General features: G+C 47.7%; 2 protein-coding genes across 6 annotated transcripts; both read right to left on the bottom strand.

Annotated features, from left to right (window-relative positions):
- Positions 1 to 221: 221 nt before the first annotated feature.
- On the bottom strand, positions 222 to 67125 carry lpar2a (lysophosphatidic acid receptor 2a). 4 transcript variants are annotated; one of them, XM_068020905.1, is made up of 3 exons: positions 67041 to 67125; positions 21313 to 22089; positions 222 to 3842 (listed from the first exon to the last, which is right to left on the bottom strand). In XM_068020905.1, the coding sequence occupies exons 2-3, from the start codon at positions 22043 to 22045 to the stop codon at positions 3535 to 3537; spliced, it is 1041 nt and encodes a 346-aa protein (XP_067877006.1). In that variant the 5' UTR covers positions 22046 to 22089; positions 67041 to 67125; the 3' UTR covers positions 222 to 3534. The 4 variants fall into 4 exon arrangements, with proteins under 4 accessions (XP_067877006.1, XP_067877009.1, XP_067877007.1 ...); XM_068020908.1 differs by lacking the exon at positions 67041 to 67125 and adding an exon at positions 66832 to 66850; XM_068020906.1 differs by lacking the exon at positions 67041 to 67125 and adding an exon at positions 47375 to 47505.
- Positions 67126 to 95089: 27964 nt separating this feature from the next.
- Positions 95090 to 143103, bottom strand: mcoln1a (mucolipin TRP cation channel 1a). 2 transcript variants are annotated; one of them, XM_068020909.1, is made up of 14 exons: positions 142902 to 143017; positions 134367 to 134587; positions 126500 to 126667; positions 121649 to 121805; positions 119199 to 119280; positions 115596 to 115692; positions 114903 to 115002; positions 111692 to 111801; positions 110691 to 110840; positions 108508 to 108609; positions 107617 to 107739; positions 106193 to 106399; positions 103048 to 103178; positions 95090 to 98934 (listed from the first exon to the last, which is right to left on the bottom strand). In XM_068020909.1, exons 1-14 carry the CDS (start codon positions 142924 to 142926, stop codon positions 98898 to 98900), a joined length of 1710 nt encoding a protein of 569 aa, XP_067877010.1. In that variant the 5' UTR covers positions 142927 to 143017; the 3' UTR covers positions 95090 to 98897. The 2 variants fall into 2 exon arrangements, with proteins under 2 accessions (XP_067877010.1, XP_067877011.1); XM_068020910.1 differs by lacking the exon at positions 134367 to 134587 and having other exon boundaries at positions 142902 to 143103.
- Between the last annotated feature and the right edge of the window lie 1076 nt (positions 143104 to 144179).

Below are 144179 nucleotides of genomic sequence, written 5' to 3' on the forward strand. Positions count from 1 at the left end.
AAGCACGTGGCTAGAATGGTTTTTGCGGCCGCTGGGCTGTTTCGGCTGACCGTGGCATTATGATACAAGGTGAGGAATCAGAGAGAGTCAATTTTTAAAAAAACAATCGAAGTGTGACCCCACTGACCCCTGAGGTGGCTGTAGGGGAGACCTGACAGTTTTACAGTTTGGGAGTGAGAAAGGCTTTAAAAGGAGGGAGTGGCGACGGTGAATCCTTGTTTAATAATGAGACATTATCCTCTTTTTTTTTCTTTAATAAAAAGTCAATAATTAAAAATCCAACTTTACAGAAGCTACAATAAACTCAATACAAAACGTCAGAGAATGCAACACTATTCAATGAAAGGGCACAATACAGCCCAGTTTACCTGCATTGCTGGGAACCATTGTCCACCTCAGGGAGAGGCAACTCGACCCCCAGTTGCTAGGTTTGTAACTCTGTTTGTAAGCTGCTCCAGTACAAGTTGGGTAGAAGCTGGATTCTAGCTAAAGGGGACACTGACTGACTGCACCAAGAAACACTCAGCAGGTGTTATTCATCGAGGTAGCAATGGGGCAAGTTTAAACCGGGAGGCGGAGGGCACTTGCACTGCATGGTGGGAGACAGGTTCACAGCTGGGGCTCATTCCTCCCCCTACCCCAATCCCCGGGATTTCCAGACCACAGTCAGTCTGTAGCCGTGCAGGAGCAAGGGTGGTCCCCAGAGCGTGGGGAGGAGTGTTGGGCAGGGAGGGGTGGGGTGGGATACCCATTGCCACCAGCGTGTGCCCCTAGTGCCTGGCACAGCCGACACTCTCACTGAAGGCACAGGCCGATCCAGAGTTGCCCTCTCCCCGGACATGACTTCAATGGGATGACAGCTCCCTCGCGGAAGGGAAACATCATTTCTCACCTGCCTGTTGACTTGGGAATCTCTGAAATTAGGGAAGTGAACAACTTGTCGAGACATGTCCTAGATGCAAAGCTTTAGGCAGGCAGCATGAGTGCTGGAGATAAGACGACATTTCCCTGCAGGGGACAAACAGCCAACTCCACACCGCTTGCCAGGAGCACCGAGGCCTAGCAACAGCCTGCGGCCTTCAGTCCAGCAACAGTCAGCACCGTGGGGACCAGGGAGGGAGAGGACGGGAGGGCAAAACCTCATCCGGAGCCAGGAGAGCTGCGCCTGTCAACCCTGTCAGAGAGAGGGAGGCTGTGATTGGCTGATTAAGGAGAGTGGGAGAAACAATTTAAATACAACAGAATCTATTCACGGGAATAAATGACGGCTTAATTGCGAAATGTACAGGATTGTAGAGACCGACAGCAAGTGTGCGTATGACACATATACAGATAGGAGGGGGAAGAGAGCGAGCGAGCGCATGAACGAGCGCAAGCGAGCCAGACATAGGGAAAGGGGGAGCGGGAGAGATGGATTGAGGGAGCCACACACACACCGAGTGGGGGTGGAGAGGGGCACAGAGTATATTAAGGTTGCAGGATGTTAAGCACTCTATCTGGTCAGTCCCACAGTTGCATTCAGATTGCCAATTCTTGCCTGAAGCCATTAACCCTTGCTGGATACCAGCAGAGGATGGAACACTGGACGGCTATTCAGCTCTGGAGGGCATCGCACACGATCAGGTTCTCACTGAGCGGCAGACATTTGTGTCTCCCTAATAAAACCCACTCATTATCCTAATCCTTTCAACACTCACCCCGCCCCCGCCCCCCACCCCCCCCCGAACCACCAGCTGCGGTGACCCATTGCAGCCCTGGGGAACAAACCTCCACACTTGTCTTTTCAGCCTCCGCCTTGAGACTGGACCTCGCGCTCTTGCTGTGCATGGCCAGCCCAGCACCCAATGAGCTGGGCATCACGTGACAGGAAGTAGGCAGCGACGCACGACAAGAAGCCGCGACCTTACGATCACAGCAGAATTCCTTCCGGGTCATTCACCTCCGCCCTCGGGCCTCCAAAGCAAAAGGGCCCCAAATGGCCCCACACAACCCAGTCCAAGACAGAAGAACCGGAACCCAAATTACAGCACCACGCCCCGCGACAAACGCACGACTTCTCTGCGCGAGATGGGGATGGGATTGCCGCCGGCATCGAAACCGCCTGCCAAGTCATGGCAAGCTCCACTAGGTCACGTGACTGGAACAGTGTTACATGACAAGGAAGCGCTCCATGCATCCTGCCTTCACCCCTCACGACAAGTCTGAATCCAGGATCTTTCCTGGTAGCAGCACCAAGTCCCAGGGTGTTTACTGCAGCATTCACATTACCTGCAAGAGACCCTTTGCCAGCAGCAGCAGCGATGAGTGTGGGCATCACCACCCCAAAGAAGAGGGGCCTCCTCCTACAGACCCGCATATCCCACCTACCCCAGAGATAACCTCCACCTTTGTGGCACCAAACAACAACAAGAGCAGTCAAGACATTAGACCATGAGGAATATGTTTTTGAAGCATTTCAAAAAATATACATTGCAGTGGAAAACCTTAACCATACAGTAATATTTCAGTGGAACTCACTCTCGCAGTTGCAAAAAATACATGTGGAACAAGCAGCCCTGATTCCTGCAGCCACCGCCACACTGGAACCCAGAGTCCGATCCATCGTGTCGGGCAATAGCTGCTCCTTTGCTCCGTAAAGGCCTCGACCCCACCACCCGTGGGTCCGCCTAGTCGCAAATCAGCCCACCGAGTTCTCCCACAGAGAAAAAAAAAGCCTCATCATGAAACGGTTGTCGGAGCTGCAGTTAAATCCCTCTCCGGGAACCTCGTTCCTCCCGCGGAGAGGAGGTCGAGAAAGCGAGGTTGTGATGGACGGACGGTCGCCGGTCGCAGTCGACCAGCTGAAGGTTGCGGAAGCTCAGATACTGAAGCGTTCCACATTGGAGTCAAGCAGAATGGCAGCAGTGGCTTGAGTCCCACATTCTCCCAACCTCTTGGAATACTGACAATGAATATCGGCCAGGGCTATCTTTGAGTAACAGCTGCCCCACCCCACCTCAGACTTGAAGTGCGACCTCTGACACTGTGCAACGCTGGCAGCCAATTGCGCACAGCTTTACATTTCTAGTACAACCGGATTGTCCCAATTGGACGGATTACAACTGGCTTCTTCCCAGGACAGCAGTGGCGACTGGAAAAGGACAACTGACTTTGCAGAGGGATGCTGTGCAGGGGGGGGGGCGGTGGGGGGGGAACACAGGGAACAGCCACTCACAACTTGCAGTATAACCCCTGACGCAGGCAATTCCACTGGTCATTTCAGACAGAAGCCAAGCGCTCGAGTCCCCCAGCTGACTGACTCCTCAAAAAGCATCATCTTTGGTCAGTTCATCTTCCGCACTGCTTGTATCCTTCAGATTGATCAACAACAAAAAAGAGTTTACGGAAAAAAAATTAATCTCAGAACGGTTTCACCTCTTGCAGCCTCGAGGGATCAAATCGCCGTCTTTTCTACGCCTCACATAACCAGACGCAGGGATCCTCGAGGTGAAGGGGATGGGACCTGTAAATGCCATCAAGCAGCAACTCTCCGTCCTATACCGTGGAGTTATCTAGAGACGTTGAGGCTGTCTGGTTTGCCGACAGCATCTTGTGCATCAGGGCGTGGGATTTGACGGCGTTCCTGTAGGCTGCGTTGCGCCGACACGGGAAGCACAGGATTTTCCTGAAGGTCCTGAGCATCTCATGGTCCCGGTAAGAGTAGATCAGGGGATTAACCAAGGAGTTGAGTTCGGCCAATAGCAGGACGTACTTCTCCACCTTCAGAACATCACAGACATCACAGTCCACGCCATCCAATAACAGGATTACCAGACCCGGAGTCCAGCAGATAACAAACGCACCTGGAAAAGGAGAGAGAGGGGGGAGATCGGTTACAGGCAGAGAATGGATGGACGGATAGATGGACAGAAACCATCCCCTCTCCCCCCACCGGCCCCCAAACACAGACTTCCACCTCAGCCCCCCACAATACGACACTGATTCCCCTAAAAGGCTGTGGAAGTTGGCAGGGGCTCAGCCAGGACTCTCAGGACTTAAATCAATAGATTTGTGTTGGTCAGAGAGTTATACAGCACAGAAACAGGCCCTTCGGACCATCGTATCCGTGCTGGCCATCAAGCACCTAACTATTCAAATCCCACCCTCAGTGAAAAAATCTTTCCTCAAATCCCCTCTAAACCTTCTGCCCCTTACCTTAAATCTATGCCCCCTGGTCATTGACCCATCCGCTAAGGGAAAAAGTTTCTTCCTATCTAAACTATCCAAGCCCCTCATAATTTTGTATACCTCAACCATGTCCTCCCTCAGCCCTCTCTGTTCTAAGGAAAACAACCCTAGCCTATCCAATCTCTCTTCATGGCTGAAATGCATCCAGCCCAGGCGACATCCTTGCGAATCTCCTCTGCACCCTCTCCAAATGCGATCACATCCTTCCTATAGTGTGATGACCAGAACTGTACACAGTACTCCAGCTGTGGCCTAACTAGCTGTAGATTAGATTAGAGCTACAGCACTGAAACAGGCCCTTCGGCCCACCGAGTCTGTGCTGAACATCAACCACCCATTTATACTAATCCTACACTAATCCCATATTCCTACCAAACATCCCCACCTGTCCCTATATTTCCCTACCACCTACCTATACTAGTGACAATTTATAATGGCCAATTTACTTATCAACCTGCAAGTCTTTTGGCTTGTGGGAGGAAACCGGAGCACCCGGAGGAAACCCACGCAGACACAGGGAGAACTTGCAAACTCCACACAGGCAGTACCTGGAATCGAACCCGGGTCCCTGGAGCTGTGAGGCTGCGGTGCTAACCACTGCGCCACTGTGCTGCCCTAGCGTTAAAGGTAAAGGGCATCCAGGTAAATGGAGTCGATGTGCAGCTGGCAGCACAGGCTTGAGGGGCTGAATGGCCTCCCCCTGTTCCCGTTACCTCCTATAAAAGGAGATTCATTCACAATCCGCCCCTCTCAATTCTATACCGTGGGACGTTTCAAATGATTTTAGTATAAATGACCAGCTTCGGCTTATCGGGCAGACTTCAGCACAGGGGAGGCTGGAATCTCACCTTGGCGACCGTAGAACTCGGGCAAGCCGTACACAGCGATGTGACCTTCCGATAGCCGATCGCTGAATCAACAATAAGTACTGGGAGACCAACAGAGCGCAGAATCGTAAGAATGTTTTGTGATTATGGGGCTGAGGGAGGCGAGCTCACAGCTGCAACGTGTGGATGGGTTGAAAACATGTAGAACATTCGGAACAAACAAAAAGATCACAATCTGTTTCCACTCAACTGCATTCCTGCTGGGCACATCTGGACTGACGCAGTTGCTCCGAGACTTGGGCAACCTCAGCATTAATGGAACGTATTTGCTTTTGTCAAACACTTTAGGTTCTTACATGGCTCGATAAATTCTTTATTGGCCTTACTGCCACACTGTGGCGGAGAGAGTGGGTCCCCATAGCTACCACTTCCTAGACGATCACGATAGGAACAGAAAGAGGTCATTCAGCCCCTCGAGAATACTCCGCCAGTCAGACCCTGGCTGATGTGTACCTTAACTCCGTAACCCTTAACCCAACAAAAATTGATCGCTGAGCTTTGAAATTTTCAATTGCCCCCACCCGCACGACTCTCAGCCTTGAGCGCTTTTGCTGAAAAGGGGGGGCTAGAGATTTCCACTAGTTAAGCTAGTTACATACAGTTCATGGATAACAAGCAGAAATCTGTCCTAAATATGTAGGAATCCAACTCGTTCCACTACAGAATTCCCCTCTTGCGTGCGGCAGTGACATCACCAGCCGTTAACTACCAAACTAACTTACTGACCAATAAGTGCACACATACTCAAACACCGATGACACAAATAATTTCATCCGCATTTTTATCATTAACGCTCTATTCTCATCAACTACCCAATGAATTCTCCAATTGGAATATTCAGAGTTAATAAATCCTCCCCCCACCTCATTTGTGTTTGAACTGGTTGGCTGGACTCCTTCCTCAAAGCAAATTTCCAGAGCCAATCAAACTGAAATCCTGGCAACACTCGAGGCAAGGGCATAATTGTTGAACACAACTGGTTTTATCTCTTTACACAAACCACCATGAAGGCAAAACCAATCATTTGCGCCTCTCGTTAGACTGAGCCTGTCTGTACCTGTCCCATTTGTCAATACTGGACCAACTGCAGCTATCAATCTAACCATGCCCGGGAGCAGTACAGATCCCTTTTTATACATTTTTGCCTTCTTTTATGTTGATAATTGTGCTTCAGTGGGGAGCACGCGATTCAGAAGGTGGTGGGTTCAAAACCCACCCCAGAGCCTAGACCATAAAAATCAAGGCTAACATTCCAGTGCGGTACTGAGAGAGTGCTGCACTGTCGGGGAGGCTGGTTTTCGAATGAGATGTTAAACCGAGGCCCCATCTGCCCTCTCAGGTGGACTTAAAAGATCCCATTGCGCTATTTTGGAGGGGGTGAAGGTGGGGAGGGGGGGGGGGGGGGGGGGGGGGGGGGGTGGTGGAGGAGTCATTCCTCGGTGTCCTGAGCAATATTTACCGGTCAACCAGTATCACTGAAAAAACAAGATTTGGCCATTATGTACAATTGGCTGCCAGTGGGGTGGACAGAAGGGGAGTGAAGGGAGAAAGGTGGGGGATGGGGAGGAGGCCCACAACTCAAGAAGGGTAGCAGGGATAAACCAGGTAATTACAGGCCGGTGAGTCCAACATCAGTGGTAGGGAAACTATTGGAAACAATTCTGAGGGACAGGATTAATCTCCACTTGGAGAGGCAGGGGTTAATCAGGGATAGTCAGCACGGCTTTGTCAGGGGGAGATCGTGTCCAACTAACTTGACTGAATTTTTCAAGGTGGTGACTAGATGTGTAGATGAGGGTAAAGCAGTTGATGTAGTCTACATGGACTTCATAAGGCTTTTGATAAGGTCACGCATGGGAGATTGGTTAAGAAGGTAAGAGCCCATGGGATCCAGGGCAATTTGGAGGCAGAGGGTGATGGTCGAGGGTTGTTTTTGAGAGTGGAAGCCTGTGACCAGTGGTGTACCGCAGGGATCAGTGCTGGGACCCTTGCTGTTTGTAGTGTACATTAATGATTTAGACATGAATATAGGAGGTATGATCAGCAAGTTCGCAGATGACACAAAAATTGGTGGTGTCGTAAAAAGCGAGGAGGAAAGCCTTAGATTACAGGATGATATAGATGAGCTAGTAAGATGGGCGGAGCAGTGGCAAATGGAATTTAATCCTGAGAAGTGTGAGGTGATGCATTTTGGGAGGACTAACAAGGCAAGGGAATATACAATGGATGGTAGGACCCTAGGAAGTACAGAGTGTCAGAGGGACCTTGGTGTACTTGTCCATAGATCACTGAAGGCAGCAGCACAGGTAGATAAGGTGGTTAGGAAGGCATATGGGATACTTGCCTTATTAGCCGAGGCACAGAATATAAGAGCAGGGAGGTTATGATGGAGCTGTATAAAACGTTGGTTAGGCCACAGCTGGAGTAGTGTACTGTTCTGGGCACCACACTATAGGAAGGATGTGATTGTACTGGAGAGGGTGCAGAGGAGATTCACCAGGATGTTGCCTGGGCTGGAGCATTTCAGCTACGAAGAGAAACTGAAAAGGCTAGGGTTGTTTTCCTTAGAACAGAGAAGGATGAGGGGGAACATGATTGAGCTGTACAAGATTATGAGGGGCATTGATAGGTTAGACAGGAAGAGACTTTTTCCCTTAGCGGAGGGGTCAATAACCAGGGGGCATAGATTTACAGTAAGGGGCAGGAGGTTTAGAGGGGAGTTGAGGAAAAAAATTTTCACCCAGAAGGTGGTTGAAATCTGGAATGCACTGCCTGACGTGGCGGTAGAGGCACGAACCTAAACAACATTTAAGAAGTATTTAGATGAGCACTTGAAACGCCATAGCATACAAGGCTATGGGCCAAGTGCTGGAAAATGGGATTAGAATAGGTAGGTGCTTGATAGCTGGCACAGACATGAAGGGCCGAAGGGCCTGTTTCTGTGCTGTATGACTTGACTCGATGACCAACTCCCTCAGGTTAGCGACAGACGGGTTTTCCACTCCCGCCGTTTAATCACCGACACCTACTGGAGAGTGTGCGGGGACTCAGTTCCCAGGAGAGGCAGAACCGTGCTGCCTGCTCAAAGTGTATTTAGCTCAGCAGGCTTTTCCCAAGAGGTGCAAAGGGCAGTTAGCATGAGGGGAACCCACAACCACAGCAAGGGCCCATGCCTGGAGAAGTGGAAAAAGAAACTCAAGAGAGCGCGTATTGGAACACAGGGACGAGGGCCATGAGCGAGGCACAATCTGTAGCACAAGCCTGGGCACTGCCAGATTTGCTGAGGAATGAGTCAGTGGGGTGTTAAAACTAAGCAAACAGAGGAGATTTCAAAACTCGTCTATAAAACACATGTCAGGCATGACAGCGAGAGAGAAATGTACTAGATTGCACACGCAGGTACTGAGAGTTCCAGTTCCCAGAACACTGGCAATAAATTCAGTGTACAGGCTCACTGACCCTTTCCTGTGTCCTCATGCAGGTCAATGGAGATTGTAAAAGTGTTTGTACCTGTATTTTTAACATAGTCATTCTGTCAAGGACAAGTAAAGATCACACATCACAAAATCCCCTACCCCCAATTCATTCCTCCGTTACCCCCAACTCTATTGCTCTAGCAGATTTTCATCGCCATCTGCACCTTCCTCACCCGACATTATTCCAAACAGCTTCCCTCTGAGCAGTGTAGCTGCTCCTAGTATCAGTTTTAAGACCATATCTCCCTCAAACAAACAGATCTCTCCAGTTCTATTCCCCACTTACCTCTTCCAGCCTGTGTGGTATTTGAGATCTCAGTAAGGTCTGCCCTGAACCCCTGGTTTCCATTCCAGTCAGCAGTGAGCAAATCAGCTCATTCCTCACTTCCTGCCGCCCCCCCCCCCCCGACTGGGGCACAATGCCATCTGTGCCCTCCAACACCCCACTCAGGATCCATTATTCCCAGCAGCAGATCCTGCCGGGCTATTCAGCCACAGCAGGACAATCCTGACCTCACCTGATGGCCACTGTGTCTTTATGACTAATAGAAGGGGAAAATCTGTGGCTGAATTTCCACTCCCTTAATCCAGGGGGGCACCAGAGCCCTACAATCCCACAGCCAATAGGGGATGGAAGTGGGATCTTGCTGCTCCGCAAGACTCAGCAGCTGACCGGACAGCTGGAGTTGAGTCACTGGGAAGTTCTCACTGTAGATCTACATGGTCGCTCAGCTTCTAATTCAACTCAACCTTCTCGCACTAACCCCATATCCCTCCGTTCCCTTAGTATCCAAAACATCTATCGATAGCCCTCTGTGGTACAGAATTCCAAAAGTCAATGACGAAATGCCTCTTCTCAGGACAAGGGGGTCGGCCATTTTAGAACTGAGGCTGTGAGCCCTAGTTTTAAACTTCCCAGCCAGGGGAAACATCTTCCCAGCAGCCACACTGTCCAGCCCTTCAAGAATTGTAGCTTTTTCAAGGAGGTCATCTCTCATTCTTCTCAACTCTCGAGAAGACCGGAGTGAAGTAACACTTCTGCCATCTGCTGCTCATTAAAAAAGGCCCTGGTGAAGCCTTCATGCACCCAACTGGCATCACCCTGCACTCTGCTTCCAGGTCAAATGACAAGCACGAGTCAGCCAGGTGGCCCAGGGCAAGGCGCCTTCAGAAGAACACAAGATGTAGGCGCAGGTATAGACCATTCAGCCCCTCAAGCCTGTTCCACCATTCAATATGATCATGGCCGATCTACCTCATGGGTAAGGGGTGTGGGAGGTTCCCAATCATTACCTCCCAACTGACCCCAATTGTGTTCAGTTAAAAAGGTTGAGTTGGTCCCCAAGTCTTCTTAGGGTCAAATGACAGGTTTTCTTGTAGGTTAAAAAGAAACTTTTTTTTTTAAACTACACAATTCCCAGAACGGTCCCAACCTCACCCACTCACACATTGACTCACGCACACATATACAGGAATAGCTTGATTAATCGATAGCTAGATCGATCGATAGATGGAAAAGGGTAGGATGTAGTTCAAAGTGAGTAGGCATTTGTGGTTTACAGTAAACCTGCTGGATTGTCTCAGGAGGACAGTATCTTTTAAAGATGCAATCCTGGATGTTTGTAGTCTTGAACTTGTTGAGGTGTAGCTTTCTGGTGGTTAAGACTTCAGACTGGAGGTGGTAGTCACCAAGTTCCCTGCTGCAGCAAGTTGAAGTGTAGAATTAGCAGCAGGGCTTTTTCCTTGCTTAGCTGGATCTCTTTCACAGCCAAGTTGAGAAGGAGTTGAGAATTCTGAAGGTTCACAATCTCCTAAGCAAAGAAATGTTTCATCACAGTGGCGCAGTAGTTGGGTGGCACAGTGGGTGGCACCGCAGCCTCACAGCTCCAGGGACCTGCATTCGATTCTGGGTACTGCCTGTGCGGGGTTTGCAAGTTCTCCCAGTGACCGCGTGGGTTTTCGTCGGGTGCTCCAGTTTTCTCCCACTGCCAAAGACTTGCAGGTTGATCGGTAAATTGGCCATTGTAAATTGCCCCTAGTGTAGGTAGGTGGTAGGGAATATGGGATTACTGTAGGGTTAGTATAAATGGGTGGTTGTTGGTTGGCACAGACTTGGTGGGCCGAAGGGCCTGTTTCAGTGCTGTATCTCTAAATAAATAAATAAATAAATAAATAAATAATAAATAATGATCGGCCCCCTCATCTGGAGGCTGTGCCCCAGTGTTTGAGATTTCCCCAGCCTGCGGCAACACCCTCTCAGCATCGACCCCGTCAAACCCCTTCAGAATGTTGTATATTTCAATGGCATCACCTCACCAAATATTGTCGCCATTAAAGGGTTCCTAAAATGTGGGTGGGTGGGTGGGGAGGGGGGATATCCTTCCTTCCCGAATCGAGGGAGAGGTGTTACTAGTGAGCAGCATGGCATGATCACTGGCGGGGACGCCATAGGGAGCACCAACTTCACCCACACCCAAATTCTAGGAGGCTTTCTCCATGCAAAGCTTCAACTGGGGTGCCTCGGCCAATTTTCATCCCTCAACCAACATCAGTCAAACAGACAGACAATCTGGTCGTGGTCATATTGCAGTGCGTGGGTTCTTGCTGTGCAAGCATTGGCCATCATGTTGCCTACATTACAACAGCAACTACACTTCATAAAATATTTCATTGGCTGTGATATGCTTTGGGTAGGCCTGAGATTGCGAAAGGTGCTACATAAATGCAAGTTCATTCTTTTCCCCAAAATCAACTCTCACCCTTAATTGTCATGGTAACCAAAAATTTTTTTAAAAACTGGGATGATGTGGGCCAAGAGCTTTGAAATGTGACAAAGCCACACAGATAATCCGAGACTCTTCCCCACACTCCTTCCTCAAGGCAACCCGACTTTAACATTGTTTCTGTGGCCTCTCTACTGAGAGCGCTTGGCAGCTCCCTGCCAACTCCAGCTCCAGGGCTGGATTAATGCATCGGCCTACAGGCCCCGTGACCAGCCAGACAGCAAGCCACTGCAGCTGTTTAATTTTAGTGAAATGCCTGGTGATATAATGCTTTCTTTTTCAGACAGAGTGTCGACATTCAATGGGCCAACCTGGTTGGCCATTTTACTACACGATTGTATTTAAACAGATTGGGGGCGAGGGCCCTGCGTGGGGAGGGCGAGGGCCTTGTGTGTTTAGGCAGGGATGTGCGGTGCAGCCTTGAATGTTCGCTGCTTCGGACTCTGACAAGTTCACTTAGCCAGCGGCAGCAGCTTAAAACAGGGTCTCTGCCCCCTCCCCCACCTCGCGGGCCGAGATGCACTAACGCTAACTGGCGGAGGGGCACCGCCACTTCCCTCCCCATGCTGGATATGGCTCAGTGCCAACCCGTAATGCTCATGGCACGGCTCTGGCTCGGGCCTGACTGCCTCGCCCTAACCCATCCGACTGGTGGTTCTCCACTTGCCAGCCTAGGCCAAAGGTCACGATGCCCAGTTGTTGGCGCCCCAGGAACCGTGACCCGACCCTCAATCCCTGGCACCATTCCAGCAAGTCTCTGCATCCTCGCCCACAGCCTGCCCAAGAATGCGCACACATGTGCGGTGCCCACAACTGAACATAACAGTCCCGCTAAGGCCTAACCGGTGACTTATAACAGTTCAGCATAACTGCCTTGCTTTTGTTTCCCTACTCCGCATGGAGTGAAAACGGAAAGCCACTCACCGTGTCGTCAAGTTTTCTGTTCCCGTTGGGCAGTAAGGCATCAATTTTGAAGCCCGCCCTCAGAGAGCGCGCCTGGCACAAGCGGCAATTGAGAAACACAACTTTAGGTCAACCTGTCCCAGGCCAGTGAGCTACTGTTTAGAGTGCAGGAGGAGCATGTTTATATTCCGATCATTGCTGGGCAACTGGCGCCTGCAGGATGAGGGCAAGAGGCAACAGAAAGAATTCAAAACAAAACATGCCAATGCTACTGCCCTCAGGTTAGTGAATACCTCAACGCCCCTCCCAATCACTGCCTGAGAACCAGCAGGGAGAACAAGTACAATCAGTAGATAATAGTTTGCCTCGACAACTGACAACAATTTGCAAAATGTGCACCAATTCATAAACAAGCTAACAGTTATAACTCAAAACGCCCGCCAGCCTGCACTCCCGTTCTGTTTCAGAAATTACAACAGGCCATTCGGCCCATCTAGGCTGTGCTGGCATTTTTACCGTCCACACACAAAGATAGAGTCGCAGTTACATAGCGTCTTTCAGCCAATGAAGTACTTTTGAAACGTAGTCACTGTTGTAATGTCGGAAACATGCCACCCCCCCCCCCCCCCCCACACCAAGCAAGCTCCCACAAAACAGCTACGAGATAAATGGTCAGATAAGCTGTTTTAGTGATGTTGGTTGAGGGATGAATACTGGGCAGGACACCGGGGGAAACTCAGCTCTTGTTTGATTAGTGCCAGGGCCTTGGTTTAATGTCTCATCTGAAACGGCACCTCCAACAGTGCAGCACTCCCTCAGTACGGCCCTGGAGTGTCACAAGCCTCCAGAGCTTGGCTTTGACCCATCAACTTCTGACTTTAACCCACGTACCGGCCCCATCCCTCCTCTCCTTCAACTGCCAATCTAACCTATTGCTGAAGGTCCAAAGCCTCTCAATGCTCCGTTCATGGTTTGTTCTGCTCTGCCTTAAATATCTCATGTAAATTAATCACCAAGTTCCCCTGTTCTAGATTAATGGGTGACCTATTGGATACAGCGGGTTTCGATCCATCCAGTCCCGTCCCTTTATAATGTTAACCATCACAGTTAAATCTCCATGAGCTCCTCTTGTTTCGACAGAAACAGCCCATCTGAGGGGGCGAGTGTTGGCGGGACCCCAAAAGAGGAGGAGAATAATGGGGGAAGAGATACACAGCATTCTCTCAGGCTGGGATTTCCAACAATAGCACCCTGCCTTGAACGAAGCAAAATTCCCTGGGGGGCGCATCGCAGCAGTGACAACTATCATTGACACATAAGGAGGTATTTTTCTACAACACCTAGACAACTGAAACATCCCATAACGCTCGCCGTTCACAATGAGCTGCTTTGTGTGCTTCGTTAGCAGTGAAAGTACAAAATGTTCAAATGGCAAATAAGCCCTCAAGCCTCTCGTTGCACCATTCCTGGTCATACAACAACAACTTGCATTCACATAGCACCTTTAATGTAGTTTTTCTTCTTAAAACACACACGTCTCGAGGCACTTCACAGGAACAACAAACAAAAATTGTAACCGAATCGCAGAGAGAGATATTAGGGCAGGCGACCGAAAGCCAGGTCAAAGGGATGAATTTTAAAAGGAGCATCTTAAAAGAGAGAGGGAGGTGGAGAGGGTTTAGGGAGGGAATTCCAGAGCTTAGGGCCCAGGCAGCTAAAGGCCCGGCCGCCAATGGTGGAGCTATTAAAATCGGGGAGCGCACGAGGCCGGAATTGGAGGATGTGGATGGTCAGTTAATCACTGGAGAGATCCATATTGGGCCAGGACATTGAGATAACTCCCCTCCTCTTCGAAAAACTTTCATGTCCATCCGATAGGGCAGCTCGCCCTCATCTGAAAAACGGCATCTCCAACGCTGCAGCACTCCCTCAGTACTGGAGTATTTACTCAATTCCAGGAGTGGGACTTGAACCCACAACCTTCTGACTCAGAGGCGAGAGTGCAACCCACTGAGCCACAGTTGACCGCTATGGGAACTACAACTGGCCCGAGCAATTCCCTGGCCCAGTGAAGGCTCGAGTTCTCTCTCTCTCACTGAAAATAAAGTGTCATTAGTGTAAATCCGAGGTTGGAGGTGGGGGGGGTGGAAAGAGACAAGATCAGCTCACCTGTGATGCCCCACATGGTGGAGCAGCCTTTCTCAATTCTAATCTTTATCTATGTTCAGCTCCTCTCCATTCTGTTACCTAAATCACCCAATCAGTTGGTTGCTCCATGTTTAAAAATCAGTCTGCTGCCATTTTTAAGCTCTGGTCAAAATTCACTATCAATTCATCGGGGTCCAGAATTCATCAAGCATTCAGCACAGGCCCTGTGCTTAACTGGGGGAACTAGGCCTAGAGATGTGGACTCACAGGATTACACAGACAGCGCAGAGGACAGACACACCGGGGGGGGGGGGGGGGGAGGGAGAGAGAGGGAAATTAAACCACAGAATTCTATGTAACAGTTCAGAACAAGGGGAGGCCATTCAGCCCATCCAGTTTGTCCCAGCTCTTTCATCCAGCAGTCCAATTAGTCCTCCTTCCCAGTATTTTGTTTCTCTTCAGAGTATTTAACAATTCCCTTTTGAAGGCCAGTATTGAATATGTATCGACCATTCTACTACGCAGTGCGTTCCAAACCCTAACCACTCACTGAGTCAGGATACAGTTTCTTCCCGTCACCTCTGGATCCTGTGCCAATCACCTTAAAGCTGTGCCCTCTGGTTCTTGACCCTTCAACCACTGGCAATAGTTTGTTCCAATTTAGTTCAATGCCGTTTGTGCAATCTTGCTTTGCAAGTTCACTGCTCCATTTATTACATTACTTCCAAAGAGCTTGGAAGGCCAGGTTGTGGGAGTCAGCAGTAAGGCATGGCACTATGCTTGATGGGAAATTTGGCCAAGTTAGGAATAAAAGCTTGCTTTTGTAGGATAAGGAAATAGATCAGCAGAATTTAGCTCCTGTAATTGTGTAGTCACGTCCGAGTTAATTGCACCCCTTATTGGAAATAGACTTTAGAATAGACTAGACATAGGTAGATGTGCAATGATATTAACAACACGATGGGCTGTTAACCTCAATAATTGGTTTAACAAAGGGGTATAGCATGAAGCTGAGTTGTATCGCACTGATTGGTTAAACAAGGAGGTATAGCATGAATCCTAAATGTATAAACGATAGTATCTGTAACACGGGGGGGGGGGGGGGGCACTTACTCTGGTGGACCCGACAGACTCTGTTGGAGTCAGTGCCGCTGTATCATAGTAAGTCTGCCGGCTAATGCGCAAATAAAGTAATTGATTTTACCTACACATCCGACTCGGTATATTTACTGAACCAGACTGAGGGCAAAAAGAACTCAGATTGTCAAGGTCACCCCCTGGCTCAGTGGGCAGCATACTCGCCTCGGAGTCAGAACACAGCGGGTTCAAGTGTCACTCCAGAGACATGAGCACAAAATCAAGGCTGACACTTTTCGTGCAGCACCGAGGGAGTGCAGCGTTGTCTGAGGTGCCGTCTTTCCGATGAGACATTAAGACGAGGCCCTGTCTGCCCTCTCGGGTGGATGGAAAAGATCCCATGGCAGTATTTTGACGAGGTGCAGGGGAGTTCTCCCTCATGTCCTAGTCGATATTTAATCCCTCAACCAACCTCATAGAAAGCAGCGTTTTTCTCTCTCTACAGATGCTGCCTGGCCTGCCGAATACTTCCAGCATTTTCTGTTTGTATCACTAAAACCAGATTATCATTTAATCTCATTGCTGTTTGTGGGAGCTTGCTGTGCACAAAATGGCTGCCGCATTTCCCACAATGACAACAGTGCCTACACTTCAGAAAGTACTTTAAGACATTCAGTAGTCAGCTGCATCTGCTCTCAAATGTCCACTGATTTTGGGCAATGATTACAAGCAATCAGCGACTTCACCCTCCTCCGTCTGCCCGGAGGCCGCGCCAGAGAACGGCATTGTACCAGCTTTCAGAGAGACGCAGCAGCAGAGTAAAGAGGCAACACCTCACATTGACCGAACAGTCCAGAATATAGCCCCCAGGCTCCATCAGACCAGCTTTCAATTCTTCGACTCATCCACAAAAATAGGCCAGTGACTTACGGGTGGACAAGGAGAATATGTAACTCTGGTGCAAACAGCCAATCCTGGTATACTGGGTAACAGCAGCTTGCCTCATCAACTTTCATTATACATGCACTTACCTCCCTGTGAACTCAGGAATTCCTGCTGATTATGACCATCACATTCCACGCTGTTGGTGTTATGTCGGGATTACCGGACAATTTAAATTTGGAAATACGAGGCTATCTGAGCATTGCCATGCTCAGATTACAGAGGGCCAGTCTTTGGGTCAGCTCTCGATGAGTGAACTACTGAACCCAAGTTCCCCAATCTCAGAGGCAGGCTCTCGGGTCTAGTTTTCTTTAATATATGGTGATCCTCCATCAACGAGAACCAGATTTCAGCAGTACACATGCCAGGAGCTAATTCAGTAACCCTGATCTTTCGACATCTGAATCAAAACAGGCCTGATGTAAAAGACTTGGCTGTGTAGGCCTCAGGCCTCGTGTGCAAAAGCGTTCAAGAGCAAAGAAAAACACCCTTTAAGCATAAACCACACACACACACACGCCCACCACATCTCAAAGGTCAGCTTATGACACACATTTCTTAAAACCCTGGAAAACATTTTGGTGCTTGGGAGATTAGAGGGTGGAACAATGCATAAAAGTAAATTTTGCAGATCACATTTCACATATAGCCACAGTGTAGCAGACAGACATATACAGACTCCATTCGGAGAGCCTGACCCTGGAACAAACTCCAGTCCCAAGTTTAGCAACTTAAAAAGGCAAACTTGCCTTTTCTCACTACCCTTCCCCAGGCAAGGACTTAAAGATGGTTTCTTGTGCGACAGTGTGAAGCTTCACTTCAAATTTCTAGAATGTTCCTTTCGAGCCTCTCCTTACCCTCCCCCCATCATTGGTTTCTCTCCCTCTCATCCCCAACAACCTTGAAAGTAGTCAAACATGACTAAATGCGTCACAGGAGTGTTATCAAACAAGATTTGACACCGCAACATAAGCAGATAATAGGAAGAGGTAGGTTTTAAACAGCATATCAAAGGAGAAGCGAGAGGTAGAGAGGTTTAGGGAGGGAATTCCAGAGCTTGTGGCCGAGGGAGCTTTTTTTTTTAAAAAGAGATACAGCACTGAAACAGGCCCTTCAGCCCACCAAGTCTGTGCCAACCATCAGCCACCCATTTATACTAATCCGATATCCCTACCACATCCCCAGTGGTCTCTATATTTCCCTACCACCTACCTACACTAGGGGCAATTTATAATGGCCAATTTACCTACTAACCTGCAAGTCTTTTGGCTTGTGGGAGGAAACCGGAGCACCCGGAGGAAACCCACGCAGACACAGGGAGAACTTGCAAACTCCACACAGGCAGTCCCCAGAATTGAACCCGGGTCCCTGGAGCTGTGAGGCTGCGGTGCAAACCACTGCGCCGTCCTGAAAGCACAGCCTTCACTAATGGTGCAGTGATTAAAATTGGGGATGCTCGAGAGGCCAGAATTAGAGGAGTGTAGATATCTCAAAGAGTTGTGGGGCTGGAGAAAGTTACAGAGATAGGGAGGGGCGAGGCCATGGAGGGATTTGAAAACAAGCATGAGGAGATTTTTTTTTTTTTAAATTGAGGCATTGCTGGACCAGAATCCAATGTAGATACTGCTCGTCTGTCATCCAGTTGTGAAGGAGCAAAAATTTCATCCAACTAAATATTGGGAAGACCGAAGCCATTGTCTCCAGTCCATGGCACAAATTCCATTCCCTAGCTACCACCTCCATCCCTCTCGCTGGTGGCAGTCTGAGGCGGAGCCAGGCAGTTCACAGCCTTGGTGTCATATTTGACCCCCAAGATGAGCTTCCGACCACGCAGCCTCACCGTTACTAAAGACAGAACAACGAGTGCTGTGGTTTTCTCTCAGCTGTCGTGTAACAGATTTTAGCATCTTCCTATGCAATCGAGTCAAACACTGACTTTACCAAGTGAGCCTTTCAGCGAACTCCAAGGTCCAGTGTTCCGACGTGAATGTGGCTGAAGCTACAACGAACAACTTTCGGGGAGAGGGGGGGGGTGGGGAAAGAAAAGTTTGACTACAAAATCGCCCAGGTGCTACTGATGTTGACAGAAAACACCCAAATATCCAGCAAACGGGATCTCTAACCAAGTCCATTTCAAATACAAAAACTGATGATCGATTAACCAGGGCGCTGAGAGGAGGAGAAATTTCTTAACTCAGTTGGGAATCTTTAGAATTCTCTACCCCAGGGGATGCTCGGCTGTTGAGTATATTCAAGGCCAAGGTGACCCCAACTCTTATTTCTTATGTTCTTATTTCTGAGTAACTGTAAATACGAGGCTAGACCAGAGCCTGTGGTTTTCCAAAAACCTCCAAAGTCAAGTCAATCGATAGTAGAACAAACAGGATGTTAAGATTTACAATTGGGAATTGAGGGATTTACTGAGGAAATGGTATTATGGGGTAGATAGGAAATACAATCAAAGGCAATGGGAAATAACACATGCGTCTGAGGCAGTCTGGGCCACTGGACTGAGTTACATGACCCCAAGCCAATCATGCAGTTGCAAGTGAGCTGGAAAATGTGGCTACTGGTTTTGTGAGGTTAGCGGTTCTGTCCTACACCTGTCTCAGATATCTGAAGTGAGGTTAGTGTTAGAGGAAACGTAATTGTTAGATTAATTTAAAAGGTGATCATTTATTTCTGGGTCTGTTTAAACTTGAGCCTAGGGCATGAATCCCTCTTGCTGGCTACTGAGCAACAGTCAGCATCGCCAGAGGTAGTGGTCAATGGAGAGGCCATTGAGACATGGGGTGGTGACCTCAAGAACCTCCCATCAACTCTCCGCCCAACCAGTGCTCTCTCTTCCCCCACCCCACACTGCACCATTTTAGCCTCTACCTCGGCTTTCATCTCTTTCAAATTTCAATAGATATGCTAGAGTCAGTCATTACATTACAGAAGGCAGCCATTCAGCTCTCCGCAGCTCAATCCAGTCAGTCCCACTCTCCCGCTCGATGCCCGTAGCCCTGCAAGTTTATTTCCTTCAATTTCCCTTTGAAACTATTCATCGTCTCCACTTCCACCACCGATAGGCAGCGAGTTCCAAGTCATTATCACTCACTGTGTAAAAAAAGTTCTTTCCCACATTCCCCCTGAAACTCTTGCTCAAAAAGCCTTCAATCTGTGTCTCCTAGCCCTTGTACCATCAGTTAATGGGAACAGTTTTACCTTGTCAAACTTATCTAAACCAGTCATAATCTTGTGCACCTCTATCAAATATCCCCTCAATCTCTTTTTGCTCCAGGGAGAACAACCCCAGCTTCTCCAACCTAACCTTGTAATCCCCCACCCATGGAACCATTCTGGTAAATCTCCTCTGCACCCTCTCAAAGATCCTCACATCCTTCCTGAAGTGTGGTGACCAGAACTGGATGCAATAGTCTAGTTGTGAACTAACCAGAGCTTTATAAATGTTCAGAATAACCTCCCTGCTTTTTGTACTCAATGCCTCTGTTTCTGAAGCCCAAGATCCCATTTGCTTTCCTTGGATTTTCGATAAAGCAAACCCACTGCAGGTTCAATAGGCAGCACTCTCAACCAGCGATTCACGGTTGTGGGTTCAAGTTACACATAATCCAGGTCGACACTCCAGTGCAGCACTGAGAGAGTGCTGCACTGTCGGAGAGTTCCCTTTTTCCGGATGAGACATTAAACCATAACGACTGTAAAAGATCGCATGGCACTGTTGGAAGTGGCTTTGCCTGGTGTACCAGACAAGATTCCTCTTCCAACCAGTGAAAATAGATCAATTGCTCACTCATCTCAAATCGCTGTTCTGTGGGATCTCACTGTACGCTGAATGGCTGCCATAAATGCTCCCCGACAGTGACTGCACTTCAGGAAGCAACCCAATGTGCTGCTCAGTTTTGCGGGAAGAACGAACGGTATGGAATGGCGGGATGCAATGACGGAGTTGGTTAAGTATACGAATTTGACTGCAAATGTTGTGCGTCTCTCTCTGCTAGTGTATAACTAATATGAAGGAGGACTGTGACAAATCCAAGACAACGTTAACAAACTTGTAGAATGAGCAAGTAAACAGCAGAATTTCAATATAGATAATTGTGTGGTGGCACATAGCAGGAATAAGGGAGGCCACATACTACGTGGAAAATATAAATATAAATGGGGTCTTATTAGAGTAGCAATGCCGGTCATTAAAATGCAAAGCACTGGGATTCAATTATAGAAGAGAAGAATTGAGGAAAAAAAAGGTTATGTTAAACTGGTATCGAACCTCAGTTTGACCATACTTGGAATACGGTGTACAGTTCTGTTCTCCATATTACAAAGAAAGGATATAAAGGCACCGGAGATAGTCCAAAAATATATTTACAAGGATGATACCATAACGGAGAGGTTGTAACTAATCAGGAAAGGACGTACAAGGTGCGTCTCTTCTCTAGAATTAGAAGGTTGAGGGGCGACCAATAGAGGTCTTGAAAATTATCACAGGGTTCAATTTGGTAGATGGAGTTTCCACTTGCAAGTGAGACCAAAACTAGGAGTCATTAACATACGAAGGTCCCTAATAAATCCAATAGGGAATTCAGGAGAAACTGCTTTATCCAGAGAGTTGAGAGAATGTGGAACTCTCTACCACAGGGAGTTGACGTAAATATTATAGATGGATTTAAGGGGAAGATAGATAAAAGGTGAGAGAGAAAGAAATAGCAGGATGTGTTGATAGGGTGAGATGAAGTAGGATGGGAGGAGGCTTGTGCGGAGCATAAATGCCAGCATTGACTAATTGGGCCGAATGGCCCATTTCTGTGCTGTAAAACTCTATAATATGCTATACAAGAATAGAATTAGGAAGAGACTCACTTAGAACGATGACCACAGTCTTCATGAGGTTCATCATGGTCTCCTTGTGCCTTTGTTGGAAAGAGGTATGCCGCGACATGCGCTGGGTTTTGTGCTTGACATAGTAGAAGATATGCAGGTAAATCAGCACCATGACACAGAAGATCAGCAAGTTGGAGACGCCCCAGAAAATCAGGTAGCTCCGGCTGTAGAGAGGGGCCATCCGCGAGCATGTGGACAGGTTGCAGACGCAGTTCCAGCCCAAGTGTGGGATCAGGCCCATCAGGACGGCCGTACCCCAGATGCAGGCGATGAGGATGAACACACGCTGGTTGCTCATCTTGCTGTGCAGCTGCATCTGTAAGATGGTCTGATGGCGCTCCACCGCAATGGCCAAGAGATTGGCGACCGACGCAGTCAGGCTGGTGTCGATGAGGCCCTGCCGCACGAACCAGGTCCGCACGGTGAGCTGCATGGTGCGTGGGCCGGTGTGGAACATGAGGTACATGTACGCGATGCCGGAGAATAGATCCGCAGCCGCCAGGTTAGCCAGCAGGTAGAAGATGGGATAGTGGAAACGCCGGTTTTTGGTAATGGCTGCAATGACGAGTAGGTTGGCCAGTATGACTATCACACACACCAAGAGGCCCAGGGAGACCACCACCGTGTCTTTAGTCCGCCAGTTTGGGCTCAGTTCCTTGCCAGTATTGTTGTAGAAAAACCAGACAGTCTGGTTGTAGTGGCAATGCCCCATCGCGTCTCCCCCCGCTCTCTCGCTTGGCCAATCCTAGTTTGCACCTGCAGATCAAAGCAACATCAAGTCCAATCAAACCACCATTGTATTTTACACACTTACACTGGTTTGTGATGCATCATTTCAAAACCTTTATTTACCCCTCTCTCTTCCCACCATCAATTTCATCCCCTCCTCTCCTCGATATTCAGCCCTCAACCAAGATCATAAAAAAAACAATCCCATCATTTACCTCACTGCTGTTTGTGGGAGCTTGCTGTGTACATATTGACTGCCACGTTTCCCTACATCACAACTGGAACTACACTTCTGAAGAACCTCATTTGCTGTGACATCCTGACGTCACGACAGGCTATAAAAATGCAAGTACTTTCTTTCGGTCACCGATCCTTACTGAGGCACGTTTCTGGAGCACCTTCATCCTGCCTCAATGCCTGACCCAAGGAACTTTGATAGCAAGTGTGGACAGGCGAGTGCGCAACAAGGATTTCCCCTCTCTTAGCCCAGGAATGCAGGATAACCATACATCAATCTCCCTGTTAACTCAGAAGAAGCTATAGATCAAACCTCGGCCGTACTGGTCTCCACGGTTACCAAATAATTGCACAAGTATGTCATCAGGACTCGGTCATTTTAATATGTGAAATCATATCGGGCATATTCAATGATATTCCATGGTCACATTCCTCCTAAAAAAATACTTAAGGCAAAATGGATATGGTAGCATAGTGGTCACTTTGCTGGACGAGCAATCCAGAGGCCGAGACTAGAGATCCAGAGACAGCTGTTCAAATCCCACCATGGCAGTTTGTGAATTGGAAGAAAAAGCTGGCATCAGTAATAGGGGCCACAAAGCCACTGGGCTGTTGTAAAAACTCAACCGATTCACCAAGTCCTTCAGATCAGGTCTATATGTGACTCCAGACCCACAGCAATGTGGTTGACTCTTAGCTGCCCTCTAAAATGAACTAGCAAGCCACTCAGTTCTATCAAACCTCTAGGAAGAGGTCCAAGAATAAAAAAAACGGATGGACTGCCTGGCGTCAACCTCGGCACCAGTTATGACAAAGACACGCCCAGCCCTGTCAGCTCTGCAATGTCCTCCTCACTAACATCTGGGGACGTGCCTAAATTAAGAGCTGTCCCACAGACAAGTCAAGCAACAGTCATACTCACCCTACAATGTCCCAGACACGACCATCACCATCCCTGGGTATGTCCTGTCCCACTGGCAGGACAGACCCACCAGAGGTGGTGGCACAGTGGTATACAGTCAGGAGGGAGTCGCCCTGGGCGTCAACATTGGCTCCGGACCCCATGAAGTCTCATGGCATCAGGTCAAACATGGGCAAGGAAACCTCCTGCTGATTACCACCTACCGCCCTCCCTCAGCTGATGAATCAGTACTCCTCCATGTTGAACACCAATTGGAAGAAACGCTGCGGGTGGCAAGGGCACAGAATGTACTCTGGGTGGGGGACATAGCTGCCAGCCTGGTCCTGAAGAGGTGGTGAGGGAACCAACATGAGGCCATCAGCAGCAGCAGAATTGTACTCAACCACAATCTGTAATCTCATGGCTCAGCATATCCCCCACTCTACCATTACATCAAGCTGGGGGAGCAACCCTGGTTCAATGAGGAGTGCAGGAGGGCATGCCAGGAGCAGCACCAGGCATACTTAAAAATGAGACTCCAACCTTGTGAAGTTACAACACATGACAACATGCATGCTAAACAGCAGAAGCAGTAAGTGACTGTCAGACCGAGCTAAGTGATCCCACAACCAACAGATCAGATCCAAGTTCTGCCACATCCCGTCGTGAATGGCGGTGGATAATTAAACAACTAACAAGACGAGGAGGCTCCACAAATATCCCTATCCTCAATGATGGGGGAGCCCAGCACATCAGTGCAAAAGACAAGGCTGAAACATTTGCACCCATCTGCAGCCAGAAGAGCCGAGTGGATGATCCATCTCGGCCTCCTCCCGAGATCCCCAGACTTCAGCCAATCCAATTCGATTCACTCCACGCGATATCAAGAAACAGCTGAAGGCACTGGATTCAGAAAAACCTACGGATCCCAACAACACCACAGCTATAATGCTGAAGACTAGCGCTGCAGAACTAGCCACACCCCTAGCCAAGCTGTTCCGGTACAGCTACAACACAGGTTAGTGCGATTGCCCTGGATATCAAGACAGCATTTGACCGAGTGTGGTATCAAGGAGCCCTAGCCAAACTGAAGTCAATGGGAATCAGGGGGAAAACTCCCCGCTGGTTTGAGTCGTACCTAGCACAAAGGAAGATGGCTCTGGTTATTGGAGGTCAATCATCTCAGTCCCAGGATATCACTGCCAAAGTTCCTCAGGGTAGTGTCCTAGGCCCAGCCATCTTCAACTTCATCAATGACCTTCCCTCCATCATAAGGTCAGAAGTGGGGATGTTCGATGATTTACCATGTTCAGTACCATTCGCGATTCCTCAGATATTGAAGCAGCCAGTGTTCAGATGCATGAAGACTTGGACAACATCCAGGCTTGGGCTGATAAGTGGCAAGTAACATTTGTGCCACACAAGTGCGAGGCAATGACCATCTCAAACAAGAGAGAATCTAACAATCTCCCCTTGACATTCAATGGCATTACCATCGCTGAATCTCCCACTAACAACATCCTGGGGGTTAACATTGACCAGAAACTGACTGGAGCACCCATATAAATACCGTGGCTACAAGAGCAGGTCAGAGGCTGGGAATTCTGTGGGGAATAACTCCTCCTGACTCCCCAAAGCCTGTCCACCATCCACAAAGGCACAAGTCAGGAGTGTGATGGAATACTCTCCACTTGCCTGGATGGGTGCAGCTCCAACAACACTCAAGAAGCTCAACACCATCCAGGACAAAGCAGCCAGCTTGACTGGCACCCCATCCACCACCTTCAACGTTCACTCCCTTCACGACTGACATACAGTGGCAGCAGTGTGTACCATCTACAAGACGCACTGCAGCAACACACCAAGGCTCCTTCGACAGCACCTTCCAAACCCATGACCTCTACCACCTCGAAGGACAAGGGCAGCAGTTGCATGGGAACACCACCAACTGCAAGTTCCCTTCCAAGTCACACACCATCCTGACTTGGAACTAGATCGGCGCTACTTCACTGTGGCTGGGTCAAAATCCTGGAACTCCCTTCCTAACAGCACTGTGGATACATCTACACCGCATGGGCTGCCGCAGTTCAAGAATACAGCTCACCACCACCATCTCAAGGGCAATTAGGGATGGGCAACACATGCTGGCCTAGCCAACAACGCCCACATCCCATGAATGAATAAGACAAATCTACTCAACAATGTGGAAAATTGCCCAGCTATGTCCCGGTCACAAAATGCAGGACAAATCCAATCCGGCCAATTACCAGCCCCATCAGTCTACTCTCAATCAACTGCGAAGTGATGGAAGGTGCTGTTGATAATGCTATCAAGCCATACCTACACCCTAACAGCACTGCGAGTGCACTGACATCACACGGACTGCAACAGTTCAGGGCAGTGGCTCACCACTCAAGGGCAATTTGGGATGAGTAAGAAATGTTGACCTTGCCAGCGATGCCCATGTCCTTGCGAGCGAATACATTGTCACATCAGGAATTCTCAGTCACGACTAAAGGTACTCCCATCATTTCCTCCTCCAGGTCCACATTGTCTGGTGCTAAAGGGTCCAGATGTTTTACAGGATTGAAAAGAATTCTGGCTGTGAACACCTGTAACATATCCAAGCCGAATGCCCTGCCCACACATCACGTGTGCCCTCATCACCGTACAGCCCTGCCAGCTCAGGACTAGCCCCAGTCAACACCAGCAGGAGCAGAAGATTGGAGTTCCAGAGCCTGTTAGGAAGCTACAGTCAAAACGAAGGGCAGCGCACCCACATTGCTGAGCACCCACGTTCCCTCCACCCACTCCTTGCCAAAATTAGTGTCCGGGGGTGGGCAGGAAATGAGCAGATATTTGAGAGGTTAAGATTAGATTAGAGATACAGCACTGAAACAAGCCCTTCGGCCCACCGAGTCTGTGCCAAACATCAACCACCCATTTATACTAATCCTACACTAATCCCATATTCCTACCAAACATCCCCACCTGTCCCTATATTCCCCTACCACCTATCTATACTAGTGACAATTTATAATGGCCAATTTACCTATCAACCTGCAAGTCTTTTGGCTTGTTAAAGCAGAGACAAAGATAAAAAGCACAAGAATTGTAAGACTTCGGTTTTTACAGCAAATTTTATGACCTCAGCACATCGCCAAGAGCTTTACAGCCACTGTTGAAATACCGGCTGGATCTAGAAACAGAGAAATGCATGAATAGCTTTCATACATCACCTTGACAACTCCTGAACACCCCATAATGCTCCTATTCACAAGGAGATCCTTTGTGTGGTTCGGTATCAGAGCGAACATATAAAATGACCAAAAGAGCAAAACCAAGCTCACAGAAACCTCGCGTTCCATCATTCCATTCCTCCCGGTCATACAATAAATTTATACAGCACCTTTACGGTAAGGAAACAATCCAAAGCACTTTACAGGAGCATTATCAAAGAAAAATACCCAGCCACAAAAGGAGATATTCAGTAAGGTGACCAAAAGTTTGATTAAAGAGGTAGGTTTTAAGGAGTGTTTTAAAAGGAGGAAAGTAAGGGCGAGAGGTAAGGAGGGTATTCCACAGATTAGGGCTCAGACAGCTGATGGCACAGCCACCGACGGCAGAGCTATTAAAATCGGGGATGCCCAAGAGGCCAGAATTAGGCGAGTGCACATACCTCGGAGGGTTGCGGGGCTGGAGGAGATTACAGAGATGGGGAAGGGTGAAGCCATAAAGGGATTTGAAAACAAGGTTGAGAATTTTTTTTAAAAATAACATTGAACTGTTGCTTGACTGGGAGACTTTGTAGGTCAGGGAGCACAGGGGAGATGAATGAAAGGGATTTGGTGCAAGTTAAGACATGGGCAGCAGAGTTTAGAGAGAGCAGAATGTGGGAGACCAGCCAGGAGTGTGTTGGAATAGTCAGGTCTAGAGGTAACGAAGGCATGAATGAGGGTTTCAGCAGCAGTTGAGCTGAGACAGGGGGGCGGGCGAAGTCAGACGGTGTTATGGAGATGGAAATAGGCAGTGTTAGTGACAGCGCAGATCTGGTCAGAAGCTCATCTCAGGGTCAAATATGACAGCAAAGGCTGTGAACAGTCTGGTTCAGCCTCAGACAGTTGCCAGGGAGAGGGATGGAGTCGGTAGCTAGGGAACGGAGTTTGTAGCAGCAACCAGAAACAATGGCTTTTGTCTTCCCAATATTTAATTGGAGGAAAGTTTTTCTCATCCACTACCGGATGTCGGATAAGCTGTCTGATAATTTAACAGTGGAGGACTTGAGAGAGGTGGTGGTGGTGGTGAGGTTGAGCTGGGTGTTGTCAGCACACGTGTGAAAACTGACACTGTGCTTTCAGATGATGCCGCTGAGGGGCAGAATGTAGATGAGAAATAGGAAGGAGGGGTGGGGGGTCAAGGATAGATCCTTGGGGGACACCAAAGGTAACAGTGTGGGAGCAGGAAGAGAAGCCATTGCAGGTGATTCACTGGCTCCGATTAGATAGATACGAATGGAACCATGTGAGAGCAGTGCAACCCAGCTGGATGACTCTGGACAGGTGTTGGAGGAGGATGGTGTGGTCAACCATGTCAAAGGCTGCAGACTGGTCAAGGAGGACAATGAGGAAAAGTTTACCTTTGTCACATTCACATAGGATGTCATTTGTGACTTTGATAAGAGATGTTTCAGTACTGTGGCAGGAGCGGAAACCTGATTGGACAGATTCAAACAGGAGCTCCGGGAATGATGGCATGGATTTGGGAGGCGACAACACGTTCAATGACTTGAGAGAAAAGAGTGATTGCAGATGAGATGGTCAAGGATTTATTTATTTATTTATTATTTTTTTTTGAGGAAAAGGGGTGGTAATACAAGATTTGAAGGAGAGGGGGACGATACCCCAAGGAGACAGAAGCACTAACATCACCCGAACCCTCACAAGATACAGGCAGCCCCTGGTAGGAATGTTCTAGGCTCAGGACTGAAGGCACTGGATACTGCAAAGGCTATGGGCCCTGACAACATGCCAGCAATAGTACTGAAGACCTGTGCTCCAGAACTAGCCACGCCCCGAGCCAAGCTGTTCCAGTGCAGCTACAACACTGGCATCTACCTGGCAATGTGGAAAATTGCCCAGGCATGTCCTGCACACAAAAATTAGGACAAATCCAACCCGGCCAATTACCACCCCATCAGTCTACTCTCGATCATCAGTAAAGTGATGGAAGGTGTCATCAACAGTGCCATCAAGCAGCACTTGCTTATCAATAACCTGCTCAGTGACGCTCAGTTTGGGTTCCGCCAGGGCCACTCAGCTCCTGATTTCATTACAGCTTTGATTCAAACATGGTCAAAAGAGCTGAACTCAAGAGGTGAGGTGAGTGTGACTGGCCTTGACATCAAGGCAGCGTTTGACCGAGTATGGCATTAAGGAGCTCTAGCAAAGCTGGAGTCAATGGGTATTGGGGAAAACCCTCCACTGGTTGGATTTATACCTAGCGCAAAGGAAGATGGTTGTGGTTGTTGGAGGTCAATCATCTGAGCTCCAGGACATCACTGCAGGAGTTCCTCAGGGTAGTGTCCTAGGCCCAACCATCTTCAGCTGCCTCATCAATGACCTTCCTTCAATCATAAGGTCAGAAGTGGGGATGTTCGCTGATGATTGCACAATGTTCAGCACCATTCGCGACTCCTCAGATACTGAAGCAGTCAGTGTAGAAATGCAGCAAGACCTGGACAATATCCAGGCTTGGGCTGATAAGTGGCAAGTAACATTTGTGACACACAAGTGCCAGGCAATGACCATCTCAAACAAGACAGAATCTAACCATCTCCCCGTGATATTCAATGGCAATATGATCGCTGAATCCCCCACTATCAACATCCTGGAGTTACCATTGACTAGAAACTGAACTGAATTAGCCATATAAATACCGTGGCTACAATAGCAGGTCAGAGACTCACCTCCTGACTCCCCGAAGCCTGACCACCATCTACAAGGCACAAGTCAGGAGTGTAATGGAATACTCTCCACTTGCCTGGATGGGTGCAGCTCCAACAACATTCAAGAAGCTCATCATCATCCAGGACAAAGCAGCCAGCTTGACTGGCACGCCATCCACCACCTTCAACATTCACTCCCTCCACCACCGATGCACAGTGTCAGCAGTGTGTACCATCTACAAGATGCATTGCAGCAATGCACCAAGGCTCCTTAGACAGCACCTTCCAAACCCGCGACCTCTACCACCTAGAAGGACAAGGGCAGCAGATGCATGCGAACACCATCACCTGCAAGATCCCCTCCAAGTCACACACCATCCTGATTTGGAACTGTATCGCCGTTCCTTCACTGTTGCTGGGTCAAAATCCTAGAATTCCCTTCCTAACAGCACTGTGGGCGTACCTACCCCACATGGACTCAGTGATTCAAGAAGGCAGCTCACCACCACCTTCTCAAGGGCAATTCGGGATGGGCAATAAATGTTGGCCTGGCCAGCGATGTCTACATCCCATGAACGAAAAGAAAAAAAAAGGACGAAACACTGACTTAGGAAGAAACATCCCAGTAAGGCAGATCAGGGCAAAGCCAAGGAGTCTGGTGTTTGGGGTGGGGGTTGGGGAGAAATATGTGGGGGAGAGCCTCCACTGCATGCAACACCAAACAAAATCAGCAGAGGGCATCATCTTCACCCTCCAGCCCTTCCACTGAGCCGAGAGATGACAGGTCAAAGGGCAAACAGTGCCTGGACCCCATATGGCAAAGGGAAGAGTGTGCTGGGATCCAATAGGAAGACAGTAGGAGCCATTCGTCCAGCATCTTTGCTGTCTGATCGGAATCCAGGAAGAGGTCCTTGTGGCCCCTCACGCTTTGTCAAGCTAAAATGTTTAAATCCCTTTGTGGCCTCACCACCCACCCTCCCCCCATGCTACTAACCTCTGACGACCCTAACCCAAACTCTGACCCCTCATTCATCTCTGACTTCCTTCACCCCTCCCGTGCCTTCAACCATGTAAGAAGCAAACTCAAATTCCCTCCCCGGACTACACTCCCTCCCCACCCTACAAATCGACCTATGACCTGTTTGGTCATCGGCTCGAATGCTCCTTCTTTAGCACAAGATCAGACAGCAGGACAGTCCAGCCTGCGATTGATTACACGTGAATAAGACGAGAGACAGACTTCGATTTCTATCCGTCCCCTTTACACGCTCTGGAGAAGCTTGGCAATGCAGCAGGTTGCCGTAGCAACACCCTGCCCCGCACCTCAAAAAGTCCTCAATTGGCTGTGAGGCACTTCAGGGCGGGGGTGAAAGGCGCCACATAAATGCAAATTCTTCCTTCTTTTGCTCCCAACCAACATCTACACGCTCGACTGGGATGATCATCAGCGAGGCCCAACTCCGAACTTCATCTCCATTGCTGAAGGAGCCGTGCTTCCTCCCTTCGAGATTACCAACTCTGGATGGACAGGTTTGATCACGTGACCTTCCCAACCACCCAGCGTCCGCCATTGGTTGCCTGATAGGTCCATCCTCACATTGCCCGCCTACTCACCACCAATGGGAAAGTAAAGAGGTTCTTTGTCACCTGATTGGATGATTCTTGACTGTAAAACAGCTTTTGCCCCTTCCATCCAAAACATTTTTATAACTGAAAACTTTTGTTTGTTGATGAAAGAAAATACAGAATTTAAGGCCCCCGATAGTAAATGTCCTGGAGGCTAGTCTTCAATTTCTGGAGACTCCAGGCCCACCCTGGAGGGTTGGCAACCCCATCCCTTCCCCAGCTGTCACCCTGGCAACAAACCTTGGACTTGAACAACCTTGGCTGCGCGGCCGCGCTGTGGCTCCCCCTCGGCCATTGGGACAGCGACCCAGACACAGGGCGAGCGAGATCTTTCAGGCGGGGAGACAGAGGTGCTGTATGGGACTCAGACACGGTCTAAACGCAGCACGCCCACGGGTAAACATCCCGTTATTTACTGCCTGCGTCTGGGCGTCCTGCCTGAAGCACAGAGAGCACTCTTGTGAGCCACACAAATAAAACCAAGAGAAGTAGAAACTGGGCCAAGGGCCTTTGAGACCAGTCACAACAAGGTGAGTCTGAACACAGCTCAGACTGGGGGAAGAGTCAAGGTTCTGGCCACATAAATAAGGAGCTCTGATTAAAACCAGCCTTGTTCAGAGCTGGGGTTAGATGGTCCTCCTGGGAGCAGCCCAGCCAACTCCTGAACACTGGGGGCCTTTGTTAGTCCCGAGCTCTGGCTGGTGAGGTCACGCAGCTGCCCCCGGGAGTGCCCGCTCCAAGTGGACACCACAAAGCACAACGGGCCAGGGCTGCCCACTCACCCACACTCACAAGGGCCCCTGCCCAACATGGTGCTTCCCCAGCATCGGGCGGGGGGGGGGGGGGGGGGCTTCTGACTGTCTGAGGTATGTCAGCCCTACTGGAAACTCTCCCCACCAGCCACCCCCACCCTTCCAGCTTCCATGATGGACATAGTGAAATGCATTTAGTTTGACCCCCACCCCGAACAGTGATCTGCTTCATCTTTTAGTCTTACGCGCAGGCCTTGCCCAAGCTTCACAGTTCTCAGAGACAGGCAGAATGACAGAGAGAAGTAGGCAGGTACAGAAAGAGAGAGAGAGAGAGGCAAGGATAACTATAACTGGCCCACACAATCTATGATTTCAAACTTGCAGCTGAGGTACTGATACTGAACAAGTTTAAACATCATTGGCCTAAACCTCGCATCAGGAAGGGTCAGGCCTTCTGCTAAATTAAGTAACAGGTGGCAAAGTCGGGAACTCTCAAGGCTGGGCCACAAAGGCAGGTCAGTATAAGATGCATGGCAACACATATCTTGGTTCAATACTGTCCATTCACACACACACACATAACCTCAGTCAATCAGCATGAAACAAGATAGAGGCAGAGGGATGATGAAAGAAAAGAGTGAGAAATGGAGGGGGGCAGGGGGGGAAGGAAAGAGAGGCAAAAGGGAACAAACAAACGGAAAAAGCACCTGAGAGTGAGAGAAAGACACAAGACAAAGGGAAGGGCTTTGGGGAGGTTTATGAGAGCAGGTCCCAGACAGTGAGTGCAGTATTCGAAGTGCTGAAGAAAGCAGTGTGCTAGGCCCGAGTCCTGGGCGGAACCAGAGACAAGGATGAGAATTTCCCAGCAGATTCTCTGTCACATGGGAGCCAGAGGAGCTGAGAGAAAGCAGGACTGATGAGGATTAGGGCGGCACAGTGGCGCAGTGGTTAGCACCGCAGCCTCACAGCTCCAGGGACCTGGGTTCAATTCTGGGTACTGCCAGTGTGGAGTTTGCAAGTTCTCCCTGTGTCTGCGTGGGTTTTCTCCGGGTTTCCTCCCACAAGCCAAAAGACTTGCAGGTTGATAGGTAAATTGGCCATTATAAATTGTCACTAGTATAGGTAGGTGGTAGGGAAATATAGGGACAGGTGGGGATGTTTGGTAGGAATATGGGATTAGTGTAGGATTAGTATAAATGGGTGGTTGATGTTCGGCACAGACTCGGTGGGCTGAAGGGCCTGTTTCAGTGCTGTATCTCTAATCTAATCTAATCGATACAGGCCTCAGTGCAAAGGAGGACAATGGCAGAGGTTATTCTCAGTTGCCGTGTGATTCTAGGAAATGGGAGTGAGCAGGCCTGAGCAAGAGCTAAACACGAAGTAATGATTTGTTTTTTTAATTCATTCATGGGACGTGGGTGTCGCTGGCCAGGCCAGAATTTATTGCCCATCCCTAATTGCCCTTGAGAAGGTGGTGGTGAGCTGCCTTCTTGAACTGCTGCAGTCCATGTGAGGTAGGTATTCCCACAGTGCTGTTTGGAAGGGAGTTCCAGGATTTTGACCCAGCGACAGTGAAGGAACAGCGATATAGTTCCAAGTCAGGATGGTGTGTGACTTGAAGGGAAACTTGCAGGTGGTGGTGTTCACATGCATTTGCTGCCCTTGTCCTTCTAGTTGGTAGAGGTCGCGGGTTTGGAAGGTGCTGTTTAAGGAGCCTTGGTGCATTGCTGCAGTGCATCTTGTAGGTGGTAGACACTGCTGCCACTGTGCGTCGGTGGTGAAGGGAGTGGATGTTTGTGGATGGGCGTCAGTCAAGCCGGCTGCTTTATCCTGGATGGTGTCGAGCTTCTTGAGTATTGTTGGAGCTGCACTCATCCAGGCAAGTGGAGAGTATTCCATCACACTCCTGACTTGTGCCTTGTACAAGTGGACAGGCTTTGGGGAGTCAGGAGGTGAGTTACTCGCCTCAGGATTCCTAGCCTCTGACCTGCTCTTGTAGCCACGGTATTTATATGGCTACTCCAGTTCAGTTTCTGGTCAATGGTAGCCCCAAGGATGTTGATAGTGGGGGATTCAGTGATGGTAATGCCATTGAATGTCAAGGGGAGATGGTTAAATTCTCTCTTGTTGGAGATGGTCATTGCCTGGCACTTGTGTGGCACAAATGTTACTTGCCACTTATCAGCCCAAGCCTGGATATTGTCCAGGTCTTGCTGCATTTCTACACGGACTGCTTCAGTATCTGAGGAGTTGCGAATGGTGCTGAACATTGTGGAATCATCAGCGAACATCCCCACTTCTGACCTTATGATTGAAGGAAGGTCATTGATGAAGCTGAAGATGGTTGGGCCTCGGACACCACCCTGAGGAGCTCCTGCAGTGATGTCCTGGGACTGAGATGATTGACCTCCAACAACCACAACCATCTTCCTTTGCACAAGGTACGACTGCAACCAGCGGAGAGTTTTCCCCCCGATTCCCATTGACTCCAGCTTTGCTAGGGCTCTGATGCCATACTCGTTCAAACGCTGCCTTGATGTCAAGGGAAATCTAGGAGAAAGATTAATTATGTACAAAACATCAGCCATGGCTTTGTGCCATTGCACCTCACCCATGGCGTGGGGGAGGAGCTTTGCATCAATTCTAGAAGCACAAATTGGGTCACTGGATGGGACACACAAACACAAGCAATGTCCTGCTCGTGCCTTCCACTCCCGTGGAAATTAACTACAATTAACTGAAATGGGAAAACCCAACAATCTCTGCTCTGATGAGTTCAGCAACCACACACACACACAAATCGAGAAAGGTGGAACTGCAGGACACTAGTTATTCAGACTACACAGTGAGGAGTGCAATGTCCTGCAACCCCCCTCCCCCACCATGCCAGTCTCCCTCTGCCCCCAATCCCCAGCCCATGGCCAGGCATCAGGGCTCCACAGTGAGATTGTCTGCTACGGATCGATCAACCGCCATAGGGCCAGTACTCGGTTACAGGCAGAGACGAACAGGTTTTTGTTTTATTCTTTTATGGGATATGGGCATCGCTGGCAAGGCCAGCATTTTTTGCCCATCCCTAGTTGACAACTGAGTGGCTTGCTCGGCCACTTCAGAGGGCAGTTAAGAGTCAACTACATTGCTGTGGGTCTGGAGTCACATGCAGGCCAGACCAGGTAAGGACAGCAGATTTCCTTCCCTAAGTGAACCAGATGGGTCTTCAATGACCATCAATGATGGCAATGGCGCCACGAAACTGAGACTAGCTTTCAATTCCAGATTATTAATTGCTTGAATTTATTATTTAATGGAATTTAAATTCCACCAGCCGCCGTGGTGGGATTTGAACCGGTGTCCCCTGGGGCAGTAGCCTGGGCCTCTGGATTACTAGTTCAGTTACATTACCACTACACCACTGTCCCCTGCAAGGGCAATTAACTTGACACATTGTGATGGCAGAGGGAAGCAAACCAGATTCAGATGGTTCTAGAGTCTGAGCAGCATTACCATGGCTACCAAGCAAATTGAAGGCGATACACAGGAAATCATACCCATCTGCTGATATAACCTGGTCCACCAGTGGCGTTGCTCGATAGTGGGGGTGGGCAGATCCCGATTCCAGGACTCAATTTTTTGATGGCTCTTACTCCATTACCTCACACGGGCTGCTTCCCCCACCCTGGCATCAGCTCCCCTTGACCCAGATGTTACGCTCAGAATCCACTTTCTAGGTATACCTGCAAGTTCCCCTCCAAGTCACACACCATCCTGACTTGGAACTATATCGCCGTTCCTTCACTGTCGCTGGGTCAAAATCCTGGAACTCCCTTCCTAACTCCACCGTGGGTGTTCCTACCCCAAATGGACTGCAGCGGTTCAAGAAGGCAGCTCACCACCACCTTCTCAAGGACAATTAGGGATGGGTAATAAATGCTGGCCTGGCCAGCGACGCCCACATCCCATGAATTAATAAAAAGACAGTCCAGTTGGTTGCACAGATTTCTTGATACCAATGAGGGTGAAAAGGGAGATCTATCCCCAGCTTAGTACCCTGGGCTTAATCGATTCCAGCAATTTTCATGTCACTAACTGACTAGACGTCTATCCCAGGCTGGACCTGACCAATCACAATCCTACCTCATCAAATTTCAAGCACTGGCTGTGTTCCAGACTCACCCCTTTTGCACCATCTGCCGTCTCGTTAATCGCCACCAGATCCCTCTGCAGTCATCGCATCACATCTCCCTCCTCCGCCCCCTGGTAGCCTACCTCCCTCATCCGTCCTAAAGCCTTCCCAAAACTCAGCCCCTCCACCATGACGGATCAGCCTCCCAGCTCCTGTCCAGACGACTGCGAGAGCCCAACATCCCCTGTGCGTCCTCCGCGCTTTAGGGACATCGGGAAGTATTGCCCCCATACAATAGGCAGCGGACACGGCGGGGTGGGGGACAGGGGTGAAGAGAGAGGGCACCGTTAAAACTCACAAGACTGAGTTCCATCAGGCTTTGGTCTTGAGGGATATGAAGCAAAGGCAGTAAAATAGGGTTGAGATACAGATCAGGCAGGAGCTAATCAAGTGGTGTAACAGGCCAGATGGGCTGAATGGCCCCCTCCTGCTCCATTCTGATCCCAATGGCCCAAGTAGATACAATGCTCAAAGCCACATCCCAGCTTTAACCTGCCACCTCATATTTGCCGAATCACAGGAAGCAAATCCGATTTGCTAATCATTCCTCCTCATTGATTGGATGTTCGGAGCCTTTAAATCTGCTGACATTCCTCTGCGCAAGTTGTATCCTTGGAACGTGTCACAGACTAGCTCAACAACTTGCACATAGTAAAACGCCCCAAAGCACATCAGCATTACCAGACAAATATCTGGCACCGAGTCAGAGTGATATCAGGACTGGTGAGCAAGGGTTTGGTCAAAGAGGTAGATTTTAAGCAGCATCTTAAAAGTAGGAGAGAGAGGCGGAGAGGTAGCTCCTGAGCTCAGGGCCGCCAGCTGTCAATGGTGCATTTAAAAGGAGCAGGAGATACACAGTTCGCCAGAATTGGAGAAGTGCAGAGATCTCGGAGGGTTTTAGGGCTGGAGGAGGTTACCGAGTTAGGGAAGGGCAAGGGCATGGAGGGATTTTGAATAGGAGGATGGGAATTTTCAATTCCGGGCATTGTCAGACTGGGAGCCAATGCAGATCAGCAGGCACAGGTGGGGGGGGGTGAATGGGTCTCGGTGAGAGCTAGGACCCGGGGAGCAGAGTTTTGGATGAGTTTATGGAAGATGGAAGACAGGCCAGAAGGACAGAGTACGGAGGTAGCAAGGGGATAGATGATGCACTGAGACAGATTCCCCCTCTGCTGGCTAGGTCCAGCTGATGCCTCAAGGGCCTCTGCTCCTGACCCCAGGAGTCACTGGGACGGTTTTCAGACGAGGACAGTGTTGGACCAGGCCGAGATCCAAAATCCCGACCACACCGCCCACCTTTCCTCACGTGACATTCGGACAAGCTTCTGCAGAGTCAGCAGAAAGGACTGGGAGAGGGGGAAGCGGTGAATTTGGAGAACTATTACAGACCTGAAGTTCCCTCAGAGATTCTGCTCAGAAACAAGCTAAAAATAGATTTTTAAAAAAAACAGGTGCTCATGAAGAGAGACTGGAAGGAGGTTTACCTCCCACTCCTTCCTTTCAATGAATCACATGCATCCTGTAAAAGTTCATTCCAAATGTATTAAATCCCTGCAGGAACGCAGATAATCAGCTTTCGCCCAGTCACCTATCCAGCAACTGCAAGATTTCTCACCCTCTGACTCTTCCCATGCTCCGGAGCAGGGACGAACAAGTGCTCCACTCCCTACTCGATAGCCTCGTGTCCGAGAGCTAGTTCGGATTACCTTATACGCTTTTGACACTCAGCCCTTAGCTGGCACTAAGCTAAAGAGTCATAAGGAAACAAAAAAAGCTGCATTTATTTAACAACTTTCGCAATCTCAGACTGTCCCAACACGTTTCAGAGCCAATGACGTCCTTTTTCTGAAGTGCAGTCACTAGCATCAGGTAGCAAATGTGACAACCAATTTGGGCACAGCAAGATCCCAACGATTGGCTAATCTGTATTAGGGTTTGGTTGCGGGATAAATATTAGCCCGGGCAGCACGAGAACTGCAAAAGCTGAATTATCACCAGCAGTTGCTCTCCAAAAACATTTATTTCAACAATTTCGGATCATAACCCCGTCACAGAGCTTCTGTCCTTTGTTCTTTCCTCTCCCCCTTTCCCTGCCTTGCTTGAAACCCGTTACATCTCTAACTTTGCCTGGGTCTGATGAAAGGTCACAGACCTGAAACGTTAACTCGGTTTCTCTCTCCACAGGTACTGCCAGATCTGCTGAGTATTTCCAGCATTGTCTGTTTTTTTTCCTAGTTTTCTGGCCTCTTGATTTGGGCTCCCCTACCAGAGGAAATTGTTTTTATCCATGATATTGAAGCACATTTTTATCATTTTAAACCTGCAAACTGGGCAAACGAACTTCAACTTAGATAAATGGTGAGGTGATGCACTTTGAAAGGAAAAACAGAAACATCACTTTCATGTTAGAAGACACTGAATGGGGTAGAAGAGCAAAGAGATCTAGTGATACAGGTGACAAATCATTGAAAGCAGTATTGCAGGACAGAAAAACAATTAAAAATGCTAACAAAGCACTGGGATTTACCTCTAGGGGTGTAGAATTCAAAAGTAGTGAAGTTATGTTAAAACTGTACATGACTCTGGTCAGGCCACACTGAAGAGTACTGTGTACAGTTCTGATCTCCTTACTATAAAAAGAGCATAGAAACACTGGAGAAATTGCAAAAATGACTTACAAAGACAGTACCAAAACTGACAGCTTATAGCTATTGGGAAAGATTGAATAGGTTAGAGTTTGTTCTGTGGGAAAAAGACTTAGAAGTGACCTGATAGAGGTCTTTAATATTATGAACTGTTTGGAGAGGGTAGATGTGGAGAGAATGTTTCGACTTTGTGGGAAAATCCAAAACTGGGGCCCATAAATACAAGATAGTGACGAACAAATCCAATAGGGAAATGAGGAGATATTTCTTCACTCCGAGAGTGTTTAGTATGTGGAACGTGCTACTATAGGAAGTGGTTAAGGAAAATAGCTTAGATGCTTTCAAAAAGAGACTAGGTGAGTACATGAGAGAAAAGGGAATAGCTGGAAGGCTGAGATGAGGCAGATAAATTGGGAGGGGACTCACATGGAGCATAAACACCAGCACAGACTAGTTGGGCCAAATGGCCTGTTCCTGTGCTTATCATTCTAGATCGTCATGTTCCCCTCCTGTACTGGCAATCAACAAGTCTGTCTGCAAAGATGAAACTCATTAACTGCATTTGAATTAGCTCTGGGGAAAAAACCATTGAAACTGAAAGGAAACAATTTCATGTTAATGACGTCTACTTACAGGAATAGGAAAAACAAAGGTGTTGTCAGACAGACTGACTCCACAGACGGTACAAACCCAGATGAATGGGGGTGACGTAACACCACTGTAACAAAATGAAACCCCTCCAGACACCAGCAGATAGCAATGGTTTTCATATCCTGGACCATTGTGTGGTCACACCAGGGGAGAGGGGCCTGTGTCACCTAACAGAGACTCAAATGTGAAGGATCTTTACCTTAAAAAAAAGGTAGCCATCTGGGGAGAGTGGGAAGATCAAGCAAAGACCACCAAAAGCCAGTTCCAGCCAAAGGCTGAGAGATGGGTCCAGCTAAGCAAGCTGCCCTGCTACTGATACTATACTTCAACTTGCTGGAGCAGAGAACTTAAAATAGTGACCACCACCTCCAGACTGAAGTTTTAACCATCAGACAGCTACAACACCTCAGCAATTTCATGAAGGCACACCTTTGAAAAATAGACCTTCTTCCCAAGAAGGTACAACAGGTTTCTGTGAACCACAAACACTTACATCACTTTGGACTTTAATTACATCCTGCCTTTTTTTTCCCCTCTCTATTCTTGTGTTCGCATGCGTGTATGTGAATGAGCGAGTGGGTGAAGGTTACGAACAATTCGTGTTTGGCTGTTTAAATAAAAATGTTACTTCTTTTTTAACCTACCAGAAAACTTGGTGTTGGTCTGTTTATTTGACCCGAAAACACTCAAGGACTAACCCACCATTTTTAACAAAACACTAGTGCAGTCAGATGGAAAGTAAGAAGTGGAAAGCTTTCCACTTAACAACTGTCCATAAGAACGTAAACACCTGGATTAGATCAACCCTCGGCCCTCTGTAGCCAATGGAATAAGAAGCTAAATTTATGCAAATCATTCAGTTAACTTTTTAAGCCCCAGTATCATTCTGGTGAATCAGTGCTGTATCATAGTCAAGGTCACAGTGTCCTATCAAGTCAAAATCTTAGTCAAAGCTAAGTTTTAAAGGAGAGTCTTAAAGGAGGAGAGACAGAGAGAGGTTTAGGGATGAATTCCAGAGCTTAGGGCCTAGACAGCTGATGATATGGGCGTCAATGAGTGATTCAAATCAGGAATGCTCAAGATGCCACAATTGCAGATATTTCAGAGGGTTGTGGGGACAGAGGAGATTACAGCGATAGGGAGAGCTGAGACCATGGAAGGATTTGAAAACGAGGATAAGAATTTTAAAATTGAGGCTTGGCCAAAATCGGGAACCAATGTCGATCAGCAAGTTCCGGGGCAATGGGCCAATCGCTTTCTGAAATTCCGGGTAGATAACAGATTGAATCTAATCTGTCATGGCAATAAACTCAGACTAGCCTCTATTTGCTAAACATATGCCAGTCACATTTAGGCTTTTCCCAGTGTTCAAACCCCCCTCTCAATCTCTCAAACATTATTCCAAAGGCTCTCCCCACCACTGACATTAAGCTCACCACTCTATAGTTTTGGGCAAGTGCTCCGTAATTTCAATCTTCAAACCCTCAGACTCCTGGCAGCCGGTTATTTGTGTACCTAACCACATCCTTCCTTATTTTTGTTTTCTGGAAGATTTGGCTCCATTCTTCACGTTCTGGCAGTTTTGATCAGATCTCCCCCCGCATCCCTCCAACCGAGTGAGGAAGGATGTGCGGTAATGGTGGGACCCGCAGCCTTTTTTTAAAATTTCAGTTTCAGGGGCATTGCCAGCCTCAGTACCCGTTTCAATCTCAGGAGAAACTGAGATTGGTCTGATCTCCACTGCTTCCCCATCTCGTAACTCACTGAGTGGCCAGACCGAGTGCATCCAATTCCCTCAGTCCTTCCTCACATTAGTAAATTGTCAAATGTTTACAGGAGCTCTTGACAACACTCTCGCCCCTCCCCCGCCTCCATTTTTACCAGGACCTCCCCTCCCCCAGCATCTATTATCAGGAGCTGCCCCCCCCATTACCAGGACTCCCCTCCCCTCGTTACCTGGACCTCCCGCTGGGCGCTCTGGGATGTTTCCGACGAGCTTGCCAACCCCATTTCCCGGTTCCTGGCGGAAGCACAGAGTCATAGAGTCGGAGAGGCAGTGGCGTAGTGGTATTGTCACTGGACTAGTAACTCAGAGAACCAGGGTATTGCTCTGGGGACATGGGTTCAAATCCCACCACAGCAGAAGGTGGAATTGGAATTCAATTAATAAATCTGGAATTAAAAGCTAGTCTAATGATGGCCATGAAACCATTGTCGATTGTCGTATAAACCCATCTGGTTCACTAATGTCCTTTAGGTTGGGAAATCTGCCATCCTTACCTGGTCTGGCCAACATGTGACTCCAGACCCACAGTAATGTGGTTGACTCTTAAATGCCCTCCGAAATGGCCGAGCAAGCCACTCAGTTCAAGGGCAATTAGGGATGGGCAGCAACGCCCACATCCCATGAATAAATTTTTTTTAAAAGCCATAGAGAGATACAGCACTGAAACAGGCCCTTCGGCCCACCGAGTCTGTGCCGACCAACAACCACACATTTATGCTAATTCTACATTAATCCCATATTCCCCACCAAATCCCCACCATTCTCTTACCACCTACCTACACTAGGGGCAATTTACAATGGCCAATTAACCTATCAACCTGCAAGTCTTTGGCTGTGGGAGGAAACCGGAGCACCCGGTGAAAACCCACGCAGACACAGGGAGAACTTGCAAACTCCACACAGGCAGTACCCAGAATTGAACCTGGGTCGCTGGAGCTGTGAGGCTGTGGTGCTAACCACTGCGCCACTGTGCCGCACTAAGCAGCAGCGCTGAACTTGCCAAACCCGTTAAGTTGGCACCGCCATCCAGTGGACACCAGTGCAGAACACGGAGCAGTGTCCAGCAGTCCCATCCGTCCATCCAGGTTTGACTCTTCCATCACCAGTAAATCAACGCCCACCCCGCTCCCGCCAAAGCCCACCCCTCCCAGGGCAGCATCCGTCAAATCCTCGGAGAATTGGGAGCTCAAACAGCCACAGTGGAGATCAGCTTAAAACACACCACTGAAAGATAATTACAGGAGCGGCAGTTGTGAGAGATATTGGGAGGGAAGGGGGAAGAAAAGTATACGGAGAAATGGTTGAGACACCAGAGAGGTTACTGGTTTGGTGTCACTGTGATCCTGAACAACCAGTTTGCAAATAGCTTTCAAGGACAATGGCCCTTTAAAAGCAGTTTTGTGTTTTTGTTGATAATTTGTGGAGATAACCTTTCTAATCTCCGAATGAGGGAAGAGACCAGAATCTAACATTTGAATCAGTCCAGCAGAAATGAGGCAAATCACCGCCTGCAACCTCGGGGAAGGTCACTTGCAACTTCATCATTTGTAAATAGAAACTCCATTTGTCATTTTTATAAATGACCTGGATGAGGGTGCAGAAGGGTGGGTTAGTAAATTTGCAGATGACACGAAGGTCGGTGGAGTTGTGGATAGTGCCGAAGGATGTTGTAGGGTACAGAGGGACATAGATAGGCTGCAGAGCTGGGCTGAGAGATGGCAAATGGAGTTTAATGCGGAAAAGCGTGAGGTGATTCACTTTGGAAGGAGTAACAGGAATGCAGAGTACTGGGCTAATGGGAAGATTCTTGGTAGTGTAGATGAGCAGAGAGATCTTGGTGTCCAGGTACATAAATCCCTGAAAGTTGCCACCCAGGTTAATAGGGCTGTTAAGAAGGCATATGGTGTGTTAGCTTTTATTAGTAGGGGGATCGCGTTTCAGAGCCACGAGGTCATGCTGCAGCTGTACAAAACTCTGGTGCGGCTGCACCTGGAGTATTGCGTGCAGTTCTGGTCACCGCATTATAGGAAGGATGTGGAAGCTTTGGAAAGGGTGCAGAGGAGATTTACTAGGATGTTGCCTGGTATGGAGGGAAGGTCTTACGAGGAAAGGCTGAGGGACTTGAGGTTGTTTTCGTTGGAGAGAAGGAGGAGGAGAGGTGACTTAATAGAGACATATAAGATAATCAGAGGGTTAGATAGGGTGGATAGTGAGAGTCTTTTTCCTCAGATGGTGATGGCAAACACGAGGGGACATAGCTTTAAGTTGAGGGGTGATAGATATAGGACAGATGTCAGAGGCAGTTTCTTTACTCAGAGAGTAGTAGGGGCGTGGAACGCCCTGCCTGCAACAGTAGTAGACTCGCCAACTTTAAGGGCATTTAAGTGGTCATTGGATAGACAGACATATGGATGAAAATGGAATAGTGTAGGTCAGATGGTTTCACAGGTCGGCGCAACATCGAGGGCCGAAGGGCCTGTACTGCGCTGTAATGTTCTATTCCCTCCCCCCCCACTTTGTGCTTAAATTCTGTACACAGCAGGATAGCTCACTTAGATCCGATTTATCCAAACATTTAAACACGTCCATCGCATCCCCTCGCGAGGCGGGGGAGAGAGAAAAAGAATGAATTTCCATTTTCCCCTCTCAGCAGACCATCCACACATAGCTGGACCGGTTTCCTTCCTTCCTCCTCAGATACACACGCACTCGAGCTCAGAGGAGGCAGCCTCAGTGCTTACTGTAACTGTGCAGTTTGCAAAACCGCTCAGCACTGCTTTAGAAAGGTTAAGACAGGAACAACCCAAAAGCCACAGTCGTAATAGTGCCACATTGATCAGTAACTGAGTGCTATAAATACACAGGTTTGAAAGGCAGGCTGTATCACATGGAGCACAGCACAAAGTTCTCATTAAGTTATAAGTAGCATTCTATGCCCAAACAAATTTCAGCCACAATCAGCAACACACCCTGCCCATTTCTCCATCACTCTTCTGACAACAGTCTCGTGCAGCATTGTGCTCTCGATCTTGGTTATTGTCAAGAATCAGACTCGGCCGTTTTTCTCCTCTCTTTCCTCAACAAAGGACAGCGAAGGGAAGCCACTGAGGGCAAATTATCCCAGCAAAGTGAGGATATGCCTGTTATATAATTGCCTTAAGAGTAATGTCCCTTTAAGAGTTCAGTCTGATAATAAGCTAAGTACCAGATGTGGTCATGTGATTACAAGCCAGCGTCACTCTGCAACTGTTACACCCAAAGTAAGGTTCTGTAAATAGTTTGCTCTGTACTGCTTTTAATAGTTTAGCTGTTAATGAACTTGTTTGAGATCTTCAGCAAACTGGACTCCACTCATCTCATTTATGTTGCATCAAACAACATAAAGATCTCATTACAGCGCCCATGTTCAGGGAGAACTGCTGCCTCACACAACACTGTGGCTAAGTTACAGAGTGTTATGCAGCCAAGAGTACAGAAGGTCCAAGGCAATTTACTGGTCGCCAGGTTCTTGAAAATTCATTTTCAGGATGTAGGCACCTCGGACGAGGCCAGAATTTATTACCCATTTCTAATTGACCTCGAGAAGGTGGTGGTGAGCTGCCTTCTTAAACCACTGGCAGACAGTGTGGTATTCCATTATAGATGCTTGATACAACCGAGTGACTTGCTCTACCCAATCAGCCATACTGATGTGACTGGAGTCACATCAGGGCAGACCAGGTATGTGCAGCAGGTTTCCTTCTCTGATGCAGAAACCCAACTGGGCCACCAATCAGAATAGCTTCACGGTCACTTGAACTGAAGGCACGTTCAAATCACAAACATGGGGGTTTGAGAACTCCCGTTCTCTGGATTACTAGTCCAGCAACCACAACACTACCACATCCTCAGGTTAGCCAATCGTAATCAGGTGGCAGAAAACAAAAACAAAAAATCCAGCCAGTGTTCCTGGTATATTGGGTGAGACAAATTGGAGGGAAAGGGTTACGCCTACATAGCCTGGACTCAAGACGTGAAAATGGCCATTTGGAAAAGGTGCAGGGGAGCAGCCCAAGCCCCAGCAAGTCAATGCCATCAAACAGTGGGGAGAAATGGGGGGAAATTAAAGAGGAATGTCGGTGCGGGGTTATGCCTGTGGGGCAATTGGCAACAATGGGAAGACCGCAACCACGAACTCACCCTGCGAGCATATGAAGAGGTGTGGGAAAGTGCCTGAAAGGCTCACAGTTGAAGAGTTTTTTTTTTAAACAAACAGACCATTCAGCCCCTCAGTCCTATTCTGCTATTCCGATAGATCATGGCTGACTTGTATCTCATCTCCATTTACCAGTCTTTGATCCCTTGATACCCTCACAAAACAATAAGCAATTGGATCTCTAGTCTTGAAAATTCCCAACTGATCCCTGGCCTTTCGGGGTGGGAAACAGCATCCCGGATTCAGGTGAAGGAAACACTTGGTGGATAGGAGATGGGGCGGAGACATCCGAACATAGTGCCGACTAAACGTAGAGTGGAAGGAAGTGGGGGAATGTAAAGGAGTCGGCACAACAGTGGGAGCAAGAGTGGGGGCAAGAGGACTATTCCCCAACCCAAAAAGGTTACAGAGGGACAAAACAACACTGATCAGATCTTAACCAGAGAATTGCTTAGCCCACAGGACTCAGCACCTAGCAGTGATTTACCGGAGGTACTGGGCGGGTGTAAAGGTGAAAAATACCACAGAAATGACGGACACTTCATGCACTGTTGACCTGGTCACTATAGCACCACAGGAAACAATGATCACCAACTTGGAGGGAGCTGAACAAAAGAGGCCCCGCATTTGAAACCAGGTGCAGAACACAAAACGTTTCTCCTCAGTCGCCTGTTCAGCCACAGCTACAAACCGAAGGCAACTTTACAGGGGATGTCAGGAAACCCTTCACCTGAAGGCTGCTTGGTTCCTGGGAATAGAAAAAGAAACATCTGCAGCATGGATGGAGGCCATTCGGCCCATCACGTCCATGCCTGCTAAAAAAAAAAGCTATCTAGCTAATCCCACATTCCAGCTCTTGGTCCCTAGCCCTGTAGGTGACAGCATCTCAAGTGCCTATCCAAATGTATTTTTAAATGCGATGAGAGTTTCTGTCTCTACCACCCTTTCAGGCAGTGAGTTCCAGACCCCCAAGACCCTCTGGGTGAAAACATTTCTAAATTCCCCTCTAATCCTGCTACCAATTACTTTAAAATCTATGCTCCCTGGTTATTGATCGCTCTGTTAAGGGAAATAGATTCTTCCCATCCACTCTATCTAGGCACCTCATAATTTTATACATTGCAATTAAATCCCCCTCAGCCTCCACTGTTCCAAAGAAAACAAACCCCAGCCTATCCAATCTTTCCTCATCGCCAAAACGTCCTGGTGAATCTTCTCTGCACCCTCTCTAGTACAGCACGGCTACCCGACCAGACCAGACAACATGTGTCTGGTTCGGATCTGGTCAGGTCTCTCTTCCGGGTCTGGCATTCGGGCTCGAGCCGGGTCGGACACAGCGTTACCTTTTGCTCAGGGAGGGGAAAAGCTTCAAAATTTGAACAGCCAGGACGTCAAGGCGGGAAACGTGCATCCGGACTCCTCACAAGGCTGCAGTGAGCGATTCCATCCAAGGTAGAGCACAACCTCTTTGATATAATCAACTTCATTCCAGTAGTCGGGTCGGGCGCGGGGAAAAAAAAAAATCAAAGGACTCGGGCCGGGTCGGGTTCGGATTGCATCTGGTTCTGTTGGGCTGAGGTCAGGTTTCAACTGCAGACCCAAGCAGGCCTTTACTCTCTAGTGCAATCACATCCTTCCTAAATGTCTCTGACTGGGGGAGGGGAGGGTATCATGATGTAGCCAAGGTACTGTGATGGGCACGAGGCTGGGGTAAATCATTGGTTCCCAATAAAAAGACAAGCTCAATCGGTTGAATGGGCTTCCTTGCCCGCACTGAGCTGTGGCATTGTGAACACATAACTAAAACAAACAGACTAGCATGGTACACTTTGATATTATAGTGCCCCCCCCACCCCCACCCCGCACTGCGAGATTGCTAAACTCACGCATCTGTCCCAGAACTCCTTGGCGAATTCAATTCCAAGTAAAAGGTGACCAACCCACCAAGAACTGGGAAGGGGGAAGGAAAGGGGTCGACACAGAATTTGGCCCACGGTTTGGAACGAGACAGGATACAAGAAATCTGGAGAGAACAATTGTGGCTGTAAACAGACCCTTCCTGTTCTGCGTGAAGGACAAGCTATACAATTTATCGTCAATGTGACCAGCGATATCACAAACACTATTACTGGAACAACACTGGATGTATCTGAGTCATCGCTGGGCGCAGGGAGACCGACTGCAGTTTTCCAGTAACTCCCTGCAGTTAGAGTAGGTATCAATGACCCAACCCCCACAGTTAAGAGTATCAATGGCCCAGCAATGCCTTTTAGTTAGCAGCAATATGAATAATCCATCAATCACAGCTCAAAAGCACAATCCTGTGACCACATGCCATAACCATCAACAAACCAAGCAATTAAGAGCTTAAAAAAAAGTGAATACTGATAACCTGGGGGCACAGCTCAATCAACAGACAAACAGAAACCCATCAACCCCTCTAACCGATCCTGCCTGCTCCAGAATCAGGGCTGACACATGCTCTGGGGATTTCTTCCTGCAAGAAGCATTCTCTATCTGCAATCTACGGCATTCCCACTGGACACAGGGATTCAGTTTACCTTATAAAAAGACAATCAGCAAATCATTCACCTCAGGAAGTACTTGGTTGCTTAGTTACAGGCTGGGACTGACCAGCAGTAACCAGCTATTTACTGTTTAACAGTCACCATAAACGTAACAAATGGGCACCAACATCCTGGTCATAGGATCATGACCCAAATTCTCCACTGTCCGTGGAAAACACCAGCATTAACATCCGGAGTGTTGCACAAGTTCTCAAAATCTTACAGCAGAGGTGGTCATTCCGCCCATCAGGCCAATGCTAGCTCGTTGAAAGAGCTCTCCAGTCAGTTCCACTCCCCATAGCTTTGTAAGTTATTTCTTCCATCCAAGAATGTAGCCAATTCTCTTTTGAAAATTACTGAATCTGCTTCCCCTGCACCCTCGGGCAGTGCATTCCAGATCACAACTCGGTGTAAAAAAAAACCTTTTCTTCGCGTCACCTTTAGCTTTTGCTTAAATCTACATCGCCTGGTAACCAACCCTCTGTCAGCGCAAACAGTTTCCCCCTTACTTACTCTGATCAAACGCCCTCACGATTTTTCAGCATCTCCCTCAAATCTCCCCTTTCCACCACCCCCTTCCATTCTCCCACCACTGGTCACTCAGCTCACTGTGGGACATAGAGCGAGAGAATGGCGGCATATTCAGGTGGTCTCACTTTCCGACAGGATAAAGCAATAAAACCAATTAGATTAAAGGCCAAGTGAGCGGGTCTGCGAGCAGATGCCGAGCTGCCTAAATGTGAATGTACTCGAGTGTCCCTTCTACTTGTCTTTATTTTTGAGAGAGATGGAAAATACAAGGGAGAGAAGGGAACGTGCGTGAGAAAACCGAGGCAGCTGATGGGACATCAAGACTAAGTTTGCAGCATTATTCAAAGGAAGAGAATTAAAGGGGAGGCAAATGGAATTTTATGGAGGCGAGGCAGGAACTGGCAGTCTATCCCCCGTCACTTTTCTACTGAAGGGTTAAAGTGAACGGGATGATCACCTAGGTCATCAAACCCGAAGGCTACAGATTGGAGGGGCCAGTGATCCCACTGCACAGGGTTCGGAGCAGACTGCAGACCGAGCACTGTATCCAGTTCTGGTCACAGATGCTAGGGGTGACATAAACACCTTGGAGACAGAGTACGAAAAGGATCCCTCTCAACCATCACTTAAACAAACTATCGGGTCATTATCCTCTCATTGCTACTTGTGGGATCTCACGGTGCGTAAACTTTCTACGGCGAGTCCTGAATTAACACGAAAATACTTCATTGACTGTGAAGCACTTTGGGATGGCCTGAAAGACGTTATATGAATACAAGCCTTCCCTTGATTCAGACGGAGAGGTGGGGAGTGAGATTGACCAAGCCGAGTCTACACAAGGAAGGAGGTCAAAAACAGGTGCCTGTTCCCAAAGTGTGAATCTACAGGTGGGACACTGGACTGAGAAATATAAAAATAAAGATCAAAGGAGATTTACAGAGCTGGTGAGGAGACTGAACATGGAAACGAGAGCCCTCACACACGTGTACATAAGAAATAGGAGCAGGAGTAGGCCATTCAGCCCCTCAAGCCTGCCCCACCTTTCAATAAGATCACAGTTGATCTGTCCCAGGCCTTAACTCCTCTTTCAGGCCAGTTCCACATAACCCTCAACTCCCTGAGATTTCCAAAATCTATCTACCTCCTCCTTAAATACATTTAGTGACCTAGCCTCCACAACTCTCTGAGAAGAAATTCCTTCGCATCTCACGTTTTAAATGTGTGCCCCCTTATTCTGTAACTATGTCCCCTAGTTCGAGATTCCCCCACTAGTGGAAACATCTTATCAACATCTACCCTGTCAAGCCCTTAAAATCTTATATGTTTCAATAAGATCACCTCTCATTCTTCTAAACTCCAATGAATAAAGGCCTAACCTGTTCCACCGTTCTTGATAAGACAACCCCTTCATCCCAGGAATCAGCCTAGTGAACCTTTTCTGAACTGCCTGCAATGCTAGTATATCTTTCCTTAAATATGGGGACCAAAACTGTTGGCAGTACTCCATGTGTGGCCTCACCAACACCCTGTACAGTTGTAACAAGACTGCCTATTTTTAAACTCTAACCCCCGAGCAATAAAGGCCAAAATTACATTTGCCTTCCTAATTACTTGCTGCACCTGCATGCTAACCCTTTGTATTTCATGTACAAGAAAACTCAGATCCCTCTGTACTGCAGTATTTTGTAGTCTTTCTCTATCTAAATAATAATCTGTCTTTTGATTCTTCCTATCAAAGTGGATTACCTCACACTTTCCCACATTGAACACCATCTGCCAAGTTTTTGCCCACTCACTTAACCTATCTATATCCCTTTGCAGATTCTTTGTGTCCCCATCACAACATGCCTTCCCACCTATTTTTGTATCGTCAGCAATTGTGGATACATTACACTCTGTCCCTTCCTCTAAGTCATTAATATAGAAAGTAAATAGTTGATGTCCTAGGACTGATACTTGTGGCACCCCACTAGTTACGGCTTTCCAACCTGAAAAAGACCCATTGATCCCGACTCTCTGTCTTCTCTGTGTTAGCCAATCTTCAATCCATGCCAATACATTACCCCCAATACCCTGAGCTCTTATTTTGTGCAATAACTTTTTATGTGGCACCTTATCGAACGCCTTCTGAAAATCCAAATACATTACATCCACTGGTTCCCCTTTATCCACTCTGCTTGTTATATCCTCAAAGAACTCTAACAAATTTGTCAAACAGGATTTCCCTTCCATAAAACCACATTGACTCTGTTTGATTGCGTTAAGCTTTTCTAAACGTCATGCTATTTCTTCCTTAATGATGGACTCTAGCATTTTCCCAATGACTGATGTTAAGCTAACTGGTCTATAGTTTCCTGCTTTCTGTCTCCCTCCTTTCTTGAATAGGGGTGTCACATTAGCGGTTTTCCAATCCGCTGGTACCCTACCGGAATCCAGTGAGTTTTGGTATGTTATGACCAATGCCTCCACTATCTCTGCAGCTACTTCTTTTAAAACCCTTGGATGCAGGCCATCAGGGTCTGGCGACTTGTCTGCCTTTAGTCCCATCAATTTGTCCAGCACCTTTTCCCTCATGATCGAGATTGTTACAAGTTCCTCCCTCCCATTTACACCTTGTTCATCTATTATTGTTGGGATGATTATAGTGTCCTCCACCGTGAAAATTGATGCAAAATATTGGTTTAAATTATCTGCCATTTCCCTGTTCCCTGTTATTAATTCCCCAGTCTCATCTTTGAAGGGTTCCACACTTATTTTAGCTACTCTCTTCCTTTTTATATACCCGTAGAAGCTCTTACTGTTTGACAGTAAATTGGCAAGAAATATAAAAACAATCAATTTTCTCCCTCTTTATTAGTTTTTTAGTCATCCGCTGCTGGTTTCTAAAAAATTCCCAATTCTCTGGCCTACCACTCGTTTTCACCACATTGTACGCCTTTGTTTTTGATTTGATACTCTCCTTAACTTCCTTTGTTATCCACAGCTGGTTCATCGTTCTCTTCGAGTCCTTCCTTCTGACTGGAATAAATGTTTGATGAGTGTTATGAAATATCTGCTTAAAAGTCTGCCACTGCTCATCTACTGACTTACCCTGTAGTCTATCTTCCCAGCCCACTTTAGACAACTCTTTCTTCATACCTCTGTAATTGCCCTTGTTTAAGAAGACACATGTTTGAGACCCGAGTTGCTCACCCTCAAACTGAATTTGAAATTCTACCATGTTATGATCGCTTCCCACTAAAGGATTCTTAACTACGAGATCTCATTAATCCTATCTCATTACACAATACCAAATCTAAAATAGCCTGTTCCCAGGTAGGTTCTGCAACGTATTGCTCTAAGTAACAATCCCTGAGGCACTCTACAAATTTGTCTTCCGTGCTACCCTTGCCAATTTGATTTGTCCAGTCTATTTGCAGATTAAAATCACCCATGATAATTGCAGTGCCCTTCTTACACGCCTCCATTATTTCCTGATTAATATCTTGTCCTACAGAGAGGCTACTCTTCGGGGGCCTGTAGACCACTCCCATCCGTGATTTCTTTCCCTTGCTATTCCTTATTTCCACCCAAACTGATTCTACATCACGATCTATTACCCCTATACCATTACTCACAACTGCACTGATCCCTTCCTTTAATAACAAAGCTACCCCACCTCCTTTTCCTTTCTGCCTATTCTTCCAGAACGTTGAATATCCTTGAACATTAAGATTCCAGTCCTAGTCATCCTGCAACCACGTCTCAGTGATAGCTGTCAAATCATATTCATTTATTTCTATCTATGCCATCAGCTCATCTATCCGGTTACAAATGCTACGTGCATTCAGATAAAGAGCCTTAAGCTTTGACTTTTTACCATTTTTACCTACTCTGGTTCTAATTTCTGCTGTACTCTTGTGCTTGTATTCTCTGTCCCTTCCTGTCGCTCTGATTAATGCATGCTCCTTCACTATCCTGCACCTCTGCTCTCTCATTACTTTTCGACTTTTTAAACTTTCTTTCAATTGAACCCTCCCCCCCACTATTTAGTTTAAAGCCTTATCTACAACCCTAGTTATACAATTCGCCAGGACACGCACATGAACACAAGTGCACACACACACATATTTCGACAACATCCTGAATGTAGTAAAATGTCCCAAGGTGCATCACAGGAGCGTTGCCAAGCAACATTTGACACCGAGACACAAGATCAGGAAATATACAAGAAATCTGATGCTGCCGAGGGACACGGGAACAATTACCGCAGGTGACAAAGGAAGTGCTGAGTTATTGAAGTATTTGAAAAGTACTTGTCAAGTCACCAAACGTCCCCAAGATGTCCCTCATTTCCCCGTTCACAAGGAGACCATGAGCCCTTGGTCTAGGATGAGCTGGAATTGTGAGGGGGCAGGAAAGATATAGGGATTTCAGAGAGGGCAGTCACTCACTGGCTGTTCTTTGTAAACCAAGGTCTAAGAACAGTACAGCACAGGAACAGGACATTCGGCCCTCCAAGCCTGCGCCGATCTTGATGCCTGCCTAAACTAAAACCTCCTGCACTTCCGGGGACCGTATCCCTCTATTCCCATCCTATTCATGTATTTGTCAAGATGCCTCTTAAACGTCTCTATGGTACCTGCTTCCACCATCTCCCCCTGCAGCAAGTTCCAGACACTCACCACCCTCTGTGTAAAGAACTTGCCTCGCACATCCCCTCTAAACTTTGCCCCTCTCACCTTAAACCTATGTCCCCTAGCAACTGACTCTTCCACCCTGGGAAAAAGCTTCTGACTATCCACTCTGTCCATGCCACTCATAACTTTGTAAACCTCTATCATGTCACCTCTCAACCTTCGTCGTTCCAGTGAAAACAACCCAAGTTTATCCAACCTCTCCTCATAGCTAATGCTCTCCAGACCAGGCAACATCCTGGTAAACCTCTTCTGTACCCTCTCCAAAGCCTCCACGTCCTTCTGGTAGTGTGGCGACCAGAATTGCACGCAATATTCTAAGTGTGGCCTAACTAAGGTTCTGTACAGCTGCAACATGACTTGCCAATTTTTATACTCTATGCCCCGACCGATGAAGGCAAGCATGCTGTATGCCTTCTTGACTACCTTATCCACCTGCATTGCCACTTTCAGTGACCTGTGGACCTGTACGCCCAGATCTCTCTGTCAATACTCCTAAGGGTTCTGCCATTTACTGTATACTTCCCACCTGCATTAGATCTTCCAAAATACATTACCTCACATTTGTCCAGATTAAACTCCATCTGCCATTTCTCCGCCCAAGTCTCCAACCGATCTATATCCTGCTGTATCCTCGGACAATCCTCATCACTATCCGCAACTCCACCAACCTTTGTGTCGTCCGCAAACTTACTAATATCAGACCAGCTACATTTTCTTCAAAATCATTTATATATACTACAAAGAGCAAAGGTCCCAGCACTGATCCCTGCGGAACACCACTAGTCACATCCCTCCATTCAGAAACGAACCCTTCCACTGCTACCCTCTCTGTCTTCTATGACCGAGCCAGTTCTGTATCCATCTTGCCAGCTCACCTCTGATCCCGTGTGACTTCACCTTTTGTACCAGTCTGCCATGAGGGATCTTGTCAAAGGCTTTAGTGAAGTCCATATAGATAACATCCACTGCCCTTCCTTCATCTATCGTCTTTGTCACTTCCTCAAAAAACTCAATCAAATTAGTGAGACACTACCTCCCCTTCACAAAACCATGCTGCCTCGTGCTAATAAGTTTGTTTGTTTCCAAATGGGAGTAAATCCTGTCCCGAAGATTCCTCTCTAATAATTTCCCTACCACTGACGTAAGGCTCACCAGTTTATAATTTCCTGGATTATCCTTGCTACCCTTCTTAAACAAAGGAACAACATTGGCTATTCTCCAGTCCTCTGGGACCTCACCTGTAGCCAATGAGGATGAAAAGATTTCTGTCAAGGCCCCAGCAATTTCTTCCTTTGCCTCCCTTAGTATTCTGGGGTAGATCCCATCAGGCCCTGAGGACTTATCTACCTTAATGCTTTGCAAGACACCAAACACCTCCTCCTTTTTGATAATGAGATGACTGAGACTATCTACACTCCCATCCCTAGGCTCATCATCCACCAAGTCCTTCTCCTTGGTGAATACTGATGCAAAGTACTCATTTAGTACCTCGCCCATTTCCTCTGGCTCCACACATAGATTCCCTTCTCTGTCCTTGAATGGGCCAACTCTTTCCCTGGTTACCCTCTTGCTCTTTATATACGTATAAAAAGCCTTGGGATTTTCCTTCATCCTGTTTGCCAAATTACTTCTCATAACCCCTTTTAGCCCTCCTGACTCCTTGCTTAAGTTCCTTCCTACTGTCTTTATATTACTTAAGGGATTCGTCTGTTCCTAGCCTTCCAGCCTTTACGAATGCTTCCTTTTTCTTTTTGACTAGGCTCACAATATCCCCCGTTATCCAAGGTTCCCGAAACTTGCCAAACCTATCCTTCTTCCTCACAGGAACATGCTGGTCCTGGATTCTAATCAACTGACGTTTGAAAGACTCCCACATGTCAGATGTTGATTTACCCTCAAACAGCCGCCCCCAATCTAAATTCCTCAGTTCCTGCCTAATATTGCTATAATTAGCCTTCCCTCAATTTAGCACCTTCACCCGAGGACTACTCTTATCCTTATCCACAAGTACCTTAAAACTTATGGAATTATGGTCACTGTTCCCGAAATGCTCCCCTACTGAAACTTCGACCACCTGGCCGGGCTCATTCCCCAATACCAGGTCCAGACTGGCCCCAGCCCTAGTTGGACGATCTACATATTGTTTCAAGAAGCCCTCCTGGATGCTCCTCACAAATTCTGCCCCATCCAAGCCCCTGGCACTAAGTGAGTCCCAGTCAATATAGGGGAAGTTAAAATCACCCACCACTACAACCCTGTTACCTTTACATCTTTCCAAAATCTGTCTACATATCTGCTCCTCTATCTCCCGCTGGCTGTTGGGAGGCCTGTAGTAAACCCCCAACATCGTGACTGCACCCTTCCTATTCCTGAGCTCCACCCATATTGCCTCGCTGCATGACTCCTCAGAGATGTCCTCCTGCAGGCCAGCTGTGATATTCTCAACGAGTAATGCAACTCCCCCACCCCTTTTACATCCCCCTCTATCCCGCCTGAAGCTTCTAAATCCTCGAACATTTAGCTGCCAATCCTGTCCTTCCCTCAACCAAGTCTCTGTAATAGCATCATAGTTAGCCTCGTATCCGAAAGACGGCACCACAACTACCGCCCCAACAGTGCAGCACTCCCTTAGTACTGCACTGGAGTGTCAGTCTGGACTATGTGGTCGAGTCTCTGGAGTGGGACTTAAACCCACAACCTTCTGACAGAGGCGAGAGTGCTATCGCTCCCAGCTGAGAGGCTGAACTGAGGGATGGAAGTTAAAGGTCCTAGGGCATTATTTCAAAGGAGAGCTGGGGGGGGGGGGGGGGGGGGGGTAATCCCCAGTGTCCTGGCCAATATTTATCCTCCAACCAACAACAAAAATCAAATTACCCAGTCATTACCACATTGCTGTTTGCAGAGTCTTGCTGTGCACAAATTGACCACAATGTCTACATTACAACAGTGACCACACTTCAGAAGTATTTCATTGGCTGAAAAGCACTTTAGGATGTTTCGCTTTCACTAATAGGCCCGACATAAATGCAAGTCAGTCTTTCTTTGTACGTATAAGACTGATATCTGGAAGTCCTTGACACACATGGAAGAGACTCGGAGCAGTGATGAAGCCAAAAACAATGGATTCATTCAAGAAGCAACATTAGTGAAGGGACGGCCTTTGCAAACAGTGAATTCAAATGGAACAATGAAGGGCCTTCCTTATCTGTATCATCAAGGCCACTCACCCAGATACATAACTGAGCAGGAATAAACAAGGGGAGGGATGAGAGATAACTAGCGAGACACATGCAAAAAAAAAAGCTGAGGGAAACAGAAAGACAGCCTTGATCAGATAATAGCCAGGTATCGTGCTCCAGGAATGAACTGTCAGATCCGGTTTCAGCACATTGAGTGTTTATTGCACTCTGCACGCAGCTTGGCTGCATGATCTGATGGTATGACTCTCGGTGAAAGGGCAGAGCCCAGGCGAGGGGCAGAGAGGAAGCTTGCAAAAGAGAGACCCGACGTCACCCGTCAATTGCATAACCAAACCCAGCAAGTGCTGGATAAAGCTGTCTGTGCCCATGTGAAACTGGTGTTTTAGATGACAGCAACGTCAAGATCAGATCATTGATCAGTTTCTACTCCACTTAAACTGCGGCTCAGTTCGAATTCCAGTTGCTGGGCATCCTGGAACGTACAGTTACCATGTGCCCATGGGAGCCCAACCAGTCCAGGGTAAGTACCAAGAGGCAGGGTTCCCTGAAACAAAGACACACTTGCATTTATATAGTTGCTTCAATTCACTCCGCGTGATATCAAGAAATGATGAAGGCACTGGATACTGCAAAGGCTATGGGCCCTGACAACATTCTGGCAATAGTACTGAAGACCCGTGCTCCAGAACTTGCCACACCCCTAGCCAAAGCTGTTCCAGTACAGCGACAACACTGGCATCTACCCAGCAATGAGAACAATTGCCCAGGTAAGTCCTGTCCACAAAAAACAGGGCAAATATAACCCGGCCAATTACCGCCCCAGTCAACTCGCAATCATCAGTGCCATCAAGCAGCACTTGCTTAGCAATAAACTGCTTACTGACGCTCAGTTTGGGTCCCACCAGGGCCACTCAGCTCCTGACCTCATTACTGCCTTGATTCAAACATGGACAAAAGAGCTGAACTCTAGAGGTGAGATGAGAGTGACTGCCCTTGACATCAAGGCAGCATTCGACCAATATGGCATCAAGGATACTTAGTAAAACTGGAGTCAATGGGAATCAGGGGGAACTCTCTCCACTGGCTGGAGTCATACCTAGCACAAAGGAAGATGGTTGGGGTTGTTGGAGGTCAATCATCTGAGCTTCAGGACATCACTGCAGGAGTTCCTCAGGGTAGTGTCCTAGGCCCAACCATCATCAGCTGCTTCATTATTGACTTTCCTTCAATCATAAGGTCAGAAGTGGGGATGTTCGCTGATGATTGCACAATGTCCGGCACCATTCGTGATTCCTCAGATACTGAAGCAGTCCGTGTAGAAATGCAGCAAGACCTGGACAATATCCAGGCTTGGGCTGATAAGTGGCAAGTAACATTCGCGCCACACAAGTGCCGGGCAATGACCATCTCCAACAAGGGAGAATCTAACCATCTCATTCAATGGCATTACGATCGCTGAATCCCCCACCATCAACATCCTGGGGGGCTACCATTGACCAGAAACTGAACTGGAGTAGCCATATAAATACCGTGGCTACAAGAGCAGGTCAGAGGCTAGGAATCCTGCGGCGAGTAACTCACCTCCTGTCTCCCCAAAGCCTATCCACCATCTACAAGGCTTGCCCGAATGGGTGCAGCTCCAAAAACACTCAAGAAGCTTGATACCATCCAGGACAAAGCAACCTGTTTGATTGGCACCCCCCCCACAAACATTCACTCCCTCTACCACCAACACACAGCATCTTCCAAACCTGCGACCTCTACCAACTAGAAGGACAAGGGCAGCAGATGCATGGGAACACCACCACCTGCAAGTTACCCTCCAAGTCACACACCATCCTGACTTATAACTATATCGCCTGGAACTCCCTTCCCAACAGCACTGTGGGTGTACCTACCCAACATGGACTGTAGCGGTTCAAGAAGGCAGCTCACCAGCACCTTATCATGGGCAATTAGGGATGGGCATTAAATGCTGGCCTAGCCAGCGACGCCCACATCCCATGAACAAATTTTAAAAAGCTGCCTTTCACAACCTCCATCTTATTTCCCCCAAGTAATATTGGTTGAGGGATAAATATTGGCCAGGACACTGGGGAGAACTCCCCTGCTCTTCTGCAAATTAGTGCAGTGGGATCTTTTACAACCACTGGTGTTTGGTTTAAGCTCTCATCTGAAAGTCAGCACCTCAGACAGTGCTGCACTCCCTCTGTACTGCACTGAGAGCGTTGGCCTGGATTATTTTTCTTAATTCTTTCATGGGATGTGGGCGTCACTGGCAAGGCCAACATTTGTTGCCCGCCCCTAATTACCCTTGACAACTGAGTGGCTTGCTAGGCCATTTCAGAGGGCAGTTGAGAGTCAACCACATTGCTGTGTGGTCTGGAGTCACATGTAGGCCAGACCAGGTAAGGACAGCAGATTTCCTTCTCTAAAGTACATTAGTGAACCAGATGGGTTTTTTTAAACAACAATCAATGATAGTTTTGTGGCACCATTATTGAGACTAGCTTTCAAAAGTGGGGATGGGATATACTGGGAACGAACATGCGAGAAGTCCATGGAGGCAAACTTGGCAAGGGGGCCGAGCTCAACGTCCGTGAACGCACGTTGGTCAGGGGTCACTGGATAGCAGGCAGGACAGGAGCCTGGCTGATTTTCTTTTGCCTACTCCCCCCAATGCAAAGCTAAGAGGCACTAAGGCCAATGATAGCATCCCAAATCCCATTGCAATGCAGGACAGACCAGGGGATTGGATTGGATTGGATCTGGTCATGATTCCCATTCCTGGTCCATGTCCAGTGATCCCAGTTGAAGAAACGAGTGAGCGTGTGGATGTCAGGCAAAGCTAAGGGTTACAATGGCTCAACATGAAGGCATTGATATAAAGAATGGCCGATTGAGATGTTCAGTTCTAGAATTAGAGTATATCAAACGTTTGCAGCTGAGAGCACATGATTTGATCTTAGCCCCCATTGTAGAGCTGACTGGTGGTCTCGTCATGACCATCGCCTCACAGTGAAGCTCAGTGAGCCGCAGATTAGATCCACACGTCACTCATGACACATCAGAACAAAGCCAAGAGAATTCACCAGGTCGACTCCACTTGGCAGCCTTCAACCAAAGCGAGAGTGGCTGGGAGCTGCGGGAGGGGTGAACGGAGGGGATATTCCACTTCCATCGGCTGGTTCCCTCAGAGAGACACGGGTCTGGGTTCAAATGCTGGTCTGTATTGGGATATCTGGCAGAGAGGGGCTCATGGAAATTTCCCGAGGGGTGGGGGGGGGGGGGGTGATACAGGGAGAGGCTAATGTACAAGGAAACAGCCAGGGTTCCTACTCCTGATCCTGCTGGGAAATTCAGGAATTAGTCTCCGCTGCGCTTTCCTTCATGGCCAAATGTCCCCAACACCATCTGGGCTCACCCGGGAATGGCAAAGGAAGTGGGCACCTGTGGAACCCTAAAGCAGAGCGGATCAGTTCCTTCTGACCCTCGGCAGGATGGGGGAGGTGGGGCGTAAGGTCCACCATTGGCTACAGAGTTGAAACCCGTTATGGACATTACTGATAATGGAAGATAACTGAGGAGAGTCTGACATAGTCGGAAATGTTGGGGAGACCAAGAGTCCGAAATCTAGCGGGTTATTTCCGCTGTAAAATAGCCCTCCTGCCACCCCAATAGTCAGGGTCAGCTGACAGCACAGGCCGGGGATCGACCCCGGATGCTTTTGTGTCTTGGCACAGTCACTAGGAGTTTTACACCAGCACCCCCACTTCCCCAACCAAACAACACCATGGTGTGCCACAATGGGTCAACTTTGTGCGTCTTGTGTCAGCCATGGCACAGTGGGTAGCACTCTCACCTCGAGTCAGGAGGTTACAAGTTCAAGTCCCACTCCAGGGATTTGAGCACATAATCCAGGCTGACACTCCCAGTGCTGCACTGAGGGAGTGCTGCACTGTTGGAGGTTCCTCAACCAACATCAAACAGATTATCAGGCCATTATCTCATTGTTATCGTGGAATCTTTCTGTGCACAAGTTGGCTGCTGTGTTCGCTTATAACAACAGTGACTACACTTCAAAGTTCTCCATTGGCTTTAAAAGCTGTTTGGAACTCCCAGAGGATGTGAAAGACGCTATGTGAATGCAAGTTCTTTGTTTTCAAAGACCTCCAGTTAAAAGGCAAATGGAAGAGAGGCAGGGGGACAGTTGTGGAGGGGATGCAAAAAGCTTTTTCAGTTTTGTGAAAAGATGAAAGAGGAAACCTTAGATGCAAGACATATTCAATAAACTCCTGTATTTTAACTGTCAGACTCATATATTCTGTACTAAGCCTTAACAGTTACCAGAGTATTACACGGTGGCAGCAGTAAACTACAAAGAAAATAGAATGATCTTTGCCTTTACCAGAGAACTTCTAAAAAGTAGCTGGAGTGAAGCAAGACGAGGTGCAGCCTAAATGGGTCTGGAGGTTTGCAAGGTATTGTACTGCATCGGGTCTCCCACAGAAACCAGACAAGGAACAGGTCAGTACGCTGTTATATGCAATGGGGGAGCGTGCAGACGATATCCTCATTACTCAAGGTATAAGAGGAAGAGAAGGCTACATATAAAGATGTTGTTAAGGGACTTGAGACTTACTTTAACGCAGGGACAAATGTCATTGTGCAGCCCACTAAATTTAATAAGCACACCCACCAGAAAGGGGGAAAACACTGATTCATTTATCAGTGACTTGTAAAAACTCAGAGGATTGCCAATACGGTAGCTTACGTGAAGAGCTGATTAGAGACAGGACTGTGGTCGGTGTAGTAGACGACGCCCTTTCAGACCTACAGTTAACGAAAGTGATTCCGTTGAGCAGATAAGCAGAGGTTTGAAGGTTTAACTGATTCATTGCGCGAGGGGACAGGGAGAGTCCGATCGAGATCAGTGGACTCCACTGAATTAGTTAAGAAAACAAAAAGGAAAAATGGCGGTCAAAGAGCATCTCGGGGTAGCAGCAACCAACTGCAGTAGGCGTAGCCGAGAGAGGCACCGCTGGGAAAGCTACCCAGCCAGAGAAACGGAGTGTTTCTTGTGCAAAAAGAGGAGACACTTTCAGTCAGTGTGTCACAGTTTTAAAAAAACATGGAATATAACTAAAGGAAAACCCAGAGAGGACAAAAAAAGTTGATGAAGTACATGACATACAAAGTGTGGAAATACCTTCTTTAGGGAAATCAGGGAGCAAATGATAATTGCTGGATGGTAAATACTTGTGGAAGGAAACAAGACTAATTTTAAACTGGACACAGGAACAACAGTTTCAGTGCTATCAAACACAGAAAAGAGTGAAATAGAAAAGTCTCAAACCAACAGGTAAAAAAAATTATATGGGCCTGGGAGGGATTGTTACAGTGCAGGAGGAGGACATTCGGCCCATCGTGTCTGCACTGGCTCTCCGTAAGAGCAATTCATGTAGTTCCATTTCCCCGCCTTCTCCCAGTAACCCTGCACCATTCTTCCTTTTCATATAACTGTCTAATTTCCTTTTGAATGCTTCAGTTGAACCTGCCTCCACCACGTTCTCAGGCAGCGCATTCCAGACCTTAACCACTCGCTGCGTGAAAACGTTTTTCCTCATGTCGCTTTTGCTTCTCTTACCAAATACGTTAAATCTGTGCCCTCTTGTTCTTGATCCTTTCACGAGTGGGAACAGTTTCTCTCTTTCTACTCTGTCCAGATCCCTCATGATTTTGAATACCTCTATCAAATCACCTCTCAGCCTTCTCTTCTCCAAGGAAAACAGTCCTAACTTCTCCAAACTATCTTCATAACTGAAGGTCCTCATCCCTGGAACCATTCTCATGAATCTTTTCTGTACTATCTCCATTTTTTCTTTTAGAAATACAGCACTGAAACAGGCCCTTTGGCCCATCGAGTCTGTGCTGACCATCAACCACCCATTTATACTAAACCTACATTAACCCCATATTCCTACCACATCCCCACCTTCCCCTTACCTATACTAGGGGCAATTTATAATGGGCAATTTATAATGGCCAATTTACCTATCAAGTCTTTGGCTGTGGGAGGAAACCGGAGCACCTGGCAAAAACCCACACGGTCACAGGGAAAACCTGCAAACTCCGCACAGGCAGTACCCAGAATCGAACCCGGGTCGCTGGAGCTGTGAGGCCACGGTGCTAACCACTGCGCCACCCATGAGTTTTCTCAAGTGCGTTGCCCAGAACTGGATGCAATACTTCAGCTGAGGCTGAACTAGTGTCTTACACAAGTTCAACATAACTTCCTTGCTCTTGTACTCTATATCCCTATTAATAAAGCCCAGGATACTGTATGCTTTATTAACCGCTCTCTCAACCTGTCCTGCCACCTTCAACGACTTAGGCACATATATCCCCAGAGTTAGACAAGGCAGTAAACAGTATGGAAGATAGAAGGGAGAGTGATGGACAGGTTAGGTGGACATCAGCTGAAGCTGCACCACACTGCCCCTTGAGGTCAAAACACCTTAAACACATAACTTGCACATAAAGTTCAACTAGTCACAAGAGCCTAGCCCACAGAATCAAATCCCAGCAACAGTCCTTCAGCCCCTGAACCCACTTTAGAATTGTACCCTTTATTCTATATTGTCTCTCCATATTCTTCCTAACAAAATGAATCACTTCACATTTCTCTGCATTGAACTTCATCTGCCACCTGTCTGCCCATTCCACCAACTTGTCTATGTCCTTTTGAAGTTCTACACTATCCTCCTCACATTTTGCAATTGCTCCAAGTTTTGTATCATCCACAAGCTGTGCCCAGTACACCAAGGACTAGGTCATTAATATATTTCAGGAAGAGCAAAGGTCCCACACTGACCCCTGGAGAACTCCACTACAAACCTCCTCCAGCCCGAAAAACACTCATTAATCACTACACTTTGTTTCCTGTCACTCAGTCAATTCCGTATCCATGTTGCTACCATCCCTTTTATTCCATGAGCTACAATTTTGCTCACAAATCTGTTGTGTAGCACTGTATCAAATGCCTTTTGGAAGGTCAAAAGTAATGGGAGAGTGAAAGACAACACTGAGTTACCAGGGAAAGAAAATTTCTGACACCTTCTTTGTAATTAAAAATCAAAGTTGTTCACACCTAAGTAGAAAGGCTTGCATAGACTTACATATATGAGTGGAAGAGCTCGAATGTAAGGTAGACCAGCCTAGAAGTTTTAAGAGCTAAATCTCTGTAGGGATTGGTGGTGGGACCATTGCTCTGTAGCATTTTAATTAATGATCGCGATGTAGGTGTTGGGGGCAGGATGACACCAAGATCTGAGTAAGAGTCAAGACTGTAGAGGATGTGTGACTATTACTGGCAGATCTAGATGTGTTCGGAAATTGTGACGGGTAAATGATGTTTAACTGGGAAAACGTGCAGTGTTACGCATGTGGGCAGGGCAAATGCACAACATTCATACACTTGCCCTTTAGTGAAAAGCATCAAAGGCGATGGAGAAAGAAAGCAATCTGGGTATTCTAGTGTATTAATCTCTAAAAGGTACATGAGCAATGCCTCGCACTGATAGTTGGAGAAAATAGGGCATTGGGGTGCACGGAAAGGATGGATCATAAGACAAGGCAATACTATCCTATCCTTGTACAAGACCTTGGTCTGACCTCACTTGGAATCCTGTCTCCTCACATGGTGGGCGATATTGAGGCTTTGGAAAGAGTGCAGGGGAAGAGCATCTTAGCTATCAAGATAGGCGAGTGGAGTTGGGTCTCTGCACTTTAAAGATAGATAGACTTAAAATGATTTAATAGGTTTCTGAGATGAAGGGAATCAATTTGCGTTCAAGTTGACAGTTTGCTCCAGCTAAGTAGGTCTGGGAGAAGCAGGGCTCATAATGTTAAGTTCTATAAAGTTAGAACTAGGTTAGATGTCCAGAGCTGGTTCCTTTCCCAGAGAGTGGGCCTGTGTACCAGGTTCCTGGCTCGTGTGAAGGACACCGATTTACTAAATCCATTCACATGAGAGCTGGTCCTGTCTCTGGCTAGGATGGAGATCAGTTTGTACAAACAGTAGGTATAACATAGAATTATCAGGACAAGAGTGATCTCCCGGATTAGTGTTGATTGCCTAAGCTAGGATGGAAGGAATTTCCCAGATATTTTTTTGGCCTGAGTGTTAATCTGGTTTCTCCTCTCTCCCAGCAGATCACATGCTTTTGGGTAGGGTGGGGAATTGTGATGCACGTTGGATGGGCCTGAGGGTCTTTACCTGTTCGTCATTGTTCACGTATTAGTGTTTAAACTTACTCATTACAGGAAAAGCATTTGGCTGTCGGATTGGGAAGCTTGGATCCAGAGGGAATCTTGGAGCTTTATGAATGGAGAACTTCACAGGCACTGTGCCAGCAAAAAGCCTGTTAGCAATTAACTCAATGGGCTTACCACTCATGCAATGTGCTCTATCTCTCTCTTCTCCCCTTGATAAACAGCTTTTTTTTTTCTTTTACATACAGACTCAGTGAAAAATACTGAATTGAAAACATTTTAACCCTTATCACATGAAAGATCATTTTGCAGAACTAGGTGAGAGAGCAAGCCTCCTCTTGCACTGGAAGGTTGTTGTGATAGCACAGACAGGGAGGCACACAGGCAGTCAGTGGTGGGTGGAGGGGAAGGCAGAAAGGAGGAAAGAGTGGAGAAGAATGGACAGGGGAGGTGGACATCGGCTGAAGCTGTACAACACTGCCCCTTGTGGTCAAACAGCCTGCCAACACATCACGCCCAAACTTACACATAAAGTTCAGCTAGTCACAGCAGCCCGTGCCCACAGAATCAGATCCCAGCGGCAGTCCCCACTCTAGAGGGTGGAAAACTGGGATTGGTTTTAAAGAAAAAAAATTACAGAGAGAAAATTTAAAAGCTTAAAGTAACCGCTGCTCAGAGGGAGGGTTAAAAAAAAAAAGACACATCGTGCCCAAACAATACAACAGCCTGACCCCTGACCCAGAGGGTACCTGACTCACTCCCCCCAGTCAGTGCTGAGCTGGCCAATCACAGCCAGGGAGATGTGGTTGGCATCAAGAGCTCCTGATCACCATCCACTGACGGAGATGCAAGAGTATGGCTGAGGGCTAGAGGATAAAGGGATCGATTCCATCTCCATACCAATCCCCAGCTTGTCTCACTCCAGATCCTTTCAATGCCTTGAAATGGCTCAGACTGACAGCACTAGGGCGAAGCACCTCCAAAACTGAAACTAGATAATCCCTAAAACTTCCGAGTTGCATCAACTAGGCTTAGATCCCTTTATATTAAAAAAAAAATGACATTTTCAGGACTGAGCTCGATAGATTTTTGTGTCAAGCATGATGAAGCAAAGTCAGGTAAATGAAGGAGGTGCAGATCAGCCAGGATGTAATTGAACCAAGGGGCTGAATGGACACACACACACACACACAAGCCAAATCCACTGAGAACAGAGATGTAAATGGCCAGTGTGTATACAGCAGACTGCAACATCCACACCAAAACAGGGAGCTAATGATATCTGCCACAATCTTACAGGAAAGAACTTTAATTTATATCGCACCTTTCACCACCTCAGGACATACCAAACTGCTTCGTATCCAATGAAGTGCAGTCACTGTTGTAATGTAGGAAACACAGCATCCGTTGTGCGCACAGCAAGCTCCCCCAAACAGCAGTGTGTTAAATAACCAAATAATATGCTTTGCTGACATGGTTTGTGGCATAACCATTGGCCAGGACACCAGGAAGAACTCTTAAAACAAAAGCAAAATACTGCAGCTGCTGGAAATCTGAAATAAAAACAAAGTGCCACACCTGCTGAGTATTTCCAGCACTTTCTGTTTTTATAGGGGGGGTGGGGGAGGATAACTCCACTGATCTTCAGAACAGTACCATGGGATCTTTTACATCTGCCCAGGAGGGTAGACGGGGCCTCGGTTTAACATCTCATCTGAAAGATGGCACCTCTGACAGTGTGGCACTCTCAGGACTGTGCCCCACACCCTGCAAAAATAATACATGGGGAGAAATAATTCTCCAGGTATCACAATTTTTAAAGTCAACCTTTTACTGCAAAGCACTGACTCTTGTCAGACACCAGCCCTGAAACGTGACCGGGAGGGTGTGATGTTATAACTAAGAAGTCTTTAGTCTGGATATACCTCGGAAGTGGGGCATTGTAACTGGCTGGTGAGGGGGAGGAAAAGATGGGGGGGGTGAAATCTTTTCTAATCTGGGGTTGCCAGTGTCAGCTCTCCCAAAAGTGAGCAGGATTGTGTGTTAATGAGGGCTTTGAAGCAATGGGACAGGAACCAGGAACTTCCCGCTGTGCAGAGAGAGATTCGCTTCTCGGGACCCTCCCCCCCACAATGGGATTCCCAGAGATGGGATTGCTTTTCACGTTAGGATGTTGGTTTCTGCCCCAGCCATTCTCAAACACTTATATCGGGTTTCAAATCCGCTTGGACACAGGATATCAGCCCTGGGGACTCTCCCCCCTCCCTCGACCACTTTTAAAGGCGCCACTTGTAAAAGCAGATTTAGGGCGAGCATGACCTTTACCAGGTAACCGGAGAGACCGCTTTAAGAGGCAGATAGCCCCCTCCAGCAACACAGGCTGGACTTTTTGTAAAGTTTTCTGCAACTTAAGATCCAGCGTTTAATCCCATATTTTTCCAACCAAACCCCAAACTCGACCGCCTAACTTCAGAACAACTTAAGGAGATCTATTTGAGTAATTTAAACAAGGGGCGACTCAAGAAACAAAGATTAAAAAAAACGACCGCTGGGAATTCAAACGGAAAAGTTTTGCAATGTCACAAAAAGAACATTTACCCTTCGTCAGTTTCAGCTTGGGTCAATTTCTGGTCACCTGAAACAAACTTTTGAAACTCTCTTACGAGTTAGGAACTAACTTTGGCTTCACATCCAATCACCTTCCTCGCCTCTTAAAACAAACTCACATTTAGGACAAACTAAAACACACGCGTCAGGGGGGGAAAAAAAAAAGAAGTTTTGCACAAAGTTTCTGAAAAGTTACTCACAGGACATCTGAACCGAACGCTGCTCCGGACACTCGCGATTGTCTACAGCCCCAGGAGCTGAGCCCCACCCACTTTATTGTTCCTGTCACTCACAACAGCAGCGACCAATCAGGTGGCACCTTATCAGCATGGGGGCCCGCCCCCTCGGGTGTCACTCACCCATCCCCTCGAGCCCACCTGCCACTCACATTCCCAGCAACCAATCAGGTCGCTGGGGCTTTTATCCCTTGGGTTATTGGGATGTGGGCAGCACTGGCATTTGTTTGCCCACTCCCTAAGTTGCCCCTTTGAGAAGGTGGTGGTGAGCCGCCCTTCTTTAACACTCCACAGACCATGCGGTGCAGGTAGAAACCAATCTGTGATATTCTAGGCAACCGTGCCTTAAACAATCGGCCATGGAAGCAGTGCAGTGCATGTTCACAGAATGTTAGCAGGGCACCAAGGCCTAGATTGAGAGGAGAGATTCCCTGGAATAGAGATGGTTACGGGCTGATCTGATTGAAGTTTTTAGGGTACTTAGAGGAATTGATAGGTCAGATAGAGAGCAGCTATTTTCGCTGGAGAGGGGGGAGTCTAGGACAAGGGGTCATAACCCGAAAATCAGAGGCAAGATCAGATGAGGGGCTCGGAAACACTTCTTCACACAAAAGGTGGCAGGAGTGTGGAACTCTCTCCCACGAAACAAGCTGTAAATGCCAGTTCAATTAATAATTTTAATTTTGGGCGTGATAGATTTTTGCTAGCCAATGATATTTTAAGGGATATGGAGCCAAAGTACACGGTAAAAGTTAGGATCCAGATTTCCCATAATAGTTTAATGAGCTCGAGGGGCTGAATGGCCTCCTCCTGTTCCTGTGTAACTGGCTCGAGGGGCTGAATGGCCTCCTCCTGTTCCTGTGTTCCAGTTTTTTCACCCAGTTATGAAGGACGGCATTACCCTTGAAATAATCAAGAGTGCCAAGCCTGCCATACTCTCAGCACTCCATGAACTGCTTTGCCTGTGCTGGGACGAGGGAGCAGTACCACAGGACATGCGCGATGCCAATTTCATCACCCTCTATAAGAACAAGGGTGACCGCGGTGACTGCAACAACTACCGTGGAATCTCCCTGCTCAGCATAGTGGGGAAAGTCTTCACTCGAGTCGCTTTAAACAGGCTCCAGAAGCTGGCTGAGCGTGTCTACCCTGAGACACAGTGCGGCTTTCGAGCAGAGAGATCCACTATTGACATGCTGTTCTCCCTTCGTCAGATACAGGAGAAATGCTGTGAACAACAGATGCCCCTCTACATTGCTTTCATTGATCTCACCAAAGCCTTTGACCTCGTCAGCAAACGTGGTCTCTTCAGACTACTAGAAAAGATCGGATGTCCACCAAAGCTACTAAGTATCATCACCTCATTCCATGACAATATGAAAGGCACAATTCAACATGGTGGCTCCTCATCAGAGCCCTTTCCTATCCTGAGTGGCGTGAAACAGGGCTGTGTTCTCGCACCTACACTGTTTGGGATCTTCTTCTCAATGCTGCTCTCACATGCGTTCAAGTCTTCAGAAGAAGGAATTTTTCTCCACAAGATCAAGTGGCAGGTTGTTCAACCTTGCCCGTCTAAAAGCGAAGACCAAAGTACGGAAAGTCCTCATCAGGGAACTCCTCTTTGCTGACGATGCTGCATTAACATCTCACACTGAAGAGTGTCTGCAGAGACTCATCGACAGGTTTGCGGCTGCCTGCAACGAATTTGGCCTAACCATCAGCCTCAAGAAAACGAACATCATGGGACAGGACGTCAGAAATGCCCCATCCATCAATATCGGCGACCACGCTCTGGAAATGGTTCAAGAGTTCACCTACCTAGGCTCAACTATCACCAGTAACCTGTCTCTCGATGCAGAAATCAACAAGCGCATGGGAAAGGCTTCCACTGCTATGTCCAGACTGGCCAAGAGAGTGTAGGAAAATGGCGCACTGACGCAGAACACAAAAGTCCGAGTGTATCAAGCCTGTGTCCTCAGTACCTTGCTCTACGGCAGCGAGGCCTGGACAACGTATGTCAGCCAAGAGCGACGTCTCAATTCATTCCATCTTCGCTGCCTCCGGAGAATCCTTGGCATCAGGTGGCAGGACCGTATCTCCAATGCAGAAGTCCTCGAGGCGGCCAACATCCCCAGCATATACACCCGACTGAACCAGTGCCACTTGAGATGGCTTGGCCATGTGATCCGCATGGAATATGGGAGGATCCCCAAAGACACATTGTACAGCGAGCTCGTCACTGGTATCAGACCCACCGACCGTCCATGGCTCCGCTTTAAAGACATCTGCAAACGCGACATGAAGTCCTGTGACATTGATCACAAGTCATGGGAGTCAGTTGCCAGCGTTCGCCAGAGCTGGCGCACAGCCATAAAGGCGGGGCTTAAGTGTGGCGAGTCGAAGAGACTTAGCAGTTGGCAGGAAAAAAGACAGAAGTGCAAGGGGAGAGCCAACTGTGTAACAGCCCCGACAACCAATTTTATCTGCAGCACCTGTGGAAGAGTCTGTCACTCTAGAATTGGCCTTTATAGCCACTCCAGGCGCTGCTCCACAAACCACTGACCACCTCCAGGCACTTACCCATTGTCTCTCAAGACAAGGAGGCCAAAGAAGAAGAAGATTTAGGGATCTGTCAATCTCTGCTTTAAACATACTCAATGTCTGAGCTTCCACAGCTCTCTAGGGTAGAGAATTCCAAAGATTCACAATTCTTTGAGTAAAAAAAATTCTCCTCATCTCTGTCCTAAGTGGCTTCCCCCTTATTTTGAAATTTTGTCCCCTGGTTCTAGACGCCCCAAGTAGGGGAAACATCTTAGCTGCATCTACCCTGTCTATCCCTTTAAGTATTTTGTAGCTTTCAATGAGAGATTGCAAAGCTCTGAGATGCAGAGGGATCTGGGTGTCCTAGTGCATGAATCACAAAAGATACAGCAAGTAATTAGGAAATTGAATACAAATGTAGGGAGGTTATGTTTCAGTTATACAGGGCATTGGTGAAACCACATCCAGAGTGATGTGTACAGTACTGGTTTCCTCATTTAAGGAAGGATGTAAGGACATTGGACGAGTTATAGAGTCATAGAGAGATACAGAACTGAAACAAGCCCTTCAGCCCACCGAGTCTGTGCCAACCATCAACCACCCATTTATACTAATCCTACATTAATCCCATATTCCCTACCACATCCCCACCTTCCCTCAATTGTCCTACCACCTACCTACACTAGGGGCAATTTACAATGGCCAATTTACCTATTAACCTGCAAGTCATCTGAGAAGGTTTACTAGACTAATACCTGGAATGGGCGGGATGTCTTATGAGGGTTGTCTTATGGATCCCTTGCTGTTTGTGGTGTATATTAATGATTTGGATTTAAATACGGGAGGCATGATTGGGTAATTTGCTGATGACACAAAAATTGGCCGTGTAGTTGATAGTGAAGAGGATAGCTGTAGACCCCAGAATGATATCAATGGTTTGGTTGAGTGGGCGGAAAAGTGGCAAATGGAATTCAATCCAGAGAAGTGTGAGATAATGCATTTGGGGAGGACAAATAAAGTGAGGGAATACACAATAAACGGGAGGATATTGAGAGGGGTAGAAGAAGTGAGAGACCTTGGAGTACATGTCCACAGGTCCCTGAAGGTGACAGGACAGGTAGGTAGAGTGGTGAAGAAGGCATATGGAATGTTTTCCTTTATTGGCCGAGGTATAGAATTCAAAAGCAGGGATGTAATGCTGGAACTGTATAAAATGCTGGTTAGGTCACAGCTGGAGTATTGTGTACAGTTCTGGTCACCACATTACAGGAAGGACATAATTGCTCTGGAGAGAGCACAGAGGAGACTTACAAGAATGTTGCCAGGGCTTGAAAGTTGCAGCTATGAGGAAAGATTGGATAGGCTAGGGTTGTTTTCCTTAAAACAGAGGAGGTTGGGGGGTGATTTAACTGAGGTGTACAAATAATGAGGGGCCTAGATAGAGTAGACAGGAAGGACCTGTTTCCCTAATGGGGAGGTTAATTACCAGGAGCACAGATTTAAGGTGATTGGTAGAAGGATTAGAGGGGACATGATGAAAAACCTTTTCACCCAGAGGGCGGTGAGAGTCTGGAATTCACTGCCAGGAATGGTGGTGGAGGCAGAAACCCTCAATTCATTTAAAAGGTATCTGGACATGCACCTGAAGTGCTGTAACCGGCAAGATTATGGACCAGGTGCTGGAAGGCAGGATTAGATTGGGTGGCTAGTTTTTTCGGCCAGCACGGACACAACAGGCTGAATGGCCTCCTTCTGTGCAGTAATTTTTCTATGGTTCTACATTTCTATGGAAAGGTTGGACAAGCTAGGCTTGTATCTGCTGGAGTTTAGAAGAGTAAGAGGCGACTTGATTGAAATATGTAAGATCCTGAGGGGGCTTACGAACATACCAGTATACGAATTAGGAGCAGAAGTAGGCCACTCGGCCCTTCGAGCCTGCTCCAGCACGCAATAAGTTCATGGCTGAATTGATTACTCCACATTTCCACCTCCGATAACCTTTCACCCCCTTGCTTGTCAAGAATCTATCCTCACTCTCATTAGACCCTTGGTTCCCAACTATTTTTGGTATGTGTTTTGTGTTATCTGATTGTGAAGACAGATGCAAAATTTATGTTTAGCAAGTCTGCTAGTTCCTTAATTCCCCTTATAGTTTTTCCTGTCTCAGCTTCTAAGGGACTTTATTTTTGCTAATTCTTCCTTTTTTACCTACTTATAGAAGCTCTTACCATTTTTTTTATATTTCTGGCTAGTTTTCTCTCATATTTAATTTTTTTCCTTTTTAATCGACTTTTTAGCTGCTCTTTGCTGGTTTCTAAAACTCTCCCAATCCTCAGGCACAGTGGCGCAGTGGTTAGCACCGCAGCCTCACAGCTCCTGGGACCCGGGTTCAATTCTGGGTGCTGCTTGTGTGGAGTTTGCAAGTTCTCCCTGTGTCTGCGTGGGTTTCCTCCGGGTGCTCCGGTTTCCTCTCACATGCCAAAGACTTGCAGGTTGGTAGGTTGATTGGCCATTATAAATTGCCCCCAGTATAGGTAGGTGGCAGGGAAATATAGGGACAGGTGGGGATGTGGTAGGAATATGGGATTACTGTCGGATTAGTATGAATGGGTGGTTGATGGTTGGCACAGACTCGGTGGGCCGAAGGGCCTGTTTCAGTGCTGTATCTCTAAACTAAATCATCACTACGCTTCATACTGTTATACACTTCTTCCTTTAATCTAATACTACCCTTAACTTCTTTAGTTAGCCACAGATGGATCACTTTTCCTGTGAAGTCTTTGTTTTTCATTGGAATGTATTTTTGTTGATAATTTTGATTTTTTTAAAGTATTTACCTTTGCATATCTACCACTTTTAAACTATTTTCCCAACCAAACTTAGTCAACTCAACCCCATACCTATGTAATTGGCTTTAAGTTTAAGACTCTTGTTTTATACTTAAGTATTTCACTTTCAAACTTAACGTGAAATTTTTCATGTTAGGATCACTCTTTCCCATATGATCCTTCACCATGGGATTACTAATTAGCCCTGACATATTACACAATACAAGATCTAAAATAACCTTATCACTGGCTATTCCATGATGTACTGTTTTAGGAAATGGTTTTGAATGCATTGCATGAACTTGTCCTCCAGGCTACCTTTGTCAATTTGATTTGTCCAGTCTGCATGAGAATTAAAGTCACCTGCGACTGTTGCATTACCTTTGTTAAAGGTCCAATTATTACTTGCTTAATGTTTTGTCCAACAGTACAACTACTGTTAAGGGGCCTATAAACTACTCCCAGCAGCGTCTTGAGACCCTTGTTATTCCTAATCTGCACCAATACTGATTATACCTCCTGATCTTCTGAGCTAAAATCCTTTCTTACTACTGTCTTTATGTCATCCTTTACTATCAGGGCTACTCCTCCTCCTCTTCCATTCTGCCCGCCTTTTCAAAATGTTGTGCACTGTGGAATATTCATTCCCAAATCTGGGTCACCTTGCAACCATGTCTCTGTAATGACAATTAGATCAAACTCATTTATCTCTTGTACCATTAGTTCTTCTATCATATTATGAATGCTTTGTGCGTTCAGATAAAGAGCATTTCATTTTAATTTTTTTACCATTATTCCCTGCTTTGATCTTATTCTCTAATGCACAATAAGTGTTAAACTCCCTGTCACACTCTAGTTACCTTTACCCAAATTGCTACACTGCTCTATTGCCTCGACTTTCTCCTTAGATTTCTAAATCTCCCATCCCCCACCTCATTGCTTAAAGCTCTAACCACAGCCCGAGTTATACAATTTGCAGGTCACTGATCCCAGCCCGGATTAACTGGAGTACGTCCTAATGGAACAGCTCCATCTTTCCTCAGTACTGGTGCCAGTGCCCCATGAATCAAAATCCCCTCTTCCCACACCACTCTTTGAACCTTGCATTTAATTCTCTGATCTGCTCGACCCTATACCAATTTGCATGTTATACAGGTAGAAATCCAGAGGCGCAAGGGGAGAGCCAACTGTGCAACAGCCCCAACAAACAAATTTCTCTGCAGCACCTGTGGAAGAGCCTGTCACTCCAGAATTGGCCTTTATAGCCACTCCAGGCGCTGCTTCACAAACCACTGACCACCTCCAGGCGCGTATCCATTGTCTCTCGAGATAAGGAGGCCCAAAAGAAAGAAAAGAAAGAAAAGAAAGAAAGAAATCCAGAGATTATTACCCTTCAGGTTCTGCTATTTAATTTGGACCTTAACTCCTCAAACACCCTCTGCAAAGCCTCATTCTTAGTTCTACCTATATGGTACCTATATGGATCTTCACCTCCCCCTCCCCCTCCAAGTTTGCCTCCAGCCACACGATGTCTTTAACCCTGCCACTGAGCAGGAAACACAACCTTGAAAACTCCCGGTCGTGGCTGCAGAGAACAGTATCTATCTCCCTGACTATACAGTCCCCTATCACTACCGCATTCCTTTTCCCGCGACTTGAATGGGCTCCTGCACCATGGTGCCACAGTCACTTTGCCCATCCACCCTCCAGTCCTTGTTCTCATCCACACAGGTTAAAAAGTACCTCCTACCTGTTGGTCAAAGTCGAGGGCTGAGGCTCGTCCATTCTGGATCCCCATACCTGCCTGCCTTGCAGTCACATCCTCCTGTCCCTGACCACTGACCAACTCCTAAAAGTCTACTTAACCTAAGCAGTGTGACTGCCTCCTGGAAGAAAGTGTCCAGGTAACTCTCACTCGCTGATGCCCCAATATGTCTGCAGCTTGGATTCCAGCTCAACAACTCTGAGCCGAAGCTCCTCGAGCTGCAGATATGGTTGTTGGGGATCGTGACGTTCTCCACAAACTCGCACACGATGCATTAAAGCCCCAGCACCCATCCGGCCAGCTCCGCCTAACCTCGTTTTATTTATTCAAATAGTTAAGGTTTTTATTCAATCGACTATTTCAGTTTCACTAATTATCTAGTTTAAGTTATTGATTTAATAAAGTCATAGCAAGTTATAGTTTCTCAGTTTCTGAGTTTCTGAGTTTAACCCACTTCCCGAGCAGAAAAAAACTGTAATGGTCAATAAAACAATTGCCTAGCTGTGACATTCCTCCTTGATTATTCTGTGCTCTCCGGCCTCCGCTGCTCCCTTTATCCTGTCTATGCTCTCCAGCCTCCGCTGCCCTCCTTCAGAAGGGAACAGGACGAACTCCAGCACGTGCAGCTTTAGGAGGTAAGTGAGGTGGAGCTGAAATTTCCGAAGGAAAAGCAAAATACAGCAGATGCTGGAACTCAGAAGTTAAAAAACAGAAAGTGCTGGAAACGCTCAGCAGGTCAGGCAGCATCTGTGGAGAGAGGCAGAGTTGGGGCTGGATTTTCAGTTGCCGGTGGGAACAGTCATGAAGCGGACATTGAAAATTTGCATTCCCACAGGTCGTCACTGGATCCCAACGTCTCCGGAACGTGACGCCATTTTCAAAGGGAGGGCAGAAAGGACTCTTGAGAGAGACGTGAGGCTGTTGGCATCACTTGGGCAGCAGAGGAAACCTCGGGGAACATAGGAGTGCTGGCCGGGGAAGTTGACATGAGAGCAGGGTACTCTAACACTGGACAGAGTAACAAGGAGAAGCTTCAGTGGATGCATCCTCCTGGTCAGGACGAGGCCAGGGAAGCACAGTGCGAGGCTGCGAATGGAAGAATGCACCAGCCAAGATATCCGCTGTACTGCCCAAAACTCAGCTACCTTCCATTGACAGAGTGCCAGTGCCATATGAGACTGTGCCTATCCAAGCAGATGGTCACGGACATCTGTGCTGTGATCCACAATGACCCTGCTGCTACACATCCCCCATGGCAGTTCCTGACCTGCAGTCATCAAGGTCACTGAATTTTTATGCTTCTGGGTCATTCCAGGGATCAGCTGTTGACCTGGGTGGCATCTCGCAGTTGGCAGCTCATCATGCCATCAGGCAGGTCGGGGATTCCCTATTCCAGAGGGTGAGGGACTACATCCAAGCAGATGGGCCAGCACAGGCACAGAGGGTATTGGGTTTTGCTGCCATTAATGGATTCCACCCACCCATCGATTGGACCCACGTATCCCCTCCTTAAACCTCTCCGCCCCTCTACCTTTCTCCTCCTTTAAGATACTCCTTAAAATGTATCTCGGTGCCAACTCTTCTTGCTTGATAATGGTCCAGTGAAGGGCCTTGGGGACTTGTTTTTATTCATTGATGGGATGTGGGTGCTCCAGGCAAGAGCAGCATTTGTTGCTCAATACAGCCAAAGACCTCAGCCAGGTGGCCATTCCTCATGAGCCAGCATGAGTGTGGGTATTCAACTTTGAAGGGCGTCGCCTCCAAGCCCAGCACTTGTATTTGTATCTTAATTCCATTTACCTGCCCTGGTTCCGTACCCCTTAATATACTTACCTGACAAAAATCTATCAAACTCTGGTCACAGAGTCTTAAAGGAGGAAGGTGAGGTGGAGAGGTTGAGAGGTTTGGAGAGGGTATTCCAGAGTTTGGGGTCTAGGCAACTGAAGGTGCAGCCACCAATGGTGGAGCGATTAAAATCAGGGATGCTCAATAGGTCAGAATTAGAGGAGCGCAGATATCGTGGAGAGTTGTGCAGCTGGAGGAGATTACAGAGATAGGGAGGGGCGAGACCATGGAGGGATTTGAAAACAAGGATGAGAATTTTCAAATCAAGATGCTTGGCCAGGAACCAATGTTGGTCAGCGAGCACAGGGGAGATGGGCAAAAGGGACCTGGTGAAAGTTAAGACATGGGCGGCAGTGTTTTGGATGACCTCAGGTTTATGGAAAGTAGAATGTGGGAGACCAGTCAGGAGTGCATTGGAATAGTCAAGTCTGGAGGTAACAAAGGCATGAATGAGGGTTCAGCAGATGAAGTGAGACACGGGCGAAGTCAGGCAACATTACAGTGGTGGAAATAGGCGGTCTTAGTGATGGCACGAATATGTGATTGGAAGTTCATCTTGCGGTCAAATAACACCAAGGTTGCAAACAGCCTAACCTTAAAATTAGAGCTAAGCTGTTCAGGGGTGATGTCAGGAAGCACTTCCTCACACAAAGGGCAGTGGAAATCTCAATTCTCTCCCCTCAATAAACTGTTGAGGCTAGGGCGCTAATTGATCATTTCAAAACTGAGTTTGATAGATTTTTGTCTGGTAAGTGTATTAAGGGGTACGGAACGAGGGCAGGTAAATGGAATTAAGATACAGATACAAGGGGTGAAGTAAAAAAGGAAATTAGAAAAGCAAAGAGACAAGATGAAAAATTATTGGCAGGTAAAATCAAGGAAAACCCAAAAATGTTTTATCAGTACATTAAGAGCAAGAGGATAACTAAGGAAAGGGTAGGGCCTATCAGAGATGTACAAGGGAATTTATGCATGGATGCAGAAGATGTGGGCAGGGTTCTTAATGAGTTTTTTGTTTCTGTCTTCACAAAGGAGAGGGTTGATACAGACATTGTAGTTAAAGAGGAGGAGTGTGAGATATTAGATACGATAAGCATAATGAGAGAGGAAGTACGAGAGGGTCTGACATCCTTGAAAGTGGATAAATCGCCAGGGCCAGATGGATTGCAGCCCAGGTTGTTAAAGGAAGCCAGGGAGGAAATAGCGGATGCTCTGAGGATCATCTTCAAATCCTCACGATACAGGCGAGGTACCAGACGATTCAAGGTCTGCGCACATTGTACCATTGTTTAAAAAGGGTGCAAGGGATAGGTCAAATAATAAGGCCAGTCAGTCTGACCTCGATGGTTGGTAAATTATTAGCATCAATTCTGAGGGACAGGATAAACTGCCACTTATTATCATTATTATTATTGTCATGGATTAATCAGGGATAGTCAGTATGGATTTGTTAGGAGAAGGGCATGTCTTACTAACTTAATTGAGTTGTTTGGGGAAGTAACAAGGAAGATTGATGAGGGTAGTGCAGTGGATGTGGTCTACATGGATTTTAGTAAGGCATTTTAGAAGGTCCCACATGGCAGACTGGTCAGTAAAATGAAAGCCCATTGGATACAGGGGAAGGTGACAGTTTGGATCCAGAATTGGCTCAGTGACAGGAAACAAAGGGTAATGGTCAACGGATGTTTTGCAAATGGAAAGCGGGTTCCAGTGCCGTGCCACAGGGCTCAGTGTTGGGTCCCTTGCTGTTTGTGGTATATATTAATGATTTGGACTTAAATATGGGAGGCATGATTGGGTAATTTGCTGATGACACAAAAATTAGCCGTGTAGTTGATAGTGAAGAGGATAGCTGTATACTCTAGAATGATATCAATGGTTTGGTTGAGTGGGCGGAAAAGTGGCAAATGGAATTCAATCCAGAGAAGTGTGAGGTAATGCATTTGGGGAGAGCAAACAAAGCGAGGGAATACACAATAAACAGGAGGATATTGAAAGGAGTAGAAGAAGTGAGAGACCTTGGAGTACATGTCCACAGGTCCCTGAAGGTGGCAGGACCGGGTGGATAAAGTAGTGAAGAAGGCATATGGAATGCTTTCCTTTATTGCCCGAGGTATAGAATACAAAAGCAGGGATGTGATGCTGGAACTGTATAAAACACTGGAGTATTGCGTACAGTTCTGGTCACCACATTACAGGAAGGACATATTTGCTCTGGAGTGAGCACACAGGAGATTTGCAAGAATGTTGCCAGGGCTTGAAGGTTGCAGCTATGAGGAAAGATTGGATAGGTTCGGGTTGTTTTCCCTGGAACTGAGGAGGCTGAGGGGTGACTTAATTGAGGTATACAAAATTATGAGGGGCCTAGATAGAGTAGACAGGAAGGACCTGTTTCCCCTAGGGGGGAGGTTAATTACCAGGGGACACAGATTTAAGGTGATTGGTAGAAGGATTAGAGGGGACATGAGGAAAAGGGTGTCTGGAATTCACTGCCAGGAACTCTGGTGGAGGCAGAAATCCTCAATTCTTTTAAGATACCTGGACATGCACCTGAAGTGCTGTAACCTGCAGGGCTACGGGTCAGGTACTGAAAGGTGGCATTAGTTTGGACGGCTAGTTTTTTAGGCCAGCGCAGACATGATGGGCTGAATGGCCCCCTTCTGTGCCGTACGTTTTCTATGGTTCTAGGATCTAACTGAATGGCAGAACAGGCTCAGGGGATGAATGAGCTTCCCCTGTTCATGTGAAGAGTGGTGGCGCTGGTCACGGTCTTTTACAGAGCACTCGGTCAGTGGGAGTGGCTGGAGGTGGAGAGCTGGACCCTGCTGGATCCTGCTGGAACACACTGGGTCTCGCGCCTTGCCCTGTTGCAGCATTTCTGGCCAAGCCTTTCAAACAAATCTGCTTCCAACACAAACAAGGAAAACCATACACGAGCCAGCAACTCAAATGGTGGGGAGTCATGGCCAGTTCTGATGAGTAATTCATCTGTCTCTTAAGTTTATCGCTGAGAGAGAAAGGAGACAGCTTAAAAGGGCTATGTGCATCAAGGCGGGTCCCACCTTCAAAATCAACCCAAAAGAAAAGATTTAAATTTTATTGTCACAATGTGCTTTACAGCTAATTCAATTTTTTTTTGGAAGCTGTTGTGATGTAGAAAATTTGGCAGACACTTTGTGCACAGCAAGATCCCTCAAACAAAAATGCAACATTGATCAGACAATCTGTTTTTGCGATGGTGGTTGAAGGATAGAGGACAGCAGGGGAGAGCTCCTCTATTCGTCTTTGAAATAGTGGCCGTGGGATCTTTTACATATGCCTGAGAGAGCAGACAGGGTCTCGGTTTAAAATGCCTCAGCTGCACGACAGTGCAGCCCTCACTCAGTGAGTGTGTCAGCCTAGACTTTGTGCTCATGTTCGAGTGGGACTTAAAACCCATGATGTTTGCTGTTTCCGTGGTGAGACAGCCACCCACTGAACCACAGCTGACACACTTTTGAAGTGGTGTGTCTGTAAAGCACTTTCATCCTGAGACGTTTCCCCTTTAAAAGATAACGAGTCTGGCAGCGAAGAAGGGTTCCTCATGAGAGGGTGCTACACCCTGACATCAGGTCAGAGGGACACAAGGTCTGGTGGGGGTAGGGGGGGGGGGGGTGGGGGACGGATTTCCCGAGCTGACTTTGGATTTTCAATCTGAAGAGAGGCCAGCTCTTCGATCCTAGAGCCAGAACTCAGCCACAATCCTGTTATTTCCTGTGGAGGAGGTAATGGGAATAGGTACATTTAGTCACAGAACACAAGCGCAGCAATGTTTAACCGAGACGGAAAAAAAAACACTTTATCTGTTGCTAGACCCATGCTTGGAAAGTTCCACTTGCCAGTAGGGTCGGGGGCGGGGGGAGGTGGGGGCAAGTTTTAGTCAGACCTAGTCCACAACTGACATCATCCTGTGCCTCTCCATCTTCTTCTCTATACTAAGGGCTGTACTAACCGACTAGGGTGAACAGTTAAGGAAAATTCTCCCATGATATGTAAGACTTGCGCTATTGGCAGTTTCGGGTCTTGCCTTAGACACTCCCCTGGGTATCCACTCACTTCCAGAAGCGGTCTGAGGGTCTTTACATTCAGGAGTGTGCCCACACTCACCTCATAAATAATTATACGGTTAGTATTACCCTGGGGTGTAACAACAGGACCCTTTTGAACTGGATGATGTGTCATGTATGATCCTCCAATCCGTCTGAGGAGCAAACTGACAACGTTTCAGCAAGTTGAGGTCAACCAGGAGTCAGAATTATGTTACAGACACCAAATGGCCATGTAAAGCGCAAGTTGTAATCAATTCGCGACTTAATGTAAATAACTTCGCTTCCCCCTTTGAGGACATGGAATAATATAAGCAAACAAGCTTAACATCACCAGCTCTGCCCTCTGACCTTCGACAGGCGCTGGTTTGAAAGGAGTGAGTCTCCCTCACCAGGATGTAGAAAATTTACAGCACCAGAAGGAGGCCATTTGGCCCATCATGTCTGTGCTGGCTGAAAAAGAGCCATCCAGCCTGATCCCACTTTCCAGCTCTTGGTCTGTAGCCCTGTAGGTTACAGCACTTCAAGTGCATATCCAACTACTCCTTAACTGTTATTACAACCGAGGTGGGAGGAGTGCACTGTTTATTCTAGTTCCACTTCTCCACAGGTCACAACATATACTTAAGTTTTTTCCCACTTACCGATACAGTCAATCATAGACTCTATTTTTATGCCAGAATAAAACACACCAACTAGGTTTCTTAAATAAACAACAAAATTATCAGTTTATTATGAAACAAGTCATAACCAGTAATGAACTTAAGCATAAACACACAGATTGAAATATTAAAGTTCCCTTTTTTCCTTAGCCCGTCACAGTCACACACACACATACACCAGTTAACCGGAAAAATAAAGGGATTTTTGTTTTTAGAGCTCTATTACAGACAACAATAAAACACTTGGGCTGAATACTTGCTCATTCTTGAAGAAACAGCAGATGAGATATGTTGTGCTCCAAAACTGACATACAGTCTGGCCTCCGAGTGCACGTAGACAGGTCACTGGGATCTTTTTTAGAACAGATCTTTTTAGGCGATGTTGAGAATTAACTTAGCAACTTTGTTTCAAAGACACGAGATGAGATGAGTTGACACAGTGGACTCCTCAGGGTCTTTTACAGAGGTGCTGGAAAGCTGAGCTGGGTTGTGGTCTTCTCTCCTTCCTTGGAAGTTCTCTCCTTTCTCTCCTTGGAAGTTCTCTTCTCTGCTTGGAAGTTCTCTCCCTTTTTATACAGTTCAACCCTATCTCAAACCAATTCAAAAGTGAAACTGACAACAGGAGGTCGGCCTTTTGACCTCCATCAATCTTGACTTGTCACTTCTTTGTAAATAACTTCTCCAGGTGTCCATAGTTCTGATGATGGGACACCGACCTGAAACGTTAACTCTGCTTCTCTCTCCACAGATGCTGCCAGACCTGCTGAGTATTTCCAGCATTTCTTGTTTTTATTTCAGATTTCCAGCATCTGCAGTATTTTGCTTTTATTTTAGTGTTTAATTCACTGCCACTTCTCTTCCAGGAATGCCTACCTTGAAGAAGTTCTGCTCTTCTCTCCGACGGGATTTTCGTTTGTCTCTTTTACCTTGTTCACCTTCATTGCTTTCTATTTCCCTCCTGGTGTTTGATAAGGTATCTACCAAAACTCGTTTTCACAGCCACATCTCCTTCCTCAGTGACTGTCTCCGGCTCTGACTTATTCCACGTGGATTCCAACAGAAGTTTCATCCTTCATGTTTTGAATCCACCCAGGATCACAGGTATCTCCGAGAAATACAACATTCCTCGGACTGCTGTTCTCGCCACATCCTGAGATCCACACTCAGTGCCATGCACCACCACATGTACACACTGGACCTCTCTCTCCAGAAGCACCACCTCACCTTATCTCAAAGCTGTTCTATTCCGCAGTTTCATTTCATCCTTCATCTTATTCGACACATTAACGATAAACTTTTTTTCTTCCTTTCAGGTGTTAAGGAACGCAAGCTCCAGCAGCTGATGGGGACTAATGCCCCTCCAGATCCTTCTTCCCCTTCACTTCCCTCTGACCCCACCTCTTCTGATCTGACCCCTTGCCGTGTATTCACTATACCCTCTGACCTCCCCCTCTCTGACGCTGAACGTTCTGTACTCAGCAAAGGTCTCAGTTTTATCCCCCCCCCCACCTCAATGAATTTCATGCTCGGCATGACGTTGAGCTCTTCTTCCATCGCCTTCGCCTCCGTGCTCACTTCTTTGACCAGGAGTCCTCCCCACGACCAGCAGACCCATTCACCCGCCTCCAGCATTCTCCCTCTACCTGGACCCCTCCCCCTGGCCTCTTACCCGCTCTTGATCTCTTCATTGAAAACTGTCGGCGAGACATCGGCCATCTCAATTTCTCTGCCCCCCTCATTCACTCTAACCTGTCTCCCCTCTGAACTTGCCGCACTCCATTCTCTCAGGTCTAACCCCGATATTGTGATCAAACCTGCAGATAAGGGTGGTGCTGTTGTTGTATGGGGTACCGACCTCTACCTTGCAGAGGCTCAGCGCCAACTCTCAGACACTTCTTCCTACCTCCCCCTGCACCATGACCCCACCACCAAACATCAAGCTACTGTCCACAGAACTGTCACTGACCTCATCTCCTCTGGAGATCTTCCCTCTACAGCTTCCAACCCCATAGTCCCGCAACCCCGGACAGCCCGCTTTTACCTCCTTCCCAAAATCCACAAACAGGATTGTCCTGGCAGACCCATTGTGTCAGCCTGTTCCTGCCCCACTGAACTTATTTCTTCCTATCTAGACTCTATCTTTTCTCCGCTGGTCCAGTCTCTTCCCACCTACATCCGTGACTCTTCTGACGCCCAACGTAATTTTGACAATTTCCAGTTTCCTGGCCCCAACTGCCTCCTCTTCACCATGGACGTCCAATCTCTCTACACCTCCATCCCCCTCCAGGATGGTTTGAGGGCTCTCCACTTCTTCCTTGAACAGAGGCCCAACCAGTCCCCATCCACCACCACCCTCCTCCGCCTGGCTGAACTTGTGCTCACATTGAACAATTTCTCCTTCAACTCCACTCACTTCCTTCAAGTAAAAGGTGTCCCGCATGGGTCCTAGTTATGTTTGTCTTTTTGTGGGATATGTTGAACAGTCCTTGTTCCAGTCCTACTCAGGCCCCCTCCCCCAACTCTTTTTCTGGTACATTGATGACTGTATCGGTGCCATTTCCTGCTTCAGCCCCGAACTGGAAAACTTCATCAACTTTGCTTCTAATGTCACCTTCTCTTCACCTTTACATCTCTGACATTTCCCTTCCCTTCCTCGACTTCTCTGTCCCCATCTCTGGGGATGGGCTATCTACTAATATTCATTATAAGCCCACCGACTCCCACAGCTACCTCGACTACACTTCTTCACACCCTGCCTCCTGTAAAGACTCCATTCTCCCAGTTTCTCCGTCTCCGACGCATCTGCTCTGATGATGCTACCTTCCATGACAGCGCTTCTGATATGTCTTCCTTTTTCCCCAACCAGGGCCCTCAACTGTGTCCGGCCCATTTCCCACACCTCTACCCTCACCCCTTCCCCTCCCTCCCAGAACCACGACGGGTTCCCCTTGTCCTCACTTTCCACCCCACCAGCCTCCACATCCAAAGGATCATCCTCCGCCATTTCCGCCACCTCCAGCGTGATGGAGTTCTGATGAAGGGTCACCGACCTGAAACGTTAACTCTGCTTCTCTCTCCACAGATGCTGCCAGACCTGCTGAGTATTTCCAGCATTTCTTGTTTTTAGTCCAAAGTTCTCTGTTGTTTATTGAGCTGGAAGTCAGGTGGTTTTCTGGAAAGTCTTGTTTTCCTCACAAGACCTCTAGGTGTCCCTTTTAAAAGAACATTTCCAGGAACTGTTTTTAAAAGTCAAATGACCTTTACATGTCCCACTTTTAGAACCCCAAACTTTTAAAAATGAATCCTCAAAAAATATATTTAACAAAATGCAGAGGCACTTTCATAACAATGAGTTGAGGGTTTCTGCCACCAGCCTATCCAACCTTTCCTCACAGCTAAAATTCTCCAGACCTGGCAACATCTTCGTAAATCTCCTCTGCACCCTCTCTCGTGCGGTCACATCCTTCCTGTATTGTGGTGACCAGAACTGCACATTGTACTCCAGCTGCGTTCTAACTGGAAACTAGGAGCTCACTGGCTGACACACTTTATATGTAATTATTCTGAGGATTTGGGCGTCACTGGCATGGGAGGAATTGAAGCTGTTAGTACAGCTTCTGTGAGTGTGACAGCAGAGGCTGGGATCAGGGCAGCTCCAGGCCTCGGTGGTGTCAGAGGACTGGGAAAATTAACATTCCGATCTACATTGATTGCTGCGTTCTCTCTAATGCAGAGTTGATTTTCGGAGATGTTAAACCGAGGCCCCGTCTGCTCTCTCGGGTGGGTGTAAAAGAAGAGCAGGAGGTGTTCCCCCCCCCCCCCCGGCCCCCCTGGCCTATGTTTATCCCTCAACCGACATCACTAAAAAAAAACAGATTATTTGGTCGTCATGGGGGTTGCTGCCTGTGGGATCTTGGGTTCTCCAGTGGCTGCATAAAGCACTTTGAGGATGTCCTGAGTTTAGGAAGGGCTTCACAGAAATGCAAATTCTTGCATCTTTAATCTGCTGCATTGAGGACGGTGCGGTTTGTGACAATGTGCGGTCCGTCTGTTTGCTGCACAAAGTGGGACTGAGCCCGAGAGACCAGGTGACAACATCACTCTGTGGTGAGTTAACTGCTGCCAGCGGATGCCGGGGGGGGCGGGGGGCGGGGGTGGTGGTAGAGTTGGTCTCAGCACCCCTCCCCCCCGCGCCAAGGCAGGAGATAAAATTTGCCAGACCTGTGTAACTCGTGCGAGAAAATCAGCAGTGATGCACTCCATGGTTGAACAGCCTGCGGGCATTCACCGCCGTCGTCTCGCACACACATACACGGGTAAACAGTGGCCACTCATGGATCCAGAAGGGGCGGACAAGAGAGAGGATTGCCGTGGTAATTTAACAAAAAGCTGTCGCGTTGGTTGTTGACTCAATTTTTCTTGCCCCTCCCCCTGCCCCTGTCGCCCAGGGAGTTGCCAGCCACGTGAGTCTGCAGAACGAAGGTGCCCACGGGCGGATGATGAAAGGCCTGCTTACTAACTGTGTCACACAGCCTCACAGCTTCATGGCAATTTAAAGGGGATGTCACTGCAACAGAGACCCTCCCTGGCCCTAATACGGGCACCTCCTTTGTTCCTCTCTCTCTTGCTAGGGCACAGTCCGTGGGTGCTGGCAGTCTATGTGTGCGAGCTATTCGACTATGTAGAGCATCACGGCCACACTTGATCCTGCCCACCCTCATGCCCACAGGTGCACAGAGGCAGAGCCGGGTTCGAGGATCGGGGTGAGGAATCTCTGGCTACTTTTCCCTTTTCCCTCTTCAGCCCTGAGGCTGGCCGGAGGGTCCCAGCTCTAGGTGAGATCAGCTGGCTCAAGCATAGACCAGGAACAAAAGCTGGGGGAGTTGCTTGATCAGTATAGCTTGGTCCCACTGCGAGGCCTGGCTGCAGACCAGAGATTCTGCATGGGGCTCAGGCAAGATCGGAAGGCTGGGGGGGGGGGAATGTCACGCAGTGGCCCACGTGTGGCCCCTTCCTGGCAGGATTAAAGCAGCAAAGGACATCACCTTGATCCGGAGTCATCCCCAGGAGAGACTGTGGAGAAAATCCATGGATTTTTATAACTTGAGAAGTGCTTCCCCCTGGTGGCTCAGCTTCGTAGCACCCTCGTCTCTGAATCCAGAAGTTTGTCCAAGTGCAGAGACTCGAACACGAAACCCCAGGCTGACACTCCAGTGCAGTACTGAGGGAGTGCTGCACTGTTGGATGTGCTGTCTTTCGGATGAGCCGTTAAACTGAGGCCCTGCCTGCTCGTTCAGGTTGGCGGGACAGGGAAGCTATAATTAAATCAAATAAATTTCTCCCTGTCTATGAACATTCCTAACATTTGATGTCCTGGCCGATATTTATCCCTGAGCTAACATCCCTAAAAATCCTCTTCATTATCACTCTGGCGTTTGTGGGATCTTGCTGTGTGCAAATTGGCCGCTGCGTTTCCTACATTACAACAGGGACGACACTTTAAAAGTACTTCGTTGGCTGTAAAGCACTTTGGAACTTCCGCAAGTTGTGAAAGGGATGGGTCGAGTCACACATGGTATCTGCAGGCCAGAGGCCCCAGGTTTGATTGTCGGCCCCTGCAGACATCCACCCAGGGTGGGTGTCAGAGACATTACCACTGGCTCCAGAGCAAGTGAAGGGCAACAATCACCTCGGGCTGAGGTTCCTGATTGCTGTCCAGTGGAGACACAGAGAGTGTAAGAGGGCTAAAAGCAGACAAGCTGCCCAAGTGCAGCCGGGTCCAACAGCCCAGGAGTCTGGTGAGAGAGCAGGCCACCCTTCCAGAACAGTGTCCCAACAGGGAAGGGGTTTCCCATCCTGTTCCGCTTCCCCAATTCCCAAAACACCAGCACACTGTGCCTCCTCCCACCAAGGCCTGACCCTCTGGAATTCCCTCCCTAAACCTTTCCGACACTCTACCTCTCTCTCTCTCTCGGTCCTCCAGTAAGGCACTCCTTAAAATCTACATCTATCCAAGCTTTTGGCCATCTAATATCACCTTATGTGCTTCAGGGACCGATAATCGTCCAATTACGCTTCTTGTGAAGCCTTGAGATGCTTCACTACGGTAAAAGTGCTACATAAATGCAAATTGTTGTTCTTGTTGTTGTTTGCTCTGTCTCCTGGGCCCATCAGCACAAAATATGTCGTCACATGTCAAATGTGGTTTGTACGGAGAGTCGCTGGATCACTCATGTTCTGGTCACTCTGTGCTACCAGTCAGTGTTCTATTGAACGCCCAACGCAGAGAATGAAAGCAATCACAGAACTGTGGAGACCAGCTGTCTGCGGCAGGTTCCCCATTAGTGTGTGCTGGCAGCCTCTCGGAATGTAAATGGGATGTGTCACTGCCTTCCAAGAACAGTGTGTCCATTGGTAATTGAGTATCTGAGTCATGCAGGCCTGATTCCAGATCCACCCCCCAGCTGGTGCTGTAAGTGAGTGACCTTTGCTGCAGTTTTACTCTTTGATTTCTCCGAGCCCACGGAGGGAACAAGTAGCATTTGGGATTCCATCTCCTGATCATTATTTCGTAGCCTGAGTGCACATGTGGTGTCGGTGTTTAACAACCATCGACCATCAATGCCACATCAACTAATCAATCAACCAATCTCACGACCAACCAACCAATCCCACAAATTCACAATGAACCAACCATCCAATCCCACAGTTAACGAATCAAAAAATCAACTAATCTCACGACAAAGCTTAGTTCATAACACTTGAACCCCCATCAGAACATTTATTTCCCTCAGTAACCTCTCGTCTTTCTGCACTAGTCAGTCTCATAATCTCCCAGTCTCTCTCTTACCCCTATCTTCCCCATCATCTCTTTCAGTCACTCTCCAGCTCTGTTATAGTCTCTCTCACTCCTCGTCTCTCGAGCATAGACCCTAAATTAGCAGAGCAGCATGTGAGCACTGAGTCCAGGCTGGCACTCCCACTGCAGTACTGAGGGAGTGCTGCACTGTCAGAGGTACCATCTTTCAGATGAGACATTGAACCAATGCTCTCTCAGTGGATGTAAAAGATTCCTTGGCACTACTTTGAAGAGCAGGGAAGTTCTTCCCAGTATCCTGGCCAATATTTATCCCTCAATCAACGCTTATTTATTTGTGGGATCTTGCTGTGTGCAAATTGGTTGTCATATTTCCTTAATTACAGCAGTGACCGCACTTCAAAACATAATTCAATGGCTGTAAAGAGCTTTGAGACGTCCTGAAAGGCGCTATAGTAATGCAAGTCTTTCTTTTCCGGACCCAGGTGCACGCGCACCGTGAACCAGCATTGATCGATCTGGTGCTGCCAACAGGAAGGCATGACAAGATTTATTTGGACAATTTATCAGCACTGTTTGTGGATTTGTTCTAGTGTTTTCTGTTCGTGTTCCTCTCTCTCTTGGTTTTAGAAACAGAGAACCTTACAGCATAAGAGGCCATTTGGCCCGTCGCATTCTGTGCCAGCTCTTTGAAAATGTCCAATTTAGTCCTGTGCCCCTGCTCTTTCCGCATGACATTGCCAATCAGTCTTCTAGAAGTATGTGTCCAATTTTCTTTTGAAAGTTCCGGTGGAATCTGATACCACCTCTCCTTTCAGATAGTGTCTTCCAGATTTTAACAACCCTGAGAAATTTCTCCTCATTTCCATTCTAGTTCCTTTGCCAGTTATTTTAAATCTGTGCCTAGTTACTCAGTCACTTACCAGAGAAATATAATTTCTCCCTACTTGCTCTGTCAAAACCCCTCTCAGATTTGAACACCCGCCATTAAATCTCCCCTAAATCTTCTCTGCTCCGAGGCGAGCAATCCCACTTTCTCCAAATAACTGATCTCCCTCGTCCCTGGTACCATCCCAGTAAACCTCCCATGAAGCCTCTTCCACTATCTCCATTCCGATCCACTTTTTGTATCACTCCAGATGTGTTTGCTGCATCAAAGCTCAGACCATCATAGCTCAGAGTGGCAGCGTCTCCAACACTCCGACCCGGGAGGCCTCAAACAAAATTCTCAATCGGATATTTTCCAAGAAATCCTAGTTGCTTAGACTAGTCTTGTATTCCATTGATTATAGATTAAGGGGTGATCTAATTGAGGTGTTTAAGATGATAACAAGATTTAATGAGGTATATCCCCCATTCTACCATTACCATCAAGCCCGGAGAAGCAACCCTGGTTCAATGAAGAGTGCAGGAGGGCATGCCAGGAGCAGCACCAGGCATACCTCAAAATGATGTGTCAGCCTGGTGAAGCTACAACACAGGACTATTTGCGTGCCAAACAGCAGAGGCAGTATGCGATAGACAGAGCTAAGCGATCCCACAACCAATGGATCAGATCTAAACTCTGTAGTCCTGCCACATCCAGTCGTGAATGGTGGTGGACAATTAAACAACTTACAGGAGGAGTCGTCTCCACAAATATCCCCATACGAACATACAAAATAGGAGCAGGAGTAGGCCACTCAGCCCCTCGAGCCTGCTCCACTATTCAATAAGATCATGGCTGATCTGATTGTAACCTCAACTCCAAGTTCCCATCTACCCCTGGTAGCCTTCCACCCCCTTGCTTATCAAGAATCTATCTACCTCTGCCTTTAAAATATTCAAAGACTCTGCTTCCACTGCCTTTTGAGGAAGAGAATTCCAAAGACTCTCAACCCCATGAGAAAAGATTTCTCCTCATCTCTGTCTTAAATGGGTGACCCCTTATTTTTAAACAGTGACCCCTAGTTCTAGATTCCCCCACAAGGGGAAACATCCTTTCCACATCCACCCTGTCAAGACCCCTCAGAATCTTAAATGTTTCAATCAAGTCGCCTCTTACTCTTCTAAACTCCAGCAGATACAAGCCCAGCCTGTCCAACCTTTCCTCATAAGACAACCCGTCCATTCCAGGTATTAGAAATCTGAAATAAAGCCAGAAAATGCTGGAAATGCTCAGCAGGTCAGGCAGCAGCTGTGCAGAGAGAAACAGAGTTAACGTTTCAGGTCTATGACTTTTCATCAGAACTGGAAGATGTCAAGAGATGAATAATTTTTAGGCAAATACAGGAGCAGGGGAAGTGGGGTGAAGCAAATCACAAAAGGGATAGGCTGGAGAGGGCAGGACAGATTGATGCAAGGCACAGCAGCTGGGGCCTGGACAATACAAGGTGAATTTGGCCAGTTAGAAACAAAGCAGAAATGTGTATATGAGTGACGTACAATCACACTGTTGATGTGAGAACAGCAGTACTGTATCTGGGAATTGATCTTGGTTCCACCCAGCCCTGGTTCGGTGAGAGGGTGTCAGGCAGAGTTTCCCACTCCTTGATCACCATCACTGACCCCTGCTGCAGAGTGCAGATACGAGCTCACCTTGACCAGTTACAGGACTAGATTCAGCAGCAGTGCCTCCTGCAGTCGAACAGCTAGCCCACAACCAGGGCTGCTTTGGCTCACAGGTGACGAATGACCACCTGGGACAATTACTGGAGGGCAGCTGGTGCCAGGGGACAAAAGGAGGAGGGAGAAGAGGAGGAGGAAGAGAAGGGGAGGAGAGAGAGGTGGTGTAAGAGAAAGGGGAGAGAATGGGTGTTGGACAAGCCGAAGTGCAGAAGACGGGGTTGGGGGGAAACCAAAAAGCACAGAGATGGGATTCAGTGGATTTCTGAGTGAGATTAGATTCCCGAAATAAAATAGCTCTCTCGATTCGAACTGTGTCACTGGGTTCAGAGCTGCTCTGAACTTCCATCTACTTGTTGCTGCACATTCTGCAAGTCCTGGCCACGCTCCCCCCACCTCAAAATCGAGACGCTCCACTCATTCCCTAATTTATTGCTTCCTGTGGCTTCAAAACAGTGGAATTCGCACCTCCCACTCCGTCCCCCATCCTGATTCAATCCTGTCCCTCTGGCCTCTGCGAGTGGCCTCGTCTCTACGCAGTGAAACCCACCCTGCTACTACCAACACAGGGACACATAGCGGGCTCACCAGCTCGCACTGAGCCACAGAACGGCACAGCAGGAGCCCAAATGCCTGTGTCTGCACCCCAGGGTTTTACCTCCACACGTCACTAAGCCCAGTCACACTCTCCCTTGGCCATTCCACATGCCCTTTAATCGTCCTTTTTGTCGAGCAACTAATTCCCATTTAAACATACTCTGTGTGAAGAGACATTTCCTGGCCTCCCTTTTTTTTAATTTATCTTGTATTCCCGTTGTTTCACTCTGGCTGCTTGACAGATACTGCTGTCTCGCTGAGAGAGTAAAGTTGCTTTTCCAAATAATCTTCAACGTGTTCAGGGATTTGTCATCTCAATGGAATTAAACAGAAACTAATTTCTGCAGCACTGTTTGACTTGAACTGCGGCCAGGAGTATACAGAGCTGAAAAACCACCAGATCATTGCTTCATCATTCAGCTTATTGCTGATCACTATCACGAATGACCTAATTTCTGCTTTCTTAAACAAGGACTTTGTGTTATTACTAGTTAATAACCCAATGACCCAGCAATATTGCTGGTTTATAACCTAATGATTGAGCATTAGTATTTGGTGAGGAGACAATATGTACCTTGATTATTGTATTTTCTCTGCAGCTCTCCTGAAGGGCTCCACAGCATCACCTCTCCTCAGCCCTGCCCAGTACCTCGCCCCCTCGCTCGTCTCTGACACCTCACCTGCCCGCCACCCTCTCCCTGTCCCCAACCTATCATGCCTCCCTGCTCCCACCCTCCCCACCACCACCCCCCAGGTCCCTTGACCTCACTCCAACACCTCAACCCCTCCCTGGCCCTTCACCCTCCGTTGGTTCAGACAGGGCCACACTGCAACGAAGATCAGCACCATCGGAGACGGTGGCGTGGTGATGTCACTGGGCTAGTTATCAAGAGGCCCAGGCTAATTCTCTGGGGACACAGGTTTAAATCCCTTCAGGGCAGCTGGTGTAAATTTAATTGAATGTTAATTAAATGTATTTATAAAAAGCTGGAGTTGAAAACTAGTTGAAACTATCACCGATTATCGCAAAACCCATCCGGTTCACAAATGTCCTTCAGGGAAGGAAATCTGCCGTCCTTACCTGGTCTGGCCTACATGTGACTCCAGACCCACAGCAATGTGGTTGACTCTTAACTGCCCTCTGAAATGGCCGAGCAAGTCGCTCAGTTGTCAAGGGCAATTAGGGATGGGCAAAAAATGCTGGGGAGACAGAAGCAGCTTCCCAAATCGGGAGAACGAACCTGTGCCCTGAACCGAGTGGGGGCGTTCGTCGCCTTTCATAGTCGGTGTGAATTTGCTTGGACGCTAGCAAGTCTTTGCTGTTAGCTTGCCCAAACGCCCATTTTTTTGTGTGTATGAAGGGCACTAAGTTAGTCGACTGTGGGGGGCATCACAGCTGAGTCCAGTCTTCAGTTGAAATCCCCATCAAGGCACTTTCCAGTCATACAGTTACACAGCACAGAAACAGGCCCTTCGGTGCCAGCCATCAAGCACCTAACTATTCTCATCCCATTTTCCGGCACTTAACCTGTCGCCTTGTACGCTATGGCTTTTCAAGTGCTCATCTCAATACTTCTTAAATGTTGTGAGGGTTCCTGCCTCTACCACCACTTCAGGCAGTCACTTGGAAAAAGATCAGCAACAGGAGCCCTGGCCAATTCTCCTAGGCTCAGTCATTCCAGCAAGCTCAGACACTGAAAAGGAAACATTATTGCGAGCAAATCACTGCCAGGAATTGAGTAATTACTTTCAGCTGCTGCCATCAAAGCCCCAGCAGTCGAGAGAGGAAAAGAGAATCACTTCATCACATCAAAGAGCAACGACAGCTTTCTGGACACCCAAACCAGAGTGGGGCCTAGTGTTTTACAACTTCCTCAAACTTTTAGCAGATTAAAAAAAGGCACAGAAATAAAATAACTTCCGAAAGCTTGAGGCAAAGTTTTACGGGAGTCATCGACCACATCAAACTCCCATACAATCCCCGAGGGTAGTCAGTAATGGCAGCGAGTAACGGAACTGAAGGGACCAGAGGGCTGGAGGCTCGATTCCCAGCCTGTGCAGAGGGAGATTACAGCTGGGGTAACAATCCAGCACGGTTGGTCTCATTGTTTCCAGTCCCGAGGGAAGTAGGGTAGAGGAGGGATGGGGTGAGGAGGGGAGGGGAGGAGAGATGGGGTGAGGAAGGGAGGAGAGGAAGGGGTTACAATGGTAGAGAATCAAATAGCTGGAGTTTATACATCGTCCTCATTTTATCTTGAACCCCCTATGGAACACGTCAGTATTGGTTGTTCAGGCCCAGTTGTGATGCCTTCGACAGTCAGATAGCCCAACAACCTGCATTAATATGGCTCCTTTAGCATAGTAAAATATCCCAAGGTCCTTTAAAGGATTTGTATTGTTATCAACACAAATTTGACACCAAATTAAAGGAGGAGATCAAAAGCTTGGTCAAAGAGGTAGCGTCAAAGTAGGTGGAGAGGATGAGAATTTTAAAATCGAGGTATTGCCAGACCAGAAGCCAATGCAGGCCAGTGAGTACAAGAATGATGGGTGAACAGGACCTGGTGTAAGTCAGGATACAGGAGTTTTGGATGAGCTGAAATTTAGAGGGGCGGTGTGGGGGGAAATGATGGGAGGTCAACCAGGGGAGCATTGGCAGTGTGCGTGAGGGTTTCAGCAGTAAATGAGCTGAGGCAGGGGCTGAGATGTCCAATATTAAAGAGATGGAAGTTGGCACTCTTGGTGATGGAGAGGATATGGGGTTAGAAGCTCAGCTCAGGGTCAAATAGAACACTAAGGTTGTGAATCGTCTGGTTCAGGCTCAGATAGTGGGGAGTGGGGAAATGGAGTTGATGGCCGACATCCGTGGAACTATACCCCAACAAGTCAGGAAGGGAGGTGAGTTAAAGAGAAAACAAGAACGTGGTCTTTGTGGTCCTCACAGCCACATGGATTATATCAGGGGTCAAGTACTAAAGCTAACGTCGTGGTACACAGGAAGCTTGGCCATTGAATGCTCCATGTCAATAGCTAGCCAGCAGCCACATATGTCCTGTGCTGGGTCATACTTCGTACAGTCCAAATACAATAGCTAATCTGTAGTGAATAAGCCAATCTCAGTCCAGGCAAGAGCCCTAAGGCTCTGCATTTGGTCTCAGCACCTTTTGGAGAAAGGGGGAGGGGTGAAGAGGAAGTTCTCTCCCCTACATTATTTGATGGGCGATCATCTCAACAGGCATCAAATTTCAGCAAACTCTCCCTCACCCAGGAGATCATGAAGCTACAGGTAGGAGAGAGCTGGTCGTATCAGCAGGAACCCTGGATAATTTACCACTCGCCTCACCTGGCTGACGGGCAGGAATCAGGACCAATAGCAGAACCTCTACCACAAACTTAAGTCCAACATATAGAGACTGTGAGCGGGTCAAAATCCTGGGGTGTGGGCAACAGTTTGTGCAGGATTTTCTTCAATTGATGTGACATTGCTATAATAATCACATCTAGCTTAAAAGGGGTCACGATGGATGAATTGGGCCACACAGCCCATTCCCATGTTTTAATTTATATATAAAACTCCTAAACCAGCGGGCATGGACTCCAGACGGTTGCCATTGTAATTTAGTAAACTGTAGGAAGCATTGTGCGTAATCTGAAGCAGTTCATGCCTTTTATGACAAAATGGTTTCCTTACACATCTAAATGACCATGAATGGTTTTCATTCAATGTGCCCAGCAGGGAACTTAGCTGAATGAACATTCAGGTGCTGAGGCTCCCAGATCAAAGGGGCAGAAAATATCAGAGTACTGACTTTGATTGGTAGCTCATAGGCGAATTCCCCAAGAGTTAAGGGAGGAGGGCAAAGGGACTCCCAATCATTTTTTCCCTCTCACTGATTGATACCAGAATCTGAGAATGAACATGTGCATATTGTAACAGAAATTAGGGCTTTCACCCAAAATGTTAAAAGTTTACATTTTTTTTTGTAAAGACTTTTTGACTCATTTGCATATTTTATGTAAACTAGTTTGTTGGTTTACCATCATGTCTCATTGCACAAGAATCAGTCTGCAGTTGGTGAAGACAGGAAAAAGTAAATGATAGCATGTGAGATTACATCAGTTAACTACTCAGCAGTTTTTAAAAAAAACACTCCAGATCATAGAGGACATGAGGTCACTTACAGGAATTATTGGTGACAATGAATCAGACAAGATCTGGAATAAAACCCCACACAAGATAAATATATTAAACTTAATTTATTAGTTGTGCGTATAGGGAACAGAAATATAATACAGGAAATTGTACACAGGCTGTTACATTATCTGGAAAAGCCTGCTTCTGGATTCTGAGCAGAAAACACAGGGAATGTATGGTTGAAAAATGGCCCAAGTTCAATGCAAACCAAATATGAGCAGAATATTCTAATTCTCTAAAGTGCCTTGTTTACACGTATAAATGATCCAAAACTATGAAAAGGTGCGAAGTGAACCCTGGTTTAATAGAATTCAAACCCTCAACACATGGATCCCAAGTTTCCAGAATTATCCCTGCTTCCTCATGTTGAGAAACAGATGTGGTGAGATCAATCACTCCTATACAACATGTACAAACTATAGGCACCAGCCATCCAAAGCACAGATAATCAATCAATCATACTCTCGACACAGGATAAACACACAGACCCATCAGTATCCGACAGGGTGGGGTACAGACCCTTCATCGTAACCAAACTCCCGCGAGGGTGGGGTACAGACACTACATCGTAACCAAACTCCCGCGAGGGTGGGGTACAGACACTACATCGTAACCAAACTCCCGCGAGGGTGGGGTACAGACACTACATCGTAACCAAACTCCCGCGAGGGTGGGGTACAGACACTACATCGTAACCAAACTCCCGCGAGGGTGGGGTACAGACACTACATCGTAACCAAACTCCCGCGAGGGTGGGGTACAGACACTACATCGTAACCAAACTCCCGAGAGGGTGGGGTATAGACCCTTCATCGTAACCAAACTCCCGCGAGGGTGGGGTATAGACCCTTCATCGTAACCAAACTCCCGCGAGGGTGGGGTACAGACACTACATCGCAACCGAACTCCCGAGGGGGTCGGGTACAGACACTACATCGTAACCAAACTCCCGCGAGGGTGGGGTACAGACACTACATCGTAACCAAACTCCCGAGAGGGTGGGGTATAGACCCTTCATCGTAACCAAACTCCCGAGAGGGTGGGGTATAGACCCTTCATCGTAACCAAACTCCCGCGAGGGTGGGGTATAGACCCTTCATCGTAACCAAACTCCCGCGAGGGTGGGGTACAGACACTACATCGTAACCGAACTCCCGAGGGGGCGGGGTACAGACCCTTCATGATAACCGAACTCCCGAGAGGGTGGGGTATAGACCCTTCATCGTAACCAAACTCCCGCAAGTGTGGAGTACAGACACTACATCGTAACCGAACTCCCGAGGGGGTCGGGTACAGACCCTTCATGATAACCGAACTCCCGAGGGGGCGGGGTATAGACCCTTCATGATAACCGAACTCCCGAGGGGGCGGGGTACAGACCCTTCATGATAACCGAACTCCCGAGGGGGCGGGGTACAGACCCTTCATGATAACCGAACTCCCGAGGGGGCGGGGTACAGACCCTTCATGATAACCGAAATCCCGAGGGGGCGGGGTACAGACGCTTCATGATAACCGAACTCCCGAGGGGGCGGGGTACAGACGCTTCATGATAATCTAACTCCCGAGGGGGCAGGGTACAGACCCTTCATGATAACCGAACTCCCGAGGGGGCGGGGTACAGACCCTTCATGATAATCGAACTGCCGAGGGGGTGGGGTACAGACCCTTATAGTTTTTAGCAGTGGATGATACAGGGAGGTGAGACTGAGGTTAGCAGTGTCCTCTCTTTCCCTCTCAGCTCCTGAGTGACCTGCTGTGCATTGCAGATGTTTTCTGTTTATAATTTCAGATTCCTAGAATTCACCTTCTTTTGTCTGAAATAAGTACCTGCATGAAGCATTTCTGACAGCAACCCTAGAAAGGGGTCTTGGGAGGTGGGTAAGTATGGGAGAGTCATAAGGCACAGTCTGAAAGCTGGCCTGACATCTTGAGAATCCCATACACTTTCCCAGTGTCCTGTTAGCTTTCCTGTTGCTCCTGTGCTGCCCCCTGCCCAAAACCTCCCCGCCATGCCTCTCCCCCAAACCTCCCCACCATGCCCCCAAACCTCCCGCCAACTGGAAGTGATTCAAGTACAGCTCAGTTTGTGGCTTACTTTACAGAGTCTGGCCTGAAAAGGAACCAAAAACATGATTTTTTTCAACAAAAAAAAAAGTTTTAAAATGCTTTAAAAATTTAAAACAATTAGACCCCTTAAATTTTCAGCCATTTTGCTTCTAGTGCAGCTTCTATCAGCTCAAACACAGGTCCCCAAAATAAGTAGGGACTCCTCTTGTACAAGAGTCGATTGTTAGTTAACACGTGATTTGAAAACACGCTGAGGGTGATTCCTGTTGCTGGTAGATGCCGCGGGACGTCATCCCACCAGTACCGTGATAAACGGCCTGGACCTGAAACTAGAGCAAGTGCTGGAGTCCTGGGTTGCTGCGTCAACATTAACCAAAAAACCTGAACCAAATCAATACTTGGTGTCGCTGCATTTTGCCACCTAAGCACAAATAGAAAAACACCAAAGGGTTGCATATAGCGACACCACAAGTCCCGGGCAGAATGGAGACAATGGGGGAATTCCCCCACTAATCACACCTGGACACCGCAGTGTGTGTGTGTGTGTGTGACTGGAATTGATTTTATGCACATAATTTGTATTATGCAATTATCTTCCACTCACTGTGTTTTACTGGAGAAATAATCCTTCGATCAACAGGCGTTAGTAAAGACTCCTTTTAAATAGACTCTGTAGACTGTTGCAGTGGTGCACTGGTGAAGCAGATGCTGGTGAGTAAACAAACTTCAGTCGTTGTAAAATGCACTGCTTGCTCAGGGTCCTGCCCCGCCTCCACCTCATTGGCCAACAGTGGTGTTAATAGACACTCGAGGGTGAAAAAAGACTGCTCTTTTAAAGGGACACTTCTCATGCCCAGTCTACAACGGAGAAGCTGCTGGCAGTCAATTCAACAATTGGACAGTCCAGATGATCTACTAGACTGGTGGGAAAAATCAGTAAAAGGTCAACAAGCAGCTTACATTCAGTTCCAGGCACTGCATCTCAGGAAGGAAATAGTGGTCTTGGAAGTCTGGGGGGGGGGGGGGGGGGGCACAGTACAGATTCACCAGAATGATACCAGAGCTATAAGGAGTTGCAAGGACAGGTTATATAGATTATGTTGTATTCCCTTGAGGATAAATGATTAAGTGATGATCTAATTGAAGTACACGGTGTAAATGGAGTTAACATGCAGATCAGCCAAGATCTGACTGAATAGTGGAATAAGCTCAAGGGACTGAATGGCCTATAACGTGATCACTGTGGGGATTACAGGCAGGTCACAGTTCCCAAAGTTTAATTCTGTCCCATTTGCCAACATGTCGATCCAGTTCACTGAAAGCAGGAAAAGATTATTTCAAGCCAGAGAGCGGTTAAGCAGGGAGTGCTCTCCAATAACTTCCTGGTGTGTGTCGAAGTGTCTAGCGCGAGCTGTATGGTTGAGTGTTATTGTTGTGCTTCCGATCAGCCAGTGGGATAGAGGTGAGGCAGAGATTTCAATTCCTCCAGTTCATTGCATTAAAATTAAATAACATGATAGTCTCTCAGTAATGTTCCCTTCATATTCGTACATAAAATTTAAAATATCTCTGTATTCAAAAATATTCTTCCTTATGATTAATGTGTCAGCCATTTCATAGCTTGCAGATATAGCTCCCTCTTGCCACTCTGCTGGATCTCCCAGTGTCACCTGAAAGCACAGAGGATACTGCCTTTGTGGATCCTCCCCAACATTTTGCATTTGCCTGCAAGATTTCAGTTAATGTACACAGCGTGGGGCCAGCTGGAATCACTGTGCAAGGTCCGGGCAATGCCTCGAGCAAACACTGGGTTCAGTTTGCCAAGAGAGTGTCCTCATAAGTGGTCATCCTGTGGCAAGGTTGGGGGGGGGGGGGGGGGGGGGGGAACAGACAGATTTTGATTAGATTCTGCCGCGCAAACAATTCCCAAACTCATACAACAATTCATTGCTTTTCCGAATTAATCTGTAAGCAACACTGATCCAAATCCTGCTGTGAAGTTCCCAATCCTGTTTGATCTGGGGAATCTAACCAGAGTTAAGTTAATAGTATTCAATGATAAGACTGCTTGCGAACACCAGATGCAGTAGGCTTGAGAGATCTTCAGCGATCAGTGTGCACCGCAGGGCATAGAGAGTCTTAGAAACAGAGAACATCATTTAGTTTATTTTGGAGCTTTAATTATTCTTAGAAGCAGTCTTAACTTCGTTTGGCAATCAGTCTACTTGGCTTTTTAATCATTCGTGGCGCCCTTAAAGAGGCACTTGTGCTATTCTTGTTCAGAGACACTGGTACAACACAGCACCGTCCTAATTGGTCCATTAAAAGTGGTCCAAGTCTACATCGGATTCTTGGATTAATGCCACCTGAAAGGGGCAGGTGTGTGTTTTCTGGGCTCGAATCTGGCATTAAGAGAGTCTTAGGGAAGGGTGAGAGAGATGTTTAACACATGCAAAACCTCCAACACCATACTGAAGAGTCTCCAAACCAAACTGGGGAAACCACATTTGTGGAGTCACTGTTTTCCTGACGTGGAGTGCACGTTCTCTCACTGTAGCGACATACCCAGAGAGCTGAGGTGCAGGCTCCCAAAAACCAACGATGTCGGGAGCCCTGGGCATACACGCTGGAGAGTAACCAGAAACAACTGGTATTTCTCCAGCACTCTGGATAGTGTCAAGGACTTTACAATCAGGAGAAGGGTGAGGACCAAAAGGGTGAGGGGATTGGAGAGGTGCATCGAATTTCAGAGGGCGAGGGCTGAACAAGCAGCCCGTCAATGACAAAGGGAAGTAAACGAGGAGCAGAGGACGGGGATGCAAGGCCTGAGGAAATAGTGGAGAGTCCATAATATGGGGAATCTTAAAACTGACCAATTGTGCCATAGGGAAACAGGTAGAGCTGGCAAAGGACACGGGTGATGGGATTGTGTGGCAGTGCCAGAGAGGATGACGGCTGCGGTAATGCACTGAGGTCCAGTTAGATTCCCCACTACTTGCCCAGCCAGCACCAACGAACCAGTTTGGGCACTGGCCCGTAGAGTTACAGCAGGACCTCACCAACAGGCCTCCACCTCCAGTGATGAGCCTGCTCGGAGCAACATTCTCAGGATCCGCTGGCACCAAGTTTGGTGGCACAGTAAACAGTGCAGCTGGGAACAGAAAGTTGTAAAAGAATATTGATAGATTAAGTGAATGGGCAAAACTGTGGCAGATGGAGTTTAATGTAGGCAAGTGTGAGGTTAGTCACTTTGGAGCCAAGGAAGATAGAGCGGAGTATTTTCTGAACAGTGAGAAGCTAGAAACTGTGGATGAGAGAGTTTTGAGTCCAAGTACAGAAAGCACTAAAGGGGATAACAAGTTAATTCATGAGGGAAAGCTGCAAAAACTAGCCGTATACTCCCTTGAGTATAGGAAGCTAAGGGGTGATGTAATTAAGGTGTTTAGATGATTAAAGAAGTTAATAAGATAGATAGGGTAAAACTATTCCCTCTGGTGGAGCAGTCCAGAAAAACGGGGCATAATCTTAAAATTAGAGCTTGGTCATTCAGGGTGTTGTCAGGAAGCAGTCCTTCAACACACACCTTGAGAAGCACACTTCTCAGGAAGCAGTCCTTCACACAAAGGTCAGTGGAAATCTGCAACACTGCACCACCAGCCCCCCCACCCCCAAAAAAGCTGTTGATCTGGGGGGGGGGGGGGGAGTCATTTGAGTACAGGAGCAAGATGTCTTACTGCAGTTATACAGGGCCTTGGTCAGACCACATCTGGAGTATTATGTGCAGTTTTGGTCTCCTTATCTGAGGAAAGATATTCTTGCCATGGAGGGAGTACAAAGATGATTTACTAGGCTGATTCCTGGGATGGCAGGACTGACTTATGAGGAGAGATTGGGTCGACTAGCCCTATATTCACTGGAGTTTTGAAGACTGAGAGGGGATCGCACAGAAACCTATAAAATTCTAACAGGACTAGACAGGCTAGATGCAGGGAGGATGTTCCCGATGGCAGGGGAGTCTAGAATCAGGGGTCACAATCTCAGTTTACGGGGTATGCCATTTAGAACTGAGATGAGGAGAAATTTCTTCACTCAGAGGGTGGTGAACCTGTGGAATTCTCTACCGCGGAAGGCAGTGGAGGCCAAGTCATTAAATATATTCAAGAAGGAGGTAGATATATTTCTTAATGCCAAAGGGATATGGGGAGAAAGCGGGAACAGGGTACTGAATTAGACGATCAGTCATGATCTTTTTGAATGGCGGAGCAGGCCCAAAGGCCTACTCCTGCTCTTATTTTCTATGTTCCTATGTTTCTATTAAAACTAGGGATAGATAGACATTTGTTGGGTAAGGCTATCAAGAGATATGGAGATATGCAAGACCAGCATTTGTTGCTGTTACGCCAATGTGTTTTGTCGAATGATAATTTTCTTTGGTCCACTGACTGGAGATCTGAATTTATATGTTTTTTTTTAAAAAAAAGACAAGTTGCCAGCAAAATCATCCTTTCAGCTCAAGATGATCACCTAGTTTGCTATACTGTATCCTACATTGCAAATGACTGTGAGGAGGGAGACGAAATGTCTGCATCTCCCAACAAGGCCCAAGATCCAGGAAGTTTAACGGAACTACCTGCTCTCTCAGCAAGCAGAGAAATACTGCTAACTGCTATGTTTGAATGACTGAGTGACTGTCCTGTGACAAGCCCCTCCTCATCTGTGGTTTTTTCTCTGCAACAGAGAAACAGCAACTGGACTGACATGAGCAGACCCTAAGTGGGGGTCCCCCTCTCTCTCTCTCCATTCCAGCTTGAAAGCTTTCAAATCCTGCCTGTTGACTAACTACCTTTGCATACTCCTGTTACAAACAGAAACCCTATTGGAGAAAATCATCCACATCGCCATCTCCAAGAGACTCACCAAAACAGTTATCTACCTCTTCAAACTAAAAGCCTCAGACCCACCGAATTCAGCTAGAAGCCAGTCAAATCACCAATCTCCACAGACTGTATACCTTCTTTATGGACTCTAACTCAACTAATCTACCTTTCCTCACTCTGTAACCTATTTGTGTGTACGTAAACCTCTAGTGTGTGTCAGAGAGTGAAAATTGGTGCGTTATTATTGTATTAGTTCGGTTTAGGTACAATAAAGTTAACTCGAGAAAGCTTGCCCGATTACTTACTTGCTATGATCATAACAAGAACCAACCAAACACCTACTGAATTGGTCAGTACATCCACTTTAAAAAAGAATTAAACCTGTTGTGGTCAAACAAGGAGAGGGAAAGGAGGAAAGCCCTTCAACCCCTCCTCACTTGACCGTAACAGTTGCCCATCACTAATTGCCCTTGACAACTGAGTAGCTTTCTAGGCCATTTCAGAGGGCAGCAACCACATTGCTGTGGGTCTGGAGTCACATGTAGGCCAGACCAGTTAAGGACAGCAGATTTCCTTCCCTGAAGAGCAGCTGTGAACCAGAAAGGGTTTTTATGACAATTGATCATAGTTTCCTGGCACCATTACTGAGACTAGCTTTCAATTCCAGATTGTTATTAATTAATTAAATGAATTTAAATTCCACCAGCTTCCATGGTGGGATCTGAACCCATGTCCCCAGGGCATTAGGCTGGGATCTGGATTACTAGGTTAATGACATCACCACTACGCCACCATCTCCCCTACGGGTAGATGGAGTAAAGATACACTCAGCCAGGAGCTAACTGAATGGTGGAACAGGCTCGAGGGGCTGAATGGCCACCTCCTGTTCCTATCGTGGATCCAACCCCTTTGCCAGGAGAAGTCACGAATTGACCAGACAACATGCAAGTGTGGGTTTGAGCCCCTTACCAGGTGAGCAGTTCTTTACTGGCCTACAGCAGTCTTAGACTGGGGAGCCTGCCTTCTATTTAATGGTCACCTTACCAGGGGCACAGAAACATCATGTCTCACCACTTCTACTTTACCTGTCGCAACAGCAGAAAAAGGAGCACACAGAGCTCTCCACTTCGCGGAATTTGCCTGAGTTTGGAGCATCTGTGCACTCAGCGATGAACTCACGTAGTTCGATGGGGAGCACCCCACTGATCCCATGGTGCTGGAATAGAAATAACACACTGGAGAGACAGGATAGGGAGAGCTAAACACACCGGAGAGAGGATACAATGAACTAAACATACTGGATATTGGTCACTAAAGCTGTAGTCTTTCAGCTGTGATTTTAAACCCTCTCAGGTGGACATAAAATATTCAATGGCACTATTTCAAAGATAACCAAGGGAATTCTCCCCGGTGTCCCGGCCAATATTTAACCCTCAACCGACATCACTGTAACAGATGATCTGCTCATTACCACGCTGCTAGCTGTGGGATCTTGCTGTGTGCAAGTTGGCTGCCGTGTTTCCTACATTACAATAGTAATTAACTGGTTGTAAAGTGCTTTACGATGTCCTGGGGTTGCGAAAGCACTGGGATCCTTGGTGGCAGAGCTGACATACAGTGTGGATTGGCACTACAGCCTCTGATACTGCGACAGCCCACTGTGTGCAGCAATACGGTCACCTTAGCGACCGTCAGTGTGCTGCAGAGATCTATAACAGTACCAGCCTGTAACACGGTGCTGGGTGAGCTTGGACAGTGCACCTGCTGATTTTATCCCTCTGCCTGCTCGCTCTCCTTTGCCAGTGCTGTCTGCAGATATTACAGTGGCTGCCCACTGCCACGTTCACTCAGTCGAGGCCAACTCCAGTTCAGAGCCTCCAGTCCTGTCTCATCAGAGAGAGTCCCTTCCACTTGCCAACCATTCACGGACTCGAGGGCACCCCCTTCCCCACAGTCTAAATGGAAGAGCAGAGATTTTGCCTCTTATTTTCCGACGCTTGTGTAGCCCACATTGTACGAAGTCAGCTAATATTAGTAGCTGGACAATCCCCCAAAGCAGTGGAAATGCAATAAAACTTGAAGCTGCCACAGTTATATGTCAACAGTACATAAAAAATGCAACTTTAAGAATCACCATTTTAATGTGTATTTTGGGCTGAAGGGCCAATGAGGATAATAACAAGCAGGTAGTGTTACCGGTCAATGATTGTTTGATGCAATGGCGCCCTCACATGGTTGGGCTGTAAAGGCCACCCACGTAAGTTCCCCAGCCAACTCTCAAACAGTGAGTGGAACACAATGCAGACCCATGTTGCCCCTCAGCCCTGGGAATCGATCCAGCTAAACAAAATCCATCCCAGAAGTAACAATTGCTCACGAGGGGGATGGAGCATAAAGGTAGGGAAGTCTTGCTACAACTGTCCAGGGCATTGGTGAGACCGCACCTAGAGTACTGCATACAGTTTTAGTCTCCTTATTTAAGGAGGGATATACTTGCACCATGTGAGCCGCATGGAAGATGGCAGGATCCCCAAGGACGCATTGTACAGCGAGCTCGTCACTGGTATCAGACCCACCGGCCGTCCTTGTCTCCGCTTTAAAGACGTCTGCAAACGCGACATGATCACAAGTCGTGGGAGTCAGTTGCCAGTGATCGCCAGAGCTGGCGGGCAGCCATAAAGACGGGGCTAAAGTGTGGCGAATCGAAGAGACTTAGCAGTTGGCAGGAAAAAAGACAGAAGTGCAAGGGGAGAGCCAACTGTGTAACAGCCCCGACAACCAATTTTATCTGCAGCACCTGTGGAAGAGTCTGTCACTCTAGAATTGGCCTTTATAGCCACTCCAGGCGCTGCTCCACAAACCATTGACCACCTCCAGGCGCTTACCCATTGTCCCTCGAGACAAGGTGGCCAAAGAGAGAGATACTTGCACTGGAGGCAGTTCATAGAAGGTTCACTAGGTTGATTTTTGGGATGAGGGGGTTTGTCTTAGGAGGAAAGGTTGAGCAGGTTGAGCCTATATGCATTAGAGTTTAGAAGAATGAGGGATCATCTTATTGAAACATATAAGATTCTGAGGGGATGCTGAGAGGATGTTGCTCCTCATGAGGGAATTTAGAAATAGGGGACACATTTTTAAATTAAGGGGTGTCCCGTTTAAGACAGAGATGAGGAGGAATTTTTTCTCTGTGTTGCTAGTGTTTGGAATTCTTTTCCCCAATGAGCAGTGGAGGCTGGGTGATTGAATATATTAAGGCTGAGTTAGACCAATTTTTTCATGTCCAAGTGTTGTGGGGGCTGGCAGGAAAGTGGAGTTAAGGCTTCAATCATATCAGCCATGATCTTATTGAATGGCAGAGCAGGCTTGAGGGGCCGAATGGCCTACTCCTGCTCCTATTTCTTATGTTACGTTCTTATGCGCCGTGACAGAAAGGTTGGTATATCATCGCATCTCAGAAGTATCCCAAAGCACTCCAAATTACATGAACTGCTCTGAGGTAAGGCAATCAAAGACAGCAGCCATTTTCTGCACAGCAAGATCCCACAAACAGCGATGGGAAGGGTGAGCAGTTCATCAGTTTGTGGTGCTGTTGGACAAGGGATGAGGAACACCCCTATTCTATTTCAAATCATGCCGCAGGATGTTTCCCCACCTGAGAGCACAGACAGGGATATTGTCACATTATTATAAATCATTCCCAAAAATCTCTTCATCGGGAGATCAGAAGCCAGTTGGTTTGTTGCTTTCATTAACAGATTGAAGTTCCAAGGAGCTTCAGTGGGTTTTACTTTTATAGGGCAAATGGGAGCGTTCTATGCCACCTCATGTGCGCTGTTGATACCAATGCAATCACTTAGTTTAAGATTAGCCGGTGCCCTTTGCTGGAACACCTTTGATGCCTCACCATTTCGATTCTTCACCTCCACTCCCCGTGCCCTGCTAAAAGCTGGTCGCATTTTAAGCCAACAAATCTAGCTCAATAATATATAATTTTATACAATGCCTCTAGCTCATTGTGTTTACACAGAAATAGACTCTCACAGCAGAGAAACAGGACATTCAATCCAACTGATTTATGCTCCATACAAGTCTCCTCCTGCCCCTACTGCATCTCACCCAATCAATCCCTTTTATTCCTTTCTCCCTCATGTACTTATTTAGCAGCCCCTTGCAGGCATCTATGCGACTCGACCCAAATGTAATAAACTGCATGTGCCTGCTCATACGAACCTTTACGGCTTCATAGGAGCCAGTGATGAGGGCGATAAAGAGGCTGAGGACCATGTAGATGAAGAGGCTGATGAAGGTATACAGGTAGAGCTGGCTAAACAGCCACACCAGTGTACTCTTCTGTCGCATGTGAGAGAATGTCACAAACATGTCGTCCCCATTGATGAGCGAGAACAAACACTCAGAGACCATAGAGAGCGTCCGAAACTGCAACATAATGACGAGAAGCATTAGTACAAATTCAAGAAACTCGCTGCCTCCAGCATGGCTCAGGTACAAATCTCCTGACTGCGAGCGAGCTCTAACACCGACCCATAAAAGGACCAGTCTTGTAATGTAGGACTGCCCCACAGAGTGCCAACCCTGGCTCAATGGTGGGTGAAGATGAGAAATTCTAGATGTTAGTTGAATATTTCACATTAAAGCTGCTCAACAGATGTTGGTTGTTGAATGAACGGCGTTAATGTGAAAGACTGGCAGAGCCGGAGGTGAAGACAGAACGGGGCGGGGTGGGAAAAGAGAGAGAGCGAGCGAGAGCGTGTGTGAGAGAGAGATAAGGGGGGGGGGGGGGGAAGGGGGGAGCAAGGGACGGAGGGAGAAGGAGGGTGCAGTGAGGGGAAAGGGTGAAGAGGAGGGAGGGCGGCAAGTGGAGCAGGAGAAGGTGGTGCAGTTTGGAGGGGGAAGAATTTGGAGTCAGAGGACCCGAGAATTCGAGGTTGGGGGTGGGGGGGGGTGGGGGTGGTGGGGGAGTCCATGTAAGGGTTGAAACACAAGGATGAGAATTTAAATGCGAGGCACTGAGGAGCTGGAATCCACAGCGAGGGCAAGCGAGCTGGTTTCGCGGAGCTGGGGAATATACTGACTAAACACTGTAGGCTGGGTGCCCGAGCAGGATTAGTTCCTGTTCTTTGCTCCTACTTCCCGAACTCTGTTTCGGCCATGAGGGATGAGAACTCATTAGCCATGCCACCTTACCTATAGCTAATTCAGCAGAGAGCTGGAGCATCTACATAGCAGTGAGGTACCTACTGGCTCACTGGGTAACACTGTCACCCAAGTCAGAAAGTTGTGGGTTCAAGACCCCTTCCAGATATACAAGCACAGAATCTCAGCTGATCCCCCACTGCAGTAGCAAGCGAGTGTTCCAGTCTGATGGTAAACTGGGGCCCTCTCTGCCCTCTCAGGTGGATGTGAAAGATTCCAAGCCCACTATTCAAATAGCAGCAGAGATCCCCCCGGAACCCTGGCTAATATTTATCCTTCACTATCACTAAACCAGAGCAGCTAGTCATTATTACATTGCTGTGCACAAATTGGCTGCCGCGTTTCCTACAACTACAATCCTGAAGTTGTGAAACGTGCAACAGAAACACATGTTCTTTCTATAGCTTGGTCTCACCCGGACTAGTGTTTCCCCCACGTACCTTGTCGTGATATGGCCCCAGCACTATCCATCCACAGAAGCAGTAACCCATGTAAATGACAGCCACGCAGCAGCAGAATCGGATCACATTGGGGAAAGCAGCTCGGAGAGTCACAATGAGGATCTGTGGAGAAAGCAGTGTCACTTCAGTAAACCAGGTACAAGGGTATAGAGTACTTCATACAGTCACACAAACTGACAACAAACATACACTTAGACAGCACCTTACACTTGGTAAATATATTACAGGAGCAGGGGTAGTGTTGGACAACAGAGTAAGTCAGGGTGGAGTTAGGGGAGTGAAAAAAGTCTGAGGCTTTGAAGGCAGGAGAGAGGGAGCAAGAGATGTTTAAGCTCCGAGCACTGCACCTCAGGAAGGTTATGTTGACCTTGGAACAGGTGCAGATTCAGCATTGGTGCTAAAAGGGTTAAATTATGAAGACACATTGCACAAACATTGTATTGTTGAGTGTAGATGATTAGGCGGTGATCTAATTCAAGCATTTAAAATGATCAATGAATTCGGTAGGGCAGAGAGAGAGAGAGAGAGAAAAACTGGAGGAGAGAGTCCAGAGAGAGTGGGCATAATCTTAAAATGAGAGCTCAGCCATTCGGGGCGATGATTCTTCATGCGGAGGGTAGTGGAAATCTGGAACACTCTCCTCCAAAAAAGCTGTTGAGACTGGAGGGTCAATTGAAAATTTCAAAACCGAATTACAGGTCAGCCACAATCTAACTGAATGGTGGAAGTGTCTCAAGAGGTAAGGTTGTGAAAAGCACTGTATAAATGAAACTTCTTCCTTCAAAACCACAGTTCAATCTCTTGGCTCGATGACAGTGACAGTTCAGATTTCACCACATTCTGCAGTGATGCACAATGCTCATTACTTACATTGTACTTCTGAAAGAAACTCAGATAGCGAATAACTCCAACCCAAACCAACAGGGTCGAGGTCCCGAGTAGAATACTGCACACATCATAGGATGCAAAGTTCTGAAAAAGCCCAGGAATTTATAATGGATGAGGATTGTTAAGGTACGAAACAACAACTGCCTTTTTAACATTTCAATAACTCAAATTATTGGAAATTTTTATTAAGTTTTCCTACCATTAAACGGAGGCACTGTCTACCCTTTCTCCTGGATGTAAACAATCCCATGACAGTATTTTGAAGTGGAGTAAGGGAGTTCTCCCCGATGTCCTGCTCAATGTTTCCCTCTTAACCAACATCATTAATACAGATCATCTGGTCATTTATCACACTGTTCTTTGTGGGATCTTGCTGTGTGCAAATTACTTACCACATTTCCTAACATTACAACAATGGCTACCCTTCCAAAGTACTTCATTGGCTGTAAAGCACATTGGGCCATCCTGCAGTTGTGAAAGGTAGCATATAAATGAGTTTTTCTTTCCAATACAATGTAAATTCAGGTAGTTTGTGTAGCCGATGAGTTAGGTTCAAGCAGTGAGTACACTCACCTCATGGTCTGAGCATTCCAGGCCCTTCCACAGAACATGAATGAATAATATTTACAACATCTCCAGGGCTGCGCAAAGCATTTCACAGCCAATGAATCACTAGTTGAACTCAGTTATAGAGCCTTACATAGCAGCCACTCGACACTGGAGATGACCAGTTTTTGCTGAGACACGAATTCTGGCTAGGACATCAGGAGATCTCCCTGCTCTGATTTGAATAGTGCAATGGGGTCTTTAACAGCCAGGTGAACAGGCGGAAGGGCCCTGGTTTAACTTCCCATCTACAGGACAACAATTGCGATCATTTGCGATGCCGCTGAAGTGCCAATCTCGATTAAGTGTTTACCTGAGGGAAATAAACTTGCAGAGCTACGGGGGAATGGGACTGAGTGGATTTCTCTACAGAGAGCCAGCATGGACTCGATGGGCCGAATGGCCTCCTTCTGTGCCAGAACAACTTGATGACTCTATAAATCCACAGTGGGGCTCGAACTCACGATCTTCCAACGCAGGCCAGAGTGCTACCAACTGAACCAAGCTAGCAAATTGCACATGGTCTCGGCCAGCACCCGAGTGCAGTACTGAGGGCATGCTGCACGGGAAGAGGGGCCAGACTTTCAGGCAAGTGCTAAAGCTCTGTCTGCCTGTTGCAGTGGGTGAAAATGATCCCACTGCACTATTAAGAGGTGTCTTGGTCAACATTTCTCCTTCAATTAGCACCAAAAAGAAACAGTTTAAATATTCATCTCATTTGCTTTCAAGGATGGCTGCTCCACTTCTCTGCAAACCAGTCACTGTACTTCAAAAGTGTGTGCGTGTGAAACACACTATCCTAAGATGTTTCAATGTGATCAAGTAGCTTTGTAAACACAAGTTTTGACTGCACTAACTTTTGCAATGGCACTACACAACCTCTATGTTTCACTAGGCAGCACTGCGGATCACAACACCACACTCCAATTCAGAGTCCTGGTCTCACTTTATGGAGACCAATTTTACAGTCCGACAGAGACTATGAACCTGGAGTGCTCCACGTATAAACCAGCACGCTACAAGAAAACCTCCAGCATTTACAGGACAACAAAAGGCTATCTAGCCAATACCTGAAAGGTCCATCAAGTCACTGTACACTGAAATTCTCTCGTTTCCAACTTTTAACATGTCATGCAACCATTCCCAGTCCCCATCAACCCCCCCACCCACCGTCCGTGATACACTGATCACTCACACCTACATCACCTCACTCCCAGCCCCATTCAATCACACTCACCTCAGCAGCCATATGCCAACCTTCCTCTCTCGCTTACTTCCGTATTGATATATCACACATACCCACCCATCTTCACACTCACTCATTAATAGTGCTAAATTGACATATATTAACATAAAACACACAGATGTTTTTATTTCAGCATGAAGCGTTGAAGGTATTAATGCAGTTGAGCGATTGTGAGGGCGCTACCCTTGCCTCATGAATTAAACCATCCTGTGGTGTGATTCTAACCGTGTGTGTGAAGAGCCAGCACTGGGTGAAGTCCCAGTCGGACCCGGACCCGACAGCGTTCAGTATGAAATGGCAAAGCCTCCTTTACCTTGGACTCGATTCCTATCTTCATGATTGTTCCCAAGAAGGTGAAAATGTCACTGACTATGAGCAGGATGTACCAGCCATTGAGAAACTCCATGCGAGTGGAGTACGACACCTCCTGCTTGTGCTTCAGCCGGAAGAATTTCCCAAATTCCTGGGGACAGAGAGAGAGGTTTACTGGCCGCTCTGGGATCTGTGGTTTCAAATCTCAACGCGCTAGGCTCCAGCATCATCACTAACCCAGGGTGATGGTGACGTGTTAACAACACCTATACAGAGCTGCTACCGGGGATGGGGAGGGTGCTGACAAAGAGGGCTGAAACTCTGCCCTAAGGGAACTGGCAGCACAGCAGTGCTGGGTATCGCCACGAGCAGAAACATCTCTCTATGTCTACCCTATAGAGCCCCTATTAGGTCACCCCTCAGTTTCTTTTTTGTTCAGAAAAGATCCCCAGCCTGTTCAATCTTTCCTGATGATTATAACCTCAGTTCTGGTGCTATCCTTGAGAATCTTCTTTATTCTTTCCGTAATACGGAGATCGGAACTGTGCATTTAGTTCAATCAGTGCAATCTACATTAGTCAAATGTAAAGTAACAAACATTATCACATCAGTGGGTCATCTTGCTCGACTTGAAACAAAATAACATCCAACTATGCTCTTACATTCTGATCATCTGGCCCTGGTGAAAACTTGCCCTTGCCATTTTCCGCTTAAAAATCTGACCATCAGTTAATGTTTCAATCTCTCTCTCTTCATAAACCAAAGAGAAGACTTTACTCGTGTGGAACACAAACACTGGCATGGACAAGTTAGGTCAAATGGCCTGATACCATGCTGTACATTCTATGTAACACAATATAGTTCACGAGCAATTTAACCACCTTTTTTAAAACTTGTGAGAATACACTTTGATTTAAAATCCACCATTTAAGTGCACTGTGTAAAACTGTTCCCCACAAATCACAACTCCACACCGGGTAACAGAAAAGTAAATGTACTCACTAGTTGCAGCATGATTCCTCGGACAATCGATCTCATGCACAGGACAAAGGACAGCACACAAAGTGCAATGACAAAAATGTCGAAGATTAGCCGCCCAGTGTCATTATTAGCTGTATTGGGGGAGTGGGACAGCGGGTGAGGAGAGAGGAGGAGGAAACTTTTAATTAAACAAAAAATTGAAGAGTGAATAAAACCACTATGAGATTTTGACAAACAGCAGTGAGCGAGTGCACACAGCCTTTCAGTATTTCTACAATTCCAAGTTACGGAGGCTATTACAGTTCACGTATGTATTATTCAGCATTGTCACTGGGACTTCAATAAGTGAGTGAATTATTCACATCCACTTGAACTGTTTAAAAACAAATAAAACAACCAGTACAATTATCCATCAAAACTTATCAAAGTCATATAGTGCAGGAGGCCACCATTCAGCCCATTAAGCCTGTGCTGGCTCTTTGAAAGACCAATTGGTCCCATTCCCCTGCTCTTTCCCCATAGCCCTGCAATATTTTGCTTTTCAAGTATTCGTCCAATACCCTTTTGAAAGTTACTACTGAATCTGTTACCAACCCGCTTTCAGGTAGTGCATTACTTGTCCATATCTGGAGAGGCCACTTTGAACAAGACACGGGTGCAATACAGGTGGGTGTAGGCAAGCCCTGGAGATAGAGAAGCTGGATGCTATGGAGAAATGTATTGAGCGACAAAAGTGGAAGTGTACTGGCACATCAACCCATGTTGGGTGAAGTAGGAGTTCCTCTTTTGCAAAGGAAGCTACATCGCAAGTCAACCCAACGATAGTCCAGTTTCTGGGACGGGACTGGAGATGTTTATGTTTAGAGATACAGCACTGAAACAGGTCCTTCGACCCGCCGAGTCTGTGCCGACCATCAACCACCCATTTATACTAATCCTACACTAATCCCATATTCCTACCACAATCCCCACCTGTCCCTATATTCCCTACCACCTACCTATACTAGGGGCAATTTATAATGGCCAATTTACCTATCAACCTGCAAGTCTTTGGCATGTGGGAGGAAACCGGAGCACCCGGAGGAAACCCACGCAGACACAGGGAGAACTTGCAAACTCCACACAGGCAGTACCCAGAATTGAACCCAGGTCGCTGGAGCTGTGAGGCTGCGGTGCTAACCACTGCGCCGCCCCATCAACCTGCAAGTCTTTGGCATGTGGGAGGAAACCGGAGCACCCGGAGGAAACCCACGCAGACACAGGGAGAACTTGCAAACTCCACACAGGCAGTACCCAGAATTGAACCCGGGTCACTGGAGCTGTGAGGCTGCGGTGCTAACCACTGCGCCGCCCGATGTTTAATATACTTGGAATAATAATCACTGAGATGCATCCTCAAGAATTCCCACCAAGCTCGAGTGTGCTAAATAAAGAGCACGCTATCTCAGTGGTAGCACTCTTGCTCGAGTGAGATGGTTCAAGCTCCACCCCCCAGAGACTTCAGCATAAAATCTAGGCTGACGCTAGTGCTGTGCTGAGGGAGTGCTGCACTGGCAGAAGTTCTGTCTCTCAGTTAAGCCGAGGCCCTATCTGCCCTCAGGTGGGCATGGCAGATTACGTGCCACTATTTGAAGAGCAGGGAAGTTCTCCCCAGCCAACATCAATATCAGGCAAAATCGCTAAAATTAAAATTACCTAGTCATTCATCACACTGTTTGAGGGAGCTTGCTGTGCACATTCCCTACACTACACTGCAACAACACTTCAATAATGTGTCAATGACTGAAGCACTTTGGAATGTTGGAATGAAAGGTGCCATACAGATGCATGTCTGTCTTTTACGCCAGCCTAATTTCCACTGGGAGACAGCAGTATGGGGTGTTACAATTGGCCTCGTGGGTCTTGGCTACTGAGGAGGTGGAAATACATTCCTCAGGGTCCCTACATTATGAATAGCAACTTGAATAAGGTGATGCAAGGCTGTCAGTGCCACTAGAACTGTACCCCAGCATGGGTCAGCATCTCGGGCGTGGGGGTTGGGAGAAGGGAGAACAGCTTTTGCATATGCAGGCAACAGATTCACACACTGACAGCAAAGATAATGTGTAATCTCTGTGGGACTTACATCCCCCACCAAGGCACTGGCTCTGTTCCACGGAGGCCAAATGTCCTCCAGCACCACGTCAGAGTGGCCATTCTGCAGCTGAGCGCCGTGACAGGGAATGTCAGCAGGAAAGCCACAGCCCAGCTCAACCCGTCTTCTACTGGCATTATGACTTTCATCAAAATAACAAAGAATCAGCAGCAGAAACTCCGAGGCCAAACAACCAGAGATTTCCAGCATAGGAGGCAGCCTTTCAGCCCACTGTGTATGTACTTGAGCATTCCCAAACTATTCCCATTGTCCCGATCTCTCCAATAACCCTGCATCAATCCCAAACAAATCCCACCCCCCTGCTCTCCCCATAGCCCTGTATCAATCCAAACTAACTCTACTCCACTCCACTCTCTCCCCGTAGCCATGTCAATCCCAAACTAACCCCACTGCCCCACTCTCCCCCCCATTAACCCTGTATCAATCGCAAACTATTCTCACTGTCCCGATCTCCCCAGTAACCCGGCATCAATCCCAAACTATTCCCACTGTCCCCACAGCCGTCAATCCTAAACTAATTCCACTGCCCCACACTCTTCCCATTGCCCAGTATCAATCCCAAACTAATCCCACTGCCCCACACTTTCCCCATAGCCAGGTCAATCCCAAACTAATCCCACTGTCCCACTCTCTCCCCATAGCCAGGTCAATCCCAAACTAATCCCACTGCCCCACACTCTCCCCATAGTCATCAATCCCAAACTAATCCCACTGCCCCACACTTTCCCCATAGCCAGGTCAATCCCAAACTAATCCCACTGTCCCACTCTCTCCCCATAGCCCTGTATCAATCCCAATCTAATCCCATTGCCCCACTCTCTCCCCATAGCCAGGTCAATCCCAAACTAATCCCACTGCCCCACTCTCTCCCCATAGCCAGGTCAATCCCAAACTAATCCCACTCTCTCCCCATAGCCCTGTATCAATCCCAATCTAATCCCATTGCCCCACTCTCTCCCCATAGCCAGGTCAATCCCAAACTAATCCCACTGTCCCACACTCTCCCCAGAGACCATACCAGACAAAGGTTACTCATTGCAAGTTCGCAGAATTTTAATTTCTATTAGATATCCTCACCGTATCCAAAAACACTGGGATCAACGCACTCATTAATAACCACATTATTATCCAGAGTGATCTTTATCCGGCCACTGTGTGCTTTATTGTCAAACAGGATCTGAAATGGATTTGAAATTATTAATTTCCTCATCTCGTGCTCCCACACTCCCACAATCACCTGAATGTGCCATCTAGCTGCTACATTAAGAGGCTCTGTCAGCCCCAAGCTACCATTCTTCCTTATCCAAGAGCCCAAACAGTGAACGGCAGTGGGCTGTTAAACTACAGAGGCATCACAGCCAAGCCTGATCCTATCCTTTTACACTCGCACTTTCCAATGTGGGGGGGGGGGGGAGGGTGTGATGGGACATCACTGGATAGGGATTTATTTCCAAGTCAGGATGGTGTGTGGCTTGGCGGGGAATTTGTGGCTGCTGCCCTTGCCCTTCTAGGTGGTAGAGGTTTGGGAGGTGCTGCCGGAGAAGCCTTGGTGAGTTGCTGCAGTGCGACCATGGTGTGTCAGGGAAGGAGAGGAATATTTAGCCTTTGTGGACATTGAACTGGCAGCATAGCAAAAAGCGTCATCGCCCCGTCATGTGAGCAGCTGAACAGGCTCTTACATGAGTTAACATACAAGAGAGCTCAACATTAAACTACCCACTTGGAGAGAGGAACTGTTATTCACAAAACAAGAATGAGCATTGTACTTACCAGAATCTGAAATGTGTAACAATCTGGGATTTCATGGTTGATAATTGTCTGAATGTTTATGGCCTTCAGTTTAAAACTTATGGAGACATCTAACAGCCTGAGAACACAAAATCAGAATAGGTTCTAGCAGGTTGGCTGTGAGTGCCTTCCCTTTGCTCCCCTTCCCCCACCTGCCATAGCCCAGTAAGTTTTCCCAGTGACTAGCAGAGAATGTCCCAAATTCACTCGCAATCGATGCTGTGAGCCGATCTCAGACAAAGCAGTAGAGGCTCTGAAACTGGTCTTGGCTTCAGGAGGTTAGAGAGTGCAGAACTGACTGCTGCTGCAAGTGCACAGATGTCAAGAAGGGTTACAATTGGACTTAATGATGATGGTCCACACAGTTGAATAGTCTGACAACACTCACGGATTGCACATGAAGCTTGACCAGCTGTGGAATTCATTGCCTCAAGGCTGGTGGAAACAAATTCAATCGTAACTTTTGGAAAGGAATTGGATAAATACTTGGAAAGCAAACTTTGCAGGGCTTTGGGGAAAGAGCAGGGGAATGGGATGAACTGGATAGCTCTTTTAAAGAGCCAGCACAGGCATGATGGGCCAAATGGCCTCCTTCTCTGCTGTACATTTCTATGAAGCTAACTGGCACCAAATGAACATTAAGAGTCAGTGAAATAGCTTGCAGCACAATAAAATGTAACCATTATTTCCTCCCCCATATTGCTAATACGTTCTCTCCTCAGAGGCACTCATTCAAACTGGTTCCACATAGCCATGTTCCTCACGAGTGAACCCAGACAAGCCATTCCACAGTGAGAGGCATCATATCCCACAAATCTGGCGAGCACAGGATGGAAGGAGCAGAAATCATGCCTGATTTACCCCTTCTTTGCCCAGGAGTCCCAGGATAATTTTAGCACCACAGCATGTGCAGACTCTGCTCAGCTAACTCCGTAAAGGCCGGGGGTTGAATCTGGTACTTGTGCTCCAATCGGATACTCACAGTACGTGGTGTTATTTATTCAATGAGGCAACAGTGGGTGACAGCAGAAACCAGGGACCCACCCCCCACACCCCAAACTCAGGTACATTATAACCTCAAACTCAGGGCATCAAACACTCCCAGCAGTTATTTTGCATGACTTACAAACCCGAGGTTTTTCAGTAAAGTATTATCAGCTAACAAAGACTGTTTCAACACATCACAAGCAGTTAGATACACGTATGGAAATCCCTCATGTTAACCTCACTGGGAAAAATATAAAAGGGATTTACTATTTTATTCTGCTTTGAATCTTCCAATAAAATCAACAGGAGCTGTTCTCCCTTTGTTGGGATTGTGCTATCCTAGTGTGTGAAGGGGGAACTCAGGACTCAAACCTGGGATCAACTGAAGGGGGCAGTTTAAGTCGGGTGACTCAGAGGGTTGGGACATCCGATCAGTTTTACAATTCCCATGCAATGTGCACACAGCCAAACAGTCAAGAGACAAACCTGTAAAGGCTTTTCAGAAACATGTAAAATGGAATGGCAAGAATTGCGAGGCATCTCATGTTTCTGTACTGAAGTAATCTGATCTCTACTGTACTTTCCAAAATGTGAAATTTGAAATGTTTTGTAATGTATTTTTGCACATTTTTATGAATGGAGTATATTTTTGGAAAAAAAAATCATGACGACTAAAACTAATTTGATCAGGACAGGACCTTCATCTTTCCAGTTCCAGACCCACTAAAATATGAGATGTCTCTGGCCAACTCAACATTTTCTTTTATAAAGTTATTTTTCCCTTCTGTCCTGACTCTCAGAGTACAGGTCACCTCCTCTTTTGAGAGCACTGACTCATTGGGTTCAGGCCCCCACCTTTCCTGAAAGTGCTGACTTTCACTGGGGTTCAGGTTCCTTCCTCTCCTGTTGGTGCTGACTCGCACTGGGGTAGAGCCACCAACCCCGCATGCTAGTACTATTCTTCAAGATAGCCTAAGACAGAATGTGTTGGAAGATTTTCCAACTGTGAATGTACCACATCCTGTCCTGATTCAGCACCAGTTGTCCCAGTTAACTTAGCACACACCTGGGACGGAAACATCTGGGTCTGCTCCACACAGGACAGTTCTCACCAGTCGAGTCACTGAGGGAACTACCAGCTACTTCAGCAACATTGCCAGCAAAAGCTCATCATAGATACAGGAACGTTGTACAGATTAAAGTGAGAGTGATGTTCCATTCATACCCCACCATTCTGAGCCTAGCTGGCTTCTGAACCCCAGTGTCTGTAGAGAAAACAGGGCAGTGAGCAAGACAAACTCGGTTAAGAGCTGCAGTCCTGAGCTGCACTTGCTCTACAGCTATCCTCAGGAATATATCAACATGCTGGTCCCTATGCAAAGGGCACGAGTTAAAAAAGAGCCATCCCCAGGCATTGACCAAGTGGAGGCCAGAGGGCAAGTGACTGAACATGAAATCTTAGGGAGGGGCAGCTTGTACAATAAATCCCAGCTAGAAGAGATGAGCAGGTGCAAGGGAAGCAGATTAAAAATGGCCTCCAGTGCATATTGGAGAGTTGACTGTGGTAGGGCCTCAGGGATCATTAGTGCCAACATATTTATAATTATGTATATTCAAGACTAGGGGACAGTCACTAATAAATTCAATAAAACAATTCAGGAGAAACTTCTTTACTCGGCATGGTTAGAACGTAGTGTAGTTGAAGCGAATAAGCATAGATGCATTTAAGGGGAAGCTAGATACCTAAAAGGGAGAAAGAAATAGGTTACACAAATAGGGTCAGGAGGAGGCTTGTGTGAAGCATAAGTGCTGGCATAGACCATATGGGCCGAATGGTCTGTTTCTGTGCTGTAAATTCTATGTAATTCTACGAAGTGACTGGCTATGAGCATTCCTCCACAATGGCAATCAAGTCACGCATTACACGTATTTAAAAGGCAGGAGGGGTAACCACCTCAACACCTACTGCATGCAGAAATACACATGTTAAAACAGGCCATTCAGCCCAACCAATCCATGGCAGCGTTTACCCTCCAAGTGAACAAATAATCCTAAATCATATTTACCCCCCCACCCAATTCCCATATCCCCTTATCCAATCTACTCTTGAAGCTAGTCACAATTTCTGTCTTGCCAACTAACCTCGGAAGTGACTGTCACTGTCGCACAACTGCGTGTGAAGAGGTTTCCCCCGTCCTCTGTTTGAAATCTCGTTGCGTTTAATCCGGTATGTTTGGTTCCTCGTTCTAGGCAGTCTGCTGACATTCACGCTTCCCCATCCTTTCATGATTTAAAACTCTATTCTATCACACAGTAACGCGAGATGTTGGAATGGAAAAAGCACCAGGTTGTCAAGTTTTTCCTCGTACCACGCAGCAACCTTGCATGCCCGCACTGCACTCTCTAAAACCTCAATATCCTTCCTGTTGTGCAGGACTCAATGTTGCACAGTACTCTACCTCAGTTTTATATAGGCTTACGGTCAGCTCGTGGTCTAATCAATGCGTTACATATTCAAGTTAACAACTGTAAGCAACCATTCAAACCAGGTTCAACAAAATAATCACAAATGTTGTTTTAAAATGAGGATGACTTTACTTGTAGAATTTCAGTGTGATGTTCCTGTACGTCTGCCTCTCTCCGGGGTGGACGTGTGAGTTGGGCCTCACACTCTCACACTCTGGAAGAAAAGGAGCAGAATTACCTACAAGAATGTGAGAAGTCCATTGCAGTTAACACATGCAGCCCTGTCCATCGCCAGTCAGTCAATCAACAATCGCCTGAGGTGATCAGTGAAAGCTGACCAAAAGCTAGAGGTCCCATCACACCCCCAGTGCATCGCGTTCCAAGTTTTAAATCAGAACAGATAAGGCTGGTCATGCACAATGGGTCAGTCAGCATCTGAACGGGGTGGTTAACGTCTCAGGTATGGCCCTGAGACTGAATTTGAAGGGCCCCACCCGAAATTGTGAACTCTTCCCTTCAGCATTGAGTGGGACTGTGATTCTGATGAAGGCTCCCAACCAAAACATAAACTTGCCTTCCTCCTTCCAACAGAGCCACAGTGTTTCTTCAGGTTTCTAGACCCCGGGTACCCATGGTTTCTCATATCTCTGCATTTTATTACTGAGAATCAGCATGCAACAGTGGCATATTGCCCCCAACCCATCGCCACCCACCCACTTAACACTAACACCCAGCCCAAATCCACTCTCCCCTCCCCCACCCCTCCAACCACTGCTATGCTGTGGGCTGGGTGCACCTTTGACCCACACATTTGCTGGACGAATTGCAATGGTACTCACTGTTGGGTTGGTGCTGCTGTAGAACAGCGTGACAGCACAGCAAGTGACACCAGTTAACAAGCTTTTGCAGGGCAGAGCTTCAGGCCTGATTCCAGCAAATCAAATCACTGGATTTAGATGCTCACCCAAAACTCTGTGGCCCATATCCTAACTCGCGCCTAGTCTTTTTCACCCTCATGCTTCCCTGACTCCTGACTGGCAAAGCCTCAATTTTAAAATTCTCACCCCCATCTCTGTAACCTCCTCCCACCCCATAATCCTCTGAGGCCTCTGTGTTCCTCCAATTCTGGCCTTTTGTGCATCCAGATGATCATCACCTACCATTGGGGACCATGCCTTCAGCTGACTAGGTCCCACGCGCTGGAACCCCCTCCCCAAACACTCAGCCTCTCTCCCCTCCTTTAAAATGTTCCTTAAAACCCACCTCTACGAATGAGCTTTTGGTCACCTGCACTAATATTTATGATGTGGCTCAGTGTCAAATTTTCTTTTGATAATGCTCCTGTGAAGCACTTTGAAATTTGTTACCAAGTTAAAAGATCAATGTAAATGAAAGTTTATTTAATTGCAAACATGCAAAATGGATTTTTGCAGTTTTTCATATGCCAACGACTCTACCACGTATATTGAGCCGCACTGTGCAGGTCGTTTGAAACTTAATGCAAGGACTCTCTTTGCAGTTCCACTGATGGGGAAAATTAAACTCCTGCACTTCGAGATAGTTTAATATAAATCACATAATTAAAAAAAGATCCTGCCCAGGAGGGAGAGCGAGAGGCCTTGCCCTCATGTCCTCCACTCTATTTCTGAACAGGCTGACTCTCACTGGGGAAATATGGTTCCACAGGTGGTAGTCACCCTTCCCATTGTGGCAACACAGCACAAGGGCCCACAAATTCCAATGGTCAAACCTGCCAGCTCTCGTCAAACAGTCCCAAACATGAAGGGAGGGGTCATGGGGGAAAGTTACATGGGGACATCTTGGCCATGGAGCACAATCCTCCACCTTGTGGAGGAGAAGGGAGACATAAAGCTGGACCAGCCATATCAACACTACAAGAGGTCAGAGGCTGGGTATTCCAGGGTGGGTGACTCACCTTCTCACCCCTCAAAGCCTCTCCACTATCCATTGGGCTAAAGTCAGGAGTATGATGGATTACCCACTTGGTTAGATGGGTGAAATGCAGCAGCACCCAAGACGCTCGACAACATCCAAGTCAGAGCAGTTTGATCAATGCCCCTGCCACTGGATTCCATATCCACTACATTATGGTAGCAGTCTGTGCACAATCTGCAGGATATAGTGCAGCAACTCGCCAAGGTTACTCACACAGCACCAGCCAAACCTGTGACCTCTGCCGTCAAGAAGGACAACAGCAGCAATGTCATGGGATCACCATTACCTCCAACCTCCCCAAGTCTTTCACTATCCCAACGTGGACATATAATTGCCATTCCTTCAATCTTGAGTGTTTCTGGATCTAAGTCTTGGAACGATCTAACAGCATGTGGGAGCACCTTCAACAGAAGGCAGCCCACCACCTCCGCACGGCCACACTGGTGGAGGGGTTGGACAATAATTGCCGGCCTTGCTAGAATCATCCAAATTTTGAGAAGTGCGGAAGGTGGCAGAGTGGGGAAAGAGACACCTGGATGGTCTACAAGTGCTCTGCACAGTGACAACAGACTTGCAGCCAGAAAACGGGAGGTGTGATTTCATGAGCCACAGCCCCCGAATCTCACCTGTTATCACCTGTGGATTGATGTTGAAGGTGTCATTTGCAGGATTGATGCTGCCCTTCTTGTAAAAGCGCTGGCAGAGCTGCAGAGCAGTCTGATTTTCAGAACCTTCCAGCACATAGGCGTACCGTCCCAGAGTCATGTTGTGCAAAGCCAGGTACTACAAGGGGAAATAAAGCATCTTGCTTGAGCTGAACTGTAGTTACTCCAGATCCACCCAGTTAAATAGACGCAGGATCGAGCCACCTCATTTTCAGGGCCAAAAAATGTGACGAACATGGTCAAATAATAGGGATAAACAATTTTAAATAAAATTAAGTTATCAATAAGGAGGGAAGCAGTCAAGGGTAAGAGTTGAAGAATGTAACCAGGGAGGCATGATAAACAATGACTTACACTTCCAAAGCAACTTTCACAACCTCAGGACTTCCCAAAGTGTTTTACAGCCAATGCAGTGCTTTAAATGTCAGTACTGCTGCACTGTAAGAAATGTAGCAGCCAATGTGTACAGCAAGATCCCACAAACAGCAATGAGATAAATGATCAAAATAATCTGTTTCAATGATCTTGGAGATAAACGTTGGCCAAAATACCTGTTGGAGGGAGGGGAAGGCATGAGGACAGAAGTGCAGGAAATGGGTCAGACACGGCTGAAGGCCCCGTCAACCACAGTGGGGGGGTATCCTCGGTTGATATGATATCTGACATGTCTTCGTTTTTCCTACCACGTCCGGCCCATTTCCCGCACTTCTGCCCTCACGTCTTCCCCTCCCTCCCAGAACTGCAACAATGTTCCTTGTCCTCACTTTCCACCACCAGCCTCCACATCCAGAGGATCATCCTCCGCCATTTCCGCCACCTTCAGCGTGATGCCACTAACAAACACATCTTCCCCTCCCCTCCCGTTAGCATTCTGAAGGGATCGTTCCCTCCGCGACACCCTGGTCCACTCCTCCTTTACCCCAGACACCTCGTCCCCTTCCCAAGCAATCGCAGGTGTAATACCTGCCCTTTACCTCCTCTCTCCTCACCATCCAAGATCCCAAACACTCCTTTCAGGTGAAACAGCACTTTACTTGTACTTCTTTCAATTTAGTATTCGCTGCTCACAATGTGGTCTCCTCTACACTGGGGAGACAAATACAGACTGGGTGACTGCTTTGCTGAACACCTCCACTCAGTCCGAAAGCATAACCCCGAGCTTCTGGTTTCTTGCCATTTCAACACTCCCCTCTGCTCTCATGCCAACATTTCTGTCTTTGGCCAGCTCCAGTGTTCCAGTGAATATCAAGACAAGCTGAGGAGCAGCACCTGATCTTTCGATGAGTCACACTACAGCCTTGCGGACTGAACATTGAGTTCAATAACTTCAGGGAATGACTGACCTTTGCTCTTCACATAGTCAGAGCTGCTCATTATTCCGCTATGAACAGTCTCTCTGGTCTAATGCTTTGTCTTTCACCACAAGCATTAACACATGCTTTGCCTTTGTTAATTAATTAATCTCTCCTGCCCTATCAAACAGCTTCCCCTTTGTTGTCTCCCCCATTTCCCTCCCCTCCATTTGCTTAAAACCTAAATTCTTTTCTAACCTTTGTCAGGTCACAGACCTGAAACGTCAACTCTGCTTCTCTCTCCACAGATGCTGCCAGACCTGCTGAGTATTTCCAGCAATTTTTGTTTTTATTTATTTTAATTTTATTTAGAGATACAGCACTGAAACAGGCCCTTCAGCCCACCGAGTCTGCGCCGACCAACAACCACCCATTTATCCTAACCCTACAGTAATCCCATATTCCCTATCACCTCCCTACACTAGGGGAAGTTACAATGGCCAATTTACCTGCAAGTCTTTTGGATGTGGGAGGAAACCGGAGCACCTGGCGAAAACCCACGCAGACACAGGGAGAACTTGCAAACTCCGTACAGGCAGTACCCAGAATCGAACCCGGGTCCCTGGAGCTGTGAGGCTGCGGTGCTAACCACTGCACCACTGTGCCGCCCATTTTGTTTCAGAGGCTTAAGTAGCTAGATACTCCAAGTGCTGGGTGAGGGAGGAATGTTGACCAGGACACTCGAGAAATTCCTGCTCTCCTCTAAATCGCAATGAGACTTTTTTGTTTAGATCCATCTGAACAGACAAACTGATCGCACCTCGAATAATGCAGACTTCCTTAATACTACATTCAAGCGCCAGCCTAAAAAAAATGTCCTTAAGTCTCCAAGTGGGATTTGAACCCTCAACCCTGTAGTCCACAGCCCCAAGTACTACAAGTTGAATCTGTTTAGAACAGTGTAATGCTCTAGAAGGAAGCCAACAATTTCCCTGGGTTGCCCATTTAAGACAAAGATGAGAAGAAATATTTTCTGAGGGTAGTCAGTCTTTGGAATTCTCTTCCTCAAAAGGCAGTGGAAGCAGAGTCCTTGAATATTTTGAAGGCAGAGGTAGACAGATTCTTGATAAGCAAAGGGATGAAAGGTTATCAGGGGTAGGTGGGAATATGGAGTAATCAGTTCAGCCATGAACTTATTGAATGGCAGAGCAGGTTCGAGGGGCCAAGTGGCCTACTCCTGCTCCTAATGCGTATGTTCATATGTAATTTTGCTTATGTTTTTAAATAAAGGGCTTGGTGACTTTGACCAACTTCACTCTGTGTCCACTTAGTTACTCTCGGTGTGATCTCCTATCGGCTCAATACTTGAGTCGGGGAGGGGAACTGTCTATGGTTCCTGCTCTGGCTCATTGTACAACTACCTCTTCTGGCAAGTGGGCATATATGAATATTGGGAAAGCACTGGATCAGGCAGAAATGTGATTCCTCTGTGACTAAAGGTCAAAGGGGATGGGTAGTAAACAGGAGAGTGGGATTAGACAGGGTTGAATATTTAAGGGTACGGGGATTGAGCAGAGACATTGAGATATTCAAATGAATATTCAAATGAGGCAAATAGCACAGATTCATTTAAGGGAAAGCTAGATCAGTACAAGAGGGAGAAAGGAATCGATATAATCCTCAAATATCTACAACAGCCTGTTGGGGCAGGTGCTAGAGGGAGCCAGTGGAATGGTACTACAGCAAGACATCAGTGCCCTCAGGGTAGGTGAGGGGCAATTGGTATGCGGGAAGGGGAGAATTAAAATTAGAGACGTGGGAGAAGATAAAGTATTTTGTCTTTAGTTTCACTCATAATAGAAAGCAACGGTAATTCAGTTTCTCACAACTGGTGCAGGTCATTCAAGAATTTATTCTGGTACCACCTCAACTGATTACCCTCCATCAGAATTTGAAGGTTCTTGGAACCACTCATCAATTGAATCGATCCAACTTCTATTAAGTTGGGCCTCCTCCTCAGCTGAAATTATGTTTACTGTCCTTACCAACTACCCATGAGGTCATTTCCATAGCAACACTTAAAGGCAAATATTGACAGTATTGTTCAACCAATCACTCTTGTTTCCACAGCTAACATCAGGGCAAAAAGAATCAGAGCATAGGAGGCCATTCAGCCCATCATGCCTCTGCTATTAAAGCTGCTTCCATTACCTTTCCAGGCACTGCATTCAGATCAAAACTGCGTAAAAAAAAAAATCATCTCTCCTCTGCTTCTTTTGCCAATTACCCTAAAGCTGTGTCCTATGGTTCCTGACTCTCCTGCCAGCGGAAGTAGTTTCTCCCTACCAAACCCCCCCATAATTTGAAGAAAATGCCTTTTCTTGAAGGGAATTTTTACGATAAAGCAAGGCACTTCACACATTATGCATCACAGCAAGGCTCAGAATGGCCCAAAAATAAACTAAACACTGCAAGCTAGCTACAGCCCATGCAATTCTGCCAAAGGGGGTTGAGGAACAGGCCTAAAGACTCTTATAAGGAGCATTACAATTCTTTTTTTCTGACTTGGAAATGAAACACTTGACATAGTTATCTCACTGTGCTCTTTTTACCTAGCTTGCGTTGATTATATTTGTAACTAAATCTGATTAGCAGATTAGCCCATTATGAAGTGCCCTTGCATAGTACATGCTACTCATCTAAAGTATTGTGTTCCACAGTGTTAGCTCTGGCTTAGTGGGTAGCACTCTCAGCTGAATCAGAAGTTTGTGGGTTCAAGTCCCACTCCAGAAACTCAAGTACAAAATCTGCTGGAGGTGCCGTCTTTCAGATAAGATGTTAAACGGAGGCTCTGTCTGCCCTATCTCACAATATGAAAGATCCCATGGCAGTATTTTGAACAGCAGGGGAGTTCTCCCTGGTGTCCTGGTTAATATTTATCCTTCAATCAAGACCACTTGAAACAGATTATCTGGTCATTGCTGCTTGTGGGTCCTTGTTATTTGCAAATTGGCTGCTGCGTTTTCTACAACAGTGACTACACTTCAAAAAGTACTTCACTGTGACGTGCTTAAAGATGTTCAGAGATTGTGAAAGATGCTCTAGCAATGCAAGTTCTTTCTTTCAACACAGTGGAGTCCTCCGTACTATCTATTTTACAATAGGGTACATTTATTCAAACATATATTCAAGACTGAGCTAGACAGATTTTTGATCTACCAGGCAGTAAAGGGTACGAGGGGATGGCAGGTAGGAATGTGGAGTTAAGGCCACAATCAGATCAGCCGCAATCTTACTGAATAGCGGAGCAGGCTTGAGGTGACAAATGGCCTACTCCCGCTCCAATTCCTTATATTCTTATCTATTCAGTCCAGCCAATATGCTAAAGTAGCAAGTTGCGTCAATTAGCATGGGTTGTCACTGGAAAATGCAATCTGGTATGATAACAGAGAGAGAAAACTGGGCAACAGTCCAAATCATAACAAGAGGAAGAAAGCCTATTCTAATGGCAGCCACCAACCTGTTCAACCGTGAAGAAAATAGAATCATAGACATCCTTCTGTGTATACACAGCGTAGGAAGCGTCCGAGTCATCCGTGTAATCCTTCAAGAAGAGATGCTTAAAGGTCATTGTGTTTTCCTCCGTGAAATCCACCACCATCTGGTTACTCAACCCAAACAGGATCAACTGTGGGGAAAATAGTAAGAGGCATCAGTTTCTAAATATGAATTTACTGCCCTGATAACAGGGTTTTTTTTTGTCATTTGGCTATGCTAGCTTTGGGTCCTAGACTGTCCAGCTGTGGTTCAGTTGGTAGCACTCTCGCCTCTGAGACAGAGGGCTCTGGGTTCAAGTCCCACTCCAGGACCTGAGCGCAAAAATCAAGGCTGACACTCCAATGCATTACTGAGGGAGTGCTACACTGTCAGAAGTGCCGTTTTTCGGATGAGATATTAAACCAAGAATCCTTCTGCCCTCATAGGTGGACATAAAAAGATCCCTTGGCACTATTCGAAGAGCAGGAGAGTTTGCCCCAGTGTCCTGGCCAATATCTATCCCTCAATCTACATCACAAAAACAGATGATCTGGTAATTACCACAATGCTGTTTGTGGGAGCTTGCTGTGCACAAATTGGTTGCTGACATGACAACAGTGCCTACACTTAAAGTACTTGATTGGCTGTAAAGTGCTTTGGAATGTCCTGTGGTGGTGAAAGGTGCTATATAAGTGCAAGTCTTTTTTTTTGGTAGGGAGCAAACTTGCACACACTTGGGATGCTTTCACCTTCGACAGGCTCCTGTAGTGGCTCGGCTGTGCCGCAGAGCCTTGTAGAGCATGAAGGATGAGGTTTGCAGTTGGGCAACGTCCCTACATGCCTGAACTAATATAACAGTACATGAAATAAATATTAAGACAGGACTTTTCCACTATCTTGAGCGCAAGACCAAAGAGGACAGACAATCTACTTGGTCTTGTGGCCAACGATTATCATAACCAATGGTTTTAAAAAAAAAAACTGATTTATCTCATTGTTTTTTGTGGGAGCTTGCTGTGCGCAGACAAGCTGCTGCATTTTCTACACTGCAACAGTGGCTACACTTATAAAGTACTTTGACCGCTGTAAAGCATTTTGGGGCATCTCAAGGCTGTGAAACGTACTATGGAAAGACAAGTCCTTTCTTTCTATAATTCACAGTCACAGACCTGTGCAAATAGTATTACAGTTGTTCAGTTCCAGTTGGTCATCATCCCCACTCCAGTCCACCTCGTCTCAATACAGCTTGATTTCCCCCACAGTATGTACACAAGGGTAAGAACAAGCCATTTGGCCCCTCTACTCTTCTCACCCCCAACAACCTAACTTATCCAAGCACCCCCACCCCATGGCGTGATGAGACTGGATGTTCACGGTGTGTTGCAATGATTGCGATGAGACACTGCCCAGCACCCGGCCTCACCTACCATCCAGAACCCCCCCTCGCCCACCGCTCAGACCAGAAGACCATGTAGGATGTTGATGGCTTATTAATCGCAGTCTCTTGAAGCAGAAAAATGGGCCATGTTGAGTTTTGAGTTGGTTCTGATTTAAAGGTTGAGTGACTCTCTATCTGTAAAGCTTGCTGTATTTTACTGTGAATAAAACCAATAGGTTAGACAAGTTTGATATTTTGGTGGACCTCAGGTCTGATTGCCCTGAGGAACAGAAAGAGTTAAAACAAAACCCAAAAATTCCAAGACTTTTCCAAGAACCACTGCACCTTCCATTTCCATGTGGATTTTCATGGACCTATGAAACTCTAGAAACATACACTGCCAAGAAAACCCTATATGCCAAATGAGAAATAATTTATTCGGTTGGAAACTTACATTAGACTTATAATGGGAAAAAAATCCTACATAACTTGTAAAAAACCAATAGCCAAGATTTACATTTGAAATACCAGGGATTGAACTGGAGACAAAAGTCTATCAAGAAGCCCAGTCAGGCTTAGTGACTGAATTACCTAAAATGGCTTCATTAGCATGACAGTCAAGGCAATCCTCACATATCGACTTTGAAAGAGCAAAATCCCCTCCAAGTGTAAATTGACATCCTGGGGCCTATGGAACCTTGAATTTCATTAGAAGGTTCCAGAAAAACCTGAAGCAACCATGTGACCATCTGTCCATCCAGGGGAGTTGTTACACAGACAAAGAGACAAGCAGTAACTGTGTGTGCAGCAGCAGAGAAGGCTGCAGGCTTCCCTTTCTCGCTCCCCAGAAAAGATCAAGTTTGAAAACCATCTGTGACTGTGGACCCGTCAAGCCTACAGACTGATACAGCCAGCAACCAGGGGAAAAGAGCCAACTACAATTCTGCCTTCAAGGAAACCTAAGCAAAGCAGGCCAGCCACAAACTGCACTTTGACCAGCGAGGACTTCAAGAATACAGCTTCAGCCAAGGACTACTGAATCATCCACTTCAAAGACTGTGTACTTAAGTTCCATTTGCTCTGGACTGGAATCCAACCATCAAATGTATTTTTCCCTCTATAACCTATTTGTGCATGTGCGATTCGTGTGTAAACGTGTGTGCAAATGTGTAGCATTTTTTTAGTATTTTTAAATAGGGTTAGAGTGTTAAGTATAATAAACTTACCTCTTTCTTGTTTAAACTCAAGAAAACCTGTCCAATTGGTTCTTTCACGATCACAGCAAAGGTAAAAAGGCAAAACACTCTCAGAGGTGGTGAGTACAATCACTGTTTAAAAGGAATAAACCCTGTTGTGGTCAAATAAGAGGAAAAAGCGGGGAATCTGAGACCCCCTCCTCACCCGGCCGTAACAACACTCATTGCTGCTGGAGAAAACTCCAAAAGCCTCCTAGTACAACATCCTGAAGACCTCTGCTCCAAGGCTCACACCAAACAACCATTCACTGTTCCAAAGAAACACTGTGATCATTCTGACCATCATTTGCAAGATAATTCTAGAGGAGGAAAGCCATTTGTCCCATCCAGAAAGACACTGCATTGGGGTTGAACGCAACATTTAAATAACTCCAGGGACTTTGCCTCCATTACACTATTCCAGAGTCCATTCCATACACTGATCACTCACTGTCTAAAGCACCTCCTGATATCTGTCCTAAATTTCCTTTTTAGTACTTCGAACCTGTGGCTCCTTATTTTACTCACACAATATCAAGTAAATGAATAAAGACTTGCCTTTCTACAGCACATTCACAAACTCAGAACGTGCCTAGAAAATGCGGCAGCCAATTTGTGCACAGCAAGCTCGCACAAACAGCAATGAGATGAATGACCAGATAACCCAGGTGCTGGTTAAAGGATAAATACTGGCCAGGACACCAGACAGAACTCATTTGCTCTTCTTCAAACTTCAGAGGGCATAGAGAGCCTTAGTTTAACATCTCAAATGAGAATTTCAGTTCATCAGCACAAATTAGTTGCAAGCAATGGATTCTCGACTTATAGCGGAAATATTTTCAGACATTGCCAGAACTGGGAGTAATTTGTTTCTACAAAACGAGGCACAGTTTTATGGCACTTTAATATGCTGCCAAGCCACCTCAAAAGGCTTCAGACAATGAATTACTTTTCCAGTGCAGGCACTCTGGAAGTGGTTCAAGAGTTCACCTACCTAGGCTCAACTATCACCAGTAACCTGTCTCTCGATGCAGAATTTAACCAGCGCATGGGAAAGGCTTCCTCTGCTATGTCCAGACTGGCCAAGAGAGTGTGGGAAAATGGCGCACTGACACAAACACAAAAGTCCGAGTGTATCAGGCCTGTGTCCTCAGTACCTTGCTCTATGGCAGCGAGGCCTGGACAACGTACGTCAGCCAAGAGCGACGTCTCAATTCATTCCATCTTCGCTGCCTCTGGAGAATCCTTGGCATCAGGTGGTAGGACTGTATCTCCAACACAGAAGTCCTCGAGGCGGCCAACATCCCCAGCATATACACCCTACTAAGCCAGCGGCGCCTGAGATGGCTTGGCCATGTGAGCCGCATGGAAGATGGCAGGATCCCCAAAGACACATTGTACAGCGAGCTCGCCACTGGTACCAGACCCACCGGCCGCCCATGTCTCCCCTTTAAAGATGTCTGCAAACGCGACATGAAGTCCTGTGACATTGATCACAAGTCGTGGGAGTCAGTTGGCAGCGATCGCCAGAGCTGCCGGACAGCCATAAAGACGGGGCTAAAATGTGGCGAGCGGAAGAGACTTAGCAGTTGGCAGGAAAAAAGACAGAAGTGCAAGGAGAGAGCCAACTGTGCAACAGCCCCGACGACCAATTTTATCTGCAACACATGAAGAGCCTGTCACTCTAGAATTGGCCTTTATAGCCACTCCAGGCGCTGCTTCACAAACCACTGACCACCTCCAGGCGCTTACCCATTGTCTCTCGAGACAAGGAGGCCAAAGAAGAAGAAGCAGGCTCTTCTGTGTCAGTAAATTATAATATTGTTAACGACAGGGGTCACAATTTTTACAGCAGGTTTAGGGAAGGGGAATGGAAAGACTGGGTGGGGGGAGTCCAGTAATGGGCGGTGTACCCAGAGAGTTCAGTGACATGGCAGCCCTGCCAATCTTAATAGCCTTATTTAAATAAAATCTCCAGGAATTCTGCCACACTCCTGGTTATGTCCTACCTGGCTGGCGGAAGTGGGAATTCGGCAGCAGGCGACTACAGCTGGAAACCCATGGGAATCATCTCCAACTGTCAGGTCTGAAGGTGATTGGGGGCGGGAGCAGGGCTACACTCCTACTCCTCCTGACCTACAAGGAGCTTTAACATGGTAATTTCTGAAGAGTTACCATGGTCTCTTCTAACCAGTCGGCTCATCCCACACTGCTTCTATCGCTGGACAGCAGTCAGTGCTGTACTGCCCTGCAAACGGGATTAGCCGTACCCACTGTCCACAGCCCGCAAGTCTGCTGGCACTCACCAAGAATCACAGGAGAATAATTGCCCAGATTCTAGTGAGAAAGTCACCGAACCCCAATAAGCCTCTGTAATTGGGCCTCGGGTAGAAACGGGCCTCAATTCATCTACAGCTATGCTGGCCAATACGTTATCCCCTAGTCTCATGTGGTTAATTGCAATTCTGACTTGCAAATTAAAACATGAGTAACAGACACCATTGTTGAGTCTGTGATCTCAAGATTCAATTCCCATACCATACTTGTGAACTTTAACCTTTTTCAGTGTTTGTTGGTAAAATGAAAATAAGCATTTTTTTTTATTGTTGAGTTGAATGGCGGTAGATGTTTGGTAAATAAATACACACTTATTTACCTGTATTGCCCGAGTGTTTGTGTGCAGGGCTACTCAGCCATTTTTATGGGACAACCAGTGTTCACAATTTGCCCTCGCGTCACCACTGACCTCATGTCTCAAAAACCTGCAATAGTCACTGAAGAATCATTTCTTGGGGAGTCACTGACCATTGCAGGAGAGACAATGCTTGGATCAAGCGTCCAGTCTCACGCAAGTGACCATCCGCGGTCTAATGTCAAAACTGGCAGATGTGAAACAGATGGACCCACAGGGACAGGAGCTGCCCAAAGAAAAGAAACAAATGTTGCATCCAGTTTCCTTCCTTCATCCCCAAGAATTACAAAGTCATATTAACGTCAGCACTTGGATTATTCCAAGGGCTCAGTCGATAATGGCATTGGAATACAGACACATGCAGAAAGGGCCACAGTTGGATCCTCCCCACTCTACCCAAACAAATCAATCTCAAGTTCGCCGAGGCACTAGAATCGTACTCAGTGTTTCTACATTGGGGCAGCAAGGAAATCCACCAGGTTCCTACTCCTCACCTACATTCAATGACGCTAGAAAGTACGCGTGCACTAAGGCCCCGTCTGTCCCCTCAGCTGAGTGCAAAAGATCCCACAGTGCTATTTCAAAGAGCTGCAGGGGAGATCTCCCCAAGCCCTGGCCTATATTTATCCCTCAATCCACATCACTAAAACAAAGCATCTGGTCATTATCATATTGCGGTTTGTGGGAGCTTGCTGTGTGCGAATTGGCTGCTGCGTTTTCTACATTACAACACTGATTACATTTCAAAAAGTATTTAAATGGCGGCAAAGGGCTTCGGGACGTACTGAGTTCGTGAGAAGCACAATAGAAATGCAATGCGTTCCTTCAACACCTTTTTTAAAATTTGGCAACATAATACAACATTGTGGTATTCAATTTTCATGAGCAATGATGAGAGTGGAATAGAATCAGTGAGCCAGAGTCTAAGTACGTGTGTTAAACTCACTCCTATGACCCCTTTGGCCACACTTTTTTTTTTTAAATCTTGCAATGTGGGCATCACTGACAAGGCTGGCATTTTATCGCCCATATAACAATATAAAAGCAAAATACTGCAGATGCTGGAAATCTGAAACACCAAGAAATGCTGGAAATATTCAGCAGGTCTGGCAGCATCTGTGGAGAGAAAAGCAGGGTTAACGTTTCAGGTCAGTGACCCTTCATCAGAACTGGCAGATATCAGACATGTAAAAGGTTTTAAACAAGTAAAGCGGGGGTGGGGCAAAAGATAACAAGGGTCACAGAGAATAACTGACCAGAAGGTCATGGAGCAAAGGAAAATGATATGCTGAAAGACAAAGCATTAGTACAGAGAGGGTTTTAATAGACAGAAAACTGAACAGCCTGGCCCCAAGCACAAACATGAAAAAAAACAGTGGGTGGGCACAGTTGAAACAAACTAAAATAAAATAAATACATAAAAAAAAATAAAAAGGGGGTACCCGTCATGCTCTGAAATTATTGAACTCAATGTTCAGTCCGGCAGGCTGTAACATGCCTAATCGGTAAATGAGATGCTGTTCCTCAAGCTTGAGTTGACATTCACTGGAACACTGCAGCAAGCCCAGGACAGAGATGTGGGCATGAGAGCAGGGGGGTGTGTTGAAATGGCCAGCAACCGGAAGCTCGGGGTCATGCTTTCGGACTGAGTGGAGGTATTCTGCAAAGCGGTCACCCAGTCTGCGTTTGGTCTCACCAGTATGGGGGAGACCACATTGTGAGCAGCGAATGCAGTATACTACATTGAAAGTCCAAGTAAATCGCTGCTTCACTTGAAAGGAGTGTTTGGGGCCTGGGATAGTGAGGAGAGAGGAGGTAAAAGTGCAGGTATTACATCTCCTGCGATTGCAGGGGAAGGTGCCGAGGTGGTGTTGCCCTTGAGAAGGTTGATGGTGGGCCTCCTTCTTGAATCACTGCAGTCCATCTGGATAAGCTGCTCCCATAGTGCTGCAGGGAGGGAGTTCCAGGATTTTGACCCAGCGACAAGTGAAGGGATGGCAAATACATCTCCACGTCAGGACAGTGTGGGACCTAGAGGGGAACTTGGACGTATTGTCCTAAACACTGGGTAAATAAATTTATAAAGATGCTCATCATGTCAAAGTGCTGCACACAAATGAATGGTGGTCTCAGCTGGGGCAATAGCAGGTGTTCCCCAGGGGAGCTGGGAATCAAGGTTTCTGTTTATCATCACTATGAGAGGACAGGAGTCATTGGAGTCAGTCCAGCTTACGTTCCAAGCTGTGGCCGCTCCGACGCAGCAGATGACTGCAGATGTTCTGCCTAAAGATGTGCAAAGGAAACCCAACCCCAGTACGAATGCCAGACCCGGAAGCCGACGTGACCGGCCCAAACCCGACACGTGTCCTCTGATCCCGTCGGGTCGGGTAGCAGGCCTTTACATCAGTACGTGGGTATAGGCCTGCTACCCGACCCGATGGGGCCCGACGACATGTGTCGGGCTCAGGCAGGGTCACGTCGGGCTTCTGGGTCCGGCATCCGGGCTCGGTCGGGTTTCCTTTGCACACCTCTAGGTCTGCCTTACCTGTGCCGTGACCGCGATGAGCTTGATAATTTGCACCAGCAGTTTGAAGGGCTTCCGGCCTTTCGCTCGGAATTTATCGCAAGGGCTCATGAAGAAATATTTCAGCTTCCTCCTCAGTTCCTCCTCCTGCTCCTGGGATGGCAGGCCAGAGCAAGGAGTTATCAGGTGGACTCCATCCTGGGAGCCGTAACTGTTCACTGGAGTCAGCAGCTTCTCTCTCTCTAGATGGACAGGGAAGGAAAACCCAGCAATCAGGCTCTGAAGTTACACTTTCAGCACAGAAGCACAAATGTCAGCCTTCTGAGCTCTCAGTCTGACCCCGGTCCACACGACCACCACCCCCCAACCAACCCACAACCCCAGCCATTCATCTCTTCCCTCAAGCTCTGAGCAAACCATTTCCAGACAACCCCAAGCTCTGTGCCTTGAGCCATGTTACATCAGTACAAATTAAATAGCTTCCGTAAGTTACTAACCACACTTCACATGAAACGTGAAACCAAGATGCTATGGGCACGCTCACATTAACAGTTAAAGTTGGAGTGTTGTCACTCGACAGGGACTTTCCCATTGCCTTAGCCAACACTCCTGCCTCAACAACTACCAACAGCAATGCATATTAACCACTCATTCAACTCACAGCCTGAGACACAACACAGGCACAAAATGACTAAACCATAAACACAGCACTTCCAACAAGTCAGCTGTGCAGACTTCAGGATAAGGAGCTATGTAACAGATAGTAGAGTTGACTCTGCATTCAGAATGCCCCTCCCAGCTATTTCGCCTTCAACAAAAAATCTGTTTTACTTAACATAAGAAATAGGAGCAGGTGTAGGCCATTCAGCCCATCGAGTCTGCTCCACCACTCAGTATCATAGCCGATCGTCTACCTCAACTCTACCTTCCTGCACTCTCCCCATATCCCTTGAATCCTTCAGTATCCAAAACACCACCAAACTCAGTCTTGAATATACTCATTGACTCAGCATCCACGGCTCTCTGCGGTAGAAAATTCCAATGTTTCACAATCCTGAGTAAAGAAATTTCTCCTCACCTCAGTCCTAAACGGCCACTCTCTTCTCCTGAGACTATGACCCCAAAGCAACACAACGCAAATATCGCGTCAGCGTCAGGCAACCACTGCTCAGAGAGCCACAAACACAATTCAGCATTAAATCCACACAAACCAACAACTGGGCGCTGTACTGTAAGGATAATGCACAGAACTGCCTAACTCACACAGGGTTAAAACAGAACTTGATACCTGAACCTAACATTTGCTCAGACATTATAGCACTGTAAAGTTGATTATACAACTACCAGGGCGGAAGTTGCCAATTCTAGGTCACAAGAATAATAATTACTCTAAATAGGTTTATTCCAGTGTCTAAGCACTTTAAACACTAAGGGGCAAAAAACGTTAGTGGGGATTGTATATAGACTCCCAAACTGTAGTTGGGTGATGTTGGGAATGGCATTAAATAGGAAATTAGAGACGCAAGCAATAAAGGAACATCTGTAATTATGGGTGACTTTAATCTGCATATAGATTGGGCAAATCAAATTAGTCACAATACCAAGAGGAGAAATTCTTGGAGTGTATACGGGATGGCTTTCTGGACCATTACGTCGAGGAACCAACTAGAGAACAGGCCATCCTAGACTGGGTATTGTGTAATGAGAGTGGAATAATTGAAAATCTAGTGGTGCGAGACCCCTTGGGGATGAGCGACCATAATATGAAGAATTCTTCATCAAGATGGAAAGTGACATAGTTGATTCTGAGATGGGTCCTGAATCTTTGTAAAGGAAACTAGTCCAGTGACATTACCATTACACCACCGCCTCCCCTTGCTCCTCCTTGCTTTGGGATGTCCTGAGGGCATTGAAGGCACTATATAAACACAACTTCTCTCTCATTGTTAACTACTCCTTCCACCTTCTCCCCCTAATTTCCCTCCAATCCCAACCTGTGAAGCACTCTGGGACATTTTGGGATATGAAAGGTGCTGCAAAAATGTGAATCATTGCAAGAAGTTTTAATAAAGCAAAATCGGGGGGAGAAAACACTTCCGCTGTGACGAGTCAGTAACTAGCTTGCATCGTATGCAAGTTTATTGCCAAAGGAACAAGTACAGGAAAATGGTCTGGGTAAGTTAACGCAGCCATGATGGGCTGAATGGCCTCCTCCTGCCTGCAAGATTCTATGCAACACTCGATAAGCTGTTCCGAGTACATGTTTGAACAGCCCATGATACGAACAAGGAAGGAGGCAGGAGTCAGAGAACCGAGAAAGTAAAATATCAAATGTGGTCCCTGAGGATTAAGAGCCTTGTACCAGCTCATCCAAGCCACCCAATAAACTTAATCTCGCTAGACGCTGGTGGAATGAGCCGAATCAGCTGACCTCAGGCTCCTCCTGGCCTCCTGTGCTTCCCCCTTGCTCGTTAATCATATCCCAGAATCATATTCCCTTAAATTCAGACACCAAGTTGGACAGAAAATGGAAAAAGCGCCTGATCTGGTTATAATTTAACAGCCTGGTGTGATACTGAACCAAACAGGTCAGGGAGGTTCTAGTTTCCAGGGCCAATCCATGCTTTGTCAGTTGATTGTCACTGGGACAACAGTACAATTGGCCTCATGGCTCCGGGTTAGCATTTGGTTTACTTTCTCCACAGTTAGAGAGTCAACAATACAGAAACAGGTCATTCAGGCCAAGTGATATATACTGCCATTTATGTTCCATACAAACCTCTTCCCATCCTACCAGCATATCCTTCTAATCCTTTCTCCCTCGCGTTTATCAAACTTCCTCTTAAAAAAAGCACATGCTCTTCACTCCCTGTGTTAGTGAGCACCACATTCTAACCACTCTGGGTAAAGAGGTTCCTCCTGAATTCCATTTTGGATTTATTAGTAACCGCCTTATGTTCACTCCATAAGTCGAGTCCAATTTGTTCATTTATTTCATTGAAATGCATTTTCCTATTTTTTCGCCTCTCCCAAGCACGGGTTCCATTCTACAGTCCTGTGGGGCGCCGTACAGGAGCAGGGTGCCCGGCTAAATTCCTCAGCCCTTCCCCGCCACCCCCAGCAATGCCCAAGGCAAGAGGTATTGAGGGCAAGTACAGCGTCCAGCCAAGAGTTAATGACTTAAGCACAGACCAGCCGTTGAACCTGGGACTTGTACTTTCCAAGAAAGGAAAAATGAGATAGAATGCGAGTTAAAATTGGGAAAGGAGCGTGCAGCCAAGCAACTCCTCCACCCGACAGTGACTAAATGGTTGGTGAGCTTAGTGTTGAGAGGGGCCAAGTGATGAGCAGGGCAGAGGGCAGTAGAAGCAGCAGCAAAGCTTAAGTAACTGACAAGAAACAGACATTGGAAGAGATTAATCAACCTCAGAAAATAACTTGCAGGCAAGCTGGAATTACAGGCCTCAGAATACTGGGTTGATCTCCAGCAGGATATTCATTTCAATGGCTGTAAAGTGCCTATAAACATCGGTGGTCTTGTAAGGCGCTATATAAATGCAAGTCTTCCATTTCCGATGGGAATGGATTGGCAATTCTCCTCCCCACCACCTCCTCTACCCAACCAACCCCCACACACTGTACCTACTGACAGACAGCGGAGAGTTAGGGTAACAATCCATTACTGTAAAATAAAAGACTTGCAGTTATACAGGGCCTTTCATGACATCCCAAAGCACTTTGCAGCCAATTTGCACATAGCAATACTCCACTGACAGCAATACTGTCAGGATCAGATCAATTTTTTTGTGAAGTTGGTTGAGGGATAAATACTGCTCAGAACACCTTCTTCAAAATAGTGCCAAAGGCTCTTTCACGCCCGCCTGAGATGGCGGTCTGGGCCTCACTTTAACCCCTCATCCGAAAGACGACACTTCTGACAGTGTAGCACTCCCTCAGGTACTTACTCGAGTGTCAGCACTGGATTTTGTGCTCAAGTCTCTGGAATGGATTCCGTTACGGGAACAACCCAGAGGGGGAGATGCTGGGTGTGAAAGCTGTGGACCGCCTCACGTTATCGTCAGGCCACGGAAGAGAAGAAAATACTGGCGTTCTAGACCACCCGGGGGGGGGGGGGTCACCACACGTGCCATGATGCCAGGAGCCAAGAAATGACCTAATGTATTTATACCATCAATGCTCAGTCTATACCTGCAAAGTGTTTGGACTAGTTTGAACTGCCTGAAAGAGTCGGAGGGGAGTTTTCTAGATTCATTCCCTCTTCAAAGTAACCAGGGATTTTTATCTAGTTTTTTTGCCTTTCCCTGGTTTCGGGTTGGGAGGGGAGTGTATTGTGCGATGCACAAGGCATCATGGTTGCGTGGGACAGCCTGGATGCACCAGAGGCTCTTTTCCTATCCATATGTGACGGAAGCTGAGAAATGACACAGAAACACTGATTTCACAAGAGAAAGTGAGAGCAGAGACACGTGTCAGATGCAAACACTCGTACACATCAATCACATGCTCCGGGTCACATCCAGAGCCTCTGGTTATTTTTTGGTTCCGTGCAGTCTTAAAAGGCTGACTCATTCTGAGTGCAACTCTACAAGCAGCAGCTTCCACACACAGAAACCTGGAACCTCGGCCAGTTCCTTCCCGTCCTCTAGAAGTCTTACAACCGACTACAGTGACTTCCTCGTGCCCCCAACACACACATCCACTTGCCAATCCCCATCCTCCCCATTCCAGCTGGTCAGCTAACTCAGCACTGAGCAGGGACTCAACGTGGAACTTTCCGATCTTGGTCTCGTTTTCCGCCACTTCTTCCATTCCACCAGTGGCAGCCGTGCTGTCAGCTGCCTAGACCCTAAGCACTGGAATTCTTTCCCTAAACGCCACCTCTCACTCCTCCTTTAAGACACTCTGTAAAGCCTCTGACCAAGCTTTTGGTCACCTGTGCTGGTATCTCATTATGTGGCTCAATGTAAACTTTTTGATCACACTCCTGTGAAGCGCTTTGGGACTTTTGGCGACATTAAAAGGCGCTTTATAAAAAAAAAGTTGCTGTTGAATAGCCCCAAGCTATGATAGACTTTTGGTGAGCAGGAGTATTAAGAGATATGAAGCTAAGGAAGGTAAATGGAGTTCAAGTACAGATGAGGCAGGATCTAACAGAACAGCAGAACAGTCTCAAGGGATTGAATGGCCTCCTCCTGTTCCTGTGGAAAGCCAAGAGCTAATTCTCATATGTAAAGTCACTGGCCTCTTTGGAAACTCACACATCCTTCCATACCAGGTAGATAAAACCTCCAAATACCCTTCCCGAGGCTCCATCTATATATAATCTCCCTCCATGGCGGAGGAGACTCGAAGAAGCACTCCCCTTCTATTAGTCACCCAAAAATGACAACTTAGCCGAGGCCATGGAGATGACCTGCTTCCAAAGAAGCATCAAAACCAACCAACAGAATGGGTGGCAGTGGAGTGGGAGCAGGAGGTGACCTCCGATCCTCAGGACAGATACATCAGATCTGGAACTCCGAAAAAGTGGGGAAATAAAAGCACATCACACTGAGCAATGAATAAAAACACCAATCACATATCAACACAGGTTAACAGGCCACAATAGGTTTACCTGTGACAACCATAGAAAAATTACAGCACAGAAGAGGGCCATTCAGCCCATGGTGCATGCGTGGCCGAAAAAAACAGCTGCCCAATCTAATCCCTGGGGGGGAAAGGAGGAGGGGGGGAAAGGAGGAGGAGGAGGGGGAACGGACGGGTGGGGGTGGGGGTGGAGAGACACGGGGAGGGGGGGGTGGAGAGACACGGGGAGGGGGGGGGTGGAGAGACACGGGGAGGGGGGGGGGTGGAGAGACACGGGGAGGGGGGGGGGTGGAGAGACACGGGGAGGGGGGGGGGTGGAGAGACACGGGGAGGGGGGGGGGTGGAGAGACACGGGGAGGGGGGGGGGTGGAGAGACACGGGGAGGGGGGGGGTGGAGAGACACGGGGAGGGGGGGGGTGGAGAGACACGGGGAGGGGGGGGGTGGAGAGACACGGGGAGGGGGGGGGTGGAGAGACACGGGGAGGGGGGGGGTGGAGAGACACGGGGAGGGGGGGGGTGGAGAGACACGGGGAGGGGGGGGGTGGAGAGACACGGGGAGGGGGGGGGTGGAGAGACACGGGGAGGGGGGGGGTGGAGAGACACGGGGAGGGGGGGGGTGGAGAGACACGGGGAGGGGGGGGTGGAGAGACACGGGGAGGGGGGGGGTGGAGAGACACGGGGAGGGGGGGGGGTGGAGAGACACGGGGAGGGGGGGGTGGAGAGACACGGGGAGGGGGGGGGTGGAGAGACACGGGGAGGGGGGGGGTGGAGAGACACGGGGAGGGGGGGGTGGAGAGACACGGGGAGGGGGGGGGTGGAGAGACACGGGGAGGGGGGGGTGGAGAGACACGGGGAGGGGGGGGTGGAGAGACACGGGGAGGGGGGGGTGGAGAGACACGGGGAGGGGGGGGTGGAGAGACACGGGGAGGGGGGGGTGGAGAGACACGGGGAGGGGGGGGGTGGAGAGACACGGGGAGGGGGGGTGGAGAGACACGGGGAGGGGGGGGTGGAGAGACACGGGGAGGGGGGGGTGGAGAGACACGGGGAGGGGGGGGTGGAGAGACACGGGGAGGGGGGGGTGGAGAGACACGGGGAGGGGGGGGTGGAGAGACACGGGGAGGGGGGGGTGGAGAGACACGGGGAGGGGGGGTGGAGAGACACGGGGAGGGGGGGGTGGAGAGACACGGGGAGGGGGGGGTGGAGAGACACGGGGAGGGGGGGGTGGAGAGACACGGGGAGGGGGGGGTGGAGAGACACGGGGAGGGGGGGGTGGAGAGACACGGGGAGGGGGGGGTGGAGAGACACGGGGAGGGGGGGGTGGAGAGACACGGGGAGGGGGGGGTGGAGAGACACGGGGAGGGGGGGGTGGAGAGACACGGGGAGGGGGGGGTGGAGAGACACGGGGAGGGGGGGGTGGAGAGACACGGGGAGGGGGGGGTGGAGAGACACGGGGAGGGGGGGGTGGAGAGACACGGGGAGGGGGGGGTGGAGAGACACGGGGAGGGGGGGGTGGAGAGACACGGGGAGGGGGGGGTGGAGAGACACGGGGAGGGGGGGGTGGAGAGACACGGGGAGGGGGGGGTGGAGAGACACGGGGAGGGGGGGGTGGAGAGACACGGGGAGGGGGGGGTGGAGAGACACGGGGAGGGGGGGGTGGAGAGACACGGGGAGGGGGGGGTGGAGAGACACGGGGAGGGGGGGGTGGAGAGACACGGGGAGGGGGGGGTGGAGAGACACGGGGAGGGGGGGGTGGAGAGACACGGGGAGGGGGGGGTGGAGAGACACGGGGAGGGGGGGGTGGAGAGACACGGGGAGGGGGGGGTGGAGAGACACGGGGAGGGGGGGGTGGAGAGACACGGGGAGGGGGGGGTGGAGAGACACGGGGAGGGGGGGGTGGAGAGACACGGGGAGGGGGGGGTGGAGAGACACGGGGAGGGGGGGGTGGAGAGACACGGGGAGGGGGGGTGGAGAGACACGGGGAGGGGGGGTGGAGAGACACGGGGAGGGGGGGTGGAGAGACACGGGGAGGGGGGGTGGAGAGACACGGGGAGGGGGGGGTGGAGAGACACGGGGAGGGGGGGGTTGGAGAGACACGGGGAGGGGGGGGGTGGAGAGACACGGGGAGGGGGGGGGTGGAGAGACACGGGGAGGGGGGGGGTGGAGAGACACGGGGAGGGGGGGGGTGGAGAGACACGGGGAGGGGGGGGGTGGAGAGACACGGGGAGGGGGGGGTGGAGAGACACGGGGAGGGGGGGGTGGAGAGACACGGGGAGGGGGGGGTGGAGAGACACGGGGAGGGGGGGGTGGAGAGACACGGGGAGGGGGGGGTGGAGAGACACGGGGAGGGGGGGGTGGAGAGACACGGGGAGGGGGGGGGGTGGAGAGACACGGGGAGGGGTGGGGTGGAGAGACACGGGGAGGGGGGGGGGGTGGAGAGACACGGGGAGGGGGGGGGTGGAGAGACACGGGGAGGGGGGGGGGGTGGAGAGACACGGGGAGGGGGGGGTGGAGAGACACGGGGAGGGGGGGGTGGAGAGACACGGGGAGGGGGGGGTGGAGAGACACGGGGAGGGGGGGGTGGAGAGACACGGGGAGGGGGGGGGTGGAGAGACACGGGGAGGGGGGGGGTGGAGAGACACGGGGAGGGGGGGGGTGGAGAGACACGGGGAGGGGGGTGGGGTGGAGAGACACGGGGGGGGGGGGTGGAGAGACACGGGGGGGGGGGGGTGGAGAGACACGGGGGGGGGGGGGTGGAGAGACACGGGGGGGGGGGGGGTGGAGAGACACGGGGAGGGGGGGGTGGAGAGACACGGGGAGGGGGGGGTGGAGAGACACGGGGAGGGGGGGGGTGGAGAGACACGGGGAGGGGGGGGGTGGAGAGACACGGGGAGGGGGGGGGGCGGTGGAGATGCCGCCCGCGCTCCTCTGATCGGCTGGAGCTGCTCCTACCTGATAACCGGTGGTTGGTGGCCATGGTAGCAGCCAGCAGATACGCGGCTCCCTGCGTCTTTCGCAGCACTCGGCTTCGCTCCGCCTACCGGCTTGTTGTTGCCCGGCCCACCGGACACGGGCGACCGAGGCCGCTCCCAGCGCCGCCATCAACCCGTGACACGGGAGTGCTGTCAATCAACCCAGGCCTGGCCCCGCCCCTTCCCCGACACAACTGTCAATCAACCTGGGCACCGCCCCTTCCCCAGGCTCAACTGTCAATCAACTCGGGCCCCTCCCCCCCAGGCTCAACTGTCAGTCACCCGTGCCCCAGCCCCGCCCCTTCCCCGACACAACTATCAACCCCGCCCTAACAGTCTTTTATCCTAAAATGAAAGCAAAATACTGCGGATGCTGGAAATCTGAAATAAAAAACAAGAAATGCTGGAACCGCCCAACAGGTCTGGCAGCATCTGTGAAAAGAGAACCCGAGTTCCGAAGAAGGGTCACTGACCCGAAACGTTAACTCTGCTTCTCTTTTCACAGATGCTGCCAGACCTGTTGGGCGGTTCCAGCATTTCTTGTTTTTAACCTACTCTGGCCCCGCCCCCAGCGGCTGCCAATCAGCAGACCCCGCCCTTATTCCAAGCACAAATGTCAATCAAGTCAGGCCCCACCTTCCCTTCACCAGCTGATTCTAGGCACCAGGACTGTCCAGTGTTTGGCCAACATCTCAGCTGCTCCCTTCATCATCCACCATTTCTTAAACAGACCTTTGATCAATGACTTCAAGAGGAAGTTGGATGGCCACCTCAGGGAAATAAATTTGCAGAGCTATGGTCATGGAGGGGGGAGTGGGACTGACTGCATCGCTGCCTGGAGAGCCAGCATGGACCCGATGGGCTGAACGGTCTCATTCTGTGCTGTACAGGACTCTATATCCCACTCTTTTTATAGGGCTCCTGCCACTGCCTTCCTGAAGTTTTACAGGGATCCGTGGGAGTGCGTCAGTATTTATAGGAGTTCCCCAGGAATGTGTCAGTATTTATGGGGGGGGGGGGTCGGTCCCAGGGTGTCTCAGCATCTGCAGAGGAACCCGAGGGAGTGTTAATATTTACAAACTCTGCCTGGAGTGTCAATGTTTACAGGAGATCTTCAGGTGTGTTTACACGTTTACAGGGGAGCCCCAAAAATATCCTGTATTGATGAGGTTTGTCTCGGAGCATGTATTTAGAGTGTATTGGAAGTGTGACATTCACATGCTGTCCCCATACAAATGTTGGAGTTCACAAGGAGTCT

Source organism: Heterodontus francisci, chromosome 43, assembly GCF_036365525.1.
Source record: "Heterodontus francisci isolate sHetFra1 chromosome 43, sHetFra1.hap1, whole genome shotgun sequence".
In the NCBI taxonomy this organism is placed as follows: Eukaryota; Metazoa; Chordata; class Chondrichthyes; order Heterodontiformes; family Heterodontidae; genus Heterodontus; species Heterodontus francisci.

Excerpts from the sequence above, each read along its gene's own strand:
- mcoln1a (XM_068020909.1), bottom strand. The coding sequence starts at position 142,926 with ATGGCCACCAACCACCGGTTATCAG. Across the intron at positions 115,693-119,198 it reads ATCACACTGAAATTCTACAA|GCTGTTAGATGTCTCCATAA; the intron begins GTAAAGTCATCC and ends TTGTGTTCTCAG. Across the intron at positions 98,935-103,047 it reads TTTTTCTGCTGTTGCGACAG|GATGACCACTTATGAGGACA; the intron begins GTAAAGTAGAAG and ends ACCTTGCCACAG.
- lpar2a (XM_068020905.1), bottom strand. The coding sequence starts at position 22,045 with ATGGGGCATTGCCACTACAACCAGACTGTCTGGTTTTTCTACAACAAT. Across the intron at positions 3,843-21,312 it reads GACTGTGGTCATCGTTCTAA|GTGCGTTTGTTATCTGCTGG; the intron begins GTGAGTCTCTTC and ends CTCCTTTTCCAG.